Source organism: Lepidochelys kempii, chromosome 1 (genome assembly GCF_965140285.1).
Source record: "Lepidochelys kempii isolate rLepKem1 chromosome 1, rLepKem1.hap1, whole genome shotgun sequence".
Classification (NCBI taxonomy): domain Eukaryota; kingdom Metazoa; phylum Chordata; order Testudines; family Cheloniidae; genus Lepidochelys; species Lepidochelys kempii.
The window spans coordinates 231,175,964-231,320,142 of NC_136380.1; the positions used below are offsets into that span (position 1 = coordinate 231,175,964).

General features: G+C 40.9%; 2 protein-coding genes across 4 annotated transcripts; both read right to left on the bottom strand.

Moving 5' to 3' along the window:
- Positions 1 to 2,412: 2,412 nt before the first annotated feature.
- BMAL2 (basic helix-loop-helix ARNT like 2) lies at positions 2,413 to 64,405 on the bottom strand. Its single transcript, XM_073317364.2, has 16 exons — positions 64,215 to 64,405; positions 52,327 to 52,474; positions 47,058 to 47,096; positions 44,940 to 45,097; positions 41,156 to 41,235; positions 40,267 to 40,359; positions 39,065 to 39,182; positions 38,137 to 38,280; positions 36,051 to 36,291; positions 34,147 to 34,253; positions 33,451 to 33,601; positions 23,853 to 23,911; positions 20,952 to 21,060; positions 9,528 to 9,615; positions 6,389 to 6,497; positions 2,413 to 5,400 (listed from the first exon to the last, which is right to left on the bottom strand). The coding sequence occupies exons 1-16, from the start codon at positions 64,276 to 64,278 to the stop codon at positions 5,264 to 5,266; spliced, it is 1,845 nt and encodes a 614-aa protein (XP_073173465.1). The 5' UTR covers positions 64,279 to 64,405; the 3' UTR covers positions 2,413 to 5,263.
- Positions 64,406 to 80,218: 15,813 nt separating this feature from the next.
- On the bottom strand, positions 80,219 to 140,430 carry STK38L (serine/threonine kinase 38 like). 3 transcript variants are annotated; one of them, XM_073317398.2, is made up of 15 exons: positions 111,784 to 111,800; positions 111,474 to 111,594; positions 105,858 to 106,002; positions 103,734 to 103,785; positions 101,284 to 101,406; positions 100,754 to 100,837; positions 94,292 to 94,415; positions 93,568 to 93,722; positions 92,443 to 92,545; positions 91,529 to 91,590; positions 89,511 to 89,628; positions 88,924 to 89,047; positions 85,654 to 85,749; positions 84,617 to 84,708; positions 80,219 to 83,036 (listed from the first exon to the last, which is right to left on the bottom strand). In XM_073317398.2, exons 3-15 carry the CDS (start codon positions 105,989 to 105,991, stop codon positions 82,909 to 82,911), a joined length of 1,395 nt encoding a protein of 464 aa, XP_073173499.1. In that variant the 5' UTR covers positions 105,992 to 106,002; positions 111,474 to 111,594; positions 111,784 to 111,800; the 3' UTR covers positions 80,219 to 82,908. The 3 variants fall into 3 exon arrangements, with proteins under 3 accessions (XP_073173499.1, XP_073173480.1, XP_073173489.1); XM_073317379.2 differs by lacking the exons at positions 111,474 to 111,594; positions 111,784 to 111,800 and adding an exon at positions 106,177 to 106,317; XM_073317388.2 differs by lacking the exons at positions 111,474 to 111,594; positions 111,784 to 111,800 and adding an exon at positions 140,312 to 140,430 and having other exon boundaries at positions 80,220 to 83,036.
- Between the last annotated feature and the right edge of the window lie 3,749 nt (positions 140,431 to 144,179).

A 144,179-nucleotide genomic window follows, 5' to 3' on the forward strand; every position in this document is an offset into this window, starting at 1 on the left:
AGCATACGAGCCTTCACTCTCCCCTCTCTCAGGGTCCTTTCTTTTTTGCCCATGTGAGGCACATCTCTTCACCTTCAAAACTGCCAGATGTGACACCAGCACTCATAATGCATGAAAGATGGCCAAAATGTTATTAGAAAATTTGATCTCTGCTGCCACATTTTTTGTGTGGATTAAACAAAACATTTATCCTTGTTAAAGTCCTAATTTGCAAACATTCCAGCTGCTGTCATTCCTCGTGATAGCTAGTACATTTTGTGAGCTTAAATGTGTCTTCTCATTCCTCAAGATGAAGCAGGGGTCTAGTGAAAGGGACCAGTTTTGGGGGAGGGTTCGGGTCTCCCATGAGAGAGACTAAACCTCCCCCCCTCACCCCAGCCCTCCTAGGGCCAGCAATGAATGCCAATATTTGCTTAATGAAAATAGTGAATAGTATTATATAATGACATGAATAATGGAGTAGAATGTATGCTTATAAAATCTCTGGATGACACCAAGCTGGGAGGGATTGCAAGCACTTTGGCAGACAGAATTAGAATTTAAAATGATCTTGACAAATTAGAGAATTGGTCTGAAGTCAACAAGATGAAATTAAATAAAGACAAGTGCAAGATCTTTCACTTAGGAAGAAAAAATTAAATGCAAAACTACAAAATGGAGAATAACTGGATAGCTGGTAATATTGCTGAAAAAGAGCTGGGGTTTATAGTGGATCACAAACTCAGTATTAGTGAACAGTGTGATATAGTTGTGAAAAAAGCTAATATTCTAGGGCATATTATCAGGAGTTTTGAATAGAAGACATGGGAGGTAGTTGTCCCGTTCTACTTGGCACTGGTAAGGCCTCAGCTGCGTCCAAGTGTGGGTGCTTAAGGAAAGATGGAGAGAGAGTCCAGTGGAGAGCAACAAAAATGATAAAACGTTTAGAAAACCTGACTTATGAGGGAAGGTTAAAAAACTGGGCATGGTTAGTCTTGAGAAAAGACGATTGGGGATGGCCTGATAACGATCTTCAGATGTGTTAAGAGCTGTTATAAAGAGGACTGTGATTAATTGTTCTCTATCCATTTAAAAGTAGAAGTAGTAATGGGCTTAATCTGCAGCAGGGGAATTTTAGGTTAGCTATTAGGAAAAAAACTTTCTAACTATAAGGGTAGTTAAGTTCTGGAAAAGGCTTCCAAGGGAGGTTATGGAATCGCCATCACTGGAGGTTTTTAAAAATGGGTTGGACAAACACCTGTCAGGAATGGTCTAGGTTTAACTGATCCAGCGTCATCACAGGAGGCTGGATTTGATGACCTCTAGAGGTCCTTTCCAGTCCTACATTTCTAGGATTCTATTCCAAAATGTCTTTTCTGTCCTATACTGGAAACAGATGAGTAAACCCAAATTGATAGCGTAGCGCTTTGTCTCGTTAAAGCCGCTGACCACCTGGAGGTTTATGAGTCTGCTTCTGCCATTAAGCTAATGGCCCTAGTAATTGGCAGCACGGGCTTTTAAACCTTGAAGTGGTGGGTTCATTCTCCCACCGATGATCTGACTGGGGATCATCATTAGACATCATCTAGCCCCCAATCAAAAAAAAAATAAATCCCACACATAGTTAATTTGGGTTACACACCCTATCTGGGGAAGACTGTCCAGAGTTGCAGAAATCCACAAGTGTTCAAATCCCCATACATGTTTGCAGGGATTGGACCTAAATGTATCTAGTGCTTGAGCTCAAGAAACAGGTCAGAGGTACGAGTAGACTCTCAAACCACAATCCATGGTCTACTGTTACCTGAGGATGGAGGGCCAAATTATATTAGCAAGAGTGACAATGCCATCTTCTGAAGTCTTGTAGTGTGGTAGTAAGCCATATGTCCGATACTTTGTGTCATTCTAAACCCTCTGTGTATAGTGTGTGTCTTCAGCAACATTGTGCCAACAAAAGGAGCATAGGAGTTAGGTCATCAGTAACAATGGTTACCTTGACCAGTAACATATCATTTTCAACATTCAAACACTAACTTTTTTAAACCTTCAATTGCTGTTTATACAAAACATTACCACTTTTAAGAAACTTTGTTACAAATAAATTGAACTCCCCCCCGCCCATTTAATTTCATACATCACATTGCTCTACGTTTAAAAAAGGAGATTTGAAGAAAATGTCGGACATAAGCCAAGATTTGGGCAAGCGGTACTTTTTCAAACCATCAGAACTAACATTTTTCCCTCACCAAACACTGCCACGGACTGTTCAAGCAGCTCATTAAATTGATCTTCAGACTCCAAACACAGACTTTTAGAGACCCCCTTTTCACCCCTATTAAAATAGAAATCCCGGCACAATCTTAACTATTATACTGCTACCACATCCACAATAAAAACACCGGGCTTTAAACAAACACACATAATTACCTCAAATTTGTATAAAATATATTTTAATTTCCCCTCTCCGTTCATCATCATAAATATTTACAAAAGACATTGTACAATGTAGAATAGTGTGAAATCAGCAGGCTTGACAAATGGGGTTTTGCAAACAGAAAGGGTTCAATAAAGCAGCTAACAGACATACTTACTGTACAGGTTGCTGATTACAAAGGGCTCAGCAAACTAGCGGAACAAAACTAGTTCTACAATAGGTTTGCCTCTAAGGTAAAAAAAGGTTTTCCAGGAGTAATCTGGGAGGAATCCCAAAACAGTGGTTTGATTATGCATGGTAATATCATCTCTTGTAAGAATCAATACTCCATTCTTGCATGGGAGCATCTGGACTCTTCTTTGAACAATCTGGTTTTAAACTGTTTATTTCTCTGGGTTACCTATAGAACTTGTTTTAATTAGAATTTATTTTTACTTTAAATGTTCAATTAGTAAATGCAGAATAAGGAAAACAGCCATTGTGTTTCATAGCTTTCCCTACAGTTAAAGTAATAATTAGAATCCATCTTTCAGAAACAGTTATAAAAATAGAATCTGATCACCATTCTGAAAAAGAGTCCTGATTTTCTGTGTTGCTCCATACCAAGGGCCAAATTCAGCTCTAGCAGTAAAATTATATCAGATATTATTGTCCCCAGGGTTGGAAATATATACATTTCAGACATCTCAGTAATCTTCTCTAATGTCTATAAGGTATACAGCTGTCCCAGTTAAGTATAGGAGTTAATGCATCACAGAAGAAGATTATAGTATCCCACCTTTCAGAGTCAAATTATTGTCAAACAGAGGAAGTTTGACATCTAGTGGCTATTTAGGGTAATTACTTAGTACTTTTTCTTGAAATATCCTAGGAAATTTTCTATACACCATTCTACACTCTTATCTAGATGCATCGGCAGTCTGCCAAGTGTCAACCATCACCTTTAATGTTAGGCATATGTGTACATCATCTGCAATCTCTTCCGTTAAAATATTAATAATTTTACATTTAGAAGACATACTGCTTACAAAGTGAACCTGTGTTTTCAAATTGTAAAAAATATTCTAAAATGAAAGGTCTACACATCTCAAACATTTTCAATGCTTTTCTTTCATTTCATGAATTTGGGGCGGGGGGGGGGAGCATATATGGCATAATCCTTTGACTGACGCACTCATTTATCTGCACATACAATGTACGAGGTAACACATCCGTACCTGGATACTAATACCATATTGTTTTAATACAACATATTAAGGGTGCTGCACTCAAGGGTCACTGGATCACATGTTTTGCAAGAAGATTATAATATTAGAAATAAGAATGCGAAATACATCAATTATATATTAAAGGATTGTAGTAGCACAAAAAAAGTATTTGCAGCTAGTATTAAGTAATAGAATACTCTTTTATATAATACCTTTTATAGTACTTGTATTTTGGAGAAATCAATTCAGTGCATACCCCATATTGCCACTTGCGAACCACCTATTGCCAATACACACACACACACACACGTACGTTTCTCCTACTATTTTGTGTAGTTACATAACTCAAATGTAGTTTCAACAGTCTCAATTAATAGATAGAGATAAAGGCCAGGATTCTTTCAAAAGTGGCTAGTGATTTTGGATGCCTCAGTGTTTAAGACCTCAACCTTAGACACCTAATATTGGTGAGCAAAGCTTGCAAAACTGTATTTACATAAGACATTAAGCAGGAAAAAGCCATTAAGGTCAAACATACTTTACCACTTCTGACTAGTCTTAATCCCACTTTATTACTTTTTAAAATCTCCAGCTCCTCAATTCTCACTTTTCTCCAGATGTAAGATTATATTAACTAATTTTATATCTGCTCTCTTTAAATAGCTATGCTCTATAACAGTGGTTTCAACTTATGGTCCGTGGACCCCTGGAGGTCCATAGACTATGTCTAAGATTTCCAAAGGGATCCATCTATCCCTTCATTCAAATTTTTTTAGGGAACTGCAAATGAAAAGAGGTTGACATCCACTGTTCTATAACATATTTCCAAGGCAATAATATCCCCTGAACTATAGTGACCAAATTGCTTTATTACAGTTACAATATTACTACTTTGATTGTGTGTTCTGTCCTCTACTAATATATTTAAATAATACTTTGTATTAAACTATTTTGTTTCTCTCCTTCTGCACCTGTCACATTTGTGCTGTGGGACAATGTTTAACATTGTTTGTCCAGAACTCTCAAAGACTATTGTTTTTACTTGACTACAAAAATTGCACACAATACTTTTAGAAAGGGCAAAGAATTTTAAAATGTAGTGTCCCCTTTTGTACTATAGTACTTTATCTTACAATTTTGCAGTGTGGAAACCATATTTTCAAAGAAAGCATAGAGGTACAAAAACAAACATATCTCAAACTGCGCAAGTAGAGAAAGTCCTACAGAAGTGACGTATAAATAATACACTTTTCCACCCAATTCGTAGAAGAAAATTACAAATAAAAGCTTTCTTTAAAAAGTATTAAAACATTCAGATTAACACAGTTATTCCTATACATTGTACGGTATCTTTGGGTTAAAGCTTTTTAGCAAAAATATAACCATGACTTGTAAGCACTCTAGTTAGATAATGGAGCAAAAAAATTTTGAGGTTGTTGGTCATGAAAAAAATCACATTTTTTCCATATGTGCAGAACAAGCCATTTCTTTGTGAACAAAGCATAAAAGTCTTAGCAAATATACAGATAGTAAATATGAATTAAAATAAAGCCTTAAAAATTACCAATACAGTACTTGAGGATGTGTGGTTGTTGTGCATTACAGAATTTTACATTCTTCTCATTTGTATAAAAAAGAACCACTAGGAAGCCCATTGTATATCACTGAGTTCTGTTGGATCCCCGAGGCCTCCTTCAGCTTCCAAGTAATTCATGAGTGAAGCCATGGCAGTGTCATCATTTTCACACACTGCATCAAAATCCAACTGGCAACTGTCACCTAGGAAATAAGTAAAGAACACTATTTATGCAGCACAAAAACTTACAGAACAAGGTCACTTTCCAAACAAACTTACTTTTAAAACAGCAGCTGTCCTTGAAGACAAAGGGCACTTTACATTCTTACATGTGTTCAAAGATGGGTAAATTGAAGCAAGGTTTGGATTCAGGAGAGACACTTAGTCAAAAAAATAGGTAACTTGATTCTGGGACTAAACTTATGCCACTCCAAAGGCATACCTTAAACTTCATGCTAATAAAATGACAAATTTCAATTCATGCCAGTTAACTGGCAAACTTCACGCCACACCACTTAAGCAGAAAATTTTATTCCAGTTCACGACACTGAAGTGGGAAACTCACCTGTCACAGCACACAAAAGAAGAGCTGATCAATTTTTTTCTTCTTGGTTTAAAAAAATGGCCTTATTTTAAATAATCAAAATTTCAAAAGACATTGTTTTCATTTTTCACAATGTTTTCCACATTTTTATTTTAAAACATTCCAGAATTTTGTATTTACCAAAATCTCAGTTTTTGATAGAAAACAAAATTTCAATATAAAAGAAAAACGGGTCAGTCTCAGACCATATGAAATGGAAACAACTTCAAAATTTCAACCTGTATTGCAAAATGTTAATGTTTCTCTCAGCTCTACATACACAAGCATTCATACTTTTTACATGGAGGGTCTGTACATCATGGCAGATTATATTCAGTTCCCTTAATCCTGCACAGCTCCTATTTTTGGAAGGAAGAACTGTGAAGCAGTCTATTTGTGAGTAGTGGAGAGCAAGAGAACAGACAGTAAACTTCTACTCAGGCTCTCTCTGCTATCATGGGGTATAATTATAATAGGAACCATGATAATCTCTCAAAACTGGCAGCATTTTTGAACACACCTACTATACTACCTTGTGATAAAGCTGCAACCGTTAACAGAGTTTTCTTTAAAGGATAAGTCATGAATTGTAGTAAAAGAGCTCTTACTGAGAAGAGGTTCATTGCTTGGGAATGAAACAGTGTCCTGATTTTGCCCCAAGGTCTCTAAGCCCTCCATTTCTGAAGGACATAACCGAATCGACTCTTTATTTGGCACCTGAAAGCACACAAAAAATGAAAATAATAAAGTTAGGTTATAAATTGATTAAAACCACCACACAAATTAATGAATTTCTCTCTAAGTCTAAAAAACGATCAAGGCTTCCATTTTCCACTTCATGTGCCATAATCTCTACAAGTTTACTGTAACAATAAAAATATATTTTCATGAAAAATACATTCTAGCTTTAAAAAAGACCCACCACATGTTAGTTTCCATACGTAAACTAAATTATTTGGACTGTGAAAATTTGTTTTAAAAAAAGCTGGTATTTCTGTTGTATTTTAAATCTTGTGTTCAGCATTCTAAGATTTAAAATGGTTTTAAATGGGTTTTAGTGCTTACAAGGAGTCTAGGAGTGCCAGGTTGACAGCAGTGGAAACTGACGTCTTTTCACCTCCAAGATAACAGAGCAAGATCTACCACGGTGGTTTGGCAGTAAACCACTTTTCCTATAGGGGACCGTCCCTAGGGGCAAGAGCCAGGGATAGCTCTGCCACTGCAGCTGTGGAAGCAGTTTCCCACATAGAAAAATGAAAAGAGTCCCAGTAAAATAAGTTTGTCTTCATCCCTAGTCCATGCACCATTCATATCTGTAATTTAAACTGAGTACCTCTCTGAGCCCTCTGTTATCTTGGATTCTATGGCACACATTACAGTAGTAGAAGAGAAAACAACAAGACTTCACTGAAGTAACCAGGAACAACACTAAGGGACACATTCAAAGAGAACCTTTAAATAAACACAATATATAGCTGAAGTCCTGGAGAGTGGTTCTATGACCGTAGGCTGCACTAATTAGAGGAAAAAGAACAGGAGGACTTGTGGCACCTTAGAGGCTAACAAATTTATTTGAGCATAAGCTTTCGTGAGCTTCAGCTCTCTTCATCGGATGCATTCATTTTTTTTTCCTCTCCACTGAATGCATTCGATGAAGTGAGCTGTAGCTCACGAAAGCTTATGCTCAAACAAATGTGTTAATCTCTAAGGTGCCACAAGTACTCCTTTTCTTCTTGCGAATACAGAAAAACACGGCTGCTACTCTGAAACTAATTAGAGGGTAGTTCAATATCTATGAGCCAATCAGTTCTGAGAAGGACAGACCTACAGTAATCCATGGGTGGAATGGACATCAGATATTAAAGAGGGAGAAAGGAGGGAAAAAAATCAATCAGTGTAGCACAACGCTGTTGAAAGAAACTCAGAATCAGAGAAGAAAAGCTACCGTATATACTCGTTCATAAGCCAAATTTTTTTTAGTAAAAAAGGGAAGCAACAGAGAAGGGGGTCGGCTTATGAATGGGTATAGAGAGGGGAGAGGTGGGACACAGCCACCCTCCCCAACAGAGGGGGCAAGAAGAGGCAGCACAGCCAGCAGAGCCAGAAGGGAAGAGGCGGGGCCAGAGTCTCTCCACTTCTGACCATGCTGCTCTCCCGCCAGCCTCTGAAGCAGCTGCAGCTCAGGGGCTGGCAGGCTGTGACCGCGCCGCCTGGCCTGCTGGAGCAGCTCCAGCTGGGCCAGACAGCCTCCCCTGGCCAGCCCCTGGTAAGGTGGGAAGGGATGGAATGGGAGGGGGGGCGGATCCCGGGCTAGGGGTGGGGCGGAAAGGGGTTACACGGGGAGGGGTCATGTAGGGAGTGGTCACAGGGGTTACTTCCCTGACCCCCAGCTTCTCCCCTACAAAACATTTTCCCACCAGTTGCTGTCCCGGGACATTTTGTTTACTTAAGTTTACCTGCGTGCCTGCAGACGCTCGAGGAAACAAACCATCTTGGCCCACCAGCAGCTTATCCTGATGGGCCAGGAGCCAAAGTTTGCTGACCCCTGAATTATAGGGTTGGCTTATGAATGGGTCATAAAACTAAGCCATTTTTACTTATCCATCTTGAGGGGGTGGGGTGGGGGGTGTTGGGAGTCGGCTTATAAACTATCTGGCTTATGATTGAGTACATAAGGTACGTTTAAGTGGAAAGACAGTGACTGGATTCACAACAATGTTGTTGGAAGGAAAGAAATAAGGGATTGGGAGTATGGTGTACATTGATAACAGTAAGGGCAATATTGTACAATCTTGCAAAAAGATTCTTTATGCATACCCACCCCCATGCTGTGACATCAGTCAACATCACTCTTGGGTTAGATAGAAGGGTAGAGTCTCATAGCCCTGGTCTACACTGGGGTGGGGGCAGAAATCGATCTAAGTTACGCAACTTCAGCTACGTGAATAACGTAGCTGAAGTTGACGTACTTAGATTGACTCACCGTGGTGTCTTCACCACAGCGAGTCCACTGCTGCCGCTCCCCCATTGACTCCGCCTGCGCCTCTCGTGGCGGTGGAGTACAGGAGTCGACGGGAGAGTGCTTGGGGGTCGATTTATCGCCTCTAGATGCGATAAATCGACCCCCGCTGGATCGATTGCTGCCCGCCGATCCGGCGGGTAGTGTGGACATACCCATAGAATACGCTGCTTCTCCACCTCTTTTATAAAAAGATTTAAAATTCAGAGGATACACCTCAATGGATTACAGTTGTTTCACAGTAGAGTGGGGTGAAAGGTATATAGGAATGGTCATAGGAACCAGACATTTATCTTCATATTGCTGAATTGAATTCAGTCTTGGTGAATATTTTTTAACTATCTGATGGCTCCTGGGTGGTGGTTTCAAATAATTTCCAAGTTTAGAAAAGTCCACATCACAAAAAACACCCTCCCCACATCTAGCATTTTTTTGTAGCCTCAGCAAAGATCCCCCAAGACCTTAACAGTCTTCCCAGCCCTGAGGGATGGTTACTCAAGGCTTGAACTGAGGTTCACTGGTGGTGTAGTGAAGAGAAGTTTGTACTCTTGCTGCCTGTGTCGTACCTCTTCTGTGAGCAGAAGACTTCAATACCCAGGATTGTCAGATACCTTGCACTGGCACTAATTCACACACAAAAATCAGTTTTAAGGTAGATCAAATGTAGGCTTTGAATTATTTGATAGTGACCTTTCATTGAAAGTTCTTGGTGTTAATGATATACTTACATTGCTGCATTTTGGAGTTAAAGTTGGAGAAGATTTCCTCATAAGATCAGATGGACTTAACTCACCAATAGATGGAGAACAGTGTAACCTAAAAAATATACATATGCATGTTGTACAATACATTCACTGTTGAGTATGAACTTCAATCCCTTCCATTTTAAAATGAGAAACTTATTTTGTCAGAGCATAGCAATACCCACCAAAAAACCACAGGTGATAAGCTTTGAGACTTCAGACAACACTGCTTTGTCAAAAGCGAAGCTTAAATTCGGTCACATAGCTCACACACTTCCTGCTCCAAATTTTGGTAAAGACAGAGAACCAGTGGATCATCATGACACAGGATAATTAGTAGAACCCACTTTTGCTTTTTCTCAATTATCAAAATTAACAGACTTCAGGAAAAACTGTCATGAACACTTCAGTACAAAACTACTCGCTCTGGAGCACATAGCTTCCAAATATCAGAATACAGCTGTTCAGAAATTTTGGTATATAACAGAGTGGGAGGAAAAAGAAAAGAAAAAAAAAAAAGGATGGACTCTCCACAGGTCCTCTTGATATTTGCTTTTACTTCTAGTGTTATTTCATGAAGTTCTATCCTTTCCTTAAATTCTGGCGGGAAAACGAAAGTTACCTCTTTGAGATGGACTCTGCACATACACTCATGAGAGCCTTGGAGATGCAGCACTGATGGTAGAACAACCTTGTAGCAGTGGCATTGGAGCACTCTCATGCCTTCTCCTGCGCCTCCCCTCACTGTTCCTGAACATTCTGCACGAGAGGCGAAAAAGGGGGGCCATGGAGCTCCAGCTGCCCCAGTTCTTACCACAGCCTCCCCAGGTTCAAAGTTGCAATTAGGACTCTGAGGAAAAGGGGAAGGTGGGTAGGGAGTGTGAATGTGAAGAGTCCATTTAGATGAGGACCAGTTATAAAGGAGTAACCTTCATTTCTTTGAGTGGTCTCTGTACATTTTTCATGGGATAGTTTCACAAGCAGTACTAGTCTCTAGAGGGTGAGGTGCTGAGTCCTAACTGAATTATCATTGTAGTACTGCCTTACCAAACTGAGCATCAACCAGGACGCTAGATCTAGGGAGTAGCACTTTGTGAAAGTATGAATAGAGCTTCAGGTTGCAGTTCTGCTTACTTCTAAAAACTGGGATATGCCTGAGGCATGCCATGGAAGCCACCTTTGCCCTTTGGAGTGTTATCTAAACTACAGTGGGAGAGAAACATCTGCTTGTAGCTTTCCTCTATACAAAACTAACCCACTTACATAAATGCTGAGATGTACTTGGCTGTTCTTTATTTTCACTACCCCCATATGAAATTAAAGCTTTGTTGACTTTCTAAATTTCTGAGAACCATTTAAGTAGAAGGCTATTGCCCTCTTGGCAGCCAAAGTATGCAGTTTTACCAGATCAATGTCTGGATGGACTGATGGAGGTGTGTAGAAGAATGGACTCATTGTTGGAGCACCTGCTCACAGCTGGTGCTGGGGGAGCTTTTTCTTCTCTAATGCCCCCTGCTGATGATTGCTTTGGTCCCGCAGCAGTCATCATCTTCTTGAAACTCAGCCCTCCAAGCAGATCATGTTTTATTTCTACCCATTTCAGACTCATAAAAAGTCCAACAAATAGTCCCAATCATTACATCTGGTCTTTGACCCTCAACTCTGGATCCCACCATTGCTACATTCCTGCACTCAGGGCTTTCAGTTGTCTTTAATCCCTTCTTAGGGGCCTCCCGTCACCTTCCCAAGTGACTGCTCAGGGAATCCAGGCCCTCCTACTACACTGGGTTCCAATCCAAGGACCCTGTAATCAGCAGCTGAGGTCTGCTCAGTGAGACCTTTTCTGCTGCCTCTGTGGACTTCTTCCTACCCATAGCCTTTTTTCCAAGCCCCTTTCTGGGCTCTTGTAATGAGCAATGCCCCCCAGGGCTTCTCCCTGAGTGTTTGGTTCCTGCCCTTGGCAGTGTTGCAGATCCACCACAACTCTCATGTCAGGGCTCCTGCAAACAGGCTCCATGCAGTATTCCACTCCCAAGGTCCTTCCATCTAGGAGTTCTACCTCTGCCCAAATCCTCCAGGATCACCCTCCTGCTCTTGGGTTTGGCCTCTCCCTGGTTGGGCCAGATCTTCCCCTTTACCTCAGGGCCCTGCATGAGCCTTCTACCTAATGGGACATCCCAGCTCTAGTCAGTTCCACCACAACTTTCTCTGTGCCAACTCCTGCACTTCAGTTCTTTACTACCAAGAGAGGGACTGCAGGGTTCCTTTCCCTTTCTCCCTGCAGGCCCCTTCTGCTGGGGACCTCCTACTTTTATAGCCCCACCCAGCTCTTTCCCAGCAGGGCTTCATCTTGAATTAGGCTTCGCTCACCACCCAGGTACAAGCAGGTGAGTTAATTGGCCTCTCAAGCCCACATTAACCCTTTCAAACTGAGGATGGGGTATTCATCACACTACCCCTCAAGACTGTACACTGCCTGGTACAAGGTCTTTTTGCCTTGGGGAGGAGCCTTCTTTAATTGTGCCTATTATCCACCTGTGCATCCCCCCTTCTCATCTTCCAGGAGCACTATCTGAAACTCCAACCTAAACTTCTCTTCAGCTCCCACCTCTCTCTCTTCAGGGCTCCCACAAGGACTTCTCTACTGTTTCTAGTTTTCCTCTTAGACTTGCTGCCTTCAACACCACATCCTCAGTCCCAACCCCCTTAGGTGCTTCCACCACCAAGGCCTCTGGCTTTTTCACCCAGCCCTCAAGTCGCTGATGCGGAGCGGGAGGGTGGTGGTGGTGTCAACCATGTTTTATTAGGGGCAGTGATCTGTATCTGCACTCTCATAAATCTACAGCTAAGGGTAGCATAAAATCCCTCCTTTACCTGTAAGGGGTTAAAAAGCTGAAATAACCTGGTTGGCACCTGACCAAAAGGACCAATAAGGGAGGAAGATCCTTTCAAATCTGTGGGGGGAGGTTTTGTTTGTGCTCTCTGTGTGTGCTCTATCGGGACAGAGAGAGGGACCAGGCAGGAAAAAAACCTCTCCTAAAACCCTACCTGAAATAAGCATCTAAGATTACAGAAATTATAAGTAAAGCAAGGAAATGCGTTAGATTATCTTTTGTTTTAGCTTGTGAATTTTCCCTATGCTAAGAGGGAGGTTTATTCCTGTTTTCTTGTAACCTTAAAAGTTTTGCCTAGAGGGTGTTTTAAATCTTATTACCCTGTAAAATTACCTTCCATCCTGATTTTACAGAGGTGCTTCTTTTACTTTTTTCTTTATAATAAAGTTCTGCTTTTAAGAACCTGATTTGTTTTTAGTGTCATAAAAACCCAAGGGTCTGGTCTGTGCTCACCTTGTTTACCTATTTGGTTGGTATATTTTTCTCAAGCCTCCCCAGGAAAGGGGGTGAAGGGGCTTAGGGGGATATTTTGGGGAAACAGGAACTCCAAGTTGTCCTTTTCCTGAATCTTTGTCTAACTCACTTGGTGGTGGCAGCAATACCGTCCAGGGACAAGGAAGAATTTGTGGCTTGGGGAAGTTTTTAATCTAAGCTGGTAGAAACAAGCTGAGGGCGGTCTTTCATGTGGGACTCCACATCTGCACCCCAGAGTTCAGAGTGGGGAGGGAACCCTGACATACAAACATATTGTTCAGACTCTGTATTTACCTCAACTTCCACCCAATTTGTTGCAGGGGTAGTACACCTCTGTGTTCCCTCGAGCCTCCTACTAATAGGGCTTAGTTAGCTGTCAGGGCCACAGCCACACCTGTTTTACCTGCAACCATTATACTGGCACTGCAGGACAGCCACTCCTTCTCTTCCCCATTGCTCAGGCCCCATTCTCTCTCTAGCTGCAGCTCACTTTTCCTTGAGGGCAGTGCCTGTTTAAATGCCCCACTACCATACCAAAAATCTCCTTACCCATGATTTGGCCAAGCCTTTTCAGTTATTTCCATGCTTTTCCCCCCAGAGCAAGCCTGTGTGTCATGATACACCTAGGGGAAGGCCTTTCCTGCCCACCAGCATAGCACACGACCCTGGCTGGTCCTCGGCACTCCTGGCTCCCAAATAATTTTTCTTTACCCTATGCCTGTGGCTACTGAGTGCTTCCTTTCTCAGGCTCTCCAGGAGGTTTGTTGCTCCTTCTCCAATAAGAACAGTCACTCTGTAGATCCAAACTGCACCTCCCACTGCAACTGTTGGTTCTCCAGGAACTACAACAGTGCCTGAGTCTGCTTTGGGTGCTTAGTCTTTTCCTGAAACAAACCCATGAAATCTGGCAACCACATAATGTCCCTCCATGCTCCACAGTGGGAGAGTAACCCTTTCAAGAAGGCCTCAGTATATACTAACTCCTCCCTCTTTTTTCTTTCCTTTTTCCTATGCACCAGTGACCCTTCTCACTTTCTCCTTATTTGAGAGCTGACTGTTCTGTCTGCACTCTTCACCTATGTAGAAGAGCAAACTTACAACTGGAGCATCCCCTCATAGCTGGGCGTGGTGTAGCAGCTCTTTCTTCTTTAACTTCCCCTGCCAATGATCACTCTAGTTCCACAGTGGTCCGCCTCTTCTGGCAACAACATGCGTCCTACGCATGTAATAGAATGAGGAGGAAGGGTATTGTTATTTAAAGGCTGGAATACCAGTTCTTCTTCTTGATGGTTGTTAGGATATAGATATTCAGGCCTGTTGGCAAAGGCCTATACTCTAAGAATTTAGGTGTATTCTTATCACTTAGCCAGTTATAGAGGTATAAAAGAAAGACTCAAAATCACTGTCTGCCGGTGTAAGGGCCTTCTCTGACTGTGACAGTCTGAGGCCCTGTTCTTAGGCTAAGGCCTATGGCTAAGCAACAGAGGCAGCAATAAGCTGGGAAGCGAATGGTCACATCCTCACATTCCAAACTAGTCACATTGAAATAAAGTGCTATTGGGCTATTAGGAATACAATCCTGTCCTGATAATGCCTCTCGCCTCCACAGAAAGGGAAGTGCCTAGAAACTGTAGAAGGAAACTTAGTTTGATAGCATCCTGTCTGGCAAGAACTCACTTATCAATAGCTGGGATGTGAAATCCTCATTTCTGTGTTGTTCTATCACCGTAGTCCCCATTTCTCTATTGTTTGTCTGCATAATCTCTGTCTGGTTCTGTGATTGTTCCTGTCTGCTGTATAATTAATTTTGCTGGGTGTAAACTAATTAAGGTGGTGGGATATAATTGGTTAAATAATCATGTTACAATATTTTAGGATTGGTTAGTTAAATTTCAGTAAAATGATTGGATAAGGTAGAGCTAAGCAGAACTCAAGTTTTACTATATAGTCTGCAGTCAATCAGGAAGTGGTGGGTGTGGGTGGAGGAAGGGAACAGGGAATGGGGATGGGGAATTGGAATCATGTTTTGCTAAGGGGGGGAATGGGAACAGGGACACAGGTAAGGCTCCGTGGTGTCAGAGCTGGGAAGGGGGACATTTAAGGAAGGAAACTGGAATCATGCTTGCTGGAAGTTCACCCCAATAAACATCGAATTGTTTGCGCCTTTGGACTTCGGGTATTGTTGCTCTCTGTTCATGCGAGAATGACCAGGGAAGTGGGTGAAGGAATAAGCCCCTTAACAATGGTTAGTAGATCTCAAGAGATCTAGCTGTAGATCTAGTGTCATTCAGATTTTTCTAAGACTGCATCTGATCTTGTACCAAACAGACTATCTCCTTAAAAGGCAAGGTCTTCCATATGTGTTCTTATATTTCTGGTGAAGGTCAGATGATCTCAGCCATGAATGCTGCTTTAATGCAACAGCTGACACCACTGCCCTGGCTGCTGTGTCTCAGGGGTCAAATATGGCTCAGGACTTCCACCAGCTTTTACTAGTCTTCAGGAAGAGATGTGGCAAAAATAGCCACCTTCTCCCACAGATAGTACTGGTAGCTGGACATCACAACTTGATGATTAGAAACCCCAACATCCACGGACCCTGAAGAGAAGACTTTTTCTGCTGAGGGCATCGAGCTTTTTTCTTTTTTGGCTGGATGGGCTAAAATATGCCTGTCCTTTCGTTCTTTAGGAAACAGCAGCAACTACCAGTGAACTGGGAGCTGGATGTTTGTGGGAAAAGTCCATATATTTCATATAGTACATATAGTAAGTAGAAAAGTTTATCAAGACATTACTTGACCAGTTGCAGGATTTGACCATATAAGCTTGGCTAGCTGCAATAATGGTTCCAAAATGAGGAGTGTGATTTTACCGCTGGAAGGAGATTCCAAAATAACAAACACAGGATGAGAAGTCTCTTCCACTGTGAATATTTTCTACACTGTAGCCATTCTTTCTACTAGTTAATGTAACTGAGCATCATCTTCTGACAGAGAAGATGACCCCACATAAGAATGGCCACGCTGGGTCAGACCAATGGTCTATCTAGCCCAGGATCATCTTCCCACAGTGAATGGTACCAGATGCTTCAGAGGGAATGAACAGAACAGGACAATTTATTATAGAGTGATCCATCCACTGTCATTCAGTCACAGCTTTTGGCATTCAGAGATTTAGGCACACCCAGATCATGTGGTTTATCCCTGACGATCTTGGCTAATAGCCACTGATGGACCTATCCTCCATGAACTTATCTCATTCTTTTTTGAACTCAGTTGTACTTTTATATATCAGGAGACACTGGTTGACTGGTTCCATGCCAGTGTTCTGGAATTTGGTGACACCTTCTGGTTCATCTTCTGAAAAGATATCAGGGACTAACATTGGACAAGGGTCCCTCTGAAGTGGAGGTGCAGACTGATCCAGATGAGTTCGATCCAATGCGCAAAGTTTACCCTGTTCCCTCTGAGGAGAGAGGATCTTTGTAAAGATGGGACTGGTCAGCATCCTTTTAATAGCTAGGCAAAGGCCAGTAAGGTCTGTGACGAGTTTGGTCACAGAAACTCCCTCAAGACTGTCACTAGATGTGCTGGGATACCACTGCGAACAAACCCCCCTGCCAGAGAAGTCTTCCCTCCACTCCCATATTGTGGATCTAGACACACCAGTCAGCTACAGCACATGACCAAGAGGTCATGCCCCCCTGCAGTTCACAGAAACTAAGATTCACTTAGCCCAGGGGCTTCTCAGTTAACAGGGACTTTCCCAACACCCAGTATTCAGTCTTTCTGGTAGACTAAACCCCAATTGAATCTGTTTTGCTCTGTATAAAGCTTATACAGGGTAAACTCAAATTGTCCACCCTCTCGAACACAGATAGAGAGATATGCACAGCTGTTTACTACTTGGGGGAGCAATTACTAACTCTGGGTTAATTAATAAACAGAACTGATTTTATTAAGTATAAAAAGTAGGATCTAAGTGGTTTCAAGTAATGACAGACAGAACAAAGTAAGTTACCAAGCAAAATAAAACAACACACACAAGTCTAAGCCTAATACATTTAAGAAACTGAATACAGGTGTAAATCATCCTCAGAGATGTTCCAATAAGCTTCTTTCACAGACTAGACTCCTTCTTAGTCTGGGCCCAATCCTTTCCCCGGTACAGTTTTTGTTAGTTCCAGCTTAGGTGGTAACTAGGGGATTTCTCATGATTGATGCCCCTTTGTTCTGTTCTACCCGCTTTATAGCTTTGGCCCAAGGCGGGAATCCTTTGTCTCTCTGGGTTCCCACCCCTCCTTCTAAATGGAAAAGCACTAGGTTTAAGATGGGTTCCAGTATCAGGTGACATGGTCACATGTCACTAAGACCTCATTCTTCATTACCCACAGGCTGGCCCCCATATCCACAAGAAGGCTTGCAGGTAAATAAATCATCTACAGCCAATTGTCCTAGTCAATGGGAGCCATCAAGATTCTAAACCACCATTAATGGCCCACACTTTGCATAATTACAATAGGACCTCAAAGTTAACTTCATATTTCTAGGATTAAATACAAGAATGATACATACAGACAAATAGGATGAACACACTCAGTAGATTGTAAGTTTTGTAATGATACCTTACAAGAGACCTTTTGCATAAAGCATATTCCAGTTACATTATATTCACATTCCAAGCATACTTGCATAAAGCATGTGGAGTGCAATGTCACAAGGTCATCTAACCCAAGGTGGTATATTCCATTCTTGCCAGTATTCAGCGTCGGATTCTCCATCCTATACTCCTAGGGGAATTATGCACCACTATGCGTGTGCAGAATTCATGTCCACCACAGATTTCTTTGCTGACAGGAAAGCAAAGGGAAGCTGCAAGAGAAGTTACGCAACGCTCCCTAGCTGTGCAGGTACATCGTTTTAGGCACCCAGAGCAGCCGGCGGACCAGTAAATCACCACAGGGCTGTGGACACCCCAGCCAGTGGCTCCTACCCTGAGCCAGAATCAGCTGCTAGTTCTGGCTGGGCTGGAGGCAGGGGAGGACAGGATTTCCTCTTCCTCTGCACAGAGTGGCTGAGGCTGTGTCAGACCCACTCCCAGAGACCTTCCCCAGCTGCAGAAAGCTCAGCATCCTTCCTTGCTTCCTGCCCCCATCGCTCCTCAGCTGAAGGGGGGGGCAGGGGGCACTGAATAGGGAGTTGCTCTCCCATCCGCCCAATCCCTGTGCATCTGGACCTACCATACCCAGACACCTCTGCCAATCCTCACCCTGTACATCCAGAACCTCCCGAACCCTCCATACCGGACCCCCACCCCACTGAACCTCAACCCCTGCATCTGGAGCCCCCTGCCCCCAGACCTCCTGCCTCCAGACCAACCCACCCTGAGCTCCCTGCACTCAAACCCCCACCCTGATGAGCCCCATCCCCATTAGCCCCCACATCCAGACCCCCATGCCACTGACCCCCAACTAGCTGCACCCAGACTCCCACTGCCCCAGCACCCAGACCCCTCCACTGAGCCCCAACTGCTTTCACCTGGAAGCCCCTACAGAGTCCCATTGCCCCTGCATCTGGACCCCCCCCCCATGAGCCTCTGTGCATCCAGATCCCCCCACACACCTAAACCCCCCACTGAGCTTCCTGCCCCCAGACTGTCCCATATAGAATCCTCTCACCCACACCTGGATCCCCCTCACACTGAGGCCGTCCACACTTAGATCCTGCCCGGTTGAGCTTGCCAGCCCCACACATGGTGCACCAAGCGCAAAGGAGCAAGGCCCCAGGGTGTTTCTGGGGTAGTCCCAGGCCTTGTGCTATGTCATGGTTGGGTGCAACCTCACCACTGAGTCTGTGTCCTGGGGGTGGGGAAGCTGCAGGGTGATCTCCCACCTTTGTACAACCAGTGGCCTGTGCTCCCCACTGCCATGCTGGACCCTCTGCATTTATTTATTGACAAATTAAAATTCTGCACAATTTTGCAAGGTTTTAAAATATTGAGTGCAGAATTTTTAGTTTTTTGGCACAAAATGCCCTTATGAGTAATCCTAATATCCCTGTTGGATAAGGGTATTCTGTTTGTCTAAATTATCTGTACGTTGTGTCAGTTTAATGTCTTCTAGTGTATCTGAGCCACTCCACAGGAGAAAAAAAGGTGGCAAGTTAACAGGTCTGTACTGGCCCGAGTCTTCAGACTGTGGATCCCAATGCAGATGAGAGAGAATTCAAACTTGAGAGAGTATTAGTCTTGGTAAGTATAGTACAGAAAATGGCGAAGCAAGCTTCCCTAGGGACCCTGTAGATGTCCTGAGGAATGTAGCAACACTTCAGGGGAAACCTGTAACTTGGAGGAGGGATTTCTACTTTTTTTCCCCAGTGGGGAAGATGCAGGAGGGATACCCAACATATATAATATACATTTTAGATTCCCTTTCCTTTCTGCCCAGAGGATCCCTGAACCGGGGTGGCCTTTGGCTCAAAGTATGGTTCTCACTGCAGAGTATGGTTCTGGAACTGATTTATGAACTTATCTGCTTTCATTACTGCAGTGGTGGCCCAACATTGAGGAGTCTGAAGTTGTGTCTGGAGCCTTTTTGGCCATTATTTTGGGGGGTGGGGTTGGGGGGAGGAGAGGAGAAATAGATATGCTTGTTACATTGGGGTATGACCTTTCTTTCCAGATTTATTGTCACTGGGATCCTTTATTTTTGGTTTGGGCTCCGAAGGTCTTGGAATTGAGGCCATGGGATCTGAGAGGGCCCTGGTGTACAGACTGGTCTGCTAACAGAAGCCAACGGGTGCACCATTTCTTTTGCTCAGAACAGAAGGTGCTGGATCCCAGCGATTGCATTTCTAAAGCTTGGTTCTCCCATCAAAGGTCAACACTTGCAGGAACCCATCTTGCTGAACGGTTAGATCTGATGGCTGCAGATCCTTTGGTACGGTGATGCTAGATTTTACCGCAGTAATGGGGGGTCGGTAATTGGGACAGGATTGTATACTCTTTTGAATCCTTGAAGGAGCTGGGGCTGAAGCAGGCCTATCTGTACTCATGGATTCTAAAAATCTGGAACCAGAAGACTTTGCCATTAAGGCTTCCTGGAGAAGTAATTCCAGAATATTTGGAGCTGGTTTTCACATACCTTATGAGTTATAAGTGTGAAGGTGTGCCATATGGCACAGCAAGATGGAGAATACCTTCTCCGATCTAAGTCAAATACCTTGCATGGGTGTATGAAGCTGGTAACATAGCAGGAGAAGAGACACACCTCTTAAATCTTAGTCTTTTCTCTTTTGGATCTGTGGATTTATGCTGAGGCACAGGAATAGACTAAAATGAATTTAAAAACTCTATTTATTTAGAAGAACTTTTATTTAAATGGTTAATTCTATATTAACAGAGCTAGTCAAGGAACTGAGTTTTGAGTCGATGATTCCCAGTCGGAATGACTTGGTGAGGTTCATGGTCTGGCTGCAACTGTGCTTGAAAGGAACTGAGGAGGCTGGAATGCCAGACCACCTTTTAGAACCTCACCCTCACAATATTCGGGAACAGTGAGTAGAGGGATGGGCTCTAAGGCTTTCCAACAGGCACTGCTACAAGAAGGTTCCACATTAGAGCTGCACTGATGGCACATCTCTTAAGTATGAACAGGCAGAGGCCATTTGAAGGTAAGATTATTTCTAGTCCCCAGGTATCTGTTCTAATTTAATTAAAGTGAAGATGTGACAAATCCAGAATAATACAATTTTTAGAAATCTGGGTGAATAAGCAAACTTTTTAAAATAAAGAATGACTAGCATACTACTAAGATAGTTATCAGGTCAGTGCTCTGCACTGTCATGAAGAATCTCAGGTTAGGTTGCTATACTTGGTCTCTCCTGAGGCAGTGTACCAATGCTGAACCAAAAAACACCTACTCATATATGATAAGATAAAATAAAAGCAGTACACTAGTGAATTCCCAATTACTTATGCTTCTCCCATCACATTCTACTCTTCTTTGCTTAAAAGCTTAAAATACAATTTCAATTTTCATTACCTTTCTAAGTTCATTACTTCATTTGCAATCTCAGTTCCTATGCTTCCAGCACCAAGTATTGTTCCAGAGGACATCCCAGGTACACTGGGAAAAGACTGCTTTGAAGTATCTACAATTACAAAATGAAAACTAAGTTGAAGTTCATTAAATGTTAAAATATTTTCACTATACAGCAGGAAACAATTAACCCATCTCTTCTCAACCTTTAACCTCTTATTTACCTAAAACAGATTCCTTACTCGTGTTACTAACAACTTAGAGAGAATTTTATAAATCTAATTGATTTTCATTGTTCACTTATCTTCGCATTTTACTAAGCTTCACCAGTGAAACTATTGCATTTCATTTACAATCAGGGTGGACCACTTAAATCATGATTTAAATTGGCAATCATTTTGCATTTGTATTTTTTAGTTATTTTCCTAAAGAAAGGTTAATTCTCATTAATTAATAACCATTAAAACACATTGATGTGAAATAAAATATAGCGTTTACACTAACTTTGGTGCTTCTTTTTTGGTAACCAAGAAGATACAATGTATCTACACAAGATTATTTAATCTATTATAGTTTAATTTACATCTATTCAGATTCTTAATTTTTACACCTTTTATTTATGTTAGAAAATAGTGAACAATGCACTTATTACATGTTGATTTTTTACTTGTAATTTGTGTCAAGCTCTGTGTGATGAAAATTAAAATTAAATTAATTTTTTTATTAGCTAAATGTGCTAGATACCTAAGAAAAAAGTTTTACAATGTTTATCAGAATGTGTTTTGCATCTAAAACTCACTGATTTATTAAACAAAGGAAGTAGTATCTGTAGTTAGTGAATTGAACACATTGTTTCTGGTCACCATGTTCTTCAAGACTGCCATTTAACTGAACTGGTTAAATAAACTGAAATGAAAATATTCTCTTTGCACTTGCACAAGACTCTCAAAAATGGCCATACTGGGTCAGTACAATGGTATATCTAGCCTAGTATCCTGTCTGACAGCAACTAATACCAGATGCTTCAGAGGGAATGAACAAAACAGGGCAATTATTGAGTGATCCATCCCCTGTCATCCAGTCCCAGCTACTGGCTGTCAGAGGCTACAGACACCCAGAACATGGGGCTGCATCCCTGACCATCTTGGCTAACAGCGACTGATTGACCTATCCTCCATGAACTTATCTAATTCCTTTTTTAATCCAGTTATACTTTTGGAAACAAGTTCCAAAAGGTTGACTGTGCATTGGTGAGAAAATACTTCTGTTTGTTTTAAACCTGCTGCCTAACAATTTAATTGGGTGATACCTGGTTCTTGTATTATGTGAAGGAGTAAATACCGCTTGCTTATTCACTTTCTCCACACCACTCATGATTTTACAGACCTCCATCATATCCCCCCTTATTCATCTCTTTTCCAAGCTGAAAAGTCCTAGTCTTTTTAATACCTCCACATGTTCCATACCTTTAATCATTTTTGTTGTCCTTCTCTATACCCTGTCCAATTCTAATACATCATTTTGAAATGGGGTGACCAGAACTGCACACAGTATTCAAGGTGTGGGCATACCATGGATTTATACAATGACCGTACCTGGTCTCTGCGGGCCACAACCCCCAGCACTGAATGCACACATATGCCACCCGCCCACAAGGCAGGTAATCATACATGTTGCATTCAGTACAACAAACAGGATAGCCCCCCACTCTGCTGCTGGACTTCTGCCTGAATTCTTTTTACTCCTGCAGCTTTTTTTTGTTTTTGTTTCCTACTTTTGTCAAAAGCTGACTTAGCATTTCAGCAAACTCTGGTTCCAGGTGCATTGCCAGTGACTTCCACCAGTTCAGTGGTTTTACTTTTTTTAAAACTTCGGCAGCAAATATGTACTGCTTAATTTTTTAAAATTTACATTATCTTCATAAATTATAATAAATTTAGGCCTTAAACATAAATTGTCATAATTTAAAATTTAATTTTAAATGTTTTTTTAAAAGGCTACATTTAAATAAAAAACTGATTTTAATGTGATTTTTAAAGCACTGATTTTTATCCATCCTGCTTATCATCAATTTCACGTTTTTCTACACATGTACTGTGCTGCAGTTTACCAAACTGCAAAGGAATGTTTAAAAATTGTGGTTTCTTTTAAAGTCACCTTTTATAAACCTTGCAGGTTCTGTAACTCTAACCCTCCTTTTTCTTGAAAAAACACAAACATTTAAATATAAATAATCATACTGTCTGTGCTGTGTTTCCTATCAAGAGTGCCAATAGCGTTAGATTGTTTTTTTCGTTTTACTTTAAAAAAAATTTTTTTTTAATTATCTGCGTACAAAGCCCAGCTAAAAGAGGATGAGTGAAAAAGAAAAGGTCTGTGGCTAGATGACATAGCAAGTAAGGAAGCAGGTAGACAACCGATTCTATTTACAGCATATAAACACCGAGATAAATCTGTCAGTACCATCCTACATTCATAATTGGGTACGCGTAAACATCCCAACATTATAATACCAACTAATATTAAACAAATATTATCATGATTAAACTCAGAATGAACCATTCATCTTTTCTTTTGAACTTGCTATGTGTTAGCAGTGTACCATTCTGCCTAGCTGAATACACAAGTTTAGGAGAAGGTGAATAAGGGAGACCAGGCAAATAATCATGATACCTTGGATCACAAAGGGACGCAGTGAGCTACAGGAGCTAAAGATGCTATGTTTAAGTACAGAGCTTTGTATTGGCTTTGAGAAAGCTTATTTTCCTCACACAACCCACTTGGATCAGATGGTCACAGGACCCAGATTATTCCAATACTATATACTAATCGCTTATGGAATGATCTTGTAAGAAATGTACACACTACGACGATAACATTTTGTGACCTAAAAACTGTACTTGCCTTCTGAGGACTGGGAACTACAGGGTAGTAATGCTTCGTCTCCCGACTCATTGTGACCCCTTAGAATTTAAGGGCATAGAAAAAAAATCAGTAAAATTTAAAACACAATACATAGTATACTTGGTATTTGAATGAAAGTAGTACATGAAACCGAGTAAAACATGTCACAATTCTGGGCACATGACAAAGTTATATATGTTTGATCCTTTTTCACCAGAAAAACTGAATTCCTACTGCTAAATAGGAATGCTCTGTGTGTTATTGCTTTGTGCCAGGACAATCCCACTTTCTGTGGCATTGTTGGATCATATTAAAGAAGTTCTGTATTAAAATCACAAATGAGCTTGATTCCCCATAGTTTAAATTCCAGGGTATTACTAATTAAGAGGTCTCTTGGTTTTTGGTACTGTTTCTCTCCCTCTGTGTGTGAAACTTGCAAGCTGCTAATTGCATTAGTACATTCTAAGACAGAGTCTGCTCTCAAAGCAATACTCTAACAACAGAAACAGCACCCAGAGACTCCCCGCCCTTTTGTTGTATTAACAATTGTGATTAAAATAGAGACAGAGGATGTATGTGGATGGATGCTTGGTGTGGATAATAACTGAATGATCAGGGAGGTGACAGCCTCAGAATCCAGTGTCCATCGGCTGAAGAAGGCGACAACTGGAAATAACCAGAGGACCCCCGGAGGGCAGACTGGAATCCACCCAACAGCCTCAAGAATGGGAGAACCAAAGAACAAGATAACATCTAGCAGAATGGAGCCGTCAAGAATGTGCTATCTGCTGATTGATTCAGCAATAGCATGATGAAACAATTCCCATAGACTGGCATAGGAAAAAACTCCTATAAAAATGGAGTCTAGAAAGTGAGAACTTGGGGGTCTGATTCTGCAAACCAACTTCCAGGAGCATCAGATGAGCATCTGACAAGGCCCTGCTCCCTCCTCATGTCCAGGCCACCTGGCCAGTGGCTTGGCATAAGCAACTCTAAGGCTGGTAACTATGATAACAACCTTGCGGAACGTGTGTGTGTGTGAATAAATATGAGATTGAATGGAATGTTATAGCTATAACTAACTGCTTACTATGATTCTTTCTGTATTCACAATAAATGTGGTATTTTGCCTTTTCCTCTTTAATAAGATCCTGTTGGTTTTTAATTTATTGGTAAAAAAAATCAGGAAAATTTAAAACACAATACATAGTATACTTGATATTTGAATTAAAGCAGTACATGAAACCGAGTAAAACATGTCACAATTCTGGGCACATGACAAAGTTATATATGTTTGATCCTTTTTCACCAGAAAAACTGAATTCCTACTGCTAAATAGGAATGCTCTGTGTGTTATTGCTTTGTGCCAGGACAATCCCACTTTCTGTGGCATCAGGTGAAAGATTTAGCTCCACTTATTCGCCAGTTTTGTTTAGGTTATATTTTACAACCAGCGAAGGAAGCTAGAGCAACAGAAAACACAAAGAATTAGACCATACTCCTCTATCATGAGGCAGTGAGGAATGCACTTTGTCTAAAACCTGCCCAGGAACATAACTCACCAGAATGGGTAATCCTAATGTGCAAGGGGACCCATGTTTGACCTGCAGATTGGTGAAGACCAGCTGCTTAGGCTTGTGTCTGAGGAAAGTCACATAAATGCCTCCAAGCACCTCAGGATGAATCTGTGCTCCCTTCTTCCCAGCTTAAGGAGTAGTAAATTCCATGCAAACTTCTGCCAGGAAGGGCAGAGAACCAAGGTTCTTTTCTTGTGTCTCTATGGAAAAGCTACCTCTATATTCTCCAGTGTGTGTTTTGTGGTTGTGTATGTACCTCTCTCATTCTCAGCCCCAGTTACCAAGGGAGTCAGGATAGTACACCAAAACAGGCCCCATCTGAACTTTCTGGCTGAAAAAAGTGTCTTGGGGCACATATCCACTCTGCTAGACGGATAGCTATGGAGGAACTTCACCCAACCTGCTGTTGAGACATCAGAGAATTACTACCTCTCCTGATATATATGGCTTGTCAGGCACTGGGGATTGGCAACAGGTGGGTTGGACAGTCATCTTTCTTGGAGGAGGACTATGTTCCCTTTGACATTCAGTAGGTGTCCGTGGCTGGAGAACCCAGTAGTCATGAAGCTGTTACGGTGTCCATACCACTAACAGATGAAGTGCAATTACTGGTCCTACTTTTATGTATCTTTTTACCTGTTGAACTTTGCCAAATTGTTACAGAGGGAGAACTGTGTATCATTCCCTACAGTACCATGAGACCTTAAGATAAGAATACAAACTAATTCACAGAAACTGAACAAACTCTTTGGGGTGCGAAAAAGAGAGTTTCAGCTAGCTGGATTTAGCACTGCATAATTTTACACTAATGGAGAAATGATTGAACAGATCAAGTAAAAAGTAAATAGAACCATGATCTTCTATCAAACGCCCACATGGAAGCAAACAGAGTAACGGTTGCAAAATGCTTTGTTTCAATTTTAACATTGCCATATCTTTCTAAAAGGTGCTCTCTCACACAGTTATGAGTGTGAAAATGCAATTTGAAAATTGTAAATAGGTCACAGAGTAGATAGTGTCAACTAAGGCAGAGTGTTTGGTCATCTCTGCATTTTTTTCCCCCCAAGAAATGTGCCCTTAGCAATGTAGGTGTATGGTAATAGCTACTGAGTGGTGCCTCTTACCTAAGCCAATCTGCATGTGCTGATCAAGTGCCTAAGAATGAAACAGGTAAAGGGATGGATTTTAAAGTGGGAGGCAGCAACTTAATAAAGCTTTAACTTTAATACCAGACGTTTACGCAGGTCCAACATGGTGCCTCCTGCTAAATAAGTTTTCAGGTTTGGCCCCCTATAGCCTCCCTAACCCTTAGGATTCAGCCCATTTCTGAATTCTCTTACCCTTCCATTCTGAGGGAGAATATGGGTACACATGAAGGATACCTCAGTCAACAAAGATTTAAGGTTGGGTCGCACATGCGCAGTCCCTGTCTCACACCGCCTCAGGCAGTTAACTGGTGCTATGCGACCAACCGCCCCTCTGTTCCTTCTCTACTGGAGAGATCAAGTATTAATGTCTGAAGTAGAGGGGAGGAAGGGAAGGAGAAAGGATAGTGGAGCACCCTCGGGGACACATCTCAAAGTACCTACGTTACGGCACACGGTGAGTAACTTTCTCCTCTTCTTCGAGTGCTGTCCCTGTGGGTGCTCCACTTTAGGTGACTTCAGAGCAATGCCCTCCAGAGGAAGGAGGGGGCTTTGGAGTTGAAGGAGTAAGAAAAGACAGTACACTGAGTCCAAAGAACGCACTGAATGTTGCCTGTTGTTGTAATGCGTAATGCTATGTAAAGGCATGGACTGAGGCCCAGGTTGTAGCCCTACAGATGTCCATGATGGGCACTTCGTTAAGGAAAGGAACAGAGGTCGAGAGGGCTCTGGTGGAATGTGTGCGAATCCCTTTAGGGGGTTGCCGGTCACATTGATGGTAGCATAGTTTTATACAATCAGAGAACCACTTGGAGAGCCTATGTTTGGATATGCCACTCCCCTTGGAGCGTTCAGTAATGGAAATGAATAGTTTGGGTGATTTACGAAATGGTCTTCTTTTGTTTATTTAAAAGGCCCTCCACACATTAAGAGTATGAAGTGTTGTGTGTTTTCTATCCTCATGAAGTTTAGGGTAGAATGTCGGCAGGTAAATGGGCTGATTAAGGTGGAAGACAGACGATTTTAGATAAAAACTTGGGGTGTGGTCTCAGGAATACGTTATCTTTAAAAAGAGACAGCGTATGGGGGTCTGTCATGAGAGCACTCAACTCTCCTACATGTCTGGCAGATGTAATGGCCACTAGAAACGCCACCTTCATGGAAAGGTGTAGGAGTGAGCATGTAGCCATGGGTTCAAATGGGGAACCAGCGAGGGCCCAAAGGACTAGGTTGAGGTCCCATGGTGTAGTAGGATCACATAGCTCTGGATAGACGTTGGTGAGGCCTTTGAGGAAACTTTTGGTGAGAGGGTGAGCAAAGACAGAATTGATCCACCTTGTGGTGAAAAGCTGTAATAGTGGAGAGGTAAACTCGTACTGAAACTCATGGAGAGACCTGACCTTTTAAGTTCTAAGAGGTAATCTAATATTGAGGGTAAGGAGGCTGAAAAGGATGATATCTATTTTTGCTGGCACCAAGCATCGAATCTCTGCCACTTGAGTATGTATGTGTGGTGGGTAGTTGCTCTGCGACTATTCAATAATATGTTTTGTACATCCTCCGAGCAGATCATCTCAGATCCCTTGAGCCATGGAGGAGCCACGCTCTGATATGGAGTCTTTGTGGATCCAAATGCAGGGTGAAACCCAAGTTCTGGGACAGCAGATGAGGCAGAAGCAGGAGCATGATTGGTGGACGCACTGCCATCCTGAGAAGGTAAGGATACCAGGTTTGTTAGGACCATGCAGGGGTATTAGAATTACTTTCACTTTGTCCTGCCTGATCTTGTGGAGCACGTGGTTCAGGAGGGGGATGGGAGGGTAGGCTCCCAGACCTGCCCTGGAGCAAAAATGGAGGCATTTGGTATTTTGTGCAGTTGCAAAGAGATCTATCGGTGGGAATCCCCACTGTTGAAATATGCATTGGAGTACGCGGTTGCCTAGCTCCCACTTGTGGCCCTGAGAAAAGTGCCTGCTTAGGATATCTCCTGTGGTGCTCTGGCATTCAGAAGGTATGAGGCAGAGATGTGGATACTGTGCCTGATGCACCATTGCCAGAGTTTCATGGCTTCCATGCATAGGGAGTGTGATCATGCTCCCCCTTTTCTGTTTATGTAACATATATAAGCTATGTTGTCCGTAAGGATCTGAATGGCCTTGACTTTGATAATTGGTAGGAAGTGGGAGTAGGCTTTGCAGATGGCTCGTAGTTTTAACAAATTTATATGGAGAAGGGATTCTGCAGGGGACCAGTGACACGGGACAGAATGTGGATGCAGGTGTGTCCCCCATCCGAGGAGCGAAGCATCTGTGGTGATGATTAATGTTGGCATGTTCTGAAGGAAGGGCACTCCCATGCAGACGTTGTCTGGGTGTGTCCACCAGAGTAGAGAGTCTTATTTTGTCCGGCATCATGAGGCATTTGTTTAAGCTGTGTTTATGTGGGACATAATATATACGGAGCCATCCTTGGAGGCAATGCACGTGTAATCTCACATGACTGATGACAAAAGTTGTGGCAGCCATGTGACCGAGAAGTTGTAGTAGGCATGTCCTGACAGATACCTGGGGACTGCTTCATGTCGTGGCTATGAGATTGGTTAGAGCAAGGAAATGTTGTTGAGGTAGGGAGGCTATGGCCTTGGGAGAACTGAGATGGGCCCCAATGAACTCAAACTCTTGCACTGGCGTTAGAGTGGACTTTGTGCATTTATTTGGTGGCCTAATCTCATGAAAAGGGTCTCCGTCTGTTTGGTGGCTTCTAACGTCATTTGCCATGTTGGTGCTTTCAGCAGGCAGTTGTCCAAGTATGGGAATATCATGATTCCGTTTCTCTGGAGCTAGGCTACAACCACTGCTAGTATTTTCAAAAAAACCTGATGGACAGTGTATAGTCCGAAAGGAAGAACCTTGTATTGGAAATGTTCCTGACCAATAGTAAATTGGAGAAACCTCCAATGGGAAGGATGGATTGTTATATGAAAATACGCATCCTGGAGTCAAGGGCCAAGAACCAATCCCCTCTTTCTAGTGCTGGGATTATGGCACCTAGTGTGATCATCTTGAATCGTTGTGTCTTGACGAATTTGTTGAGTTGGTGTAGGTTGAGTACTGGTCTCCATCCGCCCGACTACTTCTTCGTTAGAAAATAGTGGGAATAAAAGCCCCTTCCTCTCTGTTTTTTTGGAAACGGTTCTACTGCTCCTAGATGTATGAGGTGGATTACCTCCTGACACAGTAGAGGCTCATGAGATGGGTCCCTGAATAGGGATGGAGAGGGAGGGTGGGTAGGGGGTTTGAAAAGAAAGGGGATGGAGTAACCAGTTCATACAATTTCATGCACCCATTGGTTGGATGTGATGGTTTCCCAGATTGGATAAAACTGAAGTAGGCGGTCTCCGAATGGCCAGGAGAGAGTAGAAGTCTCCAGAACAGACAGACATGGGGTTCTTGGGCCCTCGGCCAAGGCTTCAAATTTGTTGCCTGGATGTTGATAGCTACAATGCAGCTACAGGAGAAGTAGGCTGTCCTTGATTACCTCAGTTTGAGGCCCTGTGACTCATACTGCCGATGTTGTGAATACGGAGTATGGCGGTAATATTGAGGAGCATAACAACTCCTCTGTCTTTTCTTGGGTCTAGGCATATAGATCCCCAGAGATCACAGTGTCGCTCGTGAATCTTTGAGGGTGTGAAGAGAGTCATCAGTGTTTTTGGCAAAAAGTTTGGGCCCTTTGAATGGTAAAGTCTTCGACCATGGATTAAACTTTCCTAGAAAAGCTGGAGAGATGGAGCCATTAGGCCCTTTGCATCACCTCTGCAGTCGCCACTGATCTTGCAGCTGTGTCTGCAGAGTCCAGTGCAGCTTGGAGGGCTTTTCTGGAGACGGGTTGTCCCTTGGATACAAGACTGTGAATTGTTCTGCCTTCAGGAATAAAATCAATACATTCAGAAAACTTTGTCTAGTTATTGTAATATTTTGCCAGCAAGGTCTTGTAATTGGCTATGCGTAGGTGTAGTGTAGCTGAAGAGTAAGCCTTGTGGCCAAAATGGTCAAGGCTTTTTCAGTCCTTATCACAATGTGTTGTCTTGGGCTGTTGTCTGCCACATTCATGGACTGCATTGACCACCAGTGTCGGATGGGAGAAAAGGAACTCTGTGCCCTTCGCTGGCACCTAATATTTTTTGTCAGACCTCTTGCAGGTTGGAGGAGCTGTTGCAGGCATCTTCCAAATGGTCCTGACAGGTTCCATTATCACGTTGTTCATAGGCAAAGCGATTTTGGAGGGGGGTGGTGTTCAAGATGTCCACCAGTTCGTATTGTGTCACCTGGACCTCTTCCAGAGAGATGTCCGGAAAGCTAGCCACTCTTTTAAATAGGTCCTCAAATTGTTTGAAATCATCCCCTATATTAGGGGGAGGAAGCATGACTGTGTCGTCTGGGGAAGATGACGACAGGTGGGTAGGTGGTGCCCCTTCCTGGTATGGTCCTCCTCTTCCTCCCCTTCCCCAGCCAGTTCCGAAGGTCCAGGTACCAAAGGTGCAGACAATTGCTACGTACTCAGTCTAGAAGTGGTGAGCAGTCCCTATTGTGTGGGGTAAGTTGCCCATGGGTTCCACTATGCCCACTGGGGTGGGAGAGGCATAGGTGGACCCCAGGGTTGGCCATACCACTGTAGATGTTTGGGATCTGCATAGTATGCCCCCTGAAAGGATCCTGATTTGGGTGGCTCATGGTGGGCAGGAGATTGTGGGGGAGAATCTATTTGTCCCTCCTTGCTTAAAAAAGGTGGAGCAGAACATAGTGGAGTGGCAATGAGACTCGGTGCCGAACGTGCCAGGATCGTGTTGGTGCTGAGGATGGGAGAGTCAGGCGTAGATCTGATTAAGAGATTTTTGTGCCATATGAGCTGCTGTGGAGTCTGCATGATCTGCACCGGGGGCTGTGCTTGGAGCGGTGCTGGGAGCTGCGGTGCATATGTTGGCACCATAGGCTGTGCTAGTATGTACACAGAGCGTGATTTGGGGTTCAAGGACTGAGCCATGGTCTGCACCGGTGCTGCACAGCTGTGTGTTGATTGTGGCTTTGACTGAGTCAGTGCCAAGGCATGGGGTTCTGATTTCTCCTTAGCACCTCTGTCCGAGCTGGCTCTTTTAGAGTCCTTAGCTCTCGCAGTACTGGCGGTGCTGGATGGTCCCGCTATCTTGGCTCTGGGCACTAAAGGTGTGGTCAGTGCTGATGCAGTTTGCCTGATCGCGGAATGGCACTTCTTGGCTGATTCCTGCATTGGGGATATAGTTACCCACTTTTTAGACACTTTTTTAGTGGGTTCATCAGAAGTCTGAATGGAGGAGGGACCCTTGTCAGAAGCCATGATTGGCGAGGCTTTTTCCAGGGGAGGTCCAGGCTTCAGGCTCAGAAGCAGGTCTGAGAGACTTCTCCATGAGAAGGAGTTTGAGTTGCAAGTCTCTAGCCTTTCTTGAAAGCCGGAGAATAGAAATGGGATGATATTTAATAGCGCAAAGTGTAAGGTCATGCACTTAGGGACTGACAAGATTTTTTGCTATCAGCTGGGGACTTATTAGTTGGAAGCAACAGAGGAGGAGAAAGTCCTGGGTGTACTGGCTGATCACAGGATGACAATGAGCTGCCAATGTGATGGGGCTGTGAAAAAGTAATCCTCTGATCATATTAGCATCAGACAAGGTATTTCCAGTAATGATTGAGAAGCATTATTACCACTATACAAGGCACTGGTGAGACCTCATTGGGAATACTGTGAGCAATCCTGGTCTCCCATGTTTAAGAAAGATGAATTCAAACTGGAACAGATGCAGAGAAGGGCTACTAGCATGATCAGAGAAATGGACCTTAGGAGAGGAGACTCAAATAGCTTGGCTTGGCTAACCAAAAGAAGTCTGAGGGGAGATATGTTTGCTCTCTATAAATACATCAGAGGGATAAATACCAGACAAGGAGACTAATTATTTAAGTTAAGCACCAGTGCTGAGACAAGAATAAACGGATATAAATTGGCCATCAACATGTTTAGGGTTGAAGTTAGACAAAGGTTTCTAACCATCTGAGGAGTTTCAGAGTAGCAGCTGTGTTAGTCTGTATCCGCAAAAAGAACAGGAGTACTTGTAAGGTGCCACAAGTACTCCTGTTCTTTTTGTCTGAGGAGTGAAGTTCTGGACCAGCTTTCCAAGGTGAGCAGTGGGGACAAAAAAAAAAATCTAACTGCTTTGAAGGCTGAGCTTGATAAATTCATGGAGGGGATGGTATGATGAGATTACTTACAATGACCCATTTGTGACTGCTAGCAGCAAATATCGCCAGCAGCTGGAGATGAAACACTAAATGGGAAGGGTTCCAAGTTACTACAGAGAATTTTTTCCCAGGCGTCTGGCTGGTGGGTCTTGCGGACATGCTCAGGGCTAACTGATCACCGTATTTGGGGTTGGAAAAGAATTTTCCTCAATATCAGAGTGGCAGAGACCCTGGGGGTTTTTCATCTTCCTCTGCAGCATGGGGCAGGGTCACTTGCAGATTTAAACTAGAGTAAAGGGTAGAATCCCTGTAACTTGAAGTCTTTAAATCATGATTTGAGGACTTCAGTATTTCAGTCAGAGGTTATGGGTGTATTACAGCAGTAGGTGGCTGAGGTTCTGTGGCCTGTGATGTGCAGGAGGTCAAAAAACTAGATGATCACGATGGTCTTTTCTGGCCTTATATCTAGGATTCAAACAATTGCAGATTTTGTACTTTCTAGTCCTGTTTTTCTCATTAATATTTTTTTAAATTAATAGCTTTATATTAATGATATTCCTAATTAAGACAAAAAGTAAGATGCAGATTCACATCACCAGTTACTTACAACACTACAGTATTGGTTGATACAATGTACTCCAGTTCTTTGGTCCATGGATTGATGAAACTAAACCACTGACTCTTCAATGTAATGAAAGTTCCATCTTTTGCTCTGAATTTGTAGGAATTTGTAAATATTTTTTCTTTACTCTGCAACACTAAATAGGAAAAAAACATATTAAGCTCATCCGGATTTGTACACACAGGAGGACACAACTGACTTTAAAAAACTGTATTGACAACTCAGTTTTGGTAGCCACACAACCAATAAAACAATTTCAATTTAATATAGTGCCAACAATGTGTTTGGTACTTTCCAGATAAGCACAAAGACTGAATTCCAATCAAATTTCAAACTCAGCCATCTGATCAGACATGAAGCAGAGCCCATCACCTCAGCTCTTGCAAGTCAACAGTGGGAAGATTTGAGGCTTGGTGGTCCTTTAAATTCAATATTTAATTACATGACTACATACGACCCCTGCTTCATTCAGTGGACAGAGACTGAGGCAGAGGGTTAAGGGAAGAGAAAGAATATTCTCTTGTGTTTAAAGCACTGGCAATACTACAGATGTTACATGCGATACAAGGCAATACTTAATGAGGACCTTATTTCTAACTTTTCCTAACTCGTGAGTACTTGATTTTCTTTTCACATAGTCTTTGTATGTCATTTGTATTAGGAGGACCAAGCATTTCATACCTGCTTTGTGTTTATCAGCTAGATGATTGTGATCATCTTGATGGAAGTACTCGTAACAAGAAGTTCCTAGAAGCTCTTGTGGCAGATACCCTAAAATTGCTGTTGCACTGTTAGGCAATAAGAGAGGATTCACACATAATTAAAACACTTTATTCAGCATCTTATGCCAATATCATACAAAACAGAAAAAGCATATTTAAAGGGGAAACACATGTTTATTTGGGTTTGAAAACAAAATTCTACTACAACAGGTACAGATCTAAACAAGTGTAAGAAATAAATGATGGTTAAGCAATAGATTACCTTGAATCCATTAGCAACAGAAACAAGATATTAACATTTTTATGTTAGCCAGTACCATCAGACACAAACTAGTTCAAACCCATATTTCGCAGAGAACATTTGTATTATGTACACATTTAAACAATTAGGATGTACTGCACTGTTAGTTCTACAAACTAGCTCACTATATAGAGAAGAGGCTGATTTAAATTATTTAGAAATTCCACTGTTCAATTAATCTAAAAAAACTGGATATATTTTAAAATTATTGCTTTGAATTCTTCTAGTGAGAATGAAGCACTTAGTGCTTCAAAGTGTTACAAGTCGATATTACTTTCATTCTATATTAACAGGCTTCATCCTCACAAATAAAAGGCAGAATTGTCTAGATAAAGTACAGTAAACCAACCTAATAGTATTTCTACTTAAAGTACTGAGCTACAAAATAAGAAAAACTGACAACTGAGTCTATCCCATAAAGTTTTTTAAATAAACCAGTAACACATGGACAAACTCCCATGCTTATTAAATAATTTGTTGGCATAATTTAAATGTGTTGCATGAATTTTAAGAAACAAGATTAATGATTTTCTGGTTAAATGCTAACTGCTGACACTTATGCTTAGTTTTCTGAAATTCTAATTTGAGGTTTTTGATTAATTAGTTTAAAAGCATTGTGAGGGGTGTGCTCCCCATACTGGCCCTGCAAGAGCTGAATTGGGCCAGGTGGGTCCAATTAGCTAATTAGCCTGCAAACAGGGGCACTTTAGAGGCTGGAGGCAGTGGCTCACCTGTGCAGGAACAGACAGGGTCTATAAAGGCAGGAAGCTGGCAACAGACAGGGGCTGCTAGGAAATTGGGGGCTGCTGGGAAAGGTTGCAGGAAGGCAGGCAGCAGTCCCTCCCTGGGAAGAGGGAGGAGGGTTTGCAGATGGTACACCCAGAGCAAGGAGGGAAGCCAGCAGTTGTAGAAGTAGTCCAGGGAAGGAGGAGTGAGGGCTGGGAGAGGAAAGCCCAGAACTCTTGGGTTGAGGTTCCCTGGACTGGAACCTGAAGTAGTTGGGCAGGCCTGGGTTTTTTTTTTATCAGCCACTGATGCCGTGGCATAAATCAGATGCGGAGCAGTCAACTGGAAGACTGCCTGGGTCACTGTGGGAATGGCAGAGATTTGAAGGACTGTAGCCTAGAAGAGGGGAAGGCTGAGTAACCTAGCCAGAGTAACCTAGCTGAGTCACAAAGATGATGCTGAGGTTCCTGGGACCAGAGAGGAGCTGCAGACCAGAGTGAGAGCGAGAGAAAGAGAGACAGACAGTGTGATGGCATGCAACCATGGGAAGGGGCATCAGCCTCGCGAGCTAATCCCCAGAGTGATCATAAGGAGGCACCAGACCAGCAGTGAGTGATGCATCCCTTGACAAGCATAATTTAACAACATTATGATGTGCTCTTTAATCTGATCAGTAAATTATTTAGTGTAAGGTAATACAATACTTTTTTTTAATATGATGTCTTACATATGTGAGTCCTGCTCAACAAGTTTTGTTCTATGTAACAGAATGCATTAGGCAACCTACATAAGGAATCACTATTGGCTCTTTCTATAATAAAGAACAAAATGCTTACCGTAGGTCTACATAAACAAATTTTCCATCCATGGCAAAGCGTGTAACAAATTCTGTTGGTTTCACCTTTATCTCACCACTCTTTTGTGGAACAATATAAGGATGCAATCTCCCAACTGCAACAAGACAGTTAAAGTCACTGCTGTCTTTTTCTGCATTTTTCTCCTCTTCCACTCCCACCTTGGTAGGAGGCCAGCTCCTCAGATGGCCAGTACAATGGATTGTACGGTACTTTTTGTGATCTAAGTGAAAAAAAGAGGAGTTAAATTCCCAAATGAAAATTAAATTTTAAATTTCTCTTCCAGCTGTTATGTTTTGTGCCTACATACAGGTCTGAGCCCTACAGAGCTGTAAATAAAGTAATTGAATAGCATCTTAAATGTTCTCACACAAAAGAAGAAAATTAAACCAACAGTTTAGTAATACGTATTGCTTTCATTTACTGCAAATATTTTATGCAGTTTCTTTTGTACTGTGAATTACATTAAGCTGAAGAGACATTCTGTAACTTGAATATCATAATCTTAAACAAGGAGACAGATATGGTTATTGAAGTGTAATTGCTAAGACTAAGACATTTTCAGCAAAATGTAAAAGCTTAATTTCTGTTTCTTGAATTTATAGTATATACTGCAATTCATTCCAGTGGATCTCTCACCATTTAATTATGTAACATTCAGGAATCACTACAAATCAGCTGCAGTCCTGCATCCGTCCCATAGTAAGAAGTTTACTATCATACTACACAAGAGAGCAGATGGGGATATTTTGCCCAAAGACATTGGGGCAAACCTTTATCATTCCAGAAAGTCCCATGAGATTGTTAGTGTCCATGCACTGCAGACAGGAACTCTTGTTTTTAGAGTCCTATACGAAGATGCTTTGCCCCAAAGTAAACTGCATGGAATTCAATTTATCTACCTTGGGAAAATGAAAGGCTGAGTCATTTCCATTGGTATTTCAACACGCGTTCTGGGGCATGTCTAGATGTTTAGTTCATTAAGTCATTGTTTTCTTAGGTACTGATATATGCAGTTTAAGAATGAAATGTTGGCCCATTTACAGACAATAGGAGTTTTGCCACTGACTTCAATATGGCCAGGATTTTACACTAAATGTTATGAAAGAGTCAGAGTAAATTAAAATTATTCCATGGTTAATATCAACAAAGTCAGCTTTACATTTAAAATAAAAATGACAATTTTTGGAATGTCTAACAATTTTAGTAAGCCTTGGAAAACTCTATTTTAAATATAGAGTCTAAAACAAAAGCTTTGTTTAAATAAAGCGTCCAAGTACACTGAAAATATGACAAGTGTTTACTATCGCTCATGGAAACCAAAAAAAGCTATAAAAAGATGGGATGTAAATCAGCCAAAAGTTGCACTAAAGAATTAGAGACAAGGTGGATAAGAGAATATATTTTATTGGACCAGCTTCTTTTGGTGAGACACAAACTTTCAAACCATGACCTGAAGAAGAGGTCTGTGTGGCTCAAAAGTTTGTCTCTCTCATCAACAGAAACTAGTCCAATAGAAGATATTACTTCATCCACCTTGTCTCTCTAATTTCCAGGGGCCAACATGGCTACAACTACACTGCATATTAAAGAATTAACTTTAGTAGTTTTTATAATAAAAGGAAAAATCATACCTGACATATAAATACAATAATGTATTTTTGGGAGGGGGGAGAGGATTTTTTTCCCCCCACTACTTAAGTTATCCTGTCCAAAACAGCAGATTTTGCAACCCTATTAATAGTTATCTCCATGACAGACATTTCTTCTTGCTCCTGTGCTTTGAACTGTTCCAGTTCCATTCAGTAATTTTCCTCAGGCTTCAACATCCCACCAGAATCTCACGTACGCTCACAAGCAGTGACTGATTCTTTTTTTTCCCCCTAGGGGGATAACTAAGACAGGCTTTTCCGAGATCATAAAAACAAGGTCTTATCATGTATATCTTATTCCCTACAATTATTTTGTGACGCCACTGCTACCTATTTAGGCCCTGTAACTGACTCAGAATTTAAATATACCATATTTAAAAACAGAAATCCTCCAACTCAGCCACACTTTGAGATACCTTTCTTTTTTGAGTTGGGCAAGCATTTCTTTTCTTCCTTGACTGTGATCCTACTACACTTCATCCGACAGAAGAAGGAACGCCGAGCACCAGAATGCAATCGAGCTGATCCAGCTTGAAAATCCATACGTACTTGCAAGCCAGCTTGTAAAAGTTTAATAAGACAGTCAGAAAAAGGTCTTTGGACTACACAGAATTATTTGTATGTAAATCATTATTATATTCTCCCAATTGCCTTACTGCCTCTTAAATTTTTGCACGTACAATTAACTATTGAAAAAAGTTAAATGAATTAAATAAGATGAACAAAACATGATTGTGAAAAGTGGAAGCTAACAAAATATTTTAATATACTATTCAATGCTATGCAATCTTATTTAGTAAATTAAGATTTTAAAAACTTTCAATTTCTATTTGGTAGGGGGGAAGCTGCAAAGCTGCTTATAAAAAACACTATAAAATAGTGATCAGCTGCACAGTATATAATGTTCTCCATACTAGCAAAATAAGACTTGGTTAAATTGACACTTAGCATTTTCAGAGAAGACAGTGATTCTTGGTATTGAAGCATTTTATCCCATGCTCGACTACATCAGGTCTTTTGTATTGACAAGACCTATCAAATACAAGAAAAAAAGTAGTATGCCTGGTTAAAAAAAATTCATACCAACTCTTGGTAAATGTCTAACAATGTAAACTTCAGTCATTCTTATTACCTAAAATGAGTTCCTTTCTGATGTAGCTTTCAACTTGTTTGTGTATTCTAAGCAGCAGTTATGCATTCAAACATGATTTGTTTGTGCAAATCATCTGAACGTGTTTGCACATATATGCTTGAATGCATGAATATGCCCTACATAATAACCGAACTTAAAAACAAATGAAGACATTACATTAAAAATCTGAGTATATTTAAACAGACACTTACTTTTGGCATCTATAAGCTTTTCTCTTGGTGAAGCGTCTGAGGAGGATAGTTGCTCCTTCACTTTAGCAACATCTTTTGGATGCAAGTAGTCAAATAAACTTTGTCCAATCAAGCTGGCCTAGTGAAAAAATGTTAATTTAAAAGCTGTGCATTATACACTCTATTCCGCATCTCCTCACCAAGGAGCTTAATGTTGAAGGCTGTTTTAGAAAAGGTCAGAATTTCCAGATATCTGAATTATTCTGTCTAAACGGTAACATTTATCCATTGAAATTTTCAAACAACAGCTTTGCTGAATTCTTATTTTTGTTTCAATATTTAATTAAAAGCATATGAACACTATAGAAATTAGTAAAAAACAGGGTGGCAGAAATGCAATTATATCTTACCAATTAAGTTAAATGGTGAAATCGAAAAATATTCATTCATGTTGTTTTCCTACCTTTCAGTTTTTAAGGGGTGATGGTCTCTCTTACTGCTGGCTAGAGAAGGGTAAGGGGACAGACAGCCTAGTTTAAACTCTAAAAATGCTATGAGGAAAAATGAAAAGTGAAGGGGTTTAAAAGGAGACGTGGGTGGCACAAAGGACTCAAAAAGCTTCTCATCAGCCACTGGGCAAGGCAGTTCAGGCCAGAGATTTCCAAGTAAATAACCTGCATCTCCGTAAAGGGGATAGCACTAGACTGGTCTTCATTCTTTCTCCCTTCCCTGAACTAAAATGAGTCTAGATTGGCTGGTTTCCATACTACAGCAACACAGATGTCAGTGTAGGACTATTCAATCTTAAAATCTTTGAAACTAAGCAATTACCAAGTTGAGTTTCAATCTACTTGCACTGTTGAAATACTGGTTTTCTAAAGTTCAGAGAATCATTCACCATCCAAAAGCCCAAATCCCCATCAATAAAAGGAGGAAGCAAGGACATCTTCAAAATATATTTTTCTCTTGGGTTGGTATGTAAATCATTTCCTGAAGATCATAGTTTGAAATTAGATGCCAGTAATTGGGTCACAGCGTTCATTGTAGTTGCAGAATGCTTCTAATTTCAAAGTAACGAACCTTTGGAGTAATTGTGTCGAAGAGGAAGCTAAAGCCCAAAGATTTAAAGAAATCATGCACAAGGAACGGTATTTATAACAAAACCAAACACATTATCTAAAAACAAATTTCATTTTAATAAAAAATGACTTGATTATAACTACCTGATCATAATTAAGTATCTCGCAGACTGATTCAGAGACAAAGAGAATTTTTCCTCTATCACATCCAACCACAAACAGGAACCCATCTGCAGTCTATAAATATAAAAATTAGTCTTTATAGAATCAAACAAACACTGATGAAAAACAGCTATATACAATGAGTATATTAACTGATGCTGGAGATTATAATTGTACACCTCAATATTTTAGGTGAATTACAATTTATTAAATAAGAGAGACCAATTAAAATGACAGCAAATATCCAATCAGACCATGACACAGAGCTTAAAAACAAAAATGGTTTTGGGAAAAAGCAGCTTAGCTGTAGAACAGCTTAACTTGGAGTTATTTTACAGATTCTTGCTAAAGGATATTATTACACGCAATAGACAAGGCAAACTTTGGCAAATGAAAGTGTGATAAGAAAATATTGTAAGTAAAAACAGCTACTTTCATAGGTTAATCTCCACATCTTTCAGTAACTTAAGTGTATACTTTGAAAACCAAATGAAGTGTAGAAAATTTGCTGGCATATTAAATGGAAATGAAAGATTTTTTTTTTTTGTATAAGTGCACACACTTAGATATTTACATAAATACAATGAACATATCCACTTAACACATTCATTATGCAGTTTTTATACAGATTTACGATACTCATGGGTACAGTTTGCATAAATGCCCTATTAACACATACAGTTTCCATGGCTCTTATAGAAAAATCCTGTGCATATAATTCTATTGTTAGAGTTTATAAACTGAGTCTTAACAAAGATATCAAAGCACTGACTTGAAGGAAGAAATGTAAGGAAAAGCCCTTTGCAGTCAACTGAAGTTAAACCAAGCTTTAAAGAGGACATCACTTGATACATGGTTTCTTTTTACTTACCTTAAGGATTAACTGTCTCAGCTCACCATCCTGTAAAAATGAAGGCTTATATTGGACTTCTGCATAAGAACTAGTAGAACCTGCAAAACAGCAAGTTATTTATAAATGTTATAAAAGAAACAAAATTTAATCATTTGTTTCCTTTATAAACAAAGCTGCTTTTTCATCAAATTCACATGTAGAACACGCACACAGTGCTTTCTAACCATAAAAAAATAGTTTTCTGCTTTCCATACTGGAATGTACAAATTCACTTTTCTTTTAATAAACAGGTCATTAAACAGTCATAACCTCATCTCAGGAATTCTAGACCTATGCTAAAGCAAATGTGTTTGGGATAACACCCAGAACACAAGACCAGATGTTTGCAAAAAATGAAGAACCCTGCGGAAAAAACAAGTAAAAAGGAAACAATTTTAGGTGGGGACTATTTTAATTAGATCTTAACTAGACTCAAGATTATGACTTCAGTTCAAAATGAAAGAGGAGCTTTGTAAGTTATGCAAGAACTCATGCATGTTACCAATGTGGTGTGACTTCTCTCTCTCAAAAAAGAAGTTTGTATTGAAGTATATTACTAGGATATTAATTTATAGAAGATTAAAATTTTCTGCCTTCATCTTTGAGATTTTTCAACACTACCCCTTATGCAGAAATAACCTTGAGATGTGACAGGCAATGTAAGTGCAAAAAGGAGTTGGTACTCAGCAGCAGCAATTCAGTTAACCAGGGCAAAACTGTAGAATACATTTAAGCCAGATCACATCCACAAGCATGGAGCTGTCAAACAACATTGGCCACGACAGGCTTACTCCTGAAAAAAGTGCCCTTATACCAGCAAGTGTTCAGCATCACTTGTTTTATGTCTCCTCAGAGATAGTACCTCTAACAGAGCTTTCCCCTAGAAGGCCTCTATTCTACCATGACTCTACTCCAAACCCCACTGTATCTTCCCTTCCCCAAACTGGATAATATTAAACAAACAAACCAAGAACAGCCAAAATAACTGTCCGTAACATCACCGATTTGATTTTGCATTGCTTCTGTGTAGAACCGCTTTGTTTTTCATTTTAGAATCTATCATTAGCTACATATCATTAAGAATATCACTTAAGTAATAAGGGAAGTGGTATTTAGGAGAACTAAAGACACTTCTACTACAAGCAAATGAGAGATTAAACATTTTTATAGTCCTAGGTTTGATAGATGTCTAACTTGATCTGAATCCTGCCTGCACCATCAAACATTGATTAACATACAAAAAAGGCTCCACCATCCTTGTATATACTAAGCTCTCTGCATGGAGCTGTGTGTGTTAAAATCCGTAAGCTTTCCCCTCTTTAAGTACTGTTCGATGGAGCAATTCCTTCAGTCAGCCCCTTTTTCCATGTTCCTCCAGCTGCCCAATGGCATGCCTGCCATGGCATACACTCTGGTTTCATTCATTCAGATTAGATTTCCATCTTTTTTGGCTAACTTTAGAGACAAGGGGTTGTTAAACTCTATGATGAATCTTGGCATGTGTTATAAACTCTTTCCATTTCATACCTAGTATTTCTCCTGCGGCATTTGCTTTTGAAGGCATTTAGACATGTCTAAACCTTTGGTGGATATCCAGCTTTCACATCCACACATTAGGTGGAAATAACATTTGAGTTGAAGATTAGCAGTTTGGTCTTTAACTAGTAGCTTTTTAATGACCAAATCTTTTTTCAGCTGTTGAATGCAGTTGCCACTTTGCTAATTCATGACTTTATTTCCTTCTAACTATCCCTTGGGATAAACGTTTTGAAAACAGCAGGCCTACATAGGCTGAGAAGATCTCTAAATCATTATTAATTTTTAACAAATCATGACGACTAGAGGAGTGCTAACACTGTACCTGTGTTCAAAAAGGGGAAGCGGGACGTCTTGGATAACTAACTGGACATCAATCCCAGGCAAAATAATGGAAAAGCTGATAAAGGATTAAAGGATGTGAATATAATTAACACCAGTCAGTGCAGCTGTACAGGAAATAAGTCTTGTCAAACAAACCTGATTTCATTGTTTGATGACACAAACTTGGTTGATTCAGATGTAGATGTATTTAGACTTTTGTAAGGCATCTGACCTCACAACATTCTAATTAAGAAACTAGCACTATACAATATCAATACATCATGTTAAATGGAAGAACTTGCTAACTGACAGATCTCAAATTAGTAGTCATCAATGGGGACTCAGTGTCAAATGGGAATGTTTCTAGTGGTGGTCTGTAGGGACCAGTTCTAGATCTGATGTTATTCAGTATTTTCATCAATGATCTAGAAGTAAATATAAAACCACTACTAATAAAAATTTACTTGACATAGACCACTGGAGTACCAAATAATGAGGAGGACAGAGTAACCATACAGACTGATCTGGATCACTTGGTGATCTGGGTCCATTCAAACAAAATGTGTTTCAATATAGCCAAATGCTGTAGTCTAGTTGAGGGTAAATGGAGGTAAACAGAGTTTACCCCCTTGACATTTGGGGAGTGGAGTTTAGATTAGTTTACCAATTTACTGATGACCCAATTGGGAAATTAAGGCAGGCACACCGGTAACACTGCACTTGGCCACAAGTGGATGTGCAGGGACAGCATGCACCTGTTACACAATCCTTGGATGTATGAACACGAGATTAGCGAGTAGGACCAGGGAAGTGAGTTTATCTCAATATACGGCACGAGTGAGAATGATACTGGAACACTGTACTTCTGGTATCCCCGCTTTAAAAAGATATATGGAAAATTGGAGAGAGTAAAGAAAAATGCCACAATAATGATCTGCGGACTGGAAAAAATGCCGTATAGTGAGTAATTTTAAAGAGCTCAATCTGTTTAGTTTATCAAAATGAAGACCAAGAGGTGACCGGACTGTAGAAAATGTCAGGTACTAAAGGGCCCTTTAATCTAGCAGAAAAAGGTATAACAAGAACCAGTGGCTGGAAATTAAAGCCAGAAAAATTCAAATTAGAAATAAGGCACTTGCTTGATCCCCATTGTCTAGAGGAAGAATACTATTGCTTTGGAGAGGATGCATCATAGGACAACAAATAACTGATTCTCTTGAATAAAGTCACAAGAACCAAAAGTTATAAGATTTTTATTGCAAAAGGAGGAAATTCTGATGTAACTGAGAAGCTTAAAAGTTTTTTTTTTTTTACGCTAATAAGAGCTTCAAAATCTAGAAGACAAGGTAAAAATAAAACTAGGAGCAGCTAAGAGAATTTAAACAGAACTATTGTGTGTGTGTGTGTGTGTGTGTGTGTACAATGTTGTACCTTATAGATATAACTAATGTATCACTGACAACAAACAAAGTGCATGCAATAGTTCGATATACACGTAAAACTATGTTTGGGGAAGTCGACTAAGATACATGGTAATACAAATAACCAACAGCAAGGGACATGAGAGTAAGTAAATCTAAAGAGCAGACATGTTGACTCAGCTGACTTTTTGTTCCTAAACTTATGTTTCAAATGTAACTGCTTCTTTGCCACAGCGTTTCACTCTAGTCTTTGCTATCACATAAAAGTTTACATTTCGTCCTAAATAACTAAATGTAAGAACAACCTCTAAAATAAAGTGCAATATCTTCAAAATTCAATCTTTTGGTAAATATATTTAGTGAACCTGAGAGTTGAATTCTCTAAGTATAGATACAGAATAGCTAACAGTTATATAACTAAAGAAATTCTGTTGTGTAATTCCCATTAAAACAAGGAATTATAAGATCAGTTTTTAAATTACCTTTTAATGACTTGAAATGCTGCACAGCCATTCGTAATACTGTAAGTTTGTCTAATTTACGTGCCATAGGATTGCACTGAGGTATCATAGCAGATAATTCTTCTATCAAGTTATTCATTTTATCTCTTCTTCGTTTTTCTGTTTGACTATGAGCCTCCCTAAGAAGAAAAGTATTTTAAGCAAAGTTCAAAAGACATACATTTTTCACTAGATTTTCCCCTGTGCTATATACATCAACTTTATCAGGGGACAGATTGTATTGTGAGAAACACCATCATCCCGGAAGAACTTATGTACAATGCATATATTTGACAGCTAATCTGTCACCTGATTCGCCTGAAATATGCAGCAGCTGCTTATGGAAAATGTGATGTGAAATTGTGAAAATAAAACAAAAAAAACCAAAGTAGCATGAACTTGCTGAAAAGTGGTTGGAACAAAAGAGAAGTGGAGGCTTTATATAGTGTTTTGTCTCTGTTCTTTCCCATAATGCTGAATTTGATTTTACAGAAAACATTCCCCTCTATGCATACACCTGTGGCTGCACATTACTTTTAAGGACCAATTTTAAAGAAAATCTCTGGTTTTACAGAAAAGTTAACTTTGACTTTTCTTCCAAAGCAACCAATTTTTAAAAAATATCTGGATTAGTTATCCCACAATAGCGTTGTTTTTCCTATTTTCCTCTCAAATCTTTGCATTTGCTTCCATCCCATCCATCCCCAGACTAAAACTTTTTTTCTGACACCAGGTAGTCATACACACTGTTTGCCTTTTCCTCTGTGTCTCTACAATGGAAGACAGAGACTTAGCTCTCTAGCCATAACTTTACCATGGCACAGCTACACTGCTGAAGCGCTGCTAGCGCAGATGCTCTAAGCCTATGGGAGAGAGCTCTCCTGTCAACTGAATTACTCCAGCCCCCGAAAGCCTCACTAGCTACGTCAGGGGGAGAAGCTCTCCTGCTGACGTAGCACTGTCCACACCAGCGCTTTTGGTCGGTGTAACTTACATTGCTCAGGGGAGTGGCTTATTCACATCCCTGAGTGACACAACTTATACTGACGTAAACTGTAGTGTGCACGTAGCCTAACAGACAAACATTTGGGGGAAGTTCCCAGCTTAGTTGTACAACACCTGGAGAACCCAATGAACGGGTAGTTTATTGCAACTGGGATAGATGGATTCAGGGGAACTGTATCGTGCAGAATGCATTTCGCAGCTGCTAATGCACAAAAGTTTTATGATTTGCAGTCAGGAAAGGAGATTGAGGTCACAAACACGTTGCCCAAAGAAGCTTCTGGAAACCAACAGTGGGGGAATATAGTGTTGAACCAAGCCCTAAAATATTCCTCTTGTGAACTAAATGCATAACTTTACTTTTTTTGATTACTGAACAAAGTAATTCAAAACAAAATTAAGAACAAAAGGTGAAAATTAACAAAGGACAAGATTTTATATACAGGATTTTATATATATTCACTAATCACTGGGACACCTATTGAGAACTGAATTTTGTGTTTAACAAGTAAACCAAACAGCAAGGATAGTACATCACTAGAGACTTGTTGATTTAGTTTGACAATTACTGTTTAGATTTAAATTATCAGATAATAGTTTTGAGTAAATATAAAAGGATGTTTACTAATTATTGTATAATAATAAAGATTTTGGTAATATGAGATCACATTACAGGACTCTGCTATTAAACCTTTGCTGAGAAGAAAGGAATGACTAGCATTTTTTGTTTGTCAATGCCACAGTTTGCGGATTAGTGGATTGTGGATTAGAAACATTTGACTGTTACGTTACAAAGTTCTTCAAGTCACAGAGGAAAATTCTCCAATTTACACACGCCATGAATATATTACATTAACTAATATATACCTAGTAAAACCACGAGGTAAACATTTTCAAAGCCAATGATGGGATTTAGCTATACAACTTACACTGCAGTAAATGGAAAATTAAACCCCCAATCAACTTTGAAATTTCAACATGAGTTTAGAAAAAAGTTTAAGAAAATTGGAAACATTAAGTATTTGAAAACTTTGAACAAAACTATGAATTATGACTTTAGATTTTGGTAGAAAAATGTACTTTTCCAAATTACTATACCTGAAATATTTAATTTTTACATGTTCTCCATCTTCACTCCTAGAAAAACAGAATACATATTTACATAAATTCATATATTAAATGTTTATAAAAACAGTACATTAATTCAAAAAGAAACATGAAATATTGCTTATTAGTGCACAAAGTTCTGTAAGTCTCAATTCTTTAGGAACCGTTCCACAACGCAAGACCAAAACATAATAAACTGCACTGAATTTAACTTTGAATGTTCACACAGTTTAAATATTATAGTCTAAAAATAATGGAACACACGATTGGTTTAGGCCCCACATTTGGTCTACCATAAAACCTGTAATTTGATGAGAAATGTTCCACAGATTTTTAACACTAATACTATTGCCAAGAAAAACCAACCAACCACAGTTTAGGATAGACATACAATATTTTGTACTTTGTTCAGTCAGCACATTTTTCTAAACATAGCAGTAACATTAGTGATACCAGTCTATAAAGACATAAATGAAACAAAGCTATATTGTCTTCTGTTGTGAGAAGCAAGGGGAAAATGGTAAACATTTGCTAATTGAATGAAGGTGGTCAGCACACAAACAATTCTGAAAAAAAGTATTTACAAGTGTAAGAATATACTGTAGCTGGTACACTGTCACTGATCTGAATAACCTGCCCCTAACTTCCAGTCCCCTCCCACCCCCAGCCTCATCTTCCCCATCAACCAGGAATCTTGTCCTAACCCATTCCTTACTCCTTGCAGGTCTGACTCTTTCCCCTCTTCCACACTGCCTGGTCCCAAAAGGAGGTCAGTGAGAGCACAGGAGGAAAGGCTCCCTGTCTCGTGCACAGACTCAGCACAGACTGCAGCAACCCAGAGCAGCAATTGCAGTGAAAGTCCTGCTCAGTCATGAGCTGGAGCATGATCAATGCAAATGAAATCTTCAGGGAAATTCAGCTCCCTTTCTGAGCACATACTCACAGTCAGTAGAACTGAAGAGCACCTCAAGAGATGATGATGTCCATCCTACGGTGCTGTGGCAGGACTACATATACCTAAGCCATTCCTGACAGATGTTTATCTAACCTGTTCTTAGAAGCCTCTCATAGAGGGGATTCCACAACCTCTCATGGAAGCCTATTCCAGTACTTAACTATCCTTTGATAGTTTTCCTGTTATCTAACTGTGACAGACCATACCCTTATGTTCACCACTTTTACAAAACCATGATGCATTTTGTACAAAGTATGCCTTGTGAGGTATCATTCAAAAATTCATAATCTACTGAACATTACTGTCCTGATAAAAATATGTGTAACACCAGGATGTAAAGTTATAAGATTTTACTGTATGGCATTGTTGAGAGATGCTCAGAGTTTAGAAAAACAATCCAAACCAGTTCCTCAGGGAAAAAAGTTTAGACAGCACCTCAGCCAGGTGTCAACATAATCAAGTGGACTATTACGCAGTGGAGCATCCATTCTTTGGGAGGAAAAAGAGTATGACCTAGAAATTTACATTTTGGCAATGGAACAGGAGTGGGTTCCTGTCCAAAACAGATTTGCTGTTGCCTGAACCCCAGCTGGATAGGATTCTCTCAAAGAAGATAAACGCTTTAAGAAGGGGGAACAGAGGACACATATCACCGCATCTTTACTCTTGCATCATCAACATTTGAAAGACAAAGGAAGCATCAGTGAACTACGGGACTGGTCCTTACTGAAGGAATTCAACCAGTAACAGCATGAGGTGAGAAAAACCTTTACTTTGAATTCATTTAGTTTCTAAGTTAGGTATTAATTTGCATTTTACCTTTTATTTCTTTGTATCCGATCCTGACTTTTATGCCTCATTATTTGTAATCACTAAAAATCTTTCTGTAATAAATAAACTTGTTGTTTTATCTAAACCAGCATGTGTTTGGATCCCGGTTCCCCTTTATCTTGGGTGCTGCCCCCTGGCAGTACACCCACTCTCTGGGTCTCCCCACCCATGGGAACCCCCAACCCTCTATCCCTACCTCGCCTCAGTCTATGGCTACTGCCAGTCACCACCATCTAGCCCCCGCTCACTGGGGCGGACTTCAGTGGACAAGCCATTCATCATTGGCAAAGTGGGGCTTGGACCTGCTGCCTTTGCCTACTCTGGGCTTCACCTTTGCAACCCCAATACCCTTCCAGGCCTTTAACAAGGCCTGAAGCCTGGGGGGTTTCCAGGCTGGAGCTCCCCAGCTCCTCCAGCCTTCCCCCAGTCCTGCTCCACTCTAGGTACCTTACTCAGCTCCCAAGCAGCCAGGCCCATCTCTCTCCACAGCTAGAGAGAGACTGCCTGAGCTCCTGGCCCATAGCCTTTTATAGGGCCAGTTGTGGCCTGATTGGGGCGTGGCTCCAGCTGAGGCTGCCTTCCCCATCAGCCTAGCCTTTGGCTCACTGCCACAGCCCTCTCCCAGGGCTGGCTGCAACCCTTTCAGGCCCAGAGCAGGTGACCACCACGCGACAGTATATTATTTCCTATTAATGAAATGATGGGATTTTTGTGAGCTTGTACTGGACAGAAGGAAAGAACTTGTCAGTACAAAGACGCACACTTCTGGGAACAAGTCTGGGAATTTGCTGGTGTCACTCTACAATATAGTTCAAGAATGGATGGCTAGAAATGCTCATATCATTCAGCTTGGAGTGATTTTGCATGCTAGAAGCTGTGGGTGAACAGGCCAGGAGTGGTTGTTCTTACAGCAAAGCAGTGTGAAATGCACGCCCGGTTGCAGGGTTGAGAGGACGCAGCTGTTCAACTGGCCAGATTTGTACCCTGGGGAATGTCACCCTAGCCTAAATCTCTTTTGCAGCAGATCAAATAAATTAGTTCTTGTCTTACATTCAGTAGACATAAAGAACAATCAATGACTGGCCACTTCATAACAGCACTTAAGATACTTGAAGACGATTATCAGGTCCTCAACACGGTCTCCTCTTCTCATGACTACACCTGCCCAGTTTTTTTTTTTTTTTTTTTTTTTTTTAACTTTTCATCATAGTTTTCAGATTTTCTAAACCTTTTATCATTTATGCTGCTCTCCTCTGGAATCTCTCCGATTTGTTCACCTCTATCTTAAAGTATTGGACACAGTATTCCAGCTGAGGCCTTGTGTAGTGTGGGACAATTACCTCCCGTGTCTTACACACAACACTCCTGTTAATACACCCCTGAATATTAGCCTTTTTCGCAACTGCATCACATCGTTGGCTCATATTCCGTTTTGTCTACTATAATCCCCCCAGGTACTTTTCCGTAGTACGAATGCCCAGCCAGTTATTTCCCATTTTGTGGTTCTTCATTTGATTTTTATTCAAGTGTATTACTTTGCACTTGTCTTTACTGAATTTTGTATGGTTGATTCAGACCAATTCAGGATGCCCCCCAGCAACCCTTTTTTACCCACTCTTCTCCCCCGGGCAATGCATGGGGCAGGAACTTCCCCAACTCTCAGGAAAGCCAAGCGGGCTCTCTCCAACCATCCCTGGGATACAGCAAATGGTGCCATGGCCCACCTCCCTGGGATAACAGCCTTCTATTGCTAACTAATATTGTCCATTGCTGTAGCTCAAGCTGTCTTGCAGTGCTGAAACTTTAGGGTTCAAACCCTGCTGACAATGCATGATTTGGGCAGGCAGGAGAGGGTAGAAAGATGAGAGCAGTTTTAAAACCAAGTTCTCTGGTATACCTTTTTCTTTTTTTAAAAGACATCTTCAAAATTACATACAATAAAAGTAAGTGACCTTTCTACATAAATAAATCTCTTGAAACGTCAAACTTATTGTTCACATGCAACCTTAATTCTGCGTCAATGTGTTCAGGATAGTATATGATCATGTTATTAAAAACTATTTTTTTTAATAAGAACCTGCCTCATTAAGTGCAGTGGTCCAATAAATGAGGGGGGAGAATTAAGGTTGCCTGGTCAATCCAATCTGGAATTTCCTGACTTTTGAACACTTGATTTGCCAACTTAAATAAATATTTAATATCTTTTTGCACATAACTGACGTTTAATTTCTAAGGCATGATACATTTGAATTATAGTACACTGTACCAGAAATTTGGCTATACAAGCTGTCTAAACAAATTTTAGTCAATGAGGTCTGGTTGGCTCAGGGAATTGTCAATGACTAGATTCAGAGCACTTCAGAAACTCTAGATTCCTGGTTCAAATTAGTACACACAGTCATTATCTGTACAGGGCTTGAAAAATCTACTTTTCGTTGAGTCTGAAATTTCCCATGGAACAGTGGGATCCTATGCCATAAGTTCTGCAGGAGCTAAAGCTGTTAATTTTTCAGAAATGGATTTGTTTGGACTACTTATTTAAAAATCTTAAGAGGTGCAGGGAACAACTGAACATATCATGTGACAGTGGAAGTCAAATGTTTACATTCTGGACACATATTGTAGTTTGTTGAGGTTCAGGAAAAGAAAGTGCTTTCACTGGTACAAATGCAGCATGGCGATTTTATTTTCATTTATTAACATGATGATTCTCAAGCTGTAGTCTGTGGACCAAAAGAAGACTAGAGAGCTTGCTGGTCCAATGTGCTGACTCTCTTCCTTTCTTCCAGCTGCTAAATAACATTCAAAATACACCTTAAGGTACAATACTTTCCTAACTGTTTTTCCATGTACGCAATTGCTGTAGCTGCCCCAGGGATGTTACGTGCTTGTGGATGGGAGAGGAGCAGTCCACAAGATAACCTCAGTATTAGACCATGCTCCACACTATGAAAGAGTTTGAGAACTCCAGCATCAAATCTTTCTAGGTTGCACTTCTGTCTAGATGCTTATGTGACTGCCTACCCACTTCACCATTACACCAACACCATATTTTGCAGTTCTAAGTTTAAGAGCTAATTAGCCAATCAACCAGACACTAAGTGATATTCTTGTTTGTATTTGTAATACCCCTCTGCTACAAGTTAGCATGCCTTTACTGAAAAAAGGAGGATAGAAAAAAGTTACGGTTTGAAATTCTAGCACCAGAGGTATATAACCAAAGGTCTGGGACCAGAAAATGCCATTACAGAAATCCACCTAAAATCAACTCAAGGGAGTCAGGACCCTGTCTGTCTACAGTTCTTGATCTCCCAGGATTTCCAAAGAATGGATGTGCAATACTGTTTTCCCTTTAAAATAAATGTAATGGGAAATTGCACAAATATATTACAAAGTCAAGCAAGAACAGATGCTTGCCTCCAACTGGTATTGTCTCATCATGATGTAGAGACAGAGTAGAAGCAGACCACTTACTGGTTATCAAAATCACTTCCTTTGCGCTTTTTTGGAAACTCAACTGAAAATGTGTTGAAAGAACAGGCAGTGGCAGGGTTGGTTATTGGATTCATAAGGGTGGAGACTGCAGAGGCAACACATTGACTCCCTTCCATCACAAGATTATCTGTAAATGAAAAAAAATTATAACAATAAACCAGAAGAGTATTATTTGCTCATTTTTATTTTTATTTTAAAAACAACTCTCCACCCAAAAGTACCTCATCCAGAGCTCTGGGCGTCTTCGACATACACTTAAATCCACAATACTAGAAGTGTGACAATATAAATTGTCAAATGAAGCAGCACTTCCCCTTTCCCCCAACCATAATAAAACTTCAACTAACCACCAGTCATTAGAACCAATAAAACTTAAAATGCATTCCCCATATGCATGATCCCACCGGCTACAATCCCATCCTGTAATATCTCAGACTTCCAAAAAATGCATGCTGATACAGATGAGCTTTTCAGAGTGAGCAGAAGATCAAAATATTGGGGCTTTTTCAAGCCAGGGACCAAGCACAAACAAAACCTTACAAGGATACACATATCGTATATAAAAGTCACTCTAAATTACTAACAAATTTCTACAGCTCTATACTTTAAAAAGCAGCTAGGCATGCTAAAAATATTTTGTACAAATGGAATCATAGAAATGTACGACTGGAAGGGATCTTGAGAAGTGATGAAGTCCAGCTCCCTGCACTGAGGTACAACCAAGTAAACCGAGACCATCCCTGACAGATGTTTGTCCAATCTGTTTTTAAAAACCTGCAATGATGGGGATTCCACAACCTCCCTTGGAAGCCCAGTCTAGTTTTTAATTATCCTTATAGTTAGAACACTTTTCTTAACAGCTAATCTAAATCTCCTTTGGTGCAAAATAATCCCATTACTTCTTGTCCTACCTTCAGCGGACATGGAAAACAATTGATCACAGTCCTCTTATAACAGCCCTTAACATATTTGAAGACTTATCAAGTCCCCACTCAGTCTTCTTTTCTCAAGACTAAACATGCCCAGTTCTTTCAACCTTTCCTCATAGGTCAGCTTTTCTAATCTTTCATCATTTTTGTTCTCTCCTCTGGATTCTGCCCAATTTAACCACATCCTTCCTAGAGTCTGGTACCCAGAATTGTACAAAGTACTCCAGCTGGGGACTCATGAGTGATGAGTACAGGACAATTACCTCCCATGTCTTACATACAACACTCCTGTTAATACACTCCAGATTGCTATTAGCCTTTCCCACAGCTGCATCGCATTGTTGACTCATGTTCAATTTGTGATCTACTATTCCCGCCCCAGATCCTTTTCAGCAATATTACCAGCTATCCAATTATTCCCCATGTTGTGGTTGTGCGTTGATTTTTCCTTTCTAAGCAAAGTACTTTGAATTTGTCTTTATTGAATTTCATCTTGTTGATTTGAGACCAATTCTCCAATTTATCAAGGACATTTTGAATTCTAATCCTGTCCTTCAAAGTGCTTTCAACCCTTCTCCACTTGGTGTCATCCACAAAATTTATAAGCATTCTTCCCATTCCATTATAGCACTGGACCCTTGTGCAACCCTACTAGAAATGCCCTCCCAGTTTAACAGTTAACCACTAGTATCTTTGCTTTGAACATGGCTTTTCAATCAGTTGTGCACTCACCTTATAGTAATTTCATCTAGACTGCATCTCCCTAGCTTGCTTATGAGAATGGTATGTGGGACTGCATCAAAATCCTTACTAAAAATCAAGATACATCATGTCTACTGCTTCCCCTTATCCACCAACCCAGTAACACCATCAGTGAAGGAAATTAGGCTTGTTTGGCATGATTTTTGTTTGAAAAATCCATGCTGGCTATTCTTTATAACTTTATTGTCCTTTAGATGCTTACAAATTCATAGATACTAAGGTCAGAAGGGATCATTATGATCATCTAATCCGACCTCCTGCACAACGCAGGCCACAGAATCTCACCCACCCACTCCTGTGAAAAACCTCTCACCTATGTCTGAGCTATTGAAGTCCTCAAATCGTGGTTTAAAGACTTCAAGGAACAGAAAATCCTCCAGCAAGTGACCCGTGCCCCACGCTACAGAAGAAGGAGTCCTCTAGATGCTTACAAATTGATTGTTTAATGATTTGTTCTAGTATCTTTTCAAGTATTGAAGTTAGGCTGACTGGTCTATAATTCTCCAGGTCCTCTGTTCCCCTTTTAAAGATAGGTACTATGTTTTCTCTTCTGCAGTCCTCTGGGTCCTCACCCATCCTCCATGAGTTCATGAAGGTAATTACTAATGGTTCCAAGCTTGCTTCAGCTAGTTCTTTAAGTATCCCAGATGAATTTCATCAGGTCCTGCTGACTTGACTACCTCTAACTTCTCTAAATATTCTTTAACCTGTTCTTTTCCAATTTTGACCTATGTCCCTTTCCCCCTGTTAATATTGTGTTGAGTATCTGGTTACCATTAACCTTTTTAGTGAAGACTGAAGCAAAATAGGCATTAAACACTTCAGCCTTTCTGATGGGATCAGTTAGTAAGTGATTTACTACCATTTTCAAATCAAGCAAGAAAAGTTACACATGTGTATGTATGTACCTGGAATTCTTCAAGATGTGTTGGCCAGACATACTCCATTTAAGGTATGTGTGATGGGTTGGATCACAGAGACCCCCTTGGGACTGTCACCTGACGTGCTGAGACTACGTCTGAGCCCGTTTTCCCTGCCAGCTTGGGACTTCAGAACCCTGCTTTGTTGAGCCAGACTCACTAGCCTGCTGCAAACGCAGACCCAGGTCTGAACTACGTCCCCAAAGCTGCAGACTTAACTGAAAACAGCTTAAGAAGTGGTCCTGTCTCCAAAACCTAGTTCCCAATGGGATCCAAACCCCAAATAAATCCATTTTACTCTATATAAAGCTTATACAGGGTAAACTCAAATTGTTGGCCCGCTGTAACACAGACAGAGAGATATGCACAGCTGTTTCCCCTCCTCCCCCGGTATTAATACATACTCTGGGTTAATTAATAAGTAAAAAAAAAGTGATTTTATTAAATACAAAAAGTAGGATTTAAGTGGTTCCAAGTAATAACAGACAGAACAAAGTAAGTTACCAAGCAAAATAAAACAAAACATGCAAGTCTAAGCCCAAAATACCAAGAAACCAATTACAAATAAAATCTCACTCTCAGAGATGTTCCAATAAGCTTCTTTCACATACTAGACTCCTTCCTAGTCTGGGCCCAATCCTTTCCCCGATACAGTTCTTGTTAGCTCCAGCAGTAACTAGGGGATTTCTCATGACTGGAACCTCCTTTGCTCTTTTATAGCTTTGGCACAAGGCGGGAGTCTTTTCTCTCTCTGGGACCCCACTCCCGCTTCTAAATGGAAAAGCACCAGGTTTAAGATGGATTTCTGTACCAGGTGACATGGTCACATGTCCTGTGAGGCCCCAAGCCTTCATTCTTCCCGGCCTGACTCACAGGAAGGCTTGCAAGTAAACAGAGCCATCTACAGTCAGTTGTCCTAGTTAATGGGAGCCATCAAGATTCCAAACCACCATTAATGGCCCACACTTTGCATAATTACAATAGGACCTCAGAGTTATATTTCATATTTCTAGTTTCAGATACAAGAATGAACACCCTCAATAGATTATAAGCTTTGTAATGATATCTTACAAGAAACCTTTTACATGAAGTATATTCCAGTTACATTATATTCACACTTATTAGCATATTTTCATAAAATCAGATGGAGTGCAACATCACAGTATGCATGTGCCCAAGACTGGAGTCTTTTGGCCAGCAGTGTCCACTGTGCCCACAAATGTGCCCTAGAATTCAGTGCCCCATAATGAAGGCATAAAAGGGCAGAGCAGGAGAAATGCCACCATTTCCTCTCCACAGCAAAATCCAGGTGACATGGGACTAAAAGGGATAGAGGATGAGTCATGGAATATGTAATATGGCCAATGCATCTTTAAGAACTCCAGTTACTGCAAAGGCAAGAAACTTCCTTTCTGATTCAAATGCTTGTTCTTTGGCTACTTGACTAGTTAAGGTGACTCCCAATGTAATAGAGATTGCAATTCAGATTCTTAGGACAACAGAGATTGTAACATAGCCTTTCCAAACACAGCATCTGGTCTGAAAGCTTCAATGCTAGTGCATTGCTTTGTAAATGTGTGAACAGATTCCCAGCTGTCTGCTTCGCACACGTCCACAAAAGGAAAACAATTTCAAAGATGCAGCAGAGGCTGCCTAATTTCAGGTAAAATGAGCTCTGAGAGATAAAGGAGGACCCACTTTAGCCACTTCATAACAGGATCTCACACAGATCTCCATCCAAGATCATCGCTAGATAAGTTGGTTTCCCCTTCATCTTTTCTGCTATTGAAACAAAATCTTGATGTGAAGCTAAAACATGTCCTCTATGAATAAATGCTAATGCACATCTGACAGGAAATGGAGCTTAGCCTCTGTCTTAGAAGCACGTGATTTAGGGAAAATATAAGCAGATGAATCTGTTGGTTCAAATGGAAGTCTGACAACTTTTGATAGAAATTAGGCTGACGCCTATCAGACACTTTGTTCAGAAAGAACATGGCATATTATCAGGACCCCACCCTTCTTGCAGAGATAACTGCAACTAAAACTGCCATTTTCATAGGGAGAGAGATGTAACTATATGCACATTGCCATTGGTTCGAAAGGCAGGACCATCGGTGAGGACAGAACTAAAGTTAAGATTTCACACTAAGATTCCCACACTTATGGGTGGAAACGTCTTAGCAAGACCCTTCAAACACTTTACAACAATGTGACCAGCTATTGGAGGGTGATATATGCATTTTCAAACAGCCCTAATTATGATACACTCCTTAATTACATGAGAACATGTTATTTTGCTACAGGATCCCTGCTAATTTAAAGCACAAGATGGATTACAAGAGGGCAGAAATAAGATTGCAAAGGCAACTGTAAATCTAGCATTTCCTAACATTTGAGTTCTTCACTTTGCAATCTCAAAAATGTATGTTTGACATAGCTGGGATTTTTTGTTATTTTTTGCATTTGTGTGTATAATTTGTATATGATATAGAGGAAAATTCACTTGACTTTTTTGCTTTCATTTATAGCAGAGAAGGCTATAAGAATTTTTTCTACCTTTTATCCTAATTATTAAAATTTCAGTATTAGTATGTGATGACTTAATATAAAATATTTGGGTGCATTTGCATTTAATCAGTCCCTGAACATTTATTTTTAGCACTGCCCATTTTGTTAGGTTGTATCAATGTCCAGTCAATACGACTCAAGGACAACACTTCAGTAATGGGTAGTTACATGGGATACTGTGAGAAACACTTTCTACACTGAAGAGGCTCCTTCTATTGAAAATCCAGAAAAAAAAAACCACCATAAAATTCAAATTCTGTTAAGCAACCAAGATTAATTTTTTTTATGGAAAACATGTAAAAAGTAATATATTGAAGAACCTATTTTTGTTTAAGAAACAATTACTCTACATGCTGCATACTGCAAGTAAGAACTGAAGATCTTTATTACAAATAGATTTAAAACATACTGCAGCATCTTAGAATAAATAAAGTTGGATTAGAAACAAAATACTTTTGGTTAATGTCACAAGAAATGAAATTGCCACAGAATGGGCCCATTACCTTACTCTATCCCTACATTTTTTCTGAAAACTTTACCAAGCATAAGATAAAAAGATATCAAAGCTCAAGTTTAAAAGTCATAATTTACTCACAGTGATATATGCAACATGTGAAACAGCAGTAGTTGTAGGTAATTAAGTCTGTGCAAGTTTGAGGTTACACTACATCAACCACTTACAAAGTCACACCGAGTCATACTATTTAAGCCAAAGATCTGTCCAAATGATGCCTTAGACTATGAAGAGAGTATCTTTTCCTTGAGTTTATAACTACAACAACCTGCTGTAGGCTGAAACAAATTACATATCGCAGCCTTGGAAAGTTTAGGACATAAAAAAATCATTATTAAACAAAGGGAACATTTTGGCATCTTCAGATTTGTATTATTCAATTAAAAGATAGACAGCTTAATTTTAAGACTGTAGAGCCAGATTTTCAGTACATGAGGTACACAAATTAGATGCGTAAGCAGGTACACAACTGCAGTAAACGCATACACAAATTAAACATATAATTTCTGTACCTACTGTCTGAAAAGGGAGCTTTTAATTTTGTATACTTTTAAAAAAAAAGACACCATTAATTTAAAAGTCGAAAATTACTTTTACAAACATAAAATACTACTGGATTTTTTTTTAAATTTAACACCACTTGAATTAATTGCGTTGAATGAAGTAGGAATTATGTATTTGTGCCAGTACAGGCCAGGGAACTAGGTTCATCTAGCAATGATAGCAGATCAATCAAGGAAGGTAGGTGAACAAACTGAAATCCACGATTTGTCCTTTCAGAGACTTACTTCTGTAATTGCATATGTTCTCAAATTGCCTTTGCTTAAAAGGAATTTTCTTTCCACTCCTTATGGCATAAATATTTCCAATCAACCTAAGAAAGTTACTAACCTCCCGCATTCATCTTTCATTTCTATCTACCTTACTTTCTTTATGATTCACTGTAACTGATATGCTGTTACACTTCTTCTCTGACGGACTTATAAAAACACTACCTAGCTGGTGCTGGTGAAGATTTCATTACTAAAGGAGCTTTCTTTTGGCAATCTGTAGTTTTAACCTGTCACTACAGGGTTTGACTCAAGATTAAGAAAACGGGGAACTGAGGGACAAGCGGGAGCCGCAATCGGCTGAACCTGCGGACGCGGCAGGTAAACAAACCGGCCCGGCCCACCTCTGAACAAGCGCCGTCCCAAGTTTAGGAACACTGACCTAGGTAATGGACTCATATAACTGTAACAAAGTAGGTACATTTAAATTCTGCCAATAGCTTTTTTCATATTCTATAGACAGGGGCACACACTGGAAATTTCTCACCCTGGTGCAATTACTCCCTCCTTTGCACAACTATGGCTGTTATTAAAGTTGTGTCAGCATTTCATTCTTATAATTTAGAAATGAAAACGCATTTTAATGCTAATCCTCTTTTTGGGGATAGGAGGTGGGAAGGGAAATTACTCAGAACTCTCATGCTTGTTCTTAGCCCAGAGGTGAATTTTTGTTGGGGTATGCTTGAAGAAAATTCTATTAGCAGTTTGAGTTGTCAGAGCATAAAAATGGTGGTTTTTTCATGCTTTAAGAAAACTATTCAGATACTTTTTATGCTCAAATTAATCCAGAATATTTTAGTAGCTCAGACCTGGCATATTCCAAGATTTCAGCAAAGAAAACAAGCTTTGACAAGTTTGAAAAAGTCTGAGTAAGAAGTAAGTTAGAAATGAACGTAATAAGAGATAGGACAGTTCTTTACCAATGAAATGGCCCAATCTTGTAAATCCTTACAAGTCCCATTGACTTCAGGGTTTTCATATTGTGGCCTGGAACATGCACAGAGTGCAGTCACACAGCAACAACTCACCTAAACACCCACAAACAGAAAATAACCACAGTTGGTTTAAATTTTCAAAAACAGCAAATGATCATGGTTGCCCAACTTGAGACTCAAGTCAAGGTGCCTAACTGGCCCTTTTAAGGCCACCCAAAACTTAAAGCACTCAAAATCAATAGTTACTTCTGAAGACTTAAGACAACTCTGTTTATCTAAATCATTAGGCACATGCATATAGGATCACAAGTTAGATTATTCAAATAATTGTGCCCCATTTGATAGGTTGTTTAAATTTTGTTTCTTTTTAATAAAAGGATTAGTTTTCTAAAATTATTGTAATGAATAATTACTGCCGAGATACATGCAAGAATGAGGAAATTACATCTGTTCAACATATATAGGCATTATTACTCTACTCAGTGGAGCAGAACGTTACACACAGTATTGTGTGGGGAGTCAAGTTACAGTTGCTATGACAGCTTTCATTTTGAAGCTCCTAAATTGTGTACACCAAAAAATTTCAGCAACAATGTTCCATTAACAAGGGTGTGTGTGTGTGCGCACATTAACTATCCTTTGTTCAGAGTTTTAAAATTTAACATAAAAAGATTTCAGATTATTCACACTGATGTTTAGCATTCAGATCACAGCAGAGAACAAAATTTCAAAGTTCTGTCAGTGTTTTAAAGAGATTCAATAGCAAAAGTAGTAGATGCATACTGACCTAAATTAATTTTTTTCACTTTTTGTACTACAACTCACACACGAACAGAAAACCCACCACACATAATGGGGAGCAAGAAACCGAGACTTAGTACTGAACACATTACAAGCATGGACAGTAAATAGATGATAAACTCTTAACAGGTTAAACCAAAATCATCAATAATTACTAGTACAGACAATTTTAAGTACTTGATATTTCCTCAACAAAAAATTCATAGAGCTATCACTGTTTTGAATAAGCAGTAGTCAAAACCCAGTGATTTTATCAAATAAACCAGACACGTTGAACTCTGGGGTACAGATGTGGGGACCCGCATGAAAGACCCCCTAAGCTTATTTCTACCAGCTTAGGTTAAAACTTTCCCAAGACACAAAATTCCCTGTATCTGGGATTCAGTATGCTGCCACCACCAAGAGATTTAACAAAGAATCAGGGAAGAGACCACTTGGAGATGTCTTCCCCCAAAATACCCCCCCCAAGCCTTAACCCCCTTTCCCGGGGAGGCTTGAGAATAAACAAGATGAGCACAGACCAGCCTTGAGTTTTTAGGACACTAAAACCCCAGTCAGATTCTCAAAAAACAGAACTTTATTAGAAGAACAAAAAAAAATAAAAGAAACACTAAGATTAGAATGGAAGATAATCTCACAGGCAGTCAGATTCAAAACATAGAGAATCCCTCTAGGCAAAACCTTAAATTACAAAAAGACACAAAAACAGGGCTACACATTCCCTCCAGCACCACGAATTTCAGAAGCCAAAAAAAAAAAAACACAAAAGAAAATCTAACGTATTTTCTAGCTAGATTACTTACTAACTCTATAGGAGTTGGATTGCTTGCTTTCTTGATCTGTCCCTGGCAGAGGCATCACACAGACAGACAGACAAAACCTTCCCCCCAGCCCAGATTTGAAAGTATCTTGTCCCCATACTGGTCATTTTGGTCAGGTGCCAGCCAGGTTACTTGAGCTTCTTAACCCTTTACAGGTAAGAAGATTTTGCCTCTGGCTAGGAGGGAATTTTCTAGCACTGTATACAGAAAGGTGGTTACCCTTCCCTTTATATTTATGACACATGTATTTAGTAAACAGATTTGAACTACGTATATGGGTTTGGCCCAGTAGGGTGTATGTATACTTAAATATGAATGTAATTAGCTACAGAGAACATTCTATGCCAGTGCTTTAAAATCTTCACTGCCTCCTTAGTCACTTTCAGGTGCAACTCAGGGAAATCTACAAAGTACTGTAGCTTGGATCCAAACTGAGAAAACACCAGTTGCCGCACATCCTGTTAGGAGAATTGATGTTAGCTGTTCTCTCGTGAGTCCTACATTCCAATGACTGTGGGCAAAATCCTGACTCTTCAGAAGTCAATGGCAAAACTCCTGGACCTATTGAAATCAACAGAATTTCAACCAGGAGTTTTCAGTGGTATACCTTGGCTCTTGGTTTTCCTCAATGGTACTGAAGAGCCCATCTGTTTATTGGGGGGTTTGCACGACGATATATTACTACTTCTAGTTAAAACACAAACCCACAGGGAGCTAATGTCAATAATCTAATTTTAGTTTTTTCTTAATTCATACAAGTGCACTAATAATAATAATGTGAAAGGGTAAACTTAAAAGTAAGTATTAATCAAGAGATTGGTCTGGACCTATTTCAATCTTTAGAATAAAAATTTTAGAGTCTTTCACACAAGTTAAGCTATTTATAACTTAACATTAAAAGTAAGAAACTACTAATACAGTAATTGGTCTACCAGCTCTTAAAGAACCAACGCGAACAAGTATCAGCAATCTGATAGTGGAAATTGACAAGAGTAAGAAATATAAATTACTATAAAATATGTGACCCTATGGTACATTTTCCTTCCTATGGGCGCTTCTCCAGGGGAAGGGGAAAAAAAAAAAAAGCTATGCAAATCCAGTGTTTTGGGGGAGGGATATTTTGGTTTGTTTGTTTGTTTGTGGTTTGCTTCTATTTCCTCCTTTCCTTACAAAACATATACAGTGCGGATCAAATACATTTTCCCCTTTTGAACTGATTTTCATGGAAGCTAAAAGATAAAAAAATAAACCTCACATGCTATAAAAACAAATATCACTGTTTCACACCCATTTAAACAACCAAATGCTGTCTAGCTTCCATAAACCAAGAGACAAAAACTGTCAGGAAAAAAAATAATGACCTATTTTTAGGCGACTAGAATGAACACACACACATGAAAGAAAACCCGAACACCAAAAGGCTTAGTAGTAACTAAGCAAAGTAAAAGTGACAGTTGAAGCAGGAATTCACTCTCTCTTCTGTGCCTCACAGCCAGGTACAAAGCATCTATTTCTTTCCTCAGATTGAAATCATGGAAGGGACAATATATACATTTTAAAGGAGAAAAAGCCCAAACTGCTGCTAATTTTGAACCTCGCTCAGGTCCAGAGGGTTATGGTTAAGAACAAAGATCAAACCTAAGTATATTCACACACAACAGACACACCACACTTAAGATGATGGATTAAACTAGTACACATCAGAAAGCCGATACCTAACAGACATATTACACACAAACTTTTGTATAAAGCAAAGCCTTATCAATCATCTACTAAATAAAACAAAAACAGTGCATTACAGACCAGAGAAAAAAAGTATTTAGCCCAATTCATCCAAGTGCAGACATATGTCTACAACAGTGATAAAAAAACAGATTAGTATGTGACTATTTAATATAGGATCTATGTGTGGGTGTACATAATGAATAACAAAACAGGTTATTTTTTGCAGATGCTTCCCCATTTAAGACTTTAATAATACTGCATGGGCAAGTGAGCTGGTGTAGCTCAGTGGTTTGAGCATTGGCCTGCTAAACCCAGGGTTGTGAGCTCAATCCTTGAGGGGGTCATTTGGGACCTGGGGCAAAAATTGGGGATTGGTCCTGCTTTGAGCAGGGGGTTGGACTAGATGACCTCCTGAGGTCCCTTCCAACCCTGATATTCTATGATTCTATGACTCTGCTCTGAGCCAGAGAATGGGTATTTAGCCTGGGAAAAAAGCATGTCCATGAACATAATGGAAGGGGGATGCACTACCATGAATTCAAGAAAGGCGGTGTGAAATTGGGATAGTATATTGGGAATGTCACACACGTAGATGGGGCACAACACAGACACCCAGGAAAAAAGAAAGACACACTGCGTATGTGTGTATTCATATCCCGTGATACAGAAATACGCCCGGGATACAACGCAGACGCACACACAGGAACAAACCCAGGATAACACACACACAGGCGGGTTTCAGAGTAGCCGCCGTGTCAGTCTCTATCCGACAAAAAGAACAGGAGGGCTTGTGGCACCTGGGGGACTCACCCATTTATTTGAGCGTACGCGTTCGTGAGCGACAGCGCACTTCAGACAGAGAATGTGTGTACGCGCGCACACACCACCCAGGATAACGCACAATGGGTGTATGTAGATGTACACACACACACACACCCGGGATACAAAATGCACGCTCGGGAATGGACGAGGACGAGGCAGGAGCTCCCTAGCCCCGCACGGGGTACAGGGCAGCCTCGGTCGGTCGGTCTGTGGTCAGCCCCAGCCCCCGCCCCTGACCTGCCGGCGCCGCTCTCTGCTGCTGCTGCTGCTCCTCCTCCTCCTCGGCCCCCGCCTCGGCCATGGCGAACGCCCCCGGCCGCAGCGGCACAGAGCGGGCGAGGCGAGCCGTTGGCGCGAGCCCCGCCGTGGGCCCGTCCGAGCCCCGGCTCTCAGCACCGCCCCCTCCGCCGCGCGCCTCTCGCGAGATCCCCGTCAGAGCGGGCGGGGGAAGTTGCCGGTGCCGGTGCCGGCTCCTGGGCCTCGCGGCGGGGCGCGAGGTTTCCTGGCGGGAGCCCGCAGCGCAGCCCGGCCGCTAGGGAGCCCCCCCGCACGTGGCTCAGCCACGGGGCTGCAGACAGCACGTTATCCTCGTGCCCCTTCTGCCTGCAGCGGCTGGCCGGGCTGGGGGTCGCAGCCTGTTGCTGCCAGGTCCAGCGCGTGTAGCCAAGTAACGTCCAGTACCACAAACCCTGAGACAGGGCCTCAGGGCGCTTGGTTGCCCCGTGCTGCACTTGGGGGCCATGATGACAAGACCAGCCCCATGCCTACAAAAGTCTTGAGTGAGGCCTCCCACACTCCCTGCCAAATCATGACCTTTTAATTCGTGGGGGTCTTTTTATTTACCTTCTGTTTTTTTAAGCGTAGGAGTGGTTTGCTCCAGTCACATGTTCAAGCCTTCCTCCATAAATATGAGGCCCAGAAACTTACAAAAAGAAAAGGGTGAGATTCTCACATATTCACATGACTCCTGGAGCTGGGGCTTTAACACACACCAAATATTGTGAGACTTGCAATACAAATGGTGAGCATTGAGAAAATTGACACAAATGATTTGGATCCATCAAGTTTGGGAACTTGAATTTGGCCAGAAAAGACAGATTTCAGAAGTGGCAGAAGCAGAAAATATCTGGGTCTAGTTCAAACGCATGCTGTTGGGCAGGGCATGGTGACTAGGAGTCAAGTCTGTTGTTTGCTTTGTGACCCTGGGTAAGTCACTATCGTTACTCTGCCTCAGTTTTCCTAGTTGTAAAATGGTGATAATGATACTGTATAAAGTGCTTCACGATCTAAGGATGAAATGGACCTGGATCCTGTGAAGTACTGAACATCCTTAATGCTCACTAAAATCACTGGGAATTGGGGAAATTCCACAACTTATCCGAATAGACTCTCACTCAAGCTTCCTTGGCTGTGCAACTTCTTGCACTGAGGTTGTTTGCACTTCTACCTATTATTCACACCAGAGGCAATTTACAGGTGTCAGCTCAGCTGGTGTCACCCAGCACGCCTTTCTCAGAAATATGGCTGGAGTCCAAAGATTCATGTTCAAATCACAATACCACACTCTCTCCTTGTATGGAGTTTTGCACTAAGTACTCAACACTGTTCATTTTTGTGGTTTCACATGAACAGTCTAGAAAAAGACTATGACAACTTTCTTAGTGAAAATCACATGCTAAAGATGTGTCATTGTTTCCTCCTCTTCATTTCTGTTTGAATTCATGCTGGTCAGCCTTCCAATCACTTTAGCTGTGGGGAGTCTGAGACCTTTTGTTCCACTCACAGGAGAGAGGTAGAGAGAGTGAGTCTTTTTGCTGCATTAGATGGAAGAGTAGCTGTAACTGCTCCCTAGGTCACGTGTACCTGGAGCTTTCATTGCATAAAACCCTCATAGACTCTGTATTCTGTCAGGAAGTGAGAGCAGGGTTCCCTGGAAAACGGTTGTGTGAAAACTTCTGGTGCTAGACCCTCCTTACAACTTAAGCCCTACTTTAACGCCCGATCCTCCAAACGCTCATATGCATAACTGCATATAGAATTGGACCCTAAGCAGTCAAACCAAGATGTAAGTGGTGAAGATGGCCTTGTATGGGCCTCAGTCCTAGGATGAAATGTGCACATTATGTCAATGTCTGCTGTGTGGATTCATAAAGTATTTTACCATATCCAGTAACAAACACATTTCACATGTGAAAACTCTAGCCAGTACCATTCAAAATTTTTAAAAGTAACCTTATTTCTCTTATTCATCGTAAAGACTTATCAGACTTTTACAAATGGGTTTTGCTTCATGCAGAATGCCAGCATCAGGTGTTGTTCCAACAATTAGATTCACATTAACATTATGAAGTTTTGCACAGGAATATTGTCTTTCCCCAACTTCAGCCTTATGTGAAAGAATTAATGAGTACAGGGCAACTAATATAATAATTACGCTTTCATGCAACTATCATACACCACCAATTCATTGTGTGTTAAATCTGAAACAAAAATATAAGTAATTGCCAATCAATTTATAGTGTTATTAGCTAGGTCTTTGCCCTTTAAAAATAAAAGTGACAATAATTAATTCCATCAGGCAATTTAAAATCTGCTCTTTTGGACAGATCCTCTCAATTATTATTTTTCATTTGTATTTCAGTAGCACATAGATGCACCAGCTGAAATTGGGACCCATTGTTAGTCTCTAAGGTGCCACAAGTACTCCTTTTCTTTTTACATACACATAGTAATTGGAGAAACCATAGAAACATAGGAGTGGAAGGGACCTCAAGAGGCCATCTAATAGATTCCCCCTGTGCTGAGGCAGTTCTTACTCTGAAAAGTTTACAAGCTAAGTGAACAAGACTAACAAAACATAGGAGAAAAAGCATGGGAGGGGGCTGAGGCACAGAGAGATTAAGTGATTTGTCAAAGGTCATACAAGAAGTCTGGCAAAACCAGGAATTAAACCCAGATAACGCCAGTCTCAGTCCACTGTCTTAATTATATCACTGTACTTCAGCTACTTGCAGGTATGTATATGGAGCTTTTGGAACTGAAATAACTGTGTGATTAGTGCACCTTCAAGGTCTGGAATATTCCAAGCTGGCAGAGTTTCAGAGAGTGGGCAATCAGTTGTACCTGGAGCAGGCTGGAAACAAGATCCAAAATGAAGTGGGGCTGGATGTTATTTATAAATAAGGACCCATTGCTACAATTATTATTTAATTTTTCTTGCTGTTGTCCAGATATAAAGCCACGGTATTTAAACAGAGCATGATTGGTTTGTTAGGATCTGGAGACATAAAGGAAAAACAACATTACATTTAAAATACAGGAGGAAATATTCCACTGCCTAGAATCACAAAGTGAAAAGGGAAATGTGAAAAACAGAAAAGGTGTATTTACTTCCAACTAAAGCAGTATACATTACTTATATAAGTACTCTCTCAATTAACTTTTAACCCTGAAGAAGCTGAGGGCACACACTCAGGTGTGCATGCATGCTAGTAGTTTGTCTGGTACACTGGAAAATGAAAGCATGACAAGGGTTTAAACAAAAGCGGTACTTAAACTTGCTATTGAAGGAATAAATGAGCAAAGAGATTTCTCAGAAAAGGCCATTTGCTTCAAAGGATAGTCTTAAGCAATACATGACTGGTGGGGTTATGGCTGTCTCTGTCATTTTATAAGCACCTCACAGCTGGTGGCTGTTCTGGTGATTAAGTCTTTCCTTTCTATTTGTGCAGTCACAATCAAGAGACTACACCTGGCTCTCTTAAAAGGCAACTTTCTAAATTAAAGAAAATTACACAACCCTACAAAGGGCTCTCATTGTAGCTTTGCAGCTGTTGCTGGAAGGCAGTGTCACATGTAGAAGAGAGAAAACAGCAATGTCTGTATTTGCTATGTAATTAAGGGTGGCCTTTTGGTATGCTGGGAAGCCTACACTCTGAAACAGAATTCTTGCTCTCTCTCCCTGCTTCCATATCATCCTTTTTAACAACCCCTTTTAAGAAAACAGTTTTGAAAGTTTGGTGTGAAATGCCACTTCCTAAGTTTTACTTTAGAATCTTGGGCTGCCAGACTATTGCTTGTTTGTTCATCTTCACTGCTACAATAATTTGCTCTTTCATCGTATCTTTCATCGCTGGCTATCAAAATACTTTGCCAGCATTAATGAAATAATCGTGTAAGCAAGTATTAATTAAGCCATCTATTAAATGAATACAATTAGGTGGAGAATGAATGATTTCCCTGGATCTGTGTGCAAAGCTCACCCCACCCCTCCAGATCAGTGACACCAGAATAAGGTGTGCACTGAGAGTGGAGAATCCAGTGGCGATCACGTTCTGGAAGTTTGCAATGCCAGAGTTCTGTCAGTCAGTTTGGAGTTGGAAAATCCACAGTGGGAGCCATTGTCTTCCAAGTGTGCAAGGGCATTAAGCATATCCTGCTGCACAGAACTGTGACACTCAGTAATCTGTAGGGAATAATGGGTGGATCTGCAGCAATGGACTTTCTGAACTGCAGTGGGACAATAGATGGCATATTCCTATTCTGTCCCGTGCTTCAGGGGGATGTGGGGTCCAGGGTGGCCTGGAGCCGGGTTGCTTGCTGCTGCCAGTGCCAGGCCCCCTGCTAGCCCCCCAGGCCACCCTGGACCCCACATCTCCCTGAAGCACGGGGTCTCTGCTTGGACCCGTTCTGGGCACCACCAAAAATTATACAAACCTGGCACCCTTACGTGTCTGCAAGGTTAGGGGCCCCTCTTGGACAGAAGGTCCTGTCCAAGGCCCCGAGTCAGTTTAAATCCAGACTTTTTATAGCAAAAGCCCTTTCTCTCTTGGTCTCTGGAAAACCCAGTTTGAATCAGAACATACAAACAGTACATACAGGATTAGTATCTAAGTGATTCACCTTAATCACTGCCCATTGTTTTTGGTTCCTGGAGGAGTTGAGGTACCTTCCCCGCACAGAGTTGCATGCAACGTCTGGCCCACGTGTTACATAAACCAGTTATAAATTTAATAGAGTCTGTTCTCGTAAGATATTGCATGGATTGCAATATCCGTCACAGGTGTAGGTGTACCTATGGTTCTCCTAGTTTTGCCCTGGCATGGAGTGATAGGGGTAAGGATTCATACCATTCTGCCACTTATGTTAGGGGATATAGGGAGCAGCAGCCATGGAGTTTTCCATGGATCAGAAAGGCTGCTGTGAGTGGGATTTCTCAGCATATAGCTTGATAATGCTCTAACATCTGCGTACGTTGCCTGAGCAAGCCCATGATATCCTGATGCACTTCCCAATGCACCTCTTGGTCTCTTTGCCTCTCCTGCTGCAACCACTCTCTCCATTGTTGGCCCTTCCTCATGTGACCTCTCCAACATCTGTGTTCATGGTCAGCAGCTGTGGAGGACTGAAATATCTTCTCCGACATATCCTCCCCAGTCTTCTTCTTTCTTTTCCTGATGAGTATCATATGTTTGGCAGGTGTGGAGGAGGTACCTCTAAAGGCCACCACAGCAGAGGTTGCTAATTAAAACAGAATAATACAGGATTAGATTTACAGTTCCAATGGAAAGGGAAAGATAAGTCTTGAAACTCCCTTACATTATTCCCATAAATAACTTTAATAAGAAATGCTAAGTGTCACTTTTGCTTTGGAGCACCTTGTTACAGCATCACTCTGCAGGAAAAGTCATGGCGAATATGGCCTTGCAGAGGCAGAGGGGTGGTGTCTGTTGCCTGGAAGGTTTAGACACTGGATGCCTATGGGTTTGAGTATAGGGAAAGTGAAGTGCATATTGCCAATATTTTCATAGGCAGTGGTGATTTTGGCGGACATCTGACTCTTGAGGGTGACAAAGGCACAGAGAACCCCCTGCTACTGATGTCCAGAAGCTCCCAGGCTGATCTGCTGCTAGTCAGTTTACTGCAATAGTGCTCACTGAACTCTCACTGAATGGTGTGGGAGGGTTTCCTCTTCCAGGGGAAGAAACAAGGCCACCATCCCTAGAAATGTTCGGGAGAAAATTGCAGAGTAACTCCATAAAATTTTAATTGAGATTGCTCAAGAGGAGAAAAGGGACATCCCTATTCAGATAAACAGAGTACTCCATATGGCCCCCACTGCCTAGCCCAACAAGCCAAAGAAATGAAAAGTGGATGCCACCTCTATCTCTTTCTTCTCCTTTTTATCCAAGCGCAGTACACTGATCTGATGTGGATTGTGAAATCGGACTCTTGGAATTTATTTTCTAACATTTTACAAACATAATGTGAGCAATCAAAAACCAGTGCTTTGGTTCTCTAAATGCGCAGATGGGATAGACACCATTTTTAAACGGTGAGGGACAGAGAGAGATGAGGTTTCAGGCAATGAAAAAGCAAAACATGCTCATAATGAATGATACATGTACAAACTTACTTGCGCTCCCTTCCCCTTCATCAGTGGGCTTATCAGCACACACCTGGCTTGACTCCAGTGGCATTTCAAGCAGTTCCTGGTTTATTATATGGTTTGTATCTCCCTCCGGGTCTCCCCATACCGTTGCTGTATACCTCCATGTCAGGCTCCTGTGAAGTGTCCACAGTCGTAGGCAGGGTGCTGGTGGGGTCACCAGTGATGAGCTGGCAAAAGCTGAAGAACTGGTTCCTTCAGTCACTCCGGGTCTTTGGCGGCACTGAAGGACCCACCGCCGAAGTGCCGCCGAAGACCCGGAGCGAGTGAAGTTCCCGCCACTGAAGTGCTGCTGAAGACCCGGAGCACTGCTGGGTGAGTACAAATTTAAAAGGGATTCTCAGGGGACCCTCCCCAGCCGAGAGCTCAGGTGGGCCGGACAGGAGAATCCCGCAGGCTGGATGTGGCCTGCGGGCTGGAGTTTGCCCACCCCTTTAACAACCAGTTCTAAACCGGCTTCAAAATTTAACCACCAGTTCACACGAACCGGTGTGAACTGACTCCGGCTCACGACTGGGGGGTCACTGCCAAGTATGGCATCCAGTTTGTTGTAGAAGCTCTGTGAGGTGACCCTAGATCTGTTGTTGCCCTCTCTCGCCTTCTGATAGGCTTGCCAAAGTGCCTTTCATGCAGCACTGCTTTTCGTCCCTCTCATACCCCAGTTTCAGCATCCCCTGTTCAATCTACATGGAGATCTCTGTATTTTTTTGGCTGTTCCTTACCTGTGCTTGCACAGTTTCTTCTTCCCACAGGCTGAGGAGATCCAAGACTACTTGGATCAAGACTACTCCAGGCAGCACATGCAGTAACTCTCTGTGTATGTGAAGCCAGCCTGGACAGATGCTCACAAAAGGTGGGCTAGTAGTTGTGCTTGCCAAGGTGGGCAATCAGGAAAAGGCATTTCAAAAATATACTGGAGATTCTAAAGGGGGTAGGGGCAGGTTTATGGAGTCTGTGAACCCTGGGCAGTAGAGTTAAAAATTATTACCAGAGCGACCACTGTTGCAGGGCAGTGGCATTGTGAGACAGCTGCTGGAGGACAGTTAGGGTTGACACAGGCAATGCAGTGTCTGCTCACACTGCATCGATGTAAATAGATTGACTGTGCCTCTGCATTGTTCAAGGAGGTGATGTTATTGTGTCAAGGTAATGGGGTGCTTACATTGGTGGGAGGCAAATTTAGGTAGACACATGCACAACTAGGTTGAAACAAGTTGACTTAGGTCAACCTAACTTTGTAGTGTAGACCAAGCCTAAGCCAGTAGCAGAGTTAGAAAAGAACCAAGGAGCCTTCACTCAAGACCTGTGCTCTAAGCACTAGACAGGACTCCCTCTAATCTTTGAGGATTACGAGGCCCAAAGAAAATCCTGTACCTTAAATCTGTCCCTATCCTAAAATGGCGGGGGGAGGCAATAATAGCCCTTCTGACACAAGAGCATTGAAAGCTCTTCTGAATGTCTTGTTTTTCCTTTCAAATTGCCAGTTTTTGCTAAGCTAGGCAGCACAAAAATCAGAGGAGAGGTAAATAGTGGTCCAAATTTTTGGTAATCATTTTATACTGGTGTAACTGAGTGTAAGTTGTTGTAATTTACATATCAAGGGAAGGGTGTAAAGGCACAACTGCAGCAACAAAAGCAAACGCTAGGAAGGTGAAAGACTGCATCTCTATTTTGTCTTGTCTACACACAGGTTTTGTATTGATTTAATTATATCAGTTTAGAAACCAATATATTTAAAGCTGTGCACCTCTTCATGTGGATGCCGTGATACGGGTATAAAGGTACCTTAGAGCGGTATAGCTTATTCACTTAAATGTATCCAAATACGCTAGACCAATATAAGCACTTTTATACTTGTATATCTGTGTCACACTAGGGGGTCACACCAATTTAATCATATCAGTTTCTAAACCAATAAATTACCTTGGTACAAAAACCTGTTTAGCCCAGTCCTAACACGCTCTTGTTGTTTGCAACCACACCCTTCTTACTTATGCACTCTGTGGTACCCTTAACCATGGAGCTCCTTCTACCTCCTCAAAGTTTAAGTTACAATAAATTTGATTCCCACCATCTTACTGGTGTATAATTTACACCGCCATTTGTCATCCAGCAGTTTGGGCAAAGAAGCTTAGGATGCAGATCATAGTTGTGAGCCACTCTGATCCTAAATGTAACCAAAAAGCTGTAGAAGTGGCCAGCAAATAGTAATAAAAAGCTGCTGTCTTCTAGGAATTCTTTACAATTAACGTTTATTATTAATTATTATTATTATTCATATTGCACAATAGGCTGGGGAAAATCTAATCATTTGTCATTTCAGTTTGGTTGTCCTACAAGAAAGCATGGTTGTCCCAATTTTCAGAGTAAATTTTCTGTAAATTAAAATGAAATATTATTTCTTCTGTGAATGGCTAACTTGGCAATTCTCTACATTCTGCTTTTTCTGTGAGCTCAATCGTTGAAATGTGGGTAAAGGTTCACAAAATGCTACATAAGCTGTAACAATGAATGGGAGACAAAGACTGAATTAGTTCAAACAAAGACACCTATTGATATAACTGAAGGAGTGTGAAGCATCTCCAACTGACTTCAACTAGCTTTCTTTCCCCCCCAATAAAAATAAAAGTAATTAGCATCATTAATACCATCCAAGAGATTGTCTGATAGAGGACCAGGGAGAATTAGAGGGGCAGAGGCGTTTATTATGGAGGGGAAAAGGGATATTGTTAAAATGAAAGCCTACTTAATACTTTACATTTCAAATGCTTTAACTATTTTTCCTTCTTTTCTGTATCTTTAATAAAAGGTTTAAAAGACTTTTAATGGTGTGCTTGCATGGAACTTAGCAGACCGAGGTTTCTGTATTCCAAAAGCCAAAACCTTGTTTTGTGTTGTACAGTGATAGGGTTCTATTAAAATCTTTAAATATCTTGGCTCATTTATTCCATTGAAATTAACACAAACAATGTGTTGGTTTGTGATTCTGGAATTTTTTTTATGAATGTTAATTTCAGGATAGATATTGATGCTTAATGACATGTACTAAAGCCAGTGCATACAAAGCCATACAAAAATATTAGTGAGTGTCTGATGGTCACATTCAAAATTGTTTGTTTCAGATAATGGGCACAAAGGTCCTGATTCAAGAAAGTATGAATAAGACTGAAGCACATGCTTGACATTCAGCACATATTTATGTACTGTTCTGAAACTGGGTGGACGTAAGCATGTACTTAAGTGTTTTCATAAATTGGAACCAAAATGAATCCATGTGGCAAAGCTACATTGGTTTATCTGTATAAATGACAGATACTAAATCAGTAGAGTTTGGAATATTGGAACAAGTCCCAGAGGTGCCTAGGTTGAGCAGCAGTCTGCCAATCAATTGATCAAATGAGTATAATTTGGCTGTAGAACAGGATGCATAAAGTTATTAAGGAATTTAAAGTGTTTAATGGACTAGGATGTATCAAGGATATAATATGTCACATTGATCTAGAAGCCAGTATGCCTCTAAAATACAGGCACCACAAAGTCTCATTAGCACTGAAAAATAAAGTAAAAGCTAATTATTATCAGACGGTAAAATTAGATGATATTGGGAGAATACAGACACCAACCATCAGTGTGGTCATTGTAATAAAACCCAACAAGTATCTGTAATAAACCCAAAAGATCTGAACAAGGGCATCAAATACAAGCGCTACTTCCACAAGAACAGTCAATGGGGTCAAGTCTGTACTTCAAAATGTAAGAGTATTTTCATTTTTGAATACAAGCCAAAGACTGATTCATTAGACAAAACGTTTAACGTATATTATCTGCATTTGTTTTTGTTTTTTTAATGGTGCAACATTAGCCACCGGAGTGTGTGTATACTAACCATTGGCATGCAATAGGGATATACTTTTTTGTAACTAGAAAAGGAGTACTTGTGGCACCTGAGAGACTAACCAATTTATCTGAGCATGAGCTTTCATGAGCTACAGCTCACTTCATCGGATGCATACCGTGGAAACTGCAGAAGACATTATATACACACAGAGACCATGAAACAATACCTCCTCCCACCCCACTGTCCTGCTGGTAATAGCTTATCTAAAGTGATCAAGTTGGGCCATTTCCAGCACAAATCCAGGTTTTCTCACCCTACCCCCCCCCCTCCACACAAACTCACTCTGCTGCTGGAGAGTGACTCTTACTTGTCGTATGACTTAGGTCAAAGAACAAAATCAGTCTCTTACCAATACTCCTGTGTGTCACACTCACTTTTTATTACTATTTTAACCTTCTGTTGTGTAAACCTCTCCCTTGCTTGATGCCGTGTGTCATAAATATAAAGGGAAGGGTAAACATGTTTAAATCTGAATGCTTTTTCATTGTTCAAAAGATCAAACTTCTTTAAAAAACCAAACACACACCTTTGTCTCCAAGCAAATAGACAGAAAAGCTGTCTAGTTGCTCTTAGGTAAAAGAACTTCAGGTCTGTGAAGACTTGTGAATTTCCCTGCAGGAGATTAACTACCCTGCCTTTTGGTAGAGAAAACTCCAGCTCACAAAAGACAATTCCCTTTTGTCTCTGCTCTGGCCCCCAAGCAAAGAAAAAAACCCTCTAACTGCTTTCAGCTTAAAACCTGTTTCCAGCAGCTCAAAGGAAAAAAAAATTTCCTTTTCAAATCTGTGCTTCTGGTTCAAAAAATCTCAAATTGATCTCAAAATGATTTCAAGTTAATCCCACCACTCTGCCACCATGTCAAGGTTCCTTCCCCACTCTGAACTCTAGGGTACAGATGTGGGGACCTACATGAAAACCTCCTAAGCTTACTTTTACTAGTTTAGGTTAAAACTTCCCCAAGGTACAAACTATTTTACCTTTTGCCCTTGGACTTTATCGCTGCCACCACCAAATGTCTAACCAGTATATAATTGGGAAAGAGCCCATTTGGAAACGTCTTTCCCCCTAAAATCCTCCCAAACATTACACCCCCTTTCCTGGGGAAGGTTTGATAAAAATCCTCACCAATTTGCATAGGTGAACGCAGACCCAAACCCTTGGATCTTAAGAACAATGAAAAAGCATTCAGATTCTTAAAAGAAGAAAAAGTAAAAAGAATCACCTCTGTAAAATCAGGATGATAAATACCTTACAGGGTAATCAGATTCAAAACATAGAGAATCCCTCTAGGCAAAACCTTAAGTTACAAAAAGACACAAAAACAAGAATCTACATTCCATTCAGCACAGCTTATTTTCTCAGCCATTTAAAGGAATCAGAATCGAATGCATATCTAGCTAGATTACTTACTAAGCTCTAAGACTCCATTCCTGTTCTGTCCCCGGCAAAAGCATCACACAGCCAGAGAGAGAGGCTTTGTTTCTCCCTCCTCCCAGCTTTTGAAAGTATCTTGTCTCCTCATTGGTCATTTTGGTCAGGTGCCAGGGAGGTTATCCTAGCTTCTTAACCCTTTACAGGTGAAAGGGTATTTCCTGTGGCCAGGAGGGATTTTAAACGTGTTTACCCTTCCCTTTATATTTATGACACCGTGCGTCTCAGCATTCAGAGTCTATGCATAGAAACAGAAAGCACTGCATGGTAAATAAGGAAAATCATCATCCCAATACTGTTTATGCCACTTGTTTCCCCATTTAAATGTGTTCATAAGTGGGGGTTGGTTTTCTGGCTGGCCAACAGTGGCTAGTTCTGAATATAGGAGAGTGAGCCTGGTCCAGTGGTGCAGCAGGAGACCAGTTTATATAAAGAGACAGTCATTTTTATTTAGATGCGCTGGATCTTGCGTGCTCTGTCTTTTTAGCTGAGCACATTTCTCTGCTTAAGCACTAGGGCATCTTGAATACAGCTTACAAGTACAATAGAGGAGGTGACACCTTATGTAAGCAACAAGCAACTTCTGTTTTTCAAATGGCTTACACAAGCTTCTCTTGTTGTTAAAAAAAAAAAGCCCAAAACCTAGAGCTGTTAAGTCGCAGTGTGCCACTGAGCATAAAAGTATCCATATTACTAGTTATTTATGTAGGTCTCACAGTGTTTGAACAACAATATATGTTAGCTCTTAGGGCAAGAAGAGGGTCCTGTTAAGTTCTGCCTAGCACACAACCCCAGGAGAGTGTACATTCTAGCTTGAGGAGACATACCCACCCTACCTCTGACTGAGCTACCATGCTAAAAACAGAGATGGAGCCATGGTGTCCCTAGCAGGAGGTGTTAGCCACCTGAGTACATACCTCCAGTCTCAGATGGGATTGTATTCGGGCGACAGGCCCCTCTAACCATTCCCATTGCTGAGGCTATGCCTCTATCTTTATCATGCTAGCTCAATTAGAGCTATTGTGACTATATCTCTTTGAGCTGGAATTTGCACCTCCAGCTCAAAGAGTAGGCAGGGCTGTCCCCAGTGGTGAGCTGGAGCAGGTTCACACCAGTTCGCGCAAACCAGTTGTTAAATTTAGAAGCCGGTTTAGAACCGGTTGTTAAAGGGTCGCGCAAACTCCACGCTGACAGCCCATTAAAGGGAATCCACTCTTCCAATGGCCATCTCAAAAGACTTTTTAGAGAGAACACGTAGACAATAGTGACTGCTTGACCAGTGGGGACTGCCTGATACCCATGTCAAAAGATCTTTCGAGCAAGCTGGAAGAAGCTATAAAAGAGGGGAAGTGACATCATCACTTGGCCTCTCCCCACTCCCAATTAAACACCAGGAAACAAGTCTGGACTCGGAGGAAAGAGACTTTGAACTGGGGGAGGTGGTCCCATGCCAGGAAAGAGTTCCAGCTTGTGTATTGAAGATCTGTGACCTGTTTGTACCATCTGTCAGGGTGAGACACTGCTTGATTCAAATCCTATATAGTTTGTAGAATTCAGACTGCGAATTTATTTTTTATTTCTGAGGTAACCAACTTTGGTCTCTACACTTGCTATTTATAATCACTTAAAATCTATCTTTCTGTAGTTAATAAATCTGTTTTATATTTTACCTAAAACAGTCTGTTTTGGTTGAAGTGCTTGGGAAATCTCAGCTCAGTTTACAAAGGCTAGTGTGTGTCCTCTTCACATCGAGGCAGGGGCAGACTGGGTAATGAACTTACACTGGCCAGGCTTCTGACCAGTGCAAGACAGTACAGTTCTGGAGTGCAAGGCTGGGGAGCTGGGGGGAATTGGCTGGAGCCTCCCTATTGATGGTTCACAAGTACCTGGGAGATCATTCATGTAACTCAGTTGGGTGTGTCCCTGCTTGTGGATGTCTGTGTAAGTGCAGTACCTGCCAGAGGTTTGTGACTTGACACAGCATCACAGCGTAAGAGGGATACCCCAGGTTGGTGGGGCAGAGGGCTCAGCGGTTCCATGATCCAGTTTGCATCTTAGGGATCCCATCACAGCACCTCCCTGCAGTCTGAACTTAGTTGCTGATCTCTGTGAGGGGGGTGGGACTTAGCACACACCCCATAGGTCAGCATCTCCCAGTGGCTAGTTTGGGCAGATCACCACCTCGCATGCTGACTTTTGTGAATCGCTTTTTAACACTTTGTCTATCCTGCAGCCAAAAAAAGAAAGAAAAGAAAAAAAACCCCACAAAACCCACGGCACCAAGTCTCAGAGCCCAGCTCAACTGACTTAAGCTCACCTTGTGACATTAAGAATAGCAGTGTAGTTATTCCTGCTCGGGCTTAAGCCTGGGCTCGGAGACCCACCTCCCTCACCTGGTATCAGAGCCTGGGCTCCAGCCCAAGCAGGAATGCCTACACTACAATTTTTGGTGCCGCAGTGTGAGCCCAGCTCTGAGACTTGCTGCCACGGGACTTTATTTTTTCCAGTGTAGACGTACCCTTATGTGAATCTCTCTCCATGTTCATTGTCTAGCGGAGTGGTTCTCAACCAGGCTCCCGGGGCCCCCTGCAGGGCCATGAGAAGGTTTCAGGGGGTCCGCCAGGGCCAGTGTTAGACTCGCTGGAGCCCGGGGCAGAAAGCTGATGCTCCACCTCATAGGGCTGGAGCCTGGGACCCAGAACCTTGCCACCTGGGGCTGGAGCCGAAACCTGAGCAACTTAGCTTCGCAGGGCCCCCTGTTGTGTGGAAAACCAGTTGTTATGGCACAGGTAGGCTGTGGCATTCTTATAGCTTGTTGGGGGCACCTCAGAAAGTAAAAGGTTGAGAATCCCTGCTCTAGGGAACTCAGGTACTGGACTGAAGCTTTGTGAACTGCAGTGTATTCCTGTGAATTTCTAGGCACTTAAAAGTTAGGTGCCATGATGCTCAGCGTCACAATGCCTAACTCCCTTTGTGCATCCAGGTCCAAGAGACTTTAATAGGGCCAGGATTTCTCCAGCAGTATCCCTCTCAAATCTCGCCTCAACATTACAGCGCTCAATCATCAAGTCTTTACTCAGTCAAAATTCCTCTTGAAATCCAAGGGCCAGATTCTTATCTGTTACGATACTGTAAATGCACAGTAACTTTTGACTCAGGAAGGACTTCAGACCGAAGCTCATACGACCTGATCCTGCCAAGTGCTGAGCAACTGTTAAGGATGCTCTACATCTCAAGGAATTGCTCAGGACCTTGAAGCATCAAACCCTGATTAATACAAAATATAGGGCAACCTTGAAAGTCTGAGCACTTTCAACTGACTAAAGTCAATGGGAGCTGAGGGTTCTCAGCACTTTGCAGAATTGGGCCCCCAGTGCACAAAAGACTGAGTATAAGATATCTAGTTGGGGAATGTTTGGTACAGGTCTTAAGTAGTCTCAGCGAATAACTTTCTAAAAACATTAAGAGAATCTTTGGAAATAAAAAGAACCCCTTAAAAAAGGGGGAAAGGAATAAATGATAGCTAAAGCAAGATGCTAGTTTAGAATAGTCTGAATACTCTAAAAATGCTTTTAAATGCATGATTATTCTTTGCAGGAACTAAATCTCCCAGTAATAGGACTTTTTTTTTTTTAAAAAAGAAAGGATGATTGCACACATACTATTATATTATTACCGTTTCTCCTCATCTTCACCCCAACTCAGTTCTTTATCTCAACCACATATTATATCCTGTCTTTTCACTTGTAAGCTCTTTGTCATTTATTATATTTTTGTACTGGGCCTACCACAATGGGGCACAACCTAGCTGAAGCTTTTGGGTGCTACAGCAATATAAATGTTAAACAATCACCATCACCCTTGGTCTTCTGCTTTCCAAACCCTGGCAATAGGGAGTTGTTAAAATGATATTTTGTTGTCTGAAGTGTTGCAGTAGCTCTATTGTGAATTGACTTGCAATAAAAAAGTACGTTTGCAGTGTTGTTGTAGCTGTGTTGGGCTCTCTCAGATCCTGGGACAAGATAGGGGAGCTTTTTAACTGGACCATCTTCCGTTAGTGGAAGGGACAAGCTATCGAGCTTCATGACCTGAAGAGCTCTGAGCTTAGAAACTTGTCCCTTCCACCCCCAGTAAAATATATTACATGTAATCATTTGCAATAGTTGCCACAGAGCTGATGCGTGCCGGGGAAGGGAGGTGGTTCTTCCCATAACAAATGGGTGGGACAAGTTCTCCACGACAGACTCAATTTACTAAAATGTGGTCCACACAGGAAAAAGTTTGGGAAGCTACAATAAATAGTAATAACTATTTTTAAACATATGGTTGCAGTCTATGTAATGATAGCAACAGCAGCATGGCTAATTGTTTTGACCGAAGGCAACCGTAGCTTTGACTGGTGTATGATGGAATTCAATATGGGCATATCCAACACTGAAAGCCTTCAACTGTCTCAGAAGTCCTCTGTCATCCACGCATTTGGAAAGAGAAACAAAATGACATTATGAACTGGGTTAAAAAACAGTGCAACTTTACAAAAGAATGCTACGTTTATTTTCAAATGCTGTAAAAAGCCTCATATAAATCTTTTATAATGCTTCTATGTAACTTTCCCCACCACAACCAATGCAACAGTCCAGGGGAAAAAAAAAATAGCAGTTGTCATTTAGACTCAGAGAATGAGCTTTTGTAATATGAACAACATTAAAAGGACAAGGTACAGCATGTTACAATGCTTGAAATTACCCCACACTGTATGCAATGACTTAGGTTTTTAATAATTGACCTATAAAAATAAAATTTACCTAACTCGTCAGCAAGGCAAATTAACAGTGCAAATGCAGTCTCAACAATATTCAATTCTGAATGCTGGCAACATTACTTTGTACTTTTAACCCCTTCTCACACAACAAAATAATCCCCCTGACCATCATTTACTGCCTGTACCTCAGTTAATTAACCCATGCTGATTCAAGAGGGACCCAAGTCCAAAAATTCAGCTTTATTTCAATCCAAACTTCCTCCTCAGTTTGGGGGTAGTCAGATACAGGATTTTGGTTCAGGCTCACCTCTATGCAACTGATGATTTAACAGTTTCTCCTGCTGGAATAGGTTAACTTCCCAGAAAAAAACCTTTTATGAATTGTATACCCCATTCCACATTTAACAGAAGTTAATAAAACATAGGCATGGAAATCAAAACTTCACAAGGTTGCAATCATCAAGCCATTTCAGGATCTTTGGTACGCTGAGAATAAGAAAGAAAATGGCACAATGACAAACACTGGCAAAAGAAAAAAAGATAAAATTAACAAGCAAAAAGATATGTTGCACTTCCTTGTTTTTGGAAAGCCAGTGTAGATAAACCTTCTGTTGCCTTTAGATCATTACAGTGTCATTGTTTTGCCTTTAAAAAGAATTCCCACTACCCTTCTAAAAGCAGTATACTAGTATTTTCTTTAATTTGACTTGCTGATTAGATTAAAATAATGCCATTTTTTCAGAAAATAAATTCGACTATCATGATAAGGGAGATTATTATGCTAAATATACTGCAGTAAGTCTCCCTAACAGTGTAACTCCTATGTGAGCATTCATTTGATTAGCCATCAGCAGTTTTATATGCAAATTATCTTTAGTGTTATGACTAGGAGGGTGTAGCTTTTTCCCTGGTGATAAACCAATTAATATGTACAGACAAGTCAGTGTAGTAGATAGCTTTAAGTTCAATGTATATACTTCTCCTCTCCCCCCACACACAAATAACCAGTTTTTCTGAGTGTTTGCTATTTTCATGAAATCTCCTTAATAAAATTACCTTCAGGTATCTTGGAAAGTTCAATCACATAGGGCACATTTTTTTTAATCTTTATAAAGAATGGCTACTTACTCTGTATTAACTGTGGTTCTTCAAGATGTGTGGCCCACATGGATTCCACTTCTGGGGTACATGCACCTAATAAGTGTGAGATTAGATTATTTTGAAGAGCAGCATCTGTTGAGGCCGCATCTGTGTCCTGGATGTTCTGAGGGCATAAGGGCCAGAGAGGGCCCAACCATCCCTCAGGGAAGGTGGTCAGGCTGTGAACACATCTCGAAGAACCACAGTTACTGTAAGACAAGTAACCTTGTTTATGTGATTGTCCACATGTGTGTCACTTCTGGTGCCTCACAAGCCGTGACCTCACTGTCAAGAGATCTACTTGCGCTCTGTTTAAACAACAGTTGCAGGACAGCTCTGCCAAAGTGGACATCAGATCTGAAACTCTCTACTAAGGAATAGTACTGAATGAAAATGTGGACTGAGTCCAGGTAGCTGCCCTACATAGCTCAAAAAAAGGGAATGCTACTTAGAGAAGTTGCAGAGGCATGATGGAATGGGCCCTGATCTTCAGAAGTGGAGCTACGGAAGTTGATTAATAAGTATAAGGGTGGAACCTGTCCTATGTTGGTATGCGCTCACTGTTGAGCAAGAGGAGGAGTATCTTTCTTCCACAGGTGGAGCTACCCTTTTAGGTGTTCTCGGGAGCTCTGTACCAAGGTGAGAGGCTTCTTTGAGGAAAAGAGCAATGTTGTCTCTGCTTGTTTGATGACTGTTAAATTACTCTGTGCATGGGTGCATGTACACCAGGAGAGGAATGCATGTGGACAATCACTCAGACTTTTACAAATATGGTTGATGGTTTTTATACTGTATATTTATATCTAAAACCCACCAGGTCAGCAGTAAAATAATGGTGCTACAACATTAGCCCATGTTGCTTTTTAAAATGATATGTTTTTCTCCGGGTGGATTAGATGGCTTACAGTACAAACAAAGCCACAGTACACAGAGGCATAATTAACCTTTATACACCCATAGGCAGTGCACTTACAAAGGGATGTATGATCCTTTTATTCCAGTACCTTTGTATAATAAAGTTAACAAAAATATTCAAATATTAAAAAAAAAAAAAAAAAAAAAAAAGCCAGCTGGCACTGCCAACTAATTCCTGTAGTAGTCTTAGAAATCCTAATCCCGTAGAATTTCTTTGTGAAGTCGATGCGCACCAGAGTCACTGTATTGATATCTACGCCAAGCAGGCCTGGTGATGCAGCTACCTGAGGTTTTTTTTGTTTGTTTTGTTTTTAATTTTGTGGGGTTTTGTTTTGTTTCACAACTTCCCAGCTTTCATGTAGGAAGGGATAGAGCCACGCTGTGTAAGCCCTTCAAACCTCTTGTAGGTATAATTGAGGAAAACCCAGTCTTTGGATTTGTAGTCAGGTTCTGTGGTATTTGGCACTGGAATGTAGAAATCAAAAGGAAAGAATTAAAAACATTAGTATTGCTGGTAAGAGAAGCTGCCACACAATGTCAGGCAAACAATCCTGAAGTTGGTTCTCTCTAGCATCATAAAGACTACAGGTGAAATCCTGGTCCTAGTAAAGTCAATGGAAGTTTTGCCATTAACTTCAGGAGGGCCAGGATATCAACCGGCATCTTTGAGGAAGGAATGCCCTTTATATTGCCTGCCACAGTAAGATACTGATCCACAACTGTGACCACAATTAAAAAACCAACAACTTTTAGGAGTTCACACGCACATGGTATCCCACCAGAAACAGCAGCAACAAATCAGACCTTTCCCAACAGGACTATATCACTCTATATTTACACTCTTCTTCACTACTTAGTGCTTTTGTGATGTTTGTAGAACATTGAGGAGAGCTAACATTTGACTTTATGAACATCTAATATTATTCCAGTGCTGAACACAGAATTGTTCTTGTAAAATAATTACTCAGAATAAATGTTCCTATAGTTCTAGGCCAACATTTTCAGACGTGGTGCTGAAAGTTAGGGTCTCAAGTTCATATTTAGGCATCAAAAGAATAAGCAACATTTTCTGTGATACTGTGTATCACGAATGCCTATTAAAGTCAATGGGAGTAATAGATCCTCAAAACTTATGAAAATAAATCCATGTAATTTAATTAGCTGCCTAAATATAGACTTAGGTACCTAACTTTAGGCATCCAGGTTTGAAAATTCTGGCATTAAAGGAAGAGGAAAACCAACTTGCCATTATATAGGAGCCATTTCAGAGTTACAGAAAAAAAATTAAGATTTTGGGTAAGTGGGAGGAGCTAGAAAAATAGTAAAGACTGTTTGACGCCAACATACTTAAACATGCATCTCAACACACATAAATAGTATAACTGAAGCCAGTGGGAGCTGAGGGAACCCATCACCTTGCAGATTCAGGTCTCATACATTTAAGAATCTCCTGCTATATGCGGACCTAACTTTTTCAAAAGTGCCTATATGACTTACAATGAGAATTAGGTTGCCAAGGATCTAACAGTCCTTAGTACTGCTGCTTGTCTATCGTTTAGATGCTTTTGAAATTTTGCCCACAAAGAATATAACATTTGCTTCTGGCTTAAATTTCAGTGTTACCAAACATCTGAAACCAATTAGTGCAATACACTTTACCAGAAATGTGGTGATATTGTCTATATGGTGAAATCCTGTAGCTGCTTACCGTTAAGGCAACACACCTTCTCTCTCACACCCCCACCCCCACCCCCACCCCCCTTCACACACACACCCCCACACCCTTTTTCCCCCTATATTAACTCAATATTAAAAGCTATCTTTTCACGCTGCCCGAGAAAGAGGATTAAGGAAGGGGTAAGTTCACAGATTTACATTTTTTTTTATTTAAATGCAATTCACTAACAAAGTTCCCAGATAATCCAAACACAGTGCAGGTCTGAAGTAGCTGGATCAAGATACTGGAAAAATGAATAAAATGGAGATAAACTGTATGGTTATATTTTGGGATGTGTTAGATACGACTGCAATTTACAAGGTCTCACCTGGCTGTAAAATATCAGATTCAGGAAATTCATCGAAATTGGAAGTGTCGTCAATACTTTTGATTTCTATAGGAATTGCAGCTGGCCTCTCCCTACACACAAATAAAAGAGAACCGAACAGTAAGAAAGGCTTCATTACCTTTTAATTTTGCTACAGGATGACAATATCCCCCTTGTAAACACGAAGGTCAAGATCCTCAGCTGGTGTACAATGTTATACCTCCACTGACTTCAACTGAGCTAAGTGAGCTGTGGGATTGGGTGGGGTGACCATTAAGGAGAAATATGGGCTTTTACATATGAAGGTACGATATTTATAAGACACAGGTTTACCTTGCATCCTGAAAGGATGGGAGCAGCAGCAGTCCCTACTGGCCATATTTTGAGTGCCACTGAAGTCAGTTTTAAAAGAGATGCCCCTGTGTTTCATTCATAGTTGCAGCCTTTTCTCCTTTTCATTCTCTTTCTCCATGTGATTTCTGTGTATGATTTTTTTGTTTGCTATTTTTATTTGCTGGGGTTTTTTAATTTTCTTTTTTTTCCCCTCCTCAAATGACCTGGTCAGAAGGCTACATGCTACCTCCGGGTGACCACTGGCTGTTCTCGGGGAACTGGCCACATGTATTTTCAAAGCCATGAGCTATACTGGCAGCCTGTTACAGTACGGGTAGCTGTGGGAGCAGGGGGAGAGGTGGGAGGCTTCTAAGGTCTGGCCCACTGCAGCCATGGGAGCAAACATGCTGGAGGTAGGTGAGTGCAAATCAGGAATCACTCTGCTTTCCCTGCCACCACTGCTTTCTGTCCTGCATCACTGCAAACTAGTCTGGATTCTCTCTAGTTTAGGGAATGTTAAAAGACTGATCAGCTCTATGAATGTCAGTTTCCCTCCTCTGAGAACAAGGCTGGAATTGCTTGTTTTTCCCAAGAGGTACACTTTAAAATAAAAAGCTAATTAAGACAAGTTATTCCTGCCTTTACAGCATATGAAATTATTGCTACCAAGATTTAGATCCAATATACAAAGCACATCTATATACCTGATATGTCCCCAGTCAACTTCTTCAAAAAATGGATGATCTTTTATTTCCTCTACTCCATTACTACCAATTCTATTTTCTGAATCAATACAAAATCTGACGGGGAGAAAAGGAAGAATGTTACAATCAATGCAGAAAGGAGCCTACAAAATAAATCATTGTACAATCCTGTAGCAGAAATTTTGTAAAATCCTTTAAAATTGTTTTATCTTTGGATTGTTCAACTTCCCATTACACCTAGAAAAATCACAGAAATAAAATGTTGTCCGTCATATTATAAAAGGCACAATGCTACAATGGTAATATCTCATATTTCCCCTCCAGCCCCAGGCTTCTGTGACCAAGTTGCTGCCAGGGCTGGTTATTATTCAGTAACAGAAAGACGTTTAGTTTCTTGGAATTTCCAGTTTCTCTATATGGTCTGGCCCAAGAGAGATACCTTGATTTTAAAGCATCCATTTCTGCTAAGTACGTGCTCTTTTTAACCAACCTCCAAAACCTCCTTATCCGCCCGCATTACACAGCGGCACGTTCCACCAGACAAGCAGTCAGTGCTGCGCTGTGATTCAGCCTCCTGGAACTGGTAGCTTAGCCACCAGACAACTGGAGAAGCAAGTGCCTTGTCAAGCATCCATAATGGAGAAACAACAAGGCCCTTTCAAACAAAGAGCCCAGTCCCTCTAGGTTCTAAGCCACCCATTGATCTCATGGGAGTTGAATCCACTCAGCTACTTGCAGATTGGGCCTTCAGCGTGCTGCATGACACTGTGCTGCCCTCCCATAAACCCCTTTGCTGACGGACATGCTGCTTTTGTATAAACTAATGTTGCTTCTGAAAGTTGAAAGTTGTTTAACTACATTCCACTTCTGCTCTCACGTAGTCATCTGTTCCGCACGGAAAGCAGTAGACAATTTGTGCTCAGCAGCAATTGTTGTCCAGCAGATCGAAGATTCTCTCCATTATTTCAGGCAACAGAATTACAAGAGTGTGTGTTCGGCAGTTGCTAACACACTCAGAGCAATTCATTTATAAGAATCAATCTGGGTAACTGGCTATACCTAAATGATCACAACATCCAGATTCATAAAAGATGTTACCTGCCAAACCTTCACAGAAACAAAACTCTTTCTTGCCAGCACAAAGCAAGTTCTGACAGGCATTTCAGTAATGTAACAAGTCAGTCAGGTTATAAATTGACTAAGCCATACTCCCACAAGAGTAATATTCTTGGCTTACATCTGAATGGCACTTGTAGGAAATAATTTCACACCTCAACCTTTGAATATATCAAAGTACCCTTCTGTCAAAAAATAAAAAAGCCAACGAAAAATTATTTCTAATCTGATCCTTGAAACCAAATCCCTACAGGTCAATCAATATTAAGTAAGGAATAAACACCACCACCACCACCACCAAGAAATGGCTTTTGGAAATGTGATTTTATCCAGATAGCCCAACAACTCTATATTGGGGTTCTCAGGACAAATTACTTGGTGGCCTTGGAGTGCAGCCACCAACTCTTGCTGGTGGCCACTCTCACGCTTTTTCCTAAAATACTTAATTAACTTTAGGAAAAACAAATAAATATGCACATATATACATCCAAATTATTGTAATTTATTCATTGCTAGCTAGTAAGTCAGTTGTGAAAAGTGATATTAACAAACATACAAGTATCATTTACTCAGCCCCAGAAAACGTGGGGGCAAATTAAGCCCTGGCTGGGGGGGTCAGGGGGAGCGGGGACCATGGGGATGGGTGGCTGGATGAGGCAGCAGGGGGCCAAAGCCTGAAGCTGAGGGGAGGGGGCTTGGGGACAGCCCAAAGCTGCGCGGACAGAGCCTGGGGCCCACCACCACGCATTCAGAGCTCGGGGCTGGAGCCTGAAGCCCCATGGCCAGAAGGTGAGGAACTCACCAAGTGACTGCTCCTCCACCGTTGTGCCCCAGGTGTCTCCAGAGGGGGGCAGGGTCCAACCCTTGCTGGAGGCCCCAGCAACCAACACTAAGGCAGTGCAGGAGCAATGGGGAGTGGAGGGAAGAAGCACTGCTTTGCTCCTCTTACCCCCCCATCACAGCACAGGATGCTATGACTACAAGAAAAGCTCACGGTGGCCACATGCAACCACAGTGGCTGCATTTGAGAAATGCTGATTAAGTCAAACTCCATTATATCTGCTGTGTTGTTTTGTTTGGCTCTGAATTGATGTGCTTTACGTGCTGGATGCTGTTCAGTTATTCCAGTTCCCCGATGGATAACAAAAATCAAATTTTCAAAAACATTCTTTTTTTTCAGATCTGTTCTGTCTCTGTTGCTGGAGACAGACACTCCAAGAGATTTGCAGTTGCATTATTCCTGTTCCCTCATGCAAAGCATTCAGATGAGAATTTGGAACAAATTTTTGTGAGGTGTAATTGAAAAACTGAAAAATTGAAATATTTACCAAGAACAGATGAAGTGGATAGCGGAAAGAGTGAAGTGGGAGAGGTACCTGGATGGGGTCCTTCAACTTCTCTTTCAACCTAAAACCTTCTCTGTGTCTAAAATTAAAAGATGCTTTGATCTTCCACTTGATTGAATAATTTATCCCAGATAACTGTGGACCATTATTAATAATTTTTATAGTGCTTGTCACAAAAGACGGCTTCTAAAGTTATATCTTTTGAAAGGTAGCTGTAATAAAGACTAATGCAGCCTATGCAGCCCACGCATCTCATGCTTTACAAGACCAAGTATTACACACTAAAATCTATCATCACTGTTCTTTTCCTGCATCCTCATGATCCTCCCTTTATTCCTCCTCTCTCCCCATTTCTTATATTCTTTCAGGGCCCACTCATGCAGTCCTAATACAGACAGAACTTCCATTGAATGGGGGTTCTGTCAGCCTCTGATGAAGTGAGCTGTAGCTCACAAAAGCTTATGCTCAAATAAATTTGTTAGTCTAAGGTGCCACAAGTACTCCTTTTCTTTTTGCGAATACAGACTAACACGGCTGCTACTCTGAAACATTAGTCTAATTCAGGACTTCCCTCCTTAGGGCCTACTCTTGATCCCATCAACTTCAGTGGTAGCAGATCCGGCCCAGCGAGCTGAACTTCCATCCCTGTAAAGCTTTGCCTCAGGAAATGGTTGTATGGGGAGAAGGAGAGGAGTTCAGCACCTTTCCACACTGCAGAAATGAGTTTCTCTACACACTGGAAAATGAACATAATGGAAGATGATCATGTCTATGGGTCTGAATGGCCGCAAGTGTTTTAGTTACTCACCTTAGAATTAAGTCCTTTGCTTTCTCTGAAATGGGCACCTCTGGAGGAAATACCAATGTTTCTTTCCAGTTCATAACTTTCCTATAAGTTTCTTGTGGCGTTTCTGAGCAGAAAGGTGGATACCCTATATACATGGAAAAAAGCTTAATGAGCTTTTCCAGCATTAGAAAAATGTACTTAGGCCCAGTCTGCCATAAAACAAAGCCATTTTGCTACCTCTCCCTCAAAAAGTTCTGCATGGCAATGTCAGCGAAAAAAATTCTCTCCTTGAAAGCTACCAAATACCTTTGGAATAGTAAAGTTAAAGGTTAAGGGGACTGAATCTGTAACAATTTTTACCAGTGAGGCTGGTCGATCACTGGACCAAACTACTAAGGGAAGTGGCGCATTCTCCATCTCTGAATGTCTTCAGATTAAGAGTGAATGCCCTTCTGGAAGATCTACTTAGTTGGGCATGAATTGTTGGGCTCAATAAAAAAAAGTTACTAGATGAAATTCTATGCCCTGTGTTATACAGCAGGTCAGACTCAATCATCTAATGGTCCCTTCCGACCCTAAAATCTATCCCGGGGTTGGTAACAACCTACCTATTAGCATTTCATACATAATCACTCCCAAAGACCACCAGTCACACAACTTGTTGTACCCAGTCTGCATGAATACTTCCGGAGCAATATAATCTGGGGTCCCAACAGTAGAGTATGCCTGGGGGAAAAAAAGTAGGGGTTGGGTGGGCTCTTTATATGGGTTATACACTCACCATTTTAAAGTTCTGTGAAAAAAAAAGTATTGGAATGAATATATAGAGCACTAATATTTAGTGGAAAAAGGGTAAGTCATTTGATAAGTCACAATACATAAAACTCAAGAGAGACCATTCATTTAGATACACAAGCACAGAACCAAAAATAACTTTGAAGTTAGGCTGCCCCCCCTGCCCCCCCGAAGTGTGACGAGACCATAGTACATACAGACGGAAATATCAACGATTTCTTAGATCACAGTTCTTTATCTACATTTTAGCCTACCGTATTACTAGTAAATTACAAACGAAGTCAGAAAAAGTGTACATTCAACATCTGACGCTCCTGAAACACTAACAAACTGTTCTGTATATGAGCGCGTCTGCATTGCAGAATTAACTCAGGCTCTTATGCAGGTGTTTCCCCTAACATGGCTCCCATTCACACACAAAAAAGTGAGGTGTGCTTTGTACCTGAGCTCGCTGGCCTATCCTGGGGTACAGGTTAAAGCTAGAGCTGGTCAGGAATTTCCCAACGGATGGAAATTTTGAATGTCACTCATCTCTACTTAAAGCCAAAATGCTAATTACACTCAGGGTGGTAACCTGCCTACTTTGCAGTGAGGACGCGGGCTCAATCACTCAACTGCTGATAGTTTTCCAATGCCTTCCCACAGATCCCACTCCATGCCCAGAAAGACAGAGACGTTCTCCTATAATTCACTAGGAAACAATCACAGAGCATCTCATTTTACTGCAGTGCAAAGAACCATGGGATGAGACCTCAGAAGTCCTAGTGTCTCACACAAGCAAGTACAGTGCCAGTGTTGACTCAGGCTAGTGGACATGGCTTTATGGTTTGGCTGCTCACACCCAAACTGGACCCATCCAGGGGCTCTCGCCCAACTGCCAATCACCCAAGTTAACAGTGCAGTGAAGACACAACCTATAAAATTACAAAACACACAAGCAAATAGGTGTTTTGAAAAACAAATGTGTCAGATATTTTAAACCAGCTCAACCACCAATGTAAATTTTATCGAGTCAAGAAATGCCAAAGTTAAGGGTCAGAGAGCAATGTTTGCTTGGCTGTACTGCACACATGCAATGTTTATTATTTTTTCTATTTACAAATATTTATTAATCTTTTCAAATACAGCAAAGACATACTTTTGTTGTTATTTTATGAGTTTAATATATTACAGTTTGTGATTTACAAAGCATACAATCAATTATATGAACTCAGTTGTACAATGTAGTTGAGTTACCTTTACTGGTGGACTGTTTTTGAATATCCTTACTTAGGCACTAATCATGCAAACACTTGTTGTTAGCATTAATTCAATGTATGATGATAGCACTTTGAGGACCCAACTGAGAGGGGGGCCCCACTGTGCTAGGTAATATACAAACGTATGTAAGAAGCAATCCCTGCTCTGAAGAGTTTCCAGTCTAAATGACAAGACAAACGAAAGGTGGGAAGGGAAACAAAAGCACAGAGAAGTGAATTGACTTGACAGCAGGTCCAGTGGCAGAGCCAGGAATAAGTGCTCCAAGTGGCAGATCTGTATAAAAGTTTCCATGGCTCCATGCTATAAACATTTATACCAACTGAAGATCTGCCCTCAGATCTTGTGACTGAATTTGGTGCCTTAACTACTAAACCACACTGCCTCTTGACTACAGTGGAACTACTCACACAAAGTTAAGCACGTTCATGTTTGCATGATCTGGGCCTTTGAGATTTTAAGGCAGCAACTTGAACATTAACGCAGACTTTTAAAGTTTGTCTGTACAAAGAGGTATGTGCAGACAACTTTATTTCTACAAAACGTAAATAGGTTCCACTGCAAAGTGACTCACCAGCTGTCGTCTGTTCTTCTTCCACGTTTCTGCTTTTCTCTTTGAGTTCATATTCTGAAATGCTTAGTTACAAAACAGAGTTATTAGACATTAAAAGATTTGTGAAAGAGTACAAGAAAAAAAGAAAAAAAAAATCAGCCCGATTGATAACATGTCATTTTTACAAAATAATCTTTTTGTACCTTTAAAATGCCCAATTACAGATTTTTATTTTTTTGGTAGAATGGAAGAGGGAAAAGGGAGATTATGTCAAACAATTCTAAGCTGCCTGGACAGGGAATGTTTAAAGTGCAATAGTAACAATAATGATATTTGATACAATGATCCAAGGATTTCTTAATGTTTTACAACATTAACTAACTGAAGCGCAACACCTTTATGTTGGGCCTGGTAATGTATATACACAGATTACTCCTTCCACCAATAAAATACAGGCACCTCTGACCATGGCAGCCATTGCACAGCAAAGCTGGAAGTTAAGAACAAGGAATCCGAATTCAGCCACAAGGGGAATTTAGATCAGAAGCAGGTAATTAGTTACCTACCATTGAAATGTGACCATGGCAAATAGGATGACACCCTTACCATTATGAAAAGTTTCATCAGATCATTACTGATTCCAACTGATGAGGACATTCTAGCTGAAAGAAAGTTTCCAGAAGTGCAGGGTCCGCTAACATTATGGGGGATGGGTTCAATTCAGACTCGGAGAAAAGTGCCACCTACAGAATCACCAACACCATCTCCTTCCTCTAATGCCTAGCTATTCTGTGGAGTCTTCTCCCATTCAAAAAACAACTCAACCCAACCCAGTCTTGCTTGTTCTGTGAAACCTAACAGGCTTAAAATTACAGTGTGGAATGGCTGCAGTCTAAAGCCGTTTAACACTTTAACTAGAACACCTTTATACTTACAAAAGTCACTTGGTGGATTGTGTGTGAGGTTCCTGTAGAATTCAGTTCGATGAGCTTTCTTTAAACCAGTGCATAGTCCAAAATCAGATAGCTTCACATGACCCTACAGAATCAAGAGAAGATAAAAACATTATTGGAAAAGTTGAGTGTTAAAGGGAGCAACGCATCTTAATAACATTACCTACTCACTTCAGAAATGCATGAACTGCAGATTTGTGCAGGATTATTTATCTAGAGGGCATTATAATGACTGAATCTTTATTCAGCAAGAAAGAATGATTTTTTCTTAGCAGGGGAATCATTGCCTCTTCTTTGTAATGAATGAACTATGCTTAATTATTCCAAAGAATTTTGGAGTTTTGTTTGTTTATCTGATGCTTGGGGTTAGAGGGAAAAAATGGAAAAGTACAATACTGTTTACTTAGGAAGTCTCAACTAGGATGAAATATACTTTAAAAAATTTAATATCGTGTTTTAATCCAGTTTTATAGCTAGATTTAGAAAGATACAAAGGTGGTCATCAGACTCACATAAGGTAACAGACTAGTTTAGATTCTTGGCTCTTACCAGTAAATCTCCCTTCTGATCAGTTAACAGATAAAAAGCCAAATGAGATAATGGCATCAAAAATGACAATGATAATTTAAAAGAAAAACTGAACATTTATGTAGCATTATCGTATATTTTGTACTTTATGCTTTTCTTAAAGTAACAGACTGCAACAACAATTAATGTATGTGAATGTGGTTTTAGCTCGACACTACAGTCTGCAAGTATATGGACATTGTGGATGGGTCTTTTCTAGCATCTAAGAAGATCCCCATTGTAAACACTTTCAGTAAAGTGAAACAATTTAGTGCTACTTTTGCTATGCTAATTGTATAGATGTTCTACAAGATAAAATATGGGAGGCAGATTCTGATTTCACTCCCACCAGTTTAAACACTAGTGTAATGCTAACGGATACAATGGAGTTTCATAGATTCATAGATATTTAGGTCAGAAGGGACCATTATGATCATCTATTTATTTCATCGAGTTATTTCTGATTAACACACATGTAAGGGAGATTGGCATCAGACAGTAGAAGTTTAAACTTAAATAGTTTACAAACAAGTTACATGCCTTGGCATCCAGCAAGAGGTTATCTGGTTTAATATCTCTATGTATGAATCCCAGCTGATGAATGGCATCGATGGCCAGCACAGTTTCAGAAATGTAAAATTGTGTTTCCTCTTCTGTTAAAGTGTCTTTCTTCATAAGTAAGGTCATCATATCACCTACCCACAGAGAAAAACACATTAGAAAGACCAGTGCATTTTAATTACCCAGGATAGCCCTACTGGAAATGTCAGTAGATTCCATTAGAATCCTACAATTGGCTTCTGCAGGTTTCAACTGCACGGAATTGCTAGCCCAATAGACCCATTGTTACTCTGCTTCAGAGCCTGTTTGGCAAATTGGACCTAGCAGGAACCAGCTGAAAATTATTAACTGGATTTTTAAGTAGGGTACTCAGTGAGGTGGAGTCAGTTTAATTACGTATCTCCTAACATATACCACACAGTAATTGTTTTCAGCAATAGCCACTTTCACAGTTATTGGCATCTGTAGAGAACAGCAGAACAGCTGATTACAGGAATTATTTCATCCAAAACCACAACTGTGATTACAGATGTTTTAAGGGCTTAAAAAAATGAAAAAAAAATGCAGGAATGGTGATATCACTGACACTGAAATTTAACATAGCATAAAAATCCCATTAAGATTGCTTTTGTCATCAACTACATAAAAAAAGGAATAAATACTTTAAGCACTGAGCCACTGAACTCATTGGTTTGCTTTTTACCTCCAGGTAGGAACTCCATGATCAGGTAAAGATTCCTTTTATCCTGAAAACTATAAAACATTTTCACCACCCAAGCACCATCCGCTTCAACCAATATGTCTCTTTCTGCTCTGATATGGGCCACCTACATGCAGATAAACAAATTGTCATTAATATCAAGGACAATTATTACTTTAATATTAAATTGTATATCTAGTTACTGTAACAATCACTACACTGTTCATGATCTCTGATGAAGAAACTGTTTATAATCCTGTGTCAGGGTGCTGGGCAACAGCAGCGGAGCCAGCACTCTGGTCACTGTAACTAATTAATTACTCTAGAGTAGACCTCATTACGAAGAGCTGTGCCTAACTGATGGGCTGAGGAGAATGAAGAGGCTAATTAGCCCATCAGGCAGATGATACAAAAGGCACAGGAAGGAAGGAAGGAAGAGAGGGGAAGCAGAAAAAGAGAGAGAGAGAGAGATCTCCCCTGCCTCTGGAGCTGAGGGCTCCCTAGGACAGTAGGCATAAGGCTGTACAGCATATAAAAGAGTGGTGGAAACACTGTGGTAAATAAACTGCATGGAGTGTTTTTACCAATAAAAGGTCTCTGAGCAGTTTGTGGGCTTGAACAGAGAGGCAGGAACAAGCCGCCCTGGTACACATCTCCGCACAGAATCTCTGTGAAGCCAACTGTGAGAGAATAACTATATGGCAGTCATGATTTTTTGGAGGCAAACTCCTGATTCAAGAGACTATCTCAAAGCATTCCCAAAGGTAGGATGCTGTTTGTAAAGGGTGTTTCTATTTTATGCATAATATTCAGTAGTTGAACAGAGCTTGTGGAAAATGGAATTTCTTTGGATGTTTTATTGAAACTGGCTATTGGATTTTTTTATTTCAAGAAAGGCATTTTTTTACATATTAAAGTACAAACCCATGTCAAGGTCTGGTCTGTAATGTAACTTTCCCGATTGTGAATTCATAGATACCTGCAAATGGCTGGAATGTAATTTGAAAGGCAATGTGAAAGCCTGGTACAAGTATTGGGTAAAGTGTAGGATCTTGTCTTAAATCATGCAGAAACAGAGGTAAAATGACAGGTGGAGTATTATTATTGACAATAATTATCAGACCTCTCATTTATGTAACCACAGTAAGTGAGCTGATAACTGTTTTGTATAATACGTTCCTTATAGCACGATTGACTATGAATCTTCTCTAATAACAATGGGCTGGTTGCTAAATTAACCACATCTGTAGAAATGAGAGATACATTGGTACTGCCAATTTCAGCAGTTTTTACTTCACAGCCTGTTTGTCTGGCAGAAGACTGGTTCCATCATCAATACAGGTAAAATACAAGTGCCTGAGCTGCAGCAATATATCCCAAGTGATATTCTGTTGGTTGAATACAACTTACGAGCAAAACTTTTGAAAAATATTAATCAACTCTTCACAAAATGCAATGAGAAATATCTTAGGCTTTGAGACACTTATCTGAAAACTGTTTACAGAGTAGTACAGGTGGAAAAGCACCGTGACGTGCTATTTTTGTCTGCAGCACTGGCAGTTGGGAGAACTGTGGTGCTGTAAAGGGGGAGCATTTTAGTGGAGAAGAGGCTTGTGCAGAAAGACTACATGGTATGATGTAACTCAGTGAGGTTCGCTGGAACTTAGGGATAATGCAGCTAAGCACTGTATTCCATTGTGCACTGAGCGTTCCCTAATTCTTAAAGAAATTGATATATGAAGAGTTGAACAGTAATCCCTGACAGCTGAAGGTTTTTCATGCGTCGGATACAAGAAATTATTAAATAGAAGGAAATCATCTTACATGTTTCCAGCTTTCAGAGCTATTTTCACCAAGCAATAGAGAGATCTGAACTTTAATGCAATTTTTTTACCCCCCTACCTCCCAACTCTACTGGCCAGAAATATTTATGCGATGACAGTAGACTTCACATTCCTCGTTCTGTCACCTACCCGCAGCAGCCTACTCACTTCAAGTTATTTGCCTACCCCTAATTAAGTGATCCCATATTACTACCTTGAAAATGATTTCTTTCCTCACTCCCTCCTTTGCAGAATAAGGATATTGCATACAATTAAACTTAGTTTAAAAACAAATCATGATGATCTCTCCCAATGTCAACATAGTTGAAATTGTGTAGATTTTATTGCATTTATCTTCAATGTGTTGTTCCTATAGAACACATTAGGCAGCAGAACATTGAGCAAATGTAGGCTCCCTACTCCCTGTAGGTATGTCTATACTGCAGCCGTGGGTGTAATTTCTGGCTCAGACAGATGTACCTGCACCTGCTTTGATAGAATTAAAAATTGCAGTGTTGTTGCAGCTACACAGGCAGTGTCACAGGCTAGCTGCCTGAGTGTATAACCCAGGAGAGAGGGTGGGACTGTACTTTGGCTACTAGTCTCTGCCACCACCCATGTTGCCCATAGTTATTTTTAGCACATTAGCTCAGCCAGAGCTAGCGTGGGTATATCTACCTGAGCCAGAAGTTACACCTCTTGCTGCAGTGTAGACATAACAATTATGTTTAAATGCCACAGGTTATGTTTCAGTCATGTACCTATTCAATGGAACATCTATTTAAAACAATGGGATGGGCAAAACATATTTGACCAGCAGAGGGCTTAACAACCATATCTCAATTTTCAATTTGGGCCAAGAAAATTTTTTCAAGAAGCCTCTTGCATATAGAGTACTGTCAGAATGCTCTGTACTTAAGCTCCTTCTTTTTTCAGTTTAAACTAGGGCTGTCAAGTGATTACAAAAATTAATTGCAATTAATTGTATGATTAATCATGCTGTTAAACAATAATAGAATTATTTAAATATTTTTGGATGTCTTCTACATTTTCAAATATATTGATTTCAATTACAACACAGAATGCAAAGTGTACAGGGCTCACTTTATATTATTTATTACAAATATTAGTACTGTAAAAAACAAAATAGCACTTCAGTTCACCTAATACAAGCACTGCAGTGCAATCTCTTTATCTTGAAAGTTCAACTTACAAATGTAGCATTATGTACAAAATATAAATACATTCAAAAAATAAAACAATGTAAAACTTTAGCGTCTACAAGTCCACTCAGTCCTACTTCTTGTTCAGCCAATCACTCAGACAAACAAGTTTTTTTACATTTGCAGCAATAACGCTGCCCTATTCTTGTTTATAACGTCCCCTGAAAGTGAGAACAGGCCTTTACATGGCATTGTTATAGCCGGCGCTGCAAGATATTTACATGCTAGATGTGCTAAAGATTCTTATGTCCCTTCATGCTTCAACCACCATCCCAGAGGACATGCGTCCATGCTGACGACGGATTCTGCTTGATAATGATCCAAAGCTGTGTGGACTGACGCATGTTCATTTTCATCATCTGAGTCACATGCCGGCAATTGAAGGTTGATTTTCTTTTTTGATGGTTCACGTTCTGTAGCTTCTGCATCAGAGTGTTGCTCTTTTAGACTTCTGAAAGCATGCTCCACACCTCGTCCCTCTCAGATTTAGGAAGGCACTTAAGATTCTTAAACCTTGGGTTGAGTGCTGTCGCTACCTTTAGAAATCTTATATTGGAACCTGTTCTATGTTTTGTCAAATCTGCAGTGAAAGTGTTCTTAAATAGACTCAGACTTTAAGGGCAGAAGGGACCATTATGATCGTCTAGTCTGACCGCCTGCACAATGCAGGCCACAGAATCTCACCCACCCACTCCTGTAATAAACCCCTAACCTATGTCTGAGCTACTGAAGTCCTCATGTCATGGTTTAAAGCCTTCAAGGTGCAGAGAATCCTCCAGCAAGTGACCCGTGCCCCACACTGCAGAGGAAGGGGAAAATCCCCCAGGACCTCTTACAATCTGCCCCGGAGGAAAACTCCTTCCTGACCCCAAATATGGCAACCAGCTAAACCCTGAGCATGTGGGCAAGACTCACCAGCCAGACACCCAGGAAAGAATTCTCTGGAGTAACTCAGATCCCACCCCATCTAACATCCCATCATAGGCCATTGGGCATATTTACCGCTAATAGTCAAAGATCAATTAAATTGCCAAAATTAGGCTGTCCCATCATACCATCCCCTCCATAAACTTATCAAGCTTAGTCTTGAAGCCAGATATTTCTTTTGCCTCCACTGCTCCCCTTGGAAGGCTGTTCCAGAACTTAACTCCCCTGAAGGTTAGAAATCTTCATCTAATTTCAAGTCTAAACTTCCTGATGGCCGGTTTATATCCATTTGTAGCCAACATAAGCTGGGTCATCGTCAGAGACTACCACAACACCAAATAGATGTCCGAATGCAGGTAAAACCATGGAGCAGGAGACATATAATTCTTCTCCAAGGAGCTCAGTCACAAATTTAATTAACACATTTTTTTTAACAAGCATCATCAACATGGAAGCATTCCTCTGGAATGGTGGTTGAAGCATGAAGAGACATATGAATGTTTAGCATATCTGGCATGTGAATACCTTGCAATGCTGGCTACAAAAGTGCCATGCAAATGCCTGTTCTTACTTTCAGGGGACATTGTAAATAAGAAGCAGGGCAGCATTATCTCCCGTAAATGTAAACAAATTTGTTTCTCTTAGCAATTGGATCTGCCATCGAGGAGCTGGCTGGTGAATCTTGCCCATATGCTCAGGGTTTAGCTGATCGCCATATTTGGGGTCAGGAAGGATTTTTCCTCCAGGGCAGATTGGAAGAGGCCCTGGATGTTTTTCGCCTTCCTCTGTAGCATGGGGCATGGGTCACTTGCTGGAGGATTCTCTGCTCCTTGAAGTCTTTAAACCACGATTTGAGGACTTCAGTAGCTCAGGCATAGGTGGGAGATTTTTCGCAGGAGTGGGTGGGTGAGATTCTGTGGCCTGCGTTGTGCAGGAGGTCAGACTAGATGATCATAATGGTCCCTTCTGACCTTAGTATCTACGAATCTATGAGAGAAGTCGGACTGAGTGGACTTGTAGGCTCTATAAGTTTGCAGAATGCAGTTATGTAACAAAACCAAAAAAATCTACATTTGTAAGTTGCACTTTCACTTGTATGAGTGAACTGAAAAATACTATTTCTTTTGTTTGTCATTTTACAGTGCAAATATTTGTAATCAAAAGTAAAATAAAGTGAGCACTGTACACTTTGTATTCTATTGTAATTGAAATCAGTATATTTGAAAATGTAGAAAAACATCCAAAAATATTTAATAAATTTCAATTGGTATTCTATTGTTTAATTGCGATTAATTTTTTTTAGTTAATTGCGTGAGTTAACTGCAATTAATCGACAGTCCTCATTTAAACCGATTTTTTACCAAAAAATGCTCGGGTTTTGCAAAAAAGTATTAATCAGTTTTTTCCGATTTTCACCCCACTTTTGTATCATTCAAATATATAAAAAATAACTTGTTTTATTAGGAAAATACAATATTTTGCATGAGCTTAATGTATTACAATAATACATTAGTCTCTGTGTACATGCAAAGCTGCCCATTGAAGTAAGGCTATGTATTGGTCTAGAAGATACACACAACAACCAAATAGGCAAGCACGTAAGCTCTGAAGTGTGCACGCATCTGAACATACTTATGAATCTCATGCCTACCATGTACACTTTTCAAGTTTTTAGCAGATAATGGTTTAAAGATTTGACACACTAAAATGGGAAGAAAACAAAAACCTGTATCAGAATATGTTTCAGAAGACAAGGAAGTATTCAAAGTTTTAAATAAGCAGGAGAAAAGGATGAAGTTGAGTATATGTATTGCAAATGGTGTGGCCCAATTATTAAAATGTAAATATTTATAGGCTAATAGTTCTAAGTCTACAACAGTAAACTGTTTATTCAAATAAACAATTTTATTTGGGGATTAGAGATATATTGTTTTCTTAAACTCAGAGGTGACATTGTGTTTTGAGTTCTGTACCAAACCACTTTGATGTACAGAATTCAAAGCGTTAATCTCCCGAATACTTTTTTCTCCTGTCTTTCCGTCCACCAAAATAAACCCTGATATTTCACCAGAAAAATTATTAATACTTTTTGGCACTGATTTTCACCTGTTTTTGTTGTTGGGGTAATAAACACTGATAAATTCCCAGGAAAAATTAAATAAAATAAAAACTGAAAACGAAGGGCCCTATCTGTACTATAAAATCTGAAGGAAAAGGGCATTGTCCCTGCTTCCAAGAGCTTATAAATACAACACTTTTCAAAATGCCATTATATCATCTTACTTTCCAGCCTTTATTAATATTTGTATTACCATAGTGCCTAGGAGTGCTAGTCATGGATTAGGAGCCCACTGTGCTAGGTGCTGACCAAACACAGGAAAAACTGATGGTCCCTGCCCCAAAGAATTTACAATCTCAGTAATTTCCTAGCATAAGCAACAGAAACACAAAAGGTATTTACTATAAACCTAGGAGCATTCCATTCCACAAACCTGCTCTTTTTCCAGCATATCAGCTTTTCTCAATATCTTCATTGCATAAATATGACCCGTATCTTTCTTCTGGACGAGGCGTACCTAAAATTAAATCGAAAACCATCATTCTAATATACCTCACAAAATTGTTAATTGTAGTATTTTGGAGGACTGAAAATTGTTGGCACTTAAAAGATGCATTTGATTTTAAAATCAGGAAGGCACAAGAACGAAAGAAACATGACATAATCCATTTATACACTTTTACACCAAATCGCAAGTTGTCTTTTGAACTTTACTGATGAATAGATTTTAACTCTCTCTTTGGGATGATCAATATTTTGACAAATTCATAGTCAAATCAAATATCACCTTTAGATCAAGGAAGCTAATTTTTACAGTAAAATCTTATTAGGGCTTGTCTACACTTGCAAATTTTCTGAAATAGCTAATCTGGAATAACTCCCTATGTGGACACTCTTATTCCAGAATAAATATAACTTTGTCTGATTTAGCTTAACCCACTTCCAAGCGAAGAGGACACATACTTCCCCAAATGCTCCTCTTCCTATAACTTTCAGAGATTCAAAATCATCTAAGCCAAGCCTAGTCCTCTTCAGTCGCAGGAATTCTGTTTCTTTGCGTGCATGCTGTGACCGACGTAGTTTTTTCTATGGAAACATATCACATGATAATTACAAAGTTTATTGTAAGTTAAGTAACATACATAATTGAAAATATTTTGAATATATAAAACCATATTTTAGAAAAAAAGTTTTAGACCATAGGAAATGTAATTCTCCATCAGATCTCTGGTCTATCTAGTCCAATATTCTGTCTCTCACATGACTTGCACCAGATGCTTCAGAAGAAGGTGCAAAAAACCGCACAAAAAGCAGGTGTGAATATTCTGTCCCGCAAGGAAGAACTCATCCTAGTAATTAGAGATTGGCTTCCAAAAAAAAAAAAAAAAGCTTCAGTTCTCCATGTTTAAGATAATGACATTAGTAGTTTTAAACAATTATAGAGAGGGTGGGGAATTCTTCAATGAAATTTTTTTTGGCCAGAAAATATTGATTCATCAAGACCAATACTTTTTGCATGAAAAGGTCTGTTAAAATGGGGCTTTTTTTGTTTTTTTACTTGAAAAATTTTAGTTTCATCTTAAAAATGGAAAATTCTGGTTTTCCTGTTCAAAATGATTTTTTCTGATTTGCAATTCAAACTAGTTATACTAAAAAAATTAAATGGTTGAAATTGAACAAAACATTTTGAAATAAATGAAACATATTTCAAATGACCCAAAAAAATTTTTTTTTTTTATTTTCAGTTTTTGTCCCGATTCAGGACAGAAAATGTTTTCAAAAATCTTCCACAGGACATGAAAACAGATTCTTTCAGCTCTTACTGCACCTGTACTCCAGTCCCAGTTGTGTGTTTTTTGTGCTACTTGCGTAAAGGGAGACAGTAAAAAAAAACAAAAACAAAAAAAAACAAAAAAAAAACAAATCACGCAGACAAGTCTGGGGGACGTTTAGTTACTGGTTTCCGCTATAGATGAGAGAGAGGGAAGACACTTTGTTTAAAGTACATACCACTATACAGTGACCTAAATAAACCCAGTTACAACTCTTGAGGTGGAGTGTGAGTGGGAGGACAGATACTAACTGATGGCATTTCAAAGTATTGTTTCCAGTGAGTCTTCAAAACTTGACCATTCATAAGTTTGAAAACCGCTACATATGCCACTGGGTAAAATCCACTGGCCTAGAAGACAGTTCTACTTTGGGGGCTGGACAGGTGGGAAAGGTCAAGAAAAGCAAAAGCACAGGTTCCATGACTTGGACAGGGGGAGAAAAGGCAAAAGGCAGCCATGGGTAGCCTGCTGGGCAGCAGAGATCAATATTTACTATCTACACCAAAATCTACTTTTATTAGCCAGGCAACTGGATGGTCATTAAAGTCCCAATACATTTTAGTATATAAAAGTGTCAAAGGGCTTCATCCTGAGAGATGCTGAGCACCTCACCTTCCAGTGATGTTAACAGGAATTTTAAAGGCGCTGAGACCCATCAGGGTGAAGCAATGAAGTCATACATTTTTATACTATATTTTTATTATCATTTAAAGCCACAAGATGGCATTATATACCCACTTGCTCTCTACTTTCTCTCTCCAAAGAGGTATGTTAAATGCACCAATACAAGAACTGTTTGAGGTAGATTTTATTGTATTCTTATTGCATCACGTAAAGTGCAATACAAGAAACAATGATGTGAATGACCACATCAAGGCAATTTAATGGAGGAAATGTTGAAAGATCCAGTGAGTGTGATTCTCTTCTCACTTACCTTGCTGTGAAGCAGGGCTAACTCCTCTACTGCTATAAAGCTGGTGCAAGGGAAGGAAAAGCTAGGCCCAGTGTTTTAAAAAAACCTTAGGATTTGGTTCAGTGAAAATATAAAGCCACTGTGGCGAATTCAGCCCTCAGGTGAGTATGCGCAAATCCCATTGACTTCAATGGAACTGGTCACATGCCTGAAGTTGGGTACATAAACACCTTACTGAATGAGGACCTATAACCTAGATCCTCTCTCCTGTGTATTTTGTCTTCTGCCTCTTTCAGCCAAGTGTTTCTGGCCCTTTTTTCTTTCCTTCCCAACTCCTAACTGAATTTCAAACAGATTTGTACCCCAAAAAACAAGTGTTATGTTACATTCTTCTTGGGTGCCTCTATCCTATCGGATGATAAGTACTGAACAGGGGTGTAAGCAACTTTTTTTTTTATTAAAAAATTTAAAAGCTTATTAATGGCTTCTATTATAAACACTAAAATATGCTGTTTCTTTATAACAGCAAAACTTATATAATAAAAAAAATCTCAGTATCATATTGGATAATAAGACTGTTAAGAGTCAACCATATACACATCGAACACTAGATTTGAACAGTAACCATGAAAGATAAAGCCCTTCAAATGTATTTCAATTGGTATTACCTCTTCATCTGCCAGGCCTTCTTCTTCCATGGCCACTTCTAGCTTTTTCTGCCTGCACAGGTAGACATACAAGTACACATTTAAAACAAAAACAAAAAAAATCAGACAGTACAAAAATGCCTTCACTTCACAGATCTCCCCTCTTTATCCTTGACACAAACTGGAGAATGGAAGTGTAATATTAAAAAGTTGTAATTTTAGAGTGCTCAGCGAACCCATTTCTTGGAAAAGAGATCCTGTATAAAAACAAGTTTCAGAGTAGCAGCCGTGTTAGTCTGTATCCGCAAAAAGAAAAGGAGGACTCGTGGCACCTTAGAGACTAACCAATTTATTTGAGCATAAGCTTTCCTGAGCTACAGCTCACTTCATTGGATGCATTCAGTGGAAAATACAGTGGGGAGATTTAGATACACAGAGAACATGAAACAATGGGTGTTACCAAACACGCTATAATGAGAGTGATCACTTAAGGTGAACTATTACCGGCAGGAGAGTGGGGGGGAAAAAACCTTTTGTAGTGATAATCAAGGTGGGCCATTTCCAGCAGCTGACAAGAACGTCTGAGGAACAGTGTGGGGTGGGTGGGCGGAATAAACAAGGGGAAATAGTTTTACTTTGTGTAATGACCCATCCACTCCCAGTCTCTATTCAAGCCTAAGTTAATCGTATCCACTTTGCAAATTAATTCCAATTCAGCAGTCTCTCGTTGGAGTCTGTTTCTGAAGTTTTTTTGTTGAAGAATTGCAACTTTTAGGTCTGTAAGTGAGTGACCAAAGAGATTGAAGTGTTCTCCGACTGGTTTTTGAATGTTATAATTTTTGACGTCTGATTTGTGTCCATTTATTCTTTTACGTAGAGACTGTCCAGTTTGACCAACGTACATGGCAGAGGGGCATTGCTGGCACATGATGGCATATATCACATTGGTAGATGTGCAGGTGAATGAGCCTCTGATAGTGTGGCTGATGTGATTAGGCCCTATGATGGTGTCCCCTGAATAGATATGTGGACACAGTTGGCAACAGGCTTTGTTGCAAGGATATCATTTAAAAGAGAACACCACGTACCTATGTCTGTCAACTCTCTAGTCACAGAGCTCCCATTGACTACAGTGGGAGTTTCACAAAAAGGCATACACGATGATATGCCCCAGTCAGCATATGTTAGCTATTATATTTTGACAGCACCAGATGTCTGCACAGAATTTCACATAAAAAATGACAAGGTCTTTGCCCCAAAGAGCCGTCTAAGGCCCCAGTCCTGCAAACACTTATGAACATACTCACTCATGCCTTTGCTCACATGTGACCAGACCTGTTGAAGTCAATGGGTCACATGGGTAAGTTTATATATGTGTGTAGTGTAGTAGTCCAAATCCTAGATACAAGGGAATAAAGTGATGAGGGTGAAAGTATGAGCCTTTTGAAGTGAATGGGACAATACATGTGAGTAAAGATTTTGAACAACGAGTGCTAGGATGTTAAGTTCTAGGGTTTCATTTTGAGCCCTTCTCTACTCAAAAATCAAGACTTTTCCCCATTTTGAGAAATACAGCAGAATCTCCTAAGTAGGACTCCCCAGTGGACAATCTATCCTCCCAACTGGGAGTGAGAGGCCCAATTAATAGCATACCAACTAAATAAGAAGCGGCTCAAAAGATATTAAAACCTGTTCTTTGGTTGTATAACCTCAATAAAAAAATTTCTGTTACCACAGAAACAAGTATTCATTATTGTAAAGACTTGGTATTTTGACACTTTGATCAGTAGCTTTACATTGCGATGTCGCTGGAAACTAGGGATGGATGATAACGGAGGTTAAAATGAAGTTGGTTGGGTCTATACTAGTGCTTCTGGAATTATTACCACCCACACTAGTGCAACAGTGAGAGATTTTAACAAATATGCGAGCCCAAACAAGGCCTTAGTGCTAAGATACATGTACCCTCAAAAGAATGTACCCTCAAATGGTTAATAATTTGGTTAGAAATCAATACAACTTTCTAAGAAAAACTTTGTGCAGGGACTAAAATGACTTTAAAGCACAGACTTGGTCTGTAGAACTACCACACAAGGCCAGTATAAATAAAAAGCTAAAAAGTGTGAAAGAACCCAGACACAGTACCTGGTTTCTCTCTCCTCATGCTGTAAAATTAGGTTGCTGTAGAAGTTCTCCAGTGTAAGTTTGGCCACAGTCACTCTCTCCCGGGTGTGGTTGCTCATGGGAAAGGATGTTGTAGTCCCTCCAGTCATTGCCATAGTAACATGTACTGAAACAGAGCACATAAAAAGTTACTCAAAAGAAATGTTTTGTTCCCCCCCAGAAAATCAGAGGCAATGTGAAATTCATGGGGAACGCACCTCCCTTGTACATAAACAAATCCATAAACTTCATATTGTAAAGTTAGAGAGACTTAATAGGGGAGGATATGCTACCTACTCACCAAAAAATAACAGAAACCTTTCTACTGGCAAAACAAGGAGTGAATCATAGCAGAGAACCATGCTGGCTACAGGCAACGAACCCTCATGTACTTGTCCATGCATTAAGAGATTTACCACTGGCTGACTAGAGTCCTGCCCAAAACAAATATATAAAAATAAAATAAGTCTGGGGCAAGAGAAGAGAAGCCATCCATGTAGCTCTCTAAATGTAATATGTATAGATGGCACAAGAAATTGAAGAAATTGAAGAAATGCAAATCCTTAGCAAAAAGAAATGGTGAAAATGACAAACGAGCGAACACCTAGAAAGATAAGCTAAGCCAGGCATAAAAATTTGATTGTAAACTATCTTACATTTAAAACCCATTTAATAGAATTGAATACTGACACTTGGATAATACAGTATCTAGAAATCATAGAAAAGGCAACTTCCTTAGTTTATGGAGAGATTTTTCTTACTATAAACATAATAAAAAATGGATCATGAAACTCCTCTTACTCCAAATGATCAGACTCTGAGGGAGTTTTCAATCACAAGGCAAATACCTTTCCAGGTAATTTCCTTCAGGCCCATTTACACGCCATATTGACAAGTTGGTAAAGAAGAACTGTTTAGGACATTCAGAAAGGTGTTTTCAAGAGACGTTCCTCACATGTGGAAATCACTGCAAGGAAGTGTTTAGGCCTTTTCAGGCTGTGAGTGAATCCTCCTACACCAGCACACAGCCATTCCATGTTTATGCCTTAACTACCTGCAGGACAGGGGATGTGGTCACTAAGTGGCAGGACGTGGCTGCTCGGAAACAGTCTGGGGGCTGGTTAAAAAGACCAAAAACCCCGCCTCATTCTGCCGACTGGTTTTAGGGCTGGAGTCTCATGAGCTGGGTGGGCTGGAACTCCCCACAGTGGAGGTGAGCAAAGCCAGCTCAGCTCTCTCAGATCCAGGGGAGCAGGGCTGTTAGGAAGCGTTCTTTTCTCCTAGCAGTCATGTTCTAGCCCTGGGTAAAAGCATGCTGGGAAATAAAGCAGTGTATAAGCTCTGCCATTCCTCCAAAGAGAGAGACACCTGGGCGAAAACATTCTGTGCTGAGGGCTCCTTCCTAAAAAGCTACTTTGTTTGTATAATCCTTTTGCTTCATAAAGGGATTTTGAGTCAGCCTCCTCTGACAAATACCTGAATCAATGTCTGATCTTTGGATATATATTGTAATGCCCTTTTTTTTTTGTTTTTTTTTTTTTTGGTGAACTGCTAAAAAGTCCCAGACAGAGGTAGGCTTTTAGTTTATAAAATCTAGGGACATGCCTTTTTTTTTCGGTCTGACCTGTCACACACACAATGAGGCAGTTTGCGAAGATGGCATTTGGTCTTGTTGACTTTTAATTGAATTTTATGTGGCAGTAAGACATTGTCTCTTTGCTAGAAACGTACTTGCTGTGCAGCAAGTAGTGGGGTTTTACAACACTATGCGGATAGTATTATTTTAACTGTGCATTTTGGACTATGCCCATATGCCACTTATGAGAATAAGGTGAATATTTATACCTACACAACGGGGATACTGATGCACTGCAATACAGCAGATTTTACAATCCTGTAGCTACTTCTGAATTTTTTTAATCAACATTTTGTCTCCTTTGATTTTCTCCCAGTGAGACCTGTTATCTGTTCAGTTAACCTATTATCATCTTTATTAACTACAGATAAATACCAGACAAACAAAAATACAAGAGGTTATCCTCTCTTACACCAATACCACCAGGTGTGCATGTTCTCTCTCTCTCTCTCTCTCTCATGGTAGCAAGTTTTCCAAAAGCCAGAAAACTGATCTACAAAATCTCTAGCCATTTCTATTAATTATATACCGTTTCAAGTCAGTCCACCGATAGGTGGAAGTCTTGATTAAATATAAGTATACTGTATTCCTATCGTGTCCATACACGTTGTAAGAGTTTCACTGCAGTTCTCTATTGACAAAGACAGTGAAAGGGAAACATAGACCAGGTGATTTTACTATTGAAGTTCAGTATATGCACACATCCAAACTGAACAATTCCAATTACCTTTCTAGAGCTGAACACAGAGTGATATCAGTGATCAAATTATTTCCAGGAATGATCCAATATGGCAAAAACAGCCTTTTGATCCTTTAGGAATTTGGGCACTGAATGTATTGTTAACCCAAGCTCAAAATAGATTAAACTTTAATTAAGGTATAAAGACTTTTTTGGTTGTACCAGCCAGGTATTCATCATTTGCAAGTCTAGTACTCCCAGTTGGCTAAAATAACAATATATTTTTGTTTCCTGTTCATTTGTTTTCTCCATGCTCCTATACACACAAATGCAGACACTACTAAACAGGGAGTCTCAGTCACTTGATTTCATTAAGCCTGATTTTTTTGGCACTAAAGCACTAGACTATAAATAGAATGGTTGATTCTAATTGAGAGTAGTTCTAAAATAAGAAAATACAAGAGTTCCTGATTAGTAAATTAGGGATCTCAGAGAAAGCTATTTAACAGATAAGAAGCTTGCCATTACTGTCATAATATAGCATAAAACCACCAAGAAAGGGAGAGAATTACTGTTGCAAGTATCCATTTCCAAAATCCCATTTGCCTCCCCCCACTCATGTCAGCCATTTCTCTATGTTGCAATTAATGCTTCCTTCAGACTAAAGTTTAGAACACATTTTGCTTACATTGTGATAGTCACATTCAAGTAGCTAACAGTTCCAGCACTGTAAACAAAATCATCCCCAAACCATCCTCTCAACTAAGGGCCTAATCCTAATAAACTCCTTTGATTTCCATGAGTGAGAGATGAAGGAGCACAGAGGTCTTACAGGAAGTGCACAGCACCTTTCAGAGTTGTATAAATTTCCACATGCGTACACCCCCCCCCCCCCACACTCAGCTGGGAAGAGGCAAGCAAAATATTTAAATCTGGCCTTTATAAACAACTGATGCGGGCAGAGGGTGGGGTAGAAAAATCAAAGGAAGCCCTACTCAGAATTTTGGCTGAACACTGCATTCACTGATCTCACTATATCAATCAAAATGTTTTGAAAAGGTGCCACCCACATTTCTTGGAGATACCCATAAAAGAGCCATTAATCCACCCAAGATCATGCCATTTACATAATGGAATCATTCTATTCCTGAAGTACCATCAGAGTTGCATTAGGTTTATGGAACTATAAAGAACAGCATTTAAACCAACCAGTCTATTTCGCTTAAAGCCTTCTGGCTGAGAAACCCAAAGCCCTAAGCCCTTTTCAGCATGTCTATTACTCTGGGAAAATTGATATAAAAGATTATGACTTAGAGACATCACCACAATCTGATCAACATGAACCTTTACATTTACTACTAGTAAAAATTGCTTAGACCATACCCTCCACCCTTTTAAATCTAAAATCTTTTCTAATTGGACTGTGAAAGGAAAACTAAAGCACCAATTACTGCCTCTTCAGTCTACTCTCAAATCAGTTGTATGACTGGATTTAAATCTATGTCAGGCCCCTGCCAAATGTTCCTGAAATCACTGCTCGACTGGCGAAAACCTCAACATAGCACAGTTTCTCCTACACAAATGGCCATGCAAAGCCCCCTGCTCAAAATCTATTATTCTTCTTCAGCGTGTTGCCATGGACACTGAAATTTTGATTAAACCAAAGCATAGTGGAGCATCATAGTGTCTGTGAGATGGAACCACTTGCTATAGGAAGCCAGAAGAGAAAAGATGGAACGATAAAGCAACTTGAGAACGACTGCCCTCTAATGAAACTGACCCTCAGGAAAGTTGGGAGCATTTCCTAGCAAGAGAGAAATGAGCACACAAAACCTGTCTCTCTCATATTCAGAGCACTGCGTCATCTCCAGACTTCAGAGATTCTGATGAGATCAAATTCAGAAAGGCCAGAAGAACTTAAGGGTGAGGTAGCATTAGATCTTGTGGGTAGCTGCCAACTGACAGCAAGCATGGAGATGTTGAGTCCTGAGTCATTGCATGATAATTAGAGCCCCATTGCTACTTACACAAAATAGCTATTTACACTAAAGGTGTGGGTGGCAGAGGGAAGTGGGAAAGATGATCTAGTGGACAGGACACTGGCCTTGGACTTAGACTCAGGAAATGTAGGTTAAATCCTGGCTCAGCCACAGACTTCCTGTGGGACCTTGGGAAAGTCACTTAATCTACCTTGTGCCTCAGTTCCCCATCTATAAAATGGGGGTAATACTTCCCTATCTCACAGAGGTGTTGTAAGGATAAAATCCATTAATATTGTGAAACGTTCAGAAACTACATTGATCGGGCCATTATAAGTACATGGCTAGAGAGAATAACCATGATGACAGATCCTTCTATCAAACCTTTCCAGCTCCTTGTATTTTGTTTCGAATATTTTTTTATTTCAATCTTTTAATGGGAATTCATGCTTATGAAAAGGTGTTATAAACACTGAAAACTGAAGACATCTATTCACTCAACAGGCACAGCATGAGCAGAGGAATGAGATCTTTCTCAAATATGTTTCTTATATTCAGGGGACACTATAGTCTCCAAGCCCATTCAATCCTTGACATCTCTTGCAGAGGCTGCCAGCAACAGGGCAAATTAGTGAGAGTTACAGTGGTAGTTTTCTTGTTGTGGATAGCTCTCCAGCAAGAATTGGAATGAGGTTACTAGTCTCATTAAAGATAAACCCTCTGCACAACTTCATTAGATGGTACTATTTGCTACCACTCATCAAATTAAATGGCATTTGAACCAGACAGTGCAAATATTCTTCCCAGCCACCACCATTTTTGCAAACTGTATTTATGAAATTTTAAAAGTTAGTTTTTAACTTCTCTGAAAGCCAGGGGGAGTATGTACAAGATGGACATTGTTGCTAAGAGTAAACAATTGACAAATTGGAGCCTCTTGTATTGAGCACAAAACTTCCGATTTTCTTCCACAACTTTAACAAACATATACCAACAGCCCTACACAATAAAATGAGTTATTCAGACTACTGGGTCTCTCACATGTTAGTGGGGAAAACTTTTGAAACCTCTTTCTGCTCTTTTGGGTTTAAAATGCAATGCTTATGTATGTAGACCTGAGGATAGGGAATGCCTGTCCCTGTGACAACTATGGCCCTTTATTAAATGGTCAATAAAGACTCATTAATGCAAGCCAATACGCATTGGCGCTCCTGATTCCTAGAGATCACGGGCCTAGTTCTCTGCTGGTGTAAGCAGTCAAGACTGCATTCAAATCATGGAGCCATATCACTTACATTACACACCTGTGTGTAAGGACAATACTGAGAAATAGTTTCTTGCTTCAAATCATAGCTTCCACAGTGCTCTCAGTGTAGTAAGTTTTGTCACTTGATCCCAACTTTCTCCTGAAATCAGATATGCCAACTGCAGTTTCAAAGTAGACGGGGAGGATAGAAGGGAAAAGGCAAAGAGGAGTAAAACAGAGTTATGCTGAGGGAGTCATTCAAATGAAAAAGCACACAGTCTAGTAAAACAATTATCTTCAGAAACCCAGTTATCACCACTATATACAACAATGCAGTGTCAGCTCTTCCGACGAAGAAACCACATTACCTTTACTGTTGTACAGTTGCTTGACCAATGACAAACATAACAGCAGAGCAAAATTGAGCACCAAAACAATGCTGCCTAGTGCTATGTTTTAAAAAAATGCAAAGTGCTATCTATGCAAGTAGCAAGGAGAGGGCAAATTAAGAGCCTCAGAATATGAAAACCAGCTCTGTCCTCTCTAAATTGTTCAAATCCTCTTTAAGAGAGACAGAGGCAGGAGACTAAAAAAGAACCAAACCCACAAAAGCCACAAATAACTGCATGATTCACACCAAAAGGCAGTGGGCAGGGTCAGCTACAATGGATGAGGCAATGAAAGAGTCAGCAGCATGAGGTGATGTGACATGCTAGTGAGACACGGGGGAGGAGAAGCAGTAACCCGGACACTGGAGGCAGCTTCCAAAATATAAAATCAGCCCCCACACTAAAAGGTTACCACTTCTGTCTTAGCTTTAGTAATGCCTGTCAATGAATATCCTAAAGATGAAACTGAGGGCGAAAGAAGTCAGCTTGCATTATCCACCCTGAAGAAAGGTGTCTCTCTGCACTGTCATTTGCTACTTGTGCAGAATTTGGTATTTGTGTTGCTCACCTTTTCACTCTGCACATTCTTTTGCATCTACTCTTTTCTTGCACAGACTTCAAATCTTCATGTACATCAAATTTAATAAAACTTGATCTTCACCAAATCAATGTGTCTTTCTACTAAGGCTTAAAAATGCACTATCATAGCTGCATTACAATCCAGAAACTGGAAAAAACCCACATTGATCCAAAATCTTTGTTGAATTAAGTCTCAGAGCAATATGCAGACAAGAAAAATCCCACCTTGGTGGACTAACATTGCCATGTCAAGTATGGCGCAACATTTTGCAAACTGCCTGGGGTAGATAATAAGACTATACCAATGGTGGGCAACCTGCAGCCCGTCAAGGTAATCTGCTGGCGGGCTGCAAGACAGTGTTCACATTGACCGTCCGCAGGCACGGCTTCCTGCAGCTCCCAGTGGCCGCGATTTGCCGTTCCCGGCCAATGGGAGCTGCGGGAAGTGGCGCAGGCCACAGGGACATGCTGGTCACCGCTTCCCGCAGCTCCCATTGGCCGGAAACGGCCAATCGCGGCCATCAGGAGCTGCCGGCAGCCGTGCCTGCGGACGGTCAATGTAAACACTGTCTGGCGGCCCACCAGCAGATTACCCTGACGGGCTGCAGGTTACCTGCCACTGCTCTATACTATTGAAAAATATGATTTCGCATTTTTGAGAGAAATGAAAGATATAGTACCTGAACCAAAGTCCACTGAAGTCAACGGAAAGACTCCCACTGACTTCAGCGAGCTTTGGATCAGACCCATTAAGAATTAATCTTATTCTGGTGACCTGGGAAATATTAACTGCTAAAGTATTGTTACCCACAAGTTAGTTAGCAGATCAGTATAACTTTTCAAACACTCCCTTGTGGGACACTGAGTAGTACAAAAAAAAATTATATCCCCACATAATTCATGTTTCACGATAGCACCATCCTTCAAAGCCTCTAATTTTGTTTCCCCTTCTACTTTTAAATAGCAACTTTTACAGTCAAGTATAACAAATCAGATGCTTAACACATACACTTTTCCTTCCTTGATAATATTTCCATAAAGGTCCTTATTGATATCTTTGGCATGTGCTTTTACTACCATCTAAACTTAAGAAAAGGGAAAATGAAACCCAAAACTTCAGTACAGAGTAATGAAAGGATTAGTTCACTCCCACTTCCTCTACCCTTACATGTTCATTTACTTTACTTATTTCCCCCATTACCCAGATACTCTACAAGTATCTAGGTGGGGAACAAATATTGAGTAATATGTTTGTCAATCTAGTAGATAAATGTATAAGACAATCCAATGGCTGGAAGTTGAAGCTAGACAAATACAGACGGGAAAATAAGGCATAAATTTTTGACAGTGAGGGTAATTAACTACTGGAACAACATACCAAGGGTCGTGGTGGATTCTCCATCACTGACAATTTTTAAATCAAGATAGGATGTTATTCTAAAAGATCTGCTCTAGGAATTATTTTGGAGAAGTTCTATGCTTACGTTACATAGGAGGTCAGACTAGATGATTACAATGGTCCCTTGGAATCTATGAATCTACAAACCTTTAGTTTGTCATTATTTTCCAATATGTATTAAGCTATCTGTAACCAGGTTCATGAGTTTTACTATCTTGAGCTAGAGAATGAATTACGTTTGTTCTATCTGAGTGAACACCAAGCAATACGGAGTAAAATTAGTTCTCTCAGAACAGGCTTTACTATTTAAAAACAAAAAGCACTCAAATGTTTTGGCCATTTTAAGTAATTCTCGCCCTGCCTGTGGAATGTCCATAATAAGTCACCCATTATAACCACTTACAGTTAAAACCAGATATAGCTCCATGACTCGTCTGGCACAGCTAATGCATCAAAACAGCAGACACGCCCAACATTTGAACTTTCAGATTGTGAAAAAAATCTGCAGAAGGTATTCATAGACATGTAGAAATGAGAGATGAAAAAGACCTATTAGATCATTCAATCCATCAGACATTGCAGCTCTGTTAATGGAGACATTCGGAATTCTCAGAATACTGAGAAGGAGAGCCTAGAAAATAGCTAGGAATTTAATCAGTTAAATTTATCCAAATGCCCATCTGTTGTGTTCAGCATAGAAAAAGTAATTGTTCTGTCAATAAGGCCATGTCTACACTAGTGAGCTTATAGTCGCACAGCTGTAAGGATGCAGTTGCACCACTGTAAGATCGGTCATGTGGCTGCTCTATGTCAACAGGTGAGAGCTCTCCCATCAACATAATAAAACCATCTCCATAAGCAGCAATAGTGCTGTGCCTTAGTCCGGCAAAATTTTTGTCACTCAGGAGTGTGGGTTTTTTTCATACCCCCGAGTGACATAAGTTTTGTCAACATAGGTGGGAGGGTAGACATGGCCTTAGATTTTAGGAAGACTTTAGTAAGCATCTGAAACAATGGGCCAAATTCAGAGGGGATCTGTAAGATAATGTAACTTAGATCCCCTTACATTCAGACAGAATCATATATTCTGTCTACCCAAGTGTAACAGAGGGTTTTATCGAGACTAGGAAAAAAAAGTGCTTTTTAAAAACATTGTGTTAGATACCAGGATTTAAAACATATCTCAATCCCTAGAGCAGCCACAGTTTAACACTGTCACAGTCATGTCAGCAAATTGTATCAACCATGAGCAACTAAATCTAGGTAAAAGTGTTACCATCCTACATCTAGCCTACATCAAAAAAAGCTGAGGTCTGTAAATACTCTACATACTCTCACCTGCTTTTCCTCATCTACATGACATACCCTTCATTAAACCACAATCAGCTAACACGGGTTGTGGTGGCAGAAAACTGTATCTATTCTAGGTGTTGATTCAAAAGACCCCTTTTGTTAGCTACATTATTTTAAAAAACACCTTTTTTCTAGTCAAAACAGTCACAGAGTACAAATGAGTTCTAAGGGAGTTTGTCTGAACTCAGGGAGGGTAAGTAATACCACCTTACTCACTACCTTTTAATTTGGCCCAAGGAAATTAATCTTCTTTTTCATTACAAAACACTACCAGTAATGATAAGGAAATATTTCCAAATATGGAATATAAACTGAATATTGGAGTTCTGTTGCACTTAAGGATTTCCTGCTATTCAACTAAGTACAGCAGAAGTAACCTCCTGAAAACAACAGGCTGTGATTCATTGCTATCCTACTTTCAATGAGCAGCAAGCAGGGGGACTGACAAATGCAAATTCATTTCCCCAACAGGAAAACATACTGGGCGGGTAAAAGCTATGCACAAAAAAAGGTTAATTTTTCACCCAGCTCAAGTGGTAAAGAAACATTTGACTCAAAATACCGCAGTATTTGTTTTGGTTAGCAATGGAGATGGTGGTTACCTAAAGTTTAGAACCACTAATCTACCAATAAGGTCACTTAAGGACCTAAACATTTAACAATACCTACATGCTGCAATTATGGCCTCTATATTCCACTATCAATAGTGGTTCTCTCTATTCCTATGATAACAGTACAATTTTGAGACATCATGTACCCAATATATACAGTCAAAGCTTTATTTGTTCTGCTCAAGTCTTACCAAGCTCAGTCTCTTCAGAGCTTCTCTCTTGACAAACTATTTTCAAAAGAAAGTATTTGCTCTTTGATTGGACAGGGGGCACTAAGATTTCAAAATACTTTGCAAATATTAATGAACATTGCTGTGAAATAGGTAAGGATCATTATCTCCATTCTAGAAAGAAGGAACCTGGGAATGTGGCACCTATGCTGTACCACCACCACGGGTCATAAAGAAGTGCCACCATGACAGGGTAATAGAATAAAAGGTCCTGATTTAAAAGAGGTGCTGAGCACCCATATTTCAGCCGACTATAATGGGAGCTGTGTATTCTTAGGAAAATCAGGATGGCATCCTGACTTCCAGTCCTGGACTGTGTTAATGTGTCTCTCTCAAAAGTTACTGTAAGATTTGAAACAACTTTAATTTTGTTTAGAATTTTTGTTATTTTTGGCAAGCAAGGAAAATTATGTAGCATTTTTTCTCTAAGATAAAAACGGTTGTGTGCACTGAAACTGCACATGTCACACATCACCTTAGCTTGCAATATTTTTTCTTCCTTGTCATAGGACTCCTCTTAGCAGGGTTTGAAAACAGTGAATTGCTCTCTGGCCCAAAGCACTTAAGCGAGTGCTTAATCTTGGGCTGTTGCTTATGTCCAACCCTCTTCAGCAAAACACTTGTTTTAAGCCCCACTGAATTCACTAGGACTTAAGCACATGCTTAAACATTTTGTTGCAAAATCTGGGCCATGAAATAATGAAGAACAAAGCAAGATCAACTGTTCAGAGGCCTCTCACAAACTTTCTTTGTCTTTCTTAATTACTTATTGCGTTTCTGGTTCTAAGGAAAACTATACCCATTTCTTTTTAGACCCTCCTTCAAAAAGAATGTAACACTTCTCACCAGGAATAAACAGTGGAAAAGTATCTAAAGGTATATTTTTTCCACAGATGACCTTTCTGAGCCTGTGATACCATCATGGTGAAAAGACATCATCTAACAGTGTGTGGGATTTCTATGTGCAAGACTATAAAAATAATAGTAAAAATAGTAAGAGAAGTGGCTTCTGATAGGCCATTTTCCATAAAAGTCCCTTGACAGTGGAATTCCATTCTACCCATGATTCAACAGAGCCCAAATCTGTTGATCTTCAGGGCATGCTGCAAAGACCATCCATTTTCCTAGGAGTTCAGGGGCGGCAGGAGCACAAGGAGACTCTTGTGGTCTGAGAAGGGTATTGTTGAGGCTTGATTTTCATTTTTTGATTCAATATTTCTGGTGTGGAGGGTAAAACAACACTGAATTTATTCTTGTTTCTATGGTTGCATTTTTAATGTATCCAAAGTCTTCCAAGTCTTGGACAGGCACTTTAAAATCATATAAAATAAAATAAATGCAATAAATACACATGGTAAATCTATGCTAGCAAATAAGAGGAGCTCTAAAGGAGAGGCAAAGGAGAAACTGGATGAGTTGTTGTGGCCTGTTTTGTGCAGGTGGTCAGATTAGATGATCTAATGGTCATTTCTGGCTCTAAAATCTATGAATGCAGATAGAACTGTGTTGCTGGGAGCTGGTTCAATGGCCACTGCTGACAGATTCTTTTCTGATTTTGATTTTTGGAGCAGGAGCCAGTCAGTGGATAAAGCAGATGCTGTGCGAAGCAGGAGCCTGCTGAAGAGATGATACGTGGGACACACACAGATGATTGAAAGTACCTTCTAAGTGCCTGGACCTGGAGCTGTGGAGATGGATGTAGTGGGTAGAGCTCCCCCCCACATAGAGCAAAGTTCAGCCCACCCATGCTGCAGAAGGAAGAAGAAAGATTATTTCAGGAAGGGACCATGAGACTAGCAGCGAGGTCCCTACAGCAATAAAGACAGCTGCAAAAGGAAAACATTTCCATCCTGTTTTAGTATCAGGTAACTCTAGAGTATAAAATCAAGTGCAATACTATTCTAATTTTGCACTCAGACAGACAGTAGCTCTGTAGCTACACTCAGCATCACAAGAAAAGACACTCTTCAGCAAGAAGGTGTCACAGGCTCAGAAAGATAAACAGACTCAAACTTTATTTTCAGATCTATTTCAGAGAATCCAAGGGCATCCCCAGCAAGGTGTGTGTTTTACCTCTGAGCTCTCTGATGCCTGGACTGAGATAAATCTTATTCTCTTCTATATAGCTTCTTATACTGCTCTCATGACTGTAGTATCTGAGTGTATTAAGTAACATGCTAACATCTGCCACACATTTGTTCTCTCATCTTTCCCCCAGGGAGAGAAGTGTGTGCAGTGGAGTGTTTTCTTTTGGCTTTTTCTATACACACACAGACATACACATTACTATATGTTTATATTGGTGCAGACAGGTCAAAAAAGGCAAAGCTATATCCACACTGTAAGAGTGACAGCAGCAAAGCGGCAGCGATGCCACTATAGTACAGATGCTTCCTATGTCGATGGAAGGGGCTTTTCCATCAGCATGGTTAATAGACTTCTCTGAGAGTGGGTAGCTATGTTGACGGAAGAATTCTTCCATCAGCCTAGCTGTCTCTACAGTGGGGGTTAGGTTGACCTAAATACAGAGCTTGAGGCACGAAATTTTTCACGGCCTTGAACGACATAGCTAGGTTGATCTAATTTTTAAGTGTACACCTGGCCTTAGAGGGGAAGGTGCTAAGGTTTGTGATGGGCCTTTGTTTCTGTGGGACTTGACTCCAGTCTTGGGCTTGCCCTGGAGACAGCTCAATCAAATGGATGGCGTTTTCCTTTAAATTAATCTCTACCACTCAATAGTTCAATTAAACTGTTTCCCCGTTAAATGATTGCTGCATGCCAAGGTGTGGGCAAAAGTCTTGGCCACCATTTCAGCATATAAAAAAAATGAGGGAAAAGGAGCAGAGGGTAGCTGCTTGTCTGTTTAGATTACATAAAAGCACCAAGGCTCCATATAAATACAATTAAATACAAATATGATTAAAATGTCAAGTACAAACAACATGAACACATTGCCCAGTGACCATTAGTTACATTCTGTTTAAACCAACTTTTGCCTGCTCGCTGTGAAGAGGAGAGCGTTAAAAGGCTTTGAAAACATAGTAAGATTAATACATTCCCATGTCTCCCTAGTTCAAACTATATTAACAAGGGAGACCATTCTTTTGATTGATCTCATTGAATAGAAGGTTAGTCATATTAAAAATTAGAGACCGTCTCCTAGATGATGTCTTATATATTGTACCTCTCCATATTACTGATGAGCTGCTACATATTATTGATAAATAACTGTGGCCACATTTACAAAGCCTAAAAAAGCTTTCTGCCATGTGTTGCTTTGTTCCTGCATGCTGTTCAGAGTCCACACATGGACAAGCCAGATCAAACAGTGGTGTTGTTGACATGGGGCAGAAGGCTCTTCTATGCATTCGGGGTTGACATTTCTTATGTTTTGATCTGGGCAGTCTGATCATACAACCTAGCGTTTGCTAGCCAGCTTGTCACTAATGAAAGCGATGGCTGGAAGAACATATATGTTTGACTTATGACAACAGCAGGAACATCCAACCCCAAGGGCCTTCTTCAGCTCCTCTTACACATTCCTAATCCTGGCAAATCTCCCATTGTCTTTAATAGGAGATTTACCTGCAAAGGTAGTGCTGAATATGTCATCTACTAGTGATAAAGTTAGACAATCCTTACTGCAAAAACAAAGACACATGCTTGGGTCTGGCTGCCGATACTAGCATTTAAGAAATGAACAACTGAAAAGTTACCCCTGTTTTAGATGCATATTATGCATGTACAAAGAGAAAGGATGCTTCTGTGGTTAAGACAGAGGAAATTGTATTAAGTAACTTAGAAGATTTGGGTTCTGTTTTCACCTCTGTCAAGGACTTCCTGTGTGACTTTAGGCAAAACACTTGCGCTGTGCCTTAGGTTCCCCATGTGTAAAATAGGGATACCATTTCTCTACTTTACAGGAACATTATTAACTAATCCATTTTAGAAGTTCTCTTAAAATAATTTATAGTATTTAAATTGGTTGACCAAAACTCATCTCTCTCTCTTCGGGGGCTGGGTTAAATGTTTTAGCATGTATCCTACAATGGGACCCAAATGGACAAACCCACCAGATCTGACTGTAGTGACTGGAAGCTATTATTAGTATACCTATTCCATCTGAGTCATCATTGTATATATTGATACATATTCGTGTATTTTTTGATAGAGTGAGATAAGCAAGTATACTTTACTCTGAAAAGTGTAAATTACATAGGTGCCCCGAGCACAGGATGAGCACTTATTTTGGTTTCATAAAGTGAAATAAAGAGAAGATGACAAAAGGAAAAGAACTACTCCAAATATTAACAATTTAATGCAAGTGACCAGTTCGGTTTGGCAATAACATTTCCCAATGTGGTTACATTTTCCCTTGACTAAAAGCAAAATGTTGCTACTAGGAGTTCAGTAGAATATATTTAACTGAATGTCTCTCTAATCAACATTTACATATTCTTTTACTCATATGCAAACAAACTGTGTTAGATACTTTAAATCAGCTCTCTTTAAAAATATTGCCAAATGCACGACACCTGGCTATTTTTCAAGTTTCCTTGTAAAGACATACATGTAAATATATCAGAAATATAGTTTGCTGCAAATATGTTTTAAAATGGAGAGAGAGAGAGAGCATTTTTATTTCACAACACAGAACAGAGCTAGCACCATTTTCCCTTTATGCATTATGAAGCGACAAGCCACATTACCAAAGAAAAAGAAAACATTAAGGCCGATAGCGTGGAGCTGCTCCAAAATCAGGGTCAAGCCGTATGAGTTCTTTATAGTTATGATTATTCCTAGCAGATAAAAAAAAATGAGTGCTAAAATTATAACTTTTACTAAAAACTATTTTAAAAGGGCTCTTGTGATCAGAAGAGTGATTGCATAAAAGCAGCACTTATTTATTCAACTGATCAGCTCCCCATCTGTATTCAGAGTCCAATCTGCTTAGTCTAGTGGCAAAAATACATTTTCACTAATATGAAACCATCTTTGCCTTAGACATCAACACAGCTATAGGAAAGGGAGCTGGATTTTATTCTAACTCATGCATCCTCAGACAGTGGTGTTGGAACAATTTTTATAGTGGGCATGCTGAAAGCCTTTGAACAAAACTGTAAACCCCCTATATAATGGAAACCACTTCAAGCCGGGAGTACTGCCGCACCCCCAGCGTCCCTAGTTCCAGCACCCCCTGTCCTCAGACTAAGTAGGGCTACGTCTTCACTACCTGCCGGATCGGTAGTGATCAATCTATCAGGGATCGATTTATCATGTCTTATCTAGACGAGATAAATCAATCCCCGAATTGACACCTGTACTCCACCTTGGCAGGAGGAGTAAGTGGAGTCGATGGGGTAGCCGCCGCAGTCGACTCACCGCCGTGAGGACAGCCAGGTAAGTCGAACTAAGATACTTCAACTTCAGCTACGCAAATAGCATAGCTGAAGTTGCATATCTTAGTTCGAACCCCCTCCCCAGTGTAGCTTAGGCTTAAGATTCTTAGTGGGGCTATAAAAGCAGAGAGGAAGCTGCTGCAGTGGCAGCTCCCTAGAGGGAAGGGTGTGTCCTCTCCCTTCGTAGCTTGTTGAAAGTTGCAAAGATCTCTGGTGGTTGTTACCGAGTGTTCTGAGTTGCTTTGTTCTTGTTTTGAATATTCTTTGTGTTAATAAAGTCAGAAAGGTACTTGAACTGAACTACAGTTTGGGGGTTTATTTTACCTCCTCAGCAGCAGATGTTTCATTTCTTTAGAATCTTCCATCCAAAGATCTCAAAGCACATTGCAAATATTAACTAACAGAGCCACACAGCAGATCCGTGGTATGGGTGGGTCAGTAGTATTATCCACATTTCACTACTCAGGAAACTGATCTGCAGAGGACTAAATCCTGTAGTTACCAGAACTCTATGGATTTCAAACAGGTATAAATTAGGGCAGGATTTGGCCAGAGACACCCCCATCACACGGGACGGCTGTAGCAGAGCTGGGAATAGAACCCAGATCTCCCAATTCCCAATCCTCTGTCTTCATAGTAAAAAGTCAATATTGGGCATATATACAGTGCTTACCACCTGTAGAGATCAAAGCATTTCACACTTGAGGATAAAGATCTCTATTCTCATTTAATAGTTGGGGAAATTGAGATACAGCAAAATTAAGTGAATTAGCCAAAATCATTGTGTGAGCCTAGCGTTCAAGACCCAATCTCTAGTTTTCTTTCCATGTATTTATGTTTTGTATACAGTGCCATAGTCACATGGCCATACTTTGTCCAAGTCATTATACATACATACAACACAGAGCACCTCTTTTAAATCCTGGTAAGAGGAAAGGAAATGTTTTATTTGAATATCTTTTTTAAAAAAAAAAATCAATCAAGCAAAATATGTAATTTATCAAAACTACATACTCAGCAAAGGAAGAGTTGAGAAACAATCTCTGTAATCCCAGATGTAACCAGCTGCTCACAACTAAGAATTGAAATAAGGTCAATATTTGAGCCTTTGGGAGAGGCAAGCTATTTCTCTGGAAAGACGTCCACATGTTCTCATAAGGAAATATGTGTTTGAAAACTGAAGATTGTGCACTTAAGGAAAAAGAAACAAAACTAAGTATCTATCGGTGCTCATAAGATTTAGCATTCAAAACTAAGCGAGATAGAAAAAAGCTCTATGCAGTTTAAATAAGAGAAGATTGAACAAATAACAAAAAAATCAACTGTTTAAATGAAGACTGAGCCAGATTCTTCACGAGTACAAGCGCATTAATTCCAAGGGAGTCCCATCTGCTTCTACCACTGGTGTCTCTTAGGCTCAGAGGTTTTAGCAGCTGCTATTACGAAGCAGATTCTGATGCTCTTCCAAACACAGTTAAGAACATTCCAACTACATCATGTACCACGTACAGTCTCTGAATTAACAAGATTTTGTTTGCAATTGCAGTGATATTTTATCAAGGTTATACCAACTGAATACCAAGGGCAAGAGCAAAGCAGTGCATGTACACTGCAAAGCACAGCTGGGATTTCACAGTGGCCTTGCCATCACTGGCTTTTTTCCTGGAAAATTTTAATCCAAACTCGCATCAAACAGTTAAACGACTATTTTTAACTTGTACTTCACTTTAGAATATTGGGTAATTTTAAGAGGAACCAGATGGCGACAGATTCAGAACCTGAGTGCATAGGTCATGTAATAAACCAGACTATTTCTCTTCCTTCCCCACTGACTGAAATGGACCTTTGATTTTAGTTTGTTAGAAATTCAACTAAATTGCAAGTACTACAAGTACAATTCAGATCAGTGGTGGGCAACCTGCAGCCAATCAGGATAATCCACTGGCAGACCGCGAGACAGTTTGTTTAGATTTGCACAGCCGCCCGCATCTCTCAGTGGCCGCAGTTTGCTGTTCCCGGCCAATGGGAGCTGCGGGAAGCGGTGCAGGCCTCAGGGACATGCTGGCCGCCGCTCCCATTGGCCAGGAATGGCGAACCACAGCCACTGGGAGCTGCAGGTGATTGTGCAAATGTAAACAAAATGGCGGCCCCCCAGTGGATTACCCTGATGGGCTGCGTGCAGCCCGCAGGTTGCCCACTACTGATTCAGATCAATGTTGGTGGAACTTGATCATCGGTATTAAACTCTAACATGGACATTCTTTGGCTGAAATGACAAAAGCTTATTCGCATGATTAATCTTCATGCAGTTGGCTTTGTTAAGCAGATAGAGATATACTGAGAAGAACAGAGAGTATGAGTGTCCTGTGAGGAAAGTTTCAGTGATTTTGAATTTTGGATGTTTAGTGAACTGCTCCTAAATTCGGTGAATTAATTAATTATGGCTATGAAATTTGCTACTGCAAAAGGCAGCCTGAGGATCTTAAAGGGCAAATAAGAACTGTGTTTCGAACGTAAAAAAAAGCGGGGGGGGGCGGGGGGGGCAGAAAAAGTAATTTTAAAAAAAATGTTCCTTTCAAGGCTCTCTTTATATTTCATACACAAACAAAAAAGATCATTTGAATCCTTTGCATATCGCCTTTTAAAAGTAACATGCAGTCAAAATGCAATTATTTCTTTTGACAAAAAGCTCTTGTTCCCTGGCGCAGCCCTCCCTGCCTGGCGGCGCGGTCGGGACGCACTGAGGACAGTCCGCCCTGGTTGACAGTCGTGTTGGAAGCAGGAGGACCTGTCCCCCTCACAGCCCCCGTACCGCACCTCCCGCGAGGGGGGAAGCAGGGGGCCAAAGGGGAAGGTGCGGCGGCGGTCATCTCCCTCAGCCCCAGGATGCGGCGAGAGTCAATGAGAATTTTGTCACAGATTTTAATGTGAGCAGAACTGGGCCCTATATCAACAGAGCAGACTTTTTTCTGGGAAAGAGCAATGCTCTTTGAGCAACTAACCTGAGCCACACAGGACTTTTGGAGGTATTAGAAATACCTGTTGTTGTTTTTTTCTCCCCCCCCCCGCCCCAAGTATTTTTAAAATACTTTCTTCTGGTCTTTAGTAAATACTCATTTAGGGCTTGTCTACACAACTGCTTAAGTCAATGTAACTTACATCACCCAGGGATTTGAAAAAGCCACCCTCTGGGCGACAAACGTGACACTGACTTAAGCGCTGTCCCACCAGTGCTAAGTTGGTGGGAGACGCTCTCCTGCCGACACAGCTTCCGCCTCTTGTTAAGGTGGAGTAATGCCAATGGGAAAGCGCTCTCCTGTCAGCATAGTGCATCTTCACCAAAGGTATTAGAATGTAATCAATGTAGTTTCCCCTTTAAATAATATTGGCTAGCTAAATTTTGCATCATTTAAATAGGAGTTTGAGAAAAAAGGAGATTCCCTTGGCCTCTTCTCCCCTACCCCCCATCAAACACACAGAATATTATATTCTTTTTTTTTTTCGTGGGGAGAAAACCCAAGAAAAAGCATAGGCAGGTGCCAAAGTCAATTGACCATGTGCAAAATAACACTCCATATGTATATGGAAAGTCTACTTATTGTAAGTGACTTCATCTTGTAAATCAGATGCTTTGTTGACAAGATGATCACCACCCTTGAATACAAGGAAGCTGCACCCAAAGTACAAATTCAGTCATTCCAGACAGAAGTCTGACCTGCCATCCAAGACAAATATGGAATTTAATCTGTACTGCACTGAATGGGATTTATTAGTTTGCAATATCTGGAAATCATTTACTTTACCATTAGAAGTGTTACTTAACCAATCTTTCTGCAGTAAAACCCAGCCCTGCTGCCTTGGAAGCAAAGGGCACGGGGGGAAAAGCATTTAGATTTTCCTCAGTCATTGCAGAATCTCACCCGGCACACTTCAGCTGCAGACAGGGCAGATATATATGCAGTGTAGCTCTCGCCTCTAGTATATTCTAACCACTCTGCATAAGGGTACAACACTTTTTCATCATCCATTGTCCAGCAGCAGCTTTTAAAGATGACATTTTAGAAGTCTATGGCACTGAGATTATGGAGACAAGAAAACATTGTACTTTTTGGATTAAAGCAGTTCGTGCCCAAACGTTTCCTCTTGTGCCCCCCCCATCACCATTACCTTTAATGGAATGCATCCATGTCCCTGCACCCCCACACTGGGAGCAGAGTTGTGGCTGGGCCATTGGCCGAGCCACGGCTAGGAGCAGGGTCAGGGCAGGGGCTGGAAGTGGAGCTGCAGCCGGGGAATGGGGCCAGAGCAGAGCTGGGTGGCGCAGCCTCACTGCCACCAGTGGGCACTGGCTAGCACCCCACTGTGCCCCCCGGTCATTCCTCCACACCCATCTAGGGCGGGCATGGCCCACAGTTTGGGGACCATTGGACTAAAGGAATGTCCTCACTCTAGGAACCAGGTGGGGTAGGCAGGGAGGTTAGATTAAAGTGTCACAACTAAGTAACTAAAAAAATGTGGCACGTATCCAGAGTAGGGACTTGTTACAGAAAAGAGATGTTTTTTGTGTAAAATGAATTGGAAGAGGGTTTAGAGGAAAGCATCCCTTAAGGAATCTGGGGAAGAGGGAGTTCAGAACTCCAAATGTCTGGCACAGATGGGAGCCAAACCCTGCCCCTTTTCCAGCTGCTTTCTCTCTCGTATTAGGGGAAGCCAGTGAGGCTTGCTGGGACCAGGTTGAGAAGGGTGAAGGCTGACGGCAGCCCTCCCAAATAGGTGGAAACGATTAAGGAAATAACGATCACCTGCACTGAATGATTTATTGTTGAGTACTCCCAGATGTTTGAAGTCATCGGTGGACAACCTGCGGCCTGTCAAGGTAATCTGCTGGTTGGCTGCGATATAATTTGTTTACATTTGCACGGCCGCCCGCAACTCCCAGTGGCTGCGGTTTGCCGTTCCCTGCCATTGGGAGCTGCGGGAAGCAGCGGCCAGCATGACCCTGACACCATCAACTTTGACCCAAAATTTCATAGAAAGGCTTCAATGAAATTTTTGAAAAAGAGAAAAAAGAACGAGGAGTACTTGTGGCACTTTAGAGACTAACAAATTTATCTATAAGGTGCCAAAAGTACTCCTCGTTCTTTTTGCTGAAACAAACTAACACGGCTGCTACTCTGAAACTTCAAAAAGAGAGTGAGTTCCAACAATTTTTTTAAAAAGCAAAAAGAAAAGGAATACTTGTGGCACCTTAGAGACTAACCAATTTATTTGAGCATGAGCTTCGTGAGCTCTCATGCTCAAATAAATTGGTTAGTCTCTAAGGTGCAACAAGTACTCCTTTTCTTTTTGCGAATACAGACTAACACGGCTGTTACTCTGAAACCTTTAAAAAGCAAAAAACTCTTTCCTTGCAATGTCTGCTACCCAAGAGCTGCAGCATTATTCCAATGCTTAAAAAACAGAAAGTGAAACTGACTAGAACTGGATTGTAAACAAAAGTGAAACTGGCTATTTTACTTTCATTGCCAGATCTGATAAAAGTAAACAGTATAAATTTAATTTTTAAATTGTTATTCAAATTCAAAACATTTTTAAAAATTATTATAAAATTATTGTATCTGGTTAATTATGCACCCTACTTTTTTTTCCTTTTCCATTTCTGACTCTCCAAAATTTATAAAATCCTTTCAGCCAGCTAGTGGACAATGGTTATAGTGTCATTTGAGGCTAAATGGCATTTCATTATTTTTAAAATTGATTGTATCCCCCTCTCTTCCTTGGCAATCACTGATATACTTTTTTTGATGCCCACACTCTGCAAAGACTTATGCAAATACACATTAACTTTAAACCATCTGAATAGGGCCACTGGAACAAACGTCATAGAATCATAGAATATCAGGGTTGGAAGGGACCTCAGGAGGTCATCTAGTCCAACCCCCTGCTCAAAGCAGGACCAATCCCCAATTAAATCATCCCAGCCAGGGCTCTGTCAAGCCTGACCTTAAAAACTTCTAAGGAAGGAGATTCTACCACCTCCCTAGGTAACGCATTCCAGTGTTTCACCACCCTCCTAGTGAAAAAGTTTTTCCTAATATCCAACCTAAACCTCCCCCACTACAACTTGAGACCATTACTCCTTGTCCTGTCCGCTTCTACCACTGAGAATAGTCTAGAACCATCCTCTCTGGAACCACCTCTCAGGTAGTTGAAAGCAGCTATCAAATCCCCCCTCGTTCTTCTCTTCTGCAGACTAAACAATCCCAATTCCCTCAGCCTCTCCTCATGTGTTCCAGACCCCTAATCTCGTCCACTGTCACCCCTAGGTCCTTTTCCGCAGAACTGCTGCCTAGCCATTCAGTCCCTAGTCTGTAGCTGTGCATTGGGTTCTTCCGTCCTAAGTGCAGGACCCTGCACTTATCCTTATTGAACCTCGTCAGATTTCTTTTGGCCCAATCCTCCAATTTGTCTAGGTCCCTCTGTATCCTATCCCTGCCCTCTAGCGTATCTACCACTCCTCCCAGTTTAGTATCATCCGCAAATTTGCTGAGAGTGCAATCCACACCATCCTCCAGATCATTTATGAAGATATTGAACAAAACCGGCCCCAGGACCGACCCTTGGGGCACTCCACTTGACACCGGCTGCCAACTAGACATGGAGCCATTGATCACTACCCGTTGAGCCAGACAATCTAGCCAGCTTTCTACCCACCTTATAGTGCATTCATCCAGCCCATACTTCTTTAACTTGCTGACAAGAATACTGTGGGAGACCGTGTCAAAAGCTTTGCTAAAGTCAAGAAACAATACATCCACTGCTTTCCCTTCATCCACAGAACCAGTAATCTCATCATAGAAGGCGATTAGATTAGTCAGGCATGACCTTCCCTTGGTGAATCCATGCTGACTGTTCCTGATCACTTTCCTCCACGTTTACCAAAACTAAAAAGTAATAGAAAGTCAACCTGAAGTAAAGAGGAAATGTATTAAAATAAAAAAATTTATATAAAACAAGCCAAGTCCATTTTATATTATTCATTCCCAATGAGACTAAGTCACATGGTTAAAGTGAAACGAGTGTTTGAAAGACAGGGGTCTTAGACAGTAAGCTCTCAGGGTAGGGGCAGTGTCTCTGAATGTGTTTTAACAGCACCTAACACAATGGGGCTTGATCCCATAGTATAAAATAATAAATCAAGGCATAGTATTTATACCACACTCCTCACTGTGATATCTGAGCATCTTAATAGGAGCAGTAACAGGTCTTGGGTGAAATCCTGCCCCTATCTGAAGTTAGTGGGAGTTTTGCCATTAACTTAATTAGGTCTAGAATTTCACCCCGTGTGTAGCGCTCCCACTGAAGTTATGGGAGATTCATATGCAAAGGGTTTAAAGGATCAAATTGATTAGTAATTGAAGCTTTTGATACAGACTCCCACGGTATTCTTGCCAGCAAGTTTAAAAAGTATGGATTGGATGAATGGACTATAAGGTGGATAGAAAGCTGGCTAGATTGTTGGGCTCAATGTCTAGTTGGCAGCTGGTATCAAGCAGAGTGCCCCAGGGGTCGGTCTTGGGGCCAGTTTTGTTCAAAATCTTTATTAATGATCTGGATGATCAGGGCCATCCCTAGACATTTTGGTGCCCTACGCAGCCCCTTCCCCCCCCCCGTGTGTGTGGGGGACTGACCCCAGGCCTCCGTGAGGGGGCAGGAGCAGGCTGGAGGGGTGGGGACAGAGGGAAACCACCCCCCACAGCACTCACTGGCAGTGCGGAGTGGGTTGGAGCCGGGTCGCTCCACTTCCCGCCACCCAGTGAGCTCAGGCCGCCTGACCCCTGCTGCAGTCCCCTGGGATGTAGCTCGGGAAAGGAGCGGGGGCTTTGGGGAAGGTGTGGAGAGGGCGTGGGGCTGGAGCGGAGGTGGGAAGAGGCAAGGCATGGCAGGGCAGAGCAAGGGCAGGGGCTTTGAGGAAGAGGCGGAGCAGGGGTGGGGGCAGCTTTCCTGGCTGGGTCAGCCAGCCGGGGGACCAGGCTGGCCACTGGAGCAGCACACAGCTGCATAGGGCACCAGGAAATTTGGTGCCCCACATTTCCTGGTGCCCTACACAGCTGTGTAGTTTGTGTATGGGTAAAGATGGCCCTGTGGATGATGGGATTAATTGCACCCTCAGCAAGTTCACAGATGACACTAAGATGAGGGGAGAAGTAGATATGATGGAGGGTAGGGATACGGTCCAGAGTGACCTACATAAATTGGAAGATTGGAAGATTGGACCAAAAGAAATCTAATGAGGTTCAACAAGGACAAGTGCAGAGTTCGGCACTTAGGAAGGAAGAATCCCATGCACTGCTACAGGCTGGGGATTGACTGGTTAAGCAGCAGTTCTGCAAAAAAGGACTTGGGGATTATAGTGGACGAGAAGCTGGATACGAGTCAGCAGTGTGCCCTTGTTGCCAAGAAGGCCAACGGCATATTGGGCTGTATTAGTAGAAGCATTGCCAGCAGATTGAGAGAAGTGATTATTCCCCCTCTATTTGGCACTGGTGAGGCCACACCTGGAGTATTGCATCCAGTTTTGGGTCCCCCACTACAGAAGGGATGTGGACAAATTGGAGAGATTCCAATGGAGGGCAACAAAAATTATTAGGGAGCTGGGGCACATGACTTATGAGGAGAGGCTGAGGGAACTCGGGTTATTTAGTCTGCAGAAGAGAAGAGTGAGGGGGGGTTGATAGCAGCCTTCAATTACCTGAAGCGGGGTTCCAAAGATGATGGAGCTCAGATGTTCTCAGTGGTGGCAGATGACAGAACAAGAAGCAATGGTCTCAAGTTGCAGTGGGGGAGGTCTAAGTCGGATATTGGGAAACACTATTTCACTAGGAGGGTGGTGAAGCACTGGAATGGGTTACCTAGGGAGGTGGTGGAATCTCCTCTTTTAGAGGTTTTTAAGGCCCGGCTTGACAAAGCCTTGGCTGCGATGATTTAGTCGGTACTGGTCCTGCTTTGAGCAGGGGATTGGACTAGATGACCTCCTGAGGTATCTTCCAATCCTAATATTCTATGAAGATATTATAATCCTAAATTGGACAGCTCCATCCTTCTGTATATATTCACACAAGTTTTTGCAAAATTTAAGTAAAAATTTTAATCCCATTAATTTTGTTTTCCTATACAGTGGTTATTACATAAGAACATCCATAGAGGGTCAGACCAATGTCCAATCTAGCCCAATATTCGGTCTTCTGACAGCGGCCAATGCCAGAACCTTCAGATGGAACGAAGAGAACGGGGCAGTTTTGAGTGATCTATCCCATCATCCAGTCCCAGTTTCTCACAATTGGAGGTTTACGGACACCTGGAGAATAGTACTGCATCCTTCACCGAACTCACTAACAGCCATTGATGGATCTATGCTCCCTGAATTTATCTAATTTTTTTTGATGCAGTTTATACTTTTGGCCTTCACAACTTCCTCTGGCAATGAGCTCTGCCGGTTGGTTGAGTTGTGTGAAGAAGCACTTCCTTATGTTTGTTTTAAACCTGTGCCTTGGGGGACCCCTAGTTCTTGTGTTATGTAAACGAACAAGCAACACTTCCCTGTTCACCTTCTCCATACCAGTCTTGAGACCTCTGTCATATCCCTCCTTAGTCATCATTTGTATAAGCTGAACAGTCCCAGTCTTTTTAATCTCTCCTCGTAGGGAAGCTGTTCCATACCCCTCATCATTTTTGTTGCCCTTCTCTGTGCCTTTTCCAATTCTAATCTATACTTTTTGAGATGGGGTGACCAGAACTACATGCCGTATTCAAGGTGTGGGTGTACCATGGATTTATATAGCAGCATGATGATATTTTCTGTTTTATTATCTATCCCTTTCCTAATGGGTCTTAACATCCCGTTAGCTTTTTTTTTTTTTGGTAGATGAATATTTTCAGAAAGCGATCCATGATGATTCCAAGATCCCACTCTTGAACAGTAACAGCTAATTTAGACACTATCATTTTGTATGTATAGTTCGGATTTTTTTATTCCCTAATGTGCATTACTTTGCACTTATCACTGAATAAGCCACATCACTTCAAATCTTTGCCCAGTCCTGCATTCCTTGCACACCTGGAGCTCCAAATGATGTCCGAGTGTTCCTTCCTGTGCAAGGAATGCACGATCAGGCCCCTTATTGTGCATAATTAGCTGTAATTAGAGCTGACTGTAAAGTAGTCAGTAGGTGCAACAAAAAGCTTTAATTTTTTTAAAGAATTTGTGGAAAATTTTTTCAACTTCATTGATTTGTCAATAAAAAAAGACCTCCCGAAAAATCAAAAATGTTCAATTCTTTTCCTCTGTCTTTTTTCAGTAACAAAAGGGAAATAAGAAAAAGGGGGGAACGGGGAGAAAAACAGGAGAAGCCAAGATCCTATTTCCTGCACCTCTGAAAACAATTTTAAAAAATCCTGACTATTTTGTGGGGTGAGGTGGGGGAGGTTCCTCTCTGCACCCCAGTCAAAAAACTGCAAAAGGTTTCATTTTTAAAAACAGTTGTCATTTTAAAAAGTTTTAAACAAAAAAGAAATCAGATGTTTCCACTACAATGCTTTTTTTCTTTTTTTTGGCATTAAACATTTCTATTAAGGCACATGTTCTGTCTTTTTAAATCCTTGCTCTCCTACCAGCATAATGTAGAAGAGATATCATCCAGGTTTAAAGTTTATATAAAGAAAAAAGAGATGGGGGTGTGTGTGGAGGGGCTGGAGATGCTGCAGCTGGTGGCTCTTACCCTGCACCGGGCTCAGCTGCTAGTCCCAGCTGGGGAGGAGAACAACAGGACTTCCTCTTCCCCTGCAAGTAGTCGTCGTGGCCAGGTCAGACCCACCCTCAGAAAACTCCCTGGCTGCAGGAAGCTCCGCACCCCCCACCCTTTCCTGCACCCATTGCTCTTCAGTCACAAGGGAGGGGATCACTTTACGAGGAGATGCTCCCCAAGCCACCCAACTCCCCTGCATCCAGAGCGCCCCGTATCCAGAGCCCTCTGCACCTTAAACCCCACTCCACCAAGCCACACCCCCTATATATGGAGCCTCCTGCACCCAGACCCCCCTCCGAGCCCCTCCCCACTGCATCCAGACCCTATGCCCAGTCCACCCCCTGCTGAACCCCCTGCACTCACCCCCCCAACAAATCCTACCCCCCCACACACCTGGACCACACTGATGAGCCCCCCGAATACAGACCCCCACCCCACTGAACTCTAATCAGCTGCATATGTACCTCCCTCACCAAGCCCCACTCCCCCAACACCCAGACATCCCCCACTGAACTCCCTACACCCAGACCCGCCTCTGCTGAGCCCTAGCCACCTTCACCTGGATTCCCCTGCACCGAGAAACCCCCAAATAGCCTCTGTGCATCCAGATCCCCCCTGACCCAGACTGCCCCACACAGAGACCTCTCATCCCACACCTGGATCCCCCCCCCCCACTCTAAGCCCCTCCACACTTGGATCTTGCCGGGCTGAGCCTACTTGTCCCCTACCTGGATTGGACAAGAGATTCCGCCTCTCTTGCTTACTGACTTGGTGCACCTGGCATGGAGGGGCAGAGTCCCAGGGTACTTCTGGAGCAGGCCTGGCCATTGTGCTGTGCCAAGGTTGGGTGCAGCCTTATTGCCGAATCTGTTTGGGGGGGGAGGAGGGCGGCTCCAGGGTGATCTCCCATCTCTGTGCAGCCAGCGGCCTGTGCTCCCCACTGCCATGTTTAAGCCCCCACATTTATTTATTGACAAATAAAATTTGCAGAATTTTAAAATATTGTGCGCAGAATTCTTTTTTCCACAGAATTTTTAATTATTTGGCGCAGAATTCCCACAGGAGTATTAACTTAATGATAGTTGTAATATTGCAGTTCAGATGGAGAATACAAGAAATGGGTTACATTTAACTGCAATACTGTCCATTTCTTCTAAGCAGGGACCACTCTAATGTCAGAACTACTGTAAATTCATGTTTTACTTCTTCCTAACAAGGTCTCCCTAACTTTTCATTATTAATTCAAATATATTTGCAGTAGTGTCCACTAGGAACTGTACAGACACATCAGGATGGTCTCCGTCCAAGGAGATCACAAATTTTATTAATCTTAGTATCACTATTTTACTTCAAGTTTGCCCAATTACTATTCTTAATTATCCAGAATATAATAATCTACCAAGAAACTGCTGGTGGTGTTTTGAACTGTTTGTAATGGGGGAAGACACATGTTGGATTGTTTTCCAAATTACCCTGTAACTGAGAAACAGTCTCACAACATCCAAACTTTCTATACAGCCATATCTGTTGAGTTGACATGCTCACATAGGAAGTGTTGCAGAAATTCATATTACTATTCTTATATTCTAAAGGAAGTCTCCTTTCCCATCAGCTGAAGCACCTGAATATCTTCTGAGGCAGGAGAGGGAGAATACCACTCAAAATTAATGGTATACAGCAGACCTTCATTAAGCCAAATACTTTATAACAAGTTTGCATAGAAAATTAGTCTATCCCATTGCTCAAGAAAGATTTGAGAGCAGAAGTCTTAGTGAGATCACATACTATTAAGACTTACTGATCATTGTACAAATAAGGAATTTACAATGGTTCTTCATTGCTGGGAGGCAACCATGCCTAATGGTTAGAACATAAAAGACCACAAGACTTTACCTTAAATGACACTTAAAACGAGTTCTAAATGACAACTGTTTGCCTTTTTTTTTTATATATATATATATATATATATATACATACATACACACACACACCTGAATGTATGAGAGATTCCCTCCCCTTCCCACAGCACACATTTTAAAGCAGGCTTGCTCTGGCTTTTTTTATAAAGATGTAGTAGAAACCAAGAGCCATACTGTGAAGAATTTCAAGTGGTGAAAGGAACAAATTATTTTAAATAGCAAAGGCGAAGCTTAATTTAGCAAGTTTCTTTAGACACAAGAAAACTTTCGATTTACAGAAGTGAAATACAACAGGTCAGTCATGAGGAACGCTGTGCCAGCTGTTCAATCAGAATGTTTTACCACCACAGCTGGGCAACCAAGACAGTGCAAAGAAAACCTAGTGATAAAAGTGTATGTGCAGGATGTTGCAAAAGGGTGACGCCAGTGATGAAAATTCCTTCTTCCTTCCCCTGTTAACTTCTCTTAACAGTGTGAACGCAGCTAAACACACACTGCTTTCTAGGACATGTAGCTGCTGTAAGTCCTGAGATAAAAAACACCAGCCCTAGGAAATAATTCATTCAGAGTGTATTTGCTACACAAACATCTGCAAACTAAGAGTCACAACTGCACTAAATAGTAACTTGGGTTAACAGTTGGCCATTACATGTCTTAGTAACAGCAAACTCTTTCATTGGTGTCCGATTGCTCGGTATCCACTAGAAAAGCTCATTTTCATCTTTTAAAAATCCCTGACTTTTCAGTGAAAGTTTCCTGTGCTGCGTAAATTACATTTTCAGCACAGAACTACCACTCACCCACAGACTTTGTTCTGACTCGTCTGCAACTATGGCTGGTAAAAATGTTCGTACGTTATACTAAATCACCACCTTCTGATTGTGTTCGCTTATTCTCCACTCCTGCTTTGCCAAAGCTCTAAGTAACACCAAGCACAAGTTGTAGAGCCTAGCAGTGCATCATGCTGGCCTTTAACCTCAAGAAATGGCGACCGCCTCCAAATGCACCGTTGGTTTGATTTTATCCAAAGAGCTATGAATGAAAGCAGTCTATGTTACTACCACACTACATGCTAAAACTAATTACATTTTTAGGTGGAACAGACAATCCTTTCACTATTAGACTGATGTTTGGCTCAGGTTGCAGTAACGCCCTGATCACGCTCCAGTGAGCGGAACAGGCTGGGACTAGGTTTCACAACTGTTCATGTTTAAGAAAACATTACTTTGTGAGGTGGGCCTCTTTCTCCCACCCCAATCATATAAATCTCAAGAGGGAGGTTTCGACTTGGGATCCACCACTTCTACCTGGCTAGTGTGGCTGGGGCATTTCCTCCTTCCAATACCTCCCGCCTTGCCTTGGCGAGAGAGTCTAGTGGGTAGAATTCTTAAATCTGATGGTTCCTCCTGTCTTCTCTCCTTTGGGGGAAAGTTCAGTGCTGGTTGCGCGATTCCCTTTAAGGAATGTCCCTGGTTGACTCAGGCAAGAACCAGACTTGCTAGGAGTCAATAGGCACACTTGTGCCTTCCCCTGACATCATCTCCAAGCGCCTAAATGCCATACATGGCAACCAGGGCAGGTGGAGTCCCAGAGTCACCCTGGGAAAATTATAGGGGAGCTGTGTGGCCAGGTAAGCTGTATGTGGCCAGCCTGTGGAAAGCCCATCTCTCCTGTAACCTTTCTGCAGGCTCAGATATGCAGAAGTAACTGTGGTAATAAGGGGGCCCTTTCACAGCTGTGTAAGCACTTGCCCACCACAGGGTGGTGTGGTAAGGCTGAGTGAGTTAGTGATGGTAACGTGCTTCGAGGATGAAAGTGCAAGGTAGCAGTAGTATTATAGTAGTGTTACCTGGTGATTGACTCAGACCCTTAGCAACAACATTAAGTTGAGCTCCATTAATTTTCTAAAAATCAGATGTTAATTCAGACGCAGAGCTGCCAGATAACACGAACTAAAGAGTGAAACCTGCGGGAAAGATCAGCCTCATTAAGCAATCCTTCAAAATCACTGGGCTCAATTACCTCCATGAGTTGCATCAGCAGAACCCAAGCTTTGCACTCCTGGCAACAGAAAGTCCACTCAGATGTAACAGCAAAGGCTTCCATCTGTAACCTCTTCTCCTCTGGTAGGGGCCCAGAATTAGCTCACATAGTTCCTGAATTGGCTGGGTGTCTACCAGCGATTCAGCACATCTCCTGGACAGCTGCCATCTGCTGGGTTACTACAGAATCCCAGATGGAATTTAAAGCCTGAGCATCCCATTGGGTGAAACGTCTTCCCTCACCCTCTGTTGCAGCTGCCTCTAAAGGGGATGTGGGTAGGTGCTGCAATTTGCAATTATGGGAGTGAATCTGGCCCATATAAGTACACTTCTCCTCCACCTTTGTTAGCAGGCCTTCTTCTTTAAGCAACTGATATTTGCTAGTCCCTTGAAATCTCACTTAAAGCAGTTTCACTGTAATCATTTGAAACATGGAGCTCAACATTTTTTTTAAAAAATCTATTTTTTTCTATAATAGCTTATTTATTAGATTTGAAACTCTGTGGTTTGAATTTACAAGAAGGATATATTTCCCCACAAATTAAGCAGTACCTGTATTAGCTTAAGCATCATTCCACTGCAAAGGCTCAGAAAAAGTTGTCAAGCAAACATTTTATTGTCTGACCACATCTCTCTAATGGGCAGTTTCAGATATTTTAAAACAAGGTTTGATATGGCACGATAGGAAACGATCCAAGTTCATGCATAAAATACAACATTAAATACCACAGTCACTAATTTTAATGCTTCCTGAATTGATCAAAATATTCGTAAGAGGTACACTAACAGCTCAGTTTACTTCTCTATCCTTTGTTTTTCTGTTATTCTTGGAGAAAAGTGTTCTTTTGGAGAGAAGTATGCAGGAGCACTGGGACTGCCAAAAGTTACTCTTTCAAGCTACAGAGACATCATATTTGCCACATCAGATCAAAGCATCTAATCTTAAGCAATATCCAGAATTCAGTGCTTCAATGGAAGACAAACACCCCCCTCCTCAAATATACACCTTGTCAAGTGTACTGCGCTATATACAGCAGTAGGAACTGATTCTTCCCAGAACTTCAACTGATGCCCTGAACCATGAGATTTGATTACGGTCACTGTTATTTTAAGTTGCATAGCTAAGATGGTTACTGATGATGATGCAGTTATCCAGCCCTTTTAAAAACCCTGCCACAGTGCATCTTAAAGAATTAAACTTCAGTTATTTGTTATTTACCAACTCCATATTTTATACTACTGTAACACAATTACTTTTGATGGCAGGTTTTTCTAAATGTAGCTGTACATTAAATGAGTAAGGAATGAGAGACGATTAAGTGATTTTGTGTACAATAATAGTATGTTTGATTATGTCAACTATCATTACCCTACGATACACAAAGCCTCTTCTGGGGGAATAAAACCGAACAATTTACCATATCATTACAGCTTACTCTTTATGTTGATGAATACTGTATTTAACAGGCTTATCAGACATCTGTCATCATACAATTTCAGAAGTTTATCAACCAGCTTCACATTTAAATAATCTCCCTAAATTTGAGAGGGAATAAAGCATGGTCATTAACAAAATAAATATGGACAGAATAAAAAGTTAGGGACAATTAAAAAAAAACAAACAACCAGTCAAATGGGCCCAATCCACCTTGCTGGATAAAACCCATTGGGTTAGACGGTTCATACCCAACTCATGGGTGTGAGAAGTCACACCCCTGCAGTTCACCCTTAACTCCAGTGGGCACAGGATCAGACCTTCAGTGATCATCAGTGTAAGGGTAGCACAAGGCCTAAGATGGATGATGTTATCAAGGTCCAGACTGCATACCCTGCTTAGATCACACTATCCCTATTGTATACTTAAACACAGGGGCATGATCCAAAAGTATTCAAAGTCAATAGGAGTTTTCCCATTGACCTCCGTTTTCTTTGCAACAGGCCTCAAAGTGAGAAATATGAGAATACCTATGTGCCATAAATATTTGCTTCCCATATCAACTAAATTCACATTAACTACTTTTCCTTGAAATAAAAATGTCATTGAAGGTTTGCTTTTAGGGATTTTTGTTTTTAAATCTAACAAGTAATAATATTTAAAATCAACCCACATATAGCACAAAACACAAGATAAAACTATATCCATTATATATGCTACAATAACATGTTTCCCAGGGTTAAATATTTTGGCCAACATTCACCACTAAGAAAGATAATGAAATGTAAGATGTTTAAGTATTTCAGTTACTACTCTAAATAAAAACAAAACGGATACTGTTTCACCTATTGTACTTCTGGGGTGGAGAGAATGAAATAGTTTAAGATTTCTGCCTGTTCTGCGGCACACATCATAGAGTATGCACAGCAAAACATAGAGATGTTTTTAGTGTTATATACACTTCCAAACAAGATTTATCCACAGCCTGGGAATTTGCAAAACTGCAGTCAACACTGAAACAGGGTTAAATACAGGGTTAAATACAGGGTTAAATACAAAAACAAAAGACAAACAAACAAACCAACCACATCAATACTTTACAAACAAGATGACCCACTCATTAGTAAGGAACAAATGAAGAAAATCATCAAAGCTCAGTACATCCCACCAACAATCTGAGAATGAAGAAATTGTATCTCTGGTGAAAGAAAGACAGACCTAAATAGTAATACACCCAGAGCCTAACCTGTTTAAAGACTTATTTATTCCCATTGTAGATTTTATCACAGAGATATCGGCATGTAATGCCAATGGAAAGTGACTTCTTGGTGAGTATCTGAAATATACTGTTCTAACCCAAAGGTTGATTTGTTTTGGGGTTTTTTTAAAACATCAGATGTACAGCATATACAAGACTCTCCTACTCCTGTCTGCATTTTCACTTTTATCCCAATCACTGCCACTGTAGTTCAGTTAAAAATATAAACCAAGCAAAAGGCTGAGCTGGCAAGCTACGGGCCTGATCCAAAACCCACTGAAGGCCACAGAAATGTTCCCACTGACTTCAGTGGGTTTTGGATCAGGCCATATGAGCCAGGTTTTCTTTTTTCGAACGGTGTATACGTGTAGAGATTAAACTGGCACATATTTAAAACAGGACAGAACACTCCTAAACCAGACTGTGTAATCGACTGCCTCCACACCCCACAGGATCTCATACCTGCCAGACACACCTGAGCCTATTTATTGACTTTTACTGTTTATAGTACTTTATCTAGTCACAGATCTGACTGTGTTCATCTCCCATCCCAAAGAGGTCATACCTGCAAAACTACTGTACAGATTTGTGTTCATCTCTCACTATGCTCACTCCAAAGAGCCTGCCCAGTGATAGGCACCCATGAAACACAGATCTTCCCCGTCTCCTAAAGTCTAAGACACACACTACCCCTCAGCCTTTTGGGGAGCATATCTCAACCATCTGGATGAATTTGAAAGGCAGGTTTTTAAAGCCTTTCACACCGATGAAAAAGGGGGTTCTGCTGTGTATGTGAGTCGCACTCATTTAAAAACTGCACCTCAGTTGCAGCCCTGGGGTCTCTACCTCGTCCAGGCTTTGAAGCTGCGGGGAGGTGGGGGGGAAAGAGAACGTGAAGAATAAACCTGCCAAGTTAGAAACTGAAAACGTGACATGGGAGAACCCCTTATTGGGAATTGTAACCATCTCTCACTCTCCCCCTGGTGGTGATGAATTTTGAGGTGGCAAATTTGGTAAGAGATTTGAAATCTCCCTTGCCACCTTTTTAGAAATCTCAGCTCATTCAATTTATCCCTCACTCACAACACAGCCTGATACACACACACACACACTCTGTGTCCAAGGGGGAGAAAGGAGCGGAGCCAGGCCATTGTCCTTATCTCTCGGAACAAGTACGGATTCCTCTATTACTCTCGCCCTTCCTTAGCGTCTCTCTCCAGCAGCCCCACACAGCTCATACTACCCTCCCTGAGCCTGAAGGGCTATGGCTGCGATTGCTGCCTCACGGTGGTGGGGAAGGTGTGTGTGTGTGTGGGTGGGGGAGATCCCCAGTTGCCAATGACAGGATCTCTCTCTCTCTGCACCAAAGACAGAGGCTCCTTCCCCGCCTCCCACCTGCAGCAGCAGCAGCAGCAGCAGAGACCGTCGGCGGACGGGCACAGCTCTGCCCGCAGCCGGGGCTGCCTGCAGCACTCACCTCCCTGCGCCGGGCGGCCGGCTCCTGCGTCCCCCCACTGCCGGCTGCAGCCTCGCTCTGCGCGATCCCTTCCCCCGCCTGGGCCGCTCGTGCGAGCAGGGGGAGGGCGGCAGCGGCAGCGGCAGGAGGGACCTAATCGGAGGGCTGTTTACTAGCCCGCTCTCGCGAGAGCTCAGGGCACCAGCCGGGAGGGGAGCGATGGGCTGGGGGGGAGGCGTGTGTGTGTGTGTGGGGGGGGGGGTTGTGGCAGCTCCTTTCAGGCTGGAGGCCCCCGTGCGCCCCCAGCGCCCCTCCGCAGGCAGCGGGGCCAGCTGCTGCCCGCCTCCAAGGCGCTCCTCCCCGCCACCGCCCCGGCCCCGCGCCTGGAAGCGGGCGCCGGCTACAAAGTGCCCCCAGCGCTCGGCCACGCCGCGTCCGCAGGACAGTGCCCGGGGGCGGGTCGCGGGTCTCCGGTCGGACAAACTAGCGCCCCGCGGCAGCCCCGCTGAAGGTCACTGTGCGCCCGCCCGCCAGCGCCTCCGCTGGGCTCATTCAGCCCGGCGCTCCCTTGCCCTCCACGGGGCCACGCCGGTTTACACGCGCTGAGCAGCGGCCCCCACCCCCCACTCCTTTTAAACTCACCCCCCCCCCCCGCAGCCTTGTAGTAGCCGCTCTTCTCCGTGGGGCAGTTAGGGGGGCATCACGGGCTGGCAAAGGTAGAGAGATCTCAACCTTGGGAGGGAGGTGTCAATAGTGGGGTTCTTTAATTAACATTATGCACACATTACACAATTGTACATTTTTTAGTGGACCAAATTGTGTGGGGGCGTACAAGCCCTTTAAGTTCAGTGGGGTCCTGTACACATTAGTGCTCATGGATGAGGATGTATTTAAGTGCCCCACTGAAAGTGTCAACTGTGTTCGTTTATTTTTATCTCATTGTTATTAATGTAGCTAGGCATACTACAAAGTATTTTTCCTGCCCCATAGATTCTACAGTTCAAGCTGATGTGCATGGACAGAGCCATGTATTCAATCATCAGGCGGTCTCTGCCTAGACACAGGGTCCATCTGTGTGAATCAACATTCAGAAATGTTGTATTTGGTCCATCTGACATGACAAAAGCCTGAAAAAAAAATCATTGCATTTTGATCTGGATATGTTTCTGGAGAGGACTGGAAATGGAGAAGCTGCGCTTTCTGATTTTCAGCAGAGAATGACACCACTCTGTCTAGTTGTGGTAGATGAGTAGATATGAAATTTCAGAATTAGCAAGGGAGAAAAATGCTCTCTCTTCAAAAATAAGCAAATACAAAATAGAAGGCTAGTAGATCTGGAGTAGCAGTACTTTCCCAGAGCAGTCCGCTGGGGGCAAAAGTCTTTTTACATCTCTACAAATGATGACAAGAAACAGGAGAGACTAGAAAACACCCCTTTTAGAAAAAAAAATAGTGGATATGGCTATCTATTGTGATCAACTTCCTCTGCTTGTCTGGAAGTTTGGATTTCACTCCCGTGTTCTTTAGCTGCTAAACCCCTTTAATGTCATCACCTAAACAAAGTTGGGGTTAGCATAAAAGATGACCACCAGCTGAGACAATGAAAGTTGAAGGAATATTCACAGCATGATGTTACAGTTCCTGACTTGCTGCTACTGCTGTTCCATTGGGTCCTGCGAGCACAGCAGATGGCAAACACTGAACAGTTGTTTTACCAGTGGAAAATTACTGAGTTTTAGGAGGAGGGTGGTGAGGCCTTTTTTAATTAGGAGGAGGGGAAAAAAAAATAAAAAAAAGCTGCTAGTCCCTTGCATCACATGTCCATACTCACAAAAGTGAGTAACGTCTAAGTGGTCCCTTTCTCATTTTAGAAAAGCAAAAGTGATGCACTATTTGTTACTTAAAATACATAATGAACAAGCTTTGATGAATTTTAGTTCTCATTAAAAAAGAAATGTATTTTAAACAAACTTCTGAATCCAACATCAGCCTGACTTAGACAAAGAAATTACTTTTTTCAATTTTCCTACTTTTACCAGCCTTTCAAAACAGTTATGTCACACAATTTTCCATTGCAACTCTGGCATGCTTTGTTTTTACTTTGGAATTTCACATTTGCATAAGTGCACCCCTAGAAGTCCTAGGACCTGATCCTGCACTGGGATTGACTCAACTCCAATTAACTTAAATGGGACTTCTAACACAAGTAAAATTAAGCATGTGGGTATCTGCAGGATCCAAGCCATACAGCAAGCAAGAAAAAGTATGTTAAAACTCACAAATGCACCACAATGAACCATATAGGAGTCTGTCCTGCAAAATCTTAATGACAGTAGGTCCTACTCACATAAATAGACAGTGTGCAAATTTACAAAGGAGCATATGTGGTTATGCCTCATACCCAGTGTCTCACAATTGAATGTTAATACATATCTTGGGCCTGTTCTTGCAAACTCTTAAGAAAATGGGTAAGTTTACTCACATGAGTAGTCCCAATAACTTTGACATTACTACTCATGTGAGTAAATTTATTCACGCAATTGTTTGCAGGATCACTCCCCTTATTTAGTCAAATAAACCACAAGCTTTTAGGAAGATGTACTTCTTGTCCCACCTTCTGATCTGAACCTGAATATATTATTTAATGTATATCTTTAGATTATCACCTTTAAAATATATTGTATATTTTTGTTATCATTCTATTTCTCTAGATGCCTTTAGCAGACACTTCAAAGACAGTCCAACTGAGATCAGCAAGTAACCCACTACAAAAATTATATTATAAATGCACAGTTCTGACCTCTTATGTCCCACAGTTTGTACTTTCCTGAGAGCACAAAAATTTTTTTGTTGTATTAATTAAATATAGATACAAGAAAACCATTCTTGTTCATATACACATAGCCTAGGGAACAAAATTAAATCATTCATCTAAACAAAATATCAAGGAAATTACTTTAGTCACCTTTCAAAGTGTCACCGCATATCCTGTCCTGGATGTCTTAGCAATTCACAACAAACCTTCTAAAAAATATAATAAAATAAGATCAATGTTTTGCCAGTTTTAGAAGCAATCCAAAAATGACATTTTTCCTTTGTAAGTGGAGGGAAATGCCTCATTAGATGATTGCTGACTTGGCTTTCACTTCTGCAATAGGATTCAAGGGAACATGACATTGTTGTTCCTGGCACAGGTACATCACATTTCTCATGCTGGAGTTTAAGATGTGACAAATGTGTTTCTTTTTATAAGTGATTACAACTTTTATATACTGAAGTTTACTTAAACATCTTCTCTTAGAATATTATTCTTCCTGAGTTCTCTTTGGATAAGATCCTTTTTGATGATTTATTTAGTGCATGATCTTGTCCTTAAACTAAGATACATATGGATTATGGTACAGAACATGTTACAAAAACAACTACATTATTGTAATGTAATCTTAAGAAGCTCACAGTTCCTCAGGAAATACAGTCAGCATGTGTCTCTTAAAATACTGGAGTTGGGGGAAGAGAGACTTGATTTGGACTCTCAAGTAGACATTGGTGGAATGATGAAAATCTGTATTCAGAAAGAATTTCTTTAATTAAAAAAAACAACATTCTTTAGATAAGAAATATTATTCATAATGAATACCGTTATTCTTTCAGGGCTCTATGCAGCACTGCCCCTATTCACATGTCCGCACTTGTTGCCTCTTTCTTCACCTCTGCCAACTTCTCCTTCCTTAGCACACTCTACATCTTACTAGCTCCATGTTTTTTCCACGTCACCCTCTGCACATGGAACAGCATCCATAAACCGCAAGGAACCTCACTCTTTCCCTTACTAAAAAAAAAAAAATCACTGCTTTTAGCTTGCCTTCCACCTGCAGCCATCTACATGACT

Excerpts from the sequence above, each read along its gene's own strand:
- BMAL2 (XM_073317364.2), bottom strand. The coding sequence starts at position 64,278 with ATGGCCGAGGCGGGGGCCGAGGAGGAGGAGGAGCAGCAGCAGCAGCAG. Across the intron at positions 40,360-41,155 it reads TGAGACAGTTAATCCTTAAG|ACTGCAGATGGGTTCCTGTT; the intron begins GTAAGTAAAAAG and ends TTATATTTATAG. Across the intron at positions 34,254-36,050 it reads TTTGTTTATGTAGACCTACG|TGCAACAGCAATTTTAGGGT; the intron begins GTAAGCATTTTG and ends ATTGCCTAACAG.
- STK38L (XM_073317379.2), bottom strand. The coding sequence starts at position 106,279 with ATGCATGGACAAGTACATGAGGGTTCGTTGCCTGTAGCCAGCATGGTT. Across the intron at positions 100,838-101,283 it reads GAAGAGGAGCATTTGGGGAA|GTACGCCTCGTCCAGAAGAA; the intron begins GTATGTGTCCTC and ends ATTTAATTTTAG. Across the intron at positions 83,037-84,616 it reads ATCTGATATTTTACAGCCAG|TGCCAAATACCACAGAACCT; the intron begins GTGAGACCTTGT and ends TCTACATTCCAG.